At 40.0% G+C, this 144,179-nt stretch overlaps 2 protein-coding genes across 6 annotated transcripts; both read right to left on the reverse strand.

Annotated features, from left to right (window-relative positions):
- Window positions 1–1,366: 1,366 nt before the first annotated feature.
- Window positions 1,367–80,613, reverse strand: slc6a9 (solute carrier family 6 member 9). Of its 5 annotated transcripts, XM_044219423.1 has the most exons (15): window positions 80,459–80,584; window positions 73,606–73,678; window positions 68,445–68,723; window positions 23,442–23,598; window positions 20,693–20,824; window positions 19,782–20,058; window positions 17,004–17,136; window positions 16,716–16,850; window positions 16,531–16,634; window positions 12,594–12,831; window positions 11,601–11,735; window positions 11,402–11,501; window positions 9,456–9,556; window positions 8,192–8,362; window positions 1,367–7,048 (listed from the first exon to the last, which is right to left on the reverse strand). In XM_044219423.1, the coding sequence occupies exons 3-15, from the start codon at window positions 68,472–68,474 to the stop codon at window positions 6,806–6,808; spliced, it is 1,956 nt and encodes a 651-aa protein (XP_044075358.1). In that variant the 5' UTR covers window positions 68,475–68,723; window positions 73,606–73,678; window positions 80,459–80,584; the 3' UTR covers window positions 1,367–6,805. The 5 variants fall into 5 exon arrangements, with proteins under 5 accessions (XP_044075358.1, XP_044075355.1, XP_044075356.1 ...); XM_044219420.1 differs by lacking the exon at window positions 73,606–73,678 and having other exon boundaries at window positions 80,459–80,613; XM_044219421.1 differs by lacking the exons at window positions 73,606–73,678; window positions 80,459–80,584 and adding an exon at window positions 71,241–71,372.
- Window positions 80,614–90,274: 9,661 nt separating this feature from the next.
- Window positions 90,275–93,408, reverse strand: klf17 (Kruppel-like factor 17). Its single transcript, XM_044219496.1, has 3 exons — window positions 92,797–93,408; window positions 91,551–92,667; window positions 90,275–91,423 (listed from the first exon to the last, which is right to left on the reverse strand). Exons 1-3 carry the CDS (start codon window positions 92,869–92,871, stop codon window positions 91,248–91,250), a joined length of 1,368 nt encoding a protein of 455 aa, XP_044075431.1. The 5' UTR covers window positions 92,872–93,408; the 3' UTR covers window positions 90,275–91,247.
- Between the last annotated feature and the right edge of the window lie 50,771 nt (window positions 93,409–144,179).

The following is a 144,179-nucleotide window of genomic DNA, read 5'->3' on the forward strand; positions in this document are numbered from 1 at the left end:
TAATCTTGAATTTGAATTTGTTGTATTGTCTTTTTGAGCAGTTATGATTTGATTTATATGCTCTGTATTGTGAACACATGTAGGCAGTCTAAATTGGGTGCCTTCTCATCAGCCCCCGGTGTGATGTCTGTAGCCCTACCTTCCTCTTGGCTTCCATCTATACCCTGTAACTCCTTTGCGTCATGTCTTGCGCCATTTAAGTGACTGTGTCTGTATTTAACTTCAACCTTTAGCTGAAATGTGTGGGTGTCAGCCATGTAATATTAAAGGCTTTTGATTATACTGCTCCATTTTGAAGCAAGACCATGCAGCTGCTGCTGGACAGGGGACGCTGAGTGGAAATTACTGGTTAATGCCACAATTTCCCAAGATTCTCTTAAGTCAGTTGCTTGATAGACAACATTAGACGACCTGACTGAGAGCGGGTTAAGCAGGAAACAACAACTATGTCTCCCGGTGAAGTGCGCCGTGTTTACTTCCTGTTTTACTTTTGTGATAAAACCAAATTCTCTTACATGCTAAAACGTGGTGTAACAACAGCATATGCAGAGAAGAGTTATATAGTCCGTAAACTAACATAATTACATTGCAATATTTTTGATCTAAAGTTTGCTAACTTTAGCTAACATTAGCCACCATAAGCGACTGGTCATACCAGACCAAGTAAGGCAGTAGCACCAAGACCCCTGAGTGTATCGAACTGAGAAAGGGTGTGTTTTACTGGTTATGAATTCAACTTTTAATTTGTAGGAAGAAAATGGTGTTATTCTTCTTTCAAATGTTAAGTAGTCTCACTTTTATGGGGCACACACCCAAAAGGTCTGGAATCACTGGTAAATAATTATGAATTATGGGCCAATTTTGGTCATGTAGATTCCATACTTGGCCGCACAGGAAGAGCCAGTAGCGGCCAAGTTGGAGCCACAGGACTCGCTCCCCCTCCCTCCCTCTCCTGTGTTTAGAGCACACATTACTTGAATTCACTTTACCTTGGCACTTTTTCTTTAGTTTTTTGCATTTGTCCGTGTTGTATGAGCTATTTATTCTTTTCATATAGTCTTATTCCATTTTAACATTCATATACAAACACCAACATTTCCATAATATTGGTATGTAGTATGAATAATTCAAACACAGCTTTAGTGCTCATTTTGTAACATACTGAATGTCTTTTTACGTGACAACACCCAACACATGAAGGAAAACTGAACCAGAAAAGAAAGCAGTCATTTGAGGTAAATGTAAAATACCCAATATTCATCAAATTCATAATATCAAATGTTCATAATTCTGCATTTTGACAGGTATGAAGGGATACGACTATTTAAAAAACATCATGAAACAACACAAGAACACTGCAGCGCACTGATCTTTAAAATAGATTTTATTTACCATTTTGTAATTCAACAGTTTACGATATACAGCTGACAGGACTAAGACATTTCAATGGATTTTGGCCCTAAAGGTTGAAGAACAAGAAGAACAGACATGGTTAGCTAGATAGACAGATAGATATGATAGAGAATACCAGAAGACCTGTGTTCTCGTTTCTCACTTGTGCTTTGCCTCTCCACTCCTCCCATGACAACAATTTACATTGGCGTAGCAACAACACAGCATTTGTCCGCCCACACTTGGGCAGTTTCTTTCAGCCAGACGACTGAAAACACATTATTTACTGTACTTGTTTTCTCTTTTTTTTTCTTCGAAATGGAAGCGTGAATTATTGTTCTAATTATATAGTTTTGCCTGTTGCTTATAAAAAAAAAAACAAATGATTTATTTAAAGTGCTGAAACATGAGATTATGCTTATATGAGCAGTAGTAAGAAATTCAAGAGGTAATGTTCTGCAATTTACAGAGAACCACAGAAACAAGGTAAAATCACAGTTTTGTTTTTTAGTACAGTTGTGCTGCGAATTTGTGTATAAAAATGGTCCGAGCCTTCACGTAATTCACTTTCTTCCACATCAGTGACTTTCTACACAGCCACCTCAGTGTAAGATGATAGTGGGCAATTGTGTATTAGTATTTGAAGACATGGGTTAAATATTAACTATTCTAAATTGTGTGGCTTTTTTTTTCGCTTTCCTGGAGGACCAAATGGGTCTTACTCTTTTAGTAGCCAGATAATTGAAGGTTTACTTACAACATAAAACAGTATTAAGATCCAATATTATGCATCAGAGCTGCACAAGAATGAAAATGTGCGTTAATGGGTCCTGATGCTAATTCTATGTTGGTTGCAGAGTAATTTTGGTGTTTTGATTTTGCTCATTTTTTAAAACATTTTGTAACAACTAGACAGAAAAAGCCAAACTGTTTGGATTAAGGGCCACAGAATATTAAAGGTAAACAGCGATTTACGACCGTTGGCACTGCACTGTGTAAAATCTAGCTTTAAGTTTGTGTAATACTGTTTTTCAAAAAGCATCATCATGTCGCTGCAGCCGCCATCTACACCAGAGCTCACCGTAAAAGCGAACCATTCTTTTGTAGTTCAAGTTTCGACCCAAAGCTATTTTGTTTGGAAATGCTTTTAATATTAGCTGGCTTTATCTTAATGTTTCTATGAATACAACTTCAAAAACAACAACAAAAAAGTAGTGTCAAACAATGATTAAAATCTGAAGATAAAATGTGTAATTTTCTTTCTCTTCATTTAGTAAAAAAAGTATTTTTTTTTCTTAAAAGATAGACTGTATATTATTAGCAGAATAGGACTTGGCTAGTTCTGATAGATTAGAGGTACACTGACATCAATACTGACACTACGCCTGCTCTACATGCAGGCTCAGCAGTTAATGAGCTAATCCACTACACACAGAGTACACAATACACTTGACATCGTCTACATTACACTACAAGTAAAATGACAAATCAAAAACAAAATGAAACATACCCGCCCTCCCTCGACCCGCAAAAACACACTTACCCACCCCCAAAATAAAAGCAAAGATAAACACACACATAAACACAGTCTGATTATATATTTTTTACATTACTGTACAAAGGGAGGAAGAGTTGTAGGGCCAGCAGAGATGGTGAGGGTTGGGATATATAGAGAGATAGCATGGTAACATGGTGGCTAAGCTTCACTTACGACAGCATGAACGCACGAGACAGGCAATCACAAACAGGAAACGGTCTGAGCTACAAGCTGTCCCAATATACACTCAGTATAATAAGTTCATATTCACCTTTTTTCAGCAACTAAAACCTCATTTAGACACTGTAACATTCCTCAGATTGGAATTTCTACTCAAAGGAAGCAACGCAATATATTTAGATTAGTAGATGGTGATAATGTATTGTTTCATAGAGCACCTGGTTTTGCAGTGATTTAATTAAAAATAAACGCTAATACAAAATACGTCATGTGTGGTGTGAATAGTTTAGGAATAAACCAAAACCAGAAGGTCAAAACAGACCACTAACTTAAGCTACAGTTCTCCACCTATGTGAATAGCCGGTATACGTTTCTATATAATGTTTCTATATATCTGAGAACCTCACTGTAAAAAACCTGGGTAGAAATGTGTGCTTGTTTCAGAATGCTCACTGTGCTTATCGTGATTATTTTCACTATATTTGAGCTTCTGTGCTTAACATTGACCTCTCTCATTGTTCCTGTCTTGACAGTGAACATTTTTAGCGAGAAGACGTCTTGTGTCTGTTGGGATTTTTGTATTTCGATTACAGTTACACCTCTGTTGTGCCTTTACTACCCTGAGTGTCAGCATCGCCCCATCTTGTGGATTAATGGAGCAACTGCACTATCCTCCGTTAAAGACATGCTTGTGGGGAATAGTGGTGAAAGAAAAGAAAGAATGTGCAGATTTAGTCTGAAGTTGTGCTTCAATATCTCTGAAAATTGTTGAAAAGCCTGATAAGCATGGATACATTCTTAAAAGAATCGTTTGCCATTTTGGGAACTATGCTTATTTGCTTTATTGCTGAGAGTTAGATGAGAAGACTGATACCACTCTCATGTCTGTACGCTAAAAATGAAGCTGGAGCCAGCAGCTGGTTAGCTTAGCTTAGCACAAAGACTAGAAACAGGGGGAAACAGCTAGCCTGTCTCTGTCCAAAGGTAAAGAAATCCACCTACCAGCACCTCTAAAGTTCAGTAATTAACACATCATAACTCGTTTGTTTAATCCATACAAAAATCCAAGTGTCAAAATGACAATTTGCCGATTTACAGGAGGTTATGGGCCGGACCATCTCTTGGCCAGGACCAGCTGTCAGGCAACCAGCAGGTGTTTGCGCATATAAAACAAACGAGATACACCATGTTAATTAGGGAGTTTTAGAGGTGCTGGTAGGCAGATTTTGTAACCATTGGAGAGAGTCAGGCTAGCTGTTTACCCTCATCTCCAGTCTTTATGCTAAGCTACGCTAACCAGGTACTGTCTGTTTCTATACAGACATGAGAGTGGTATCAAACTTCTCAGTTAAGTCTCAGCAAGAAAGTGAATAAGAGTATGTCCCATAATTGTAAACTATTCCTTGAAGTATATATACAATATATGGTATACAATATACAGTTTTGTATATTATGTGAATATGTTCCATGCTAATACTGGTTTCATAGCCCTCCTGTTCTCCAAAAGTCTTTGATTTTATTAATGATTTGACAGCTCACAAACAAAGAAAAAGTGAAACTACAATGTGAAGAAACATTACAGCCAGACCTGATGCAATCCCAAAACTCCTCCCTGCCTGTGAAGCTAAAAGCATCTCACTACCACCTGAGCAGGCGTCCAACAAAGCATCTTGAAAAGACAAAGGAACATGTGATCTTCACAGATCTGTCTAGATGACAAAAAACATAACTCTTTTCATATATTTGTTCTGTATTTAGACCGCCACCACGCCACTACAAAGTTGTCCTTGATGCTTTCCAATCAGACACTTTTTTGAAACCCAACCCAGCATGCTAAAAAGACCCCTCTCTGTCCTAGCACACCCTCCAACAAAACAACAACAAATCAAGTCACAGATGAGGAATGGTAAACATGGTTAATTATGATTCTGTAGTTTTTTTATTTTTTTGTACAAAATAAACATATGCTGTCTTTATAATTATTTACTAAGTTACTTTACAATAATGAGAGGTAAAAAGGAGAATTCTACTGAGAGAACAATACTATACAGCTACATTAAAAACTACATAATTCATTTAAGTTGGTTTTTATTCTGTATTCTTCTGGAAACAAGCTGCATCTCTCTGCTTTCTGTCTCACCATCAGTCACAGCACAGCTTGGCTCAGAGCTTTAAAATAAATGCCTGTAAATACATTAAAGGTTCCACTGACTGTAAGAGACTGACACCATACCAGTCTCTCTGAGATATACAATATATATGTTACCAAAAACATGTGCACGACTCAGGTAACTCAGGTAATGTTTTTGGTAACATGCCTTAATGGGGCAGATTGCTACGACCCACAGGAGACACCGAGTACAACACACCTATGATCCTTTCACTAGCTACCTCCTCTAGCCCGGATCCTCATTCATAGACCACATCCCATGATGCATTTCACTCAAAAAGAATGCCTGGAAGACTTAAGAAGAGATGGTACTTCTATATACAGAGTTGCATCCACCTGTTTTGTGTGTATGTGTAGGTGTTTTCCGACAGCGGTGAACGTTAGGTGGTCTCCATCCCCATAATCTTAACAGGCCACCTTAGTCAAGATAAGGTGTCCACAGACAAGGAACAACAATAAACTAAAAAGTTTAACTTCGCTTGGACCCTGAGAAATGGGCACTGGGATCTCTTCTGTCAAAAAATTGGAAACAAACGCTTTGTGTGTGTGTGTGTGTGTGTGTCAGTGTGAATGCGGAGGCAGAGAGTACAGTACAGTTAAAATTCAGTGATATTTCTCTGCTGAGTTTAAGCAGCTTTAGTGGAACAAGTTACAAATGGAGGAAATTTCCACAGAAGATCAGCCCTAAGTGTCAGTCGCCATCTTGGGTGTTTGTTAAATATTTGTGCTCTGTAGAACTTTTTTAAAGAAAAAGCAGCATAAAAAACAACAGGCTTAGTCTTAAGCTGAGATCAACTATGGTTGAGGTCACTGTGTGCTGTAAAATGTACAATAGTGTGAGTGTATGAGTGTGAATGAGTCTCTTTTTCTGGTCATAGAATTGAGCCTATTTCCATCTTTCAGCATCATTAAACTGTAAATGGCCAGTACAGGCCCAGTTCACCCTGCTCCTATTTGTTACAGCACCACTGTGTATCATATCACAACAAGTCTCCAGCTGTCAAATCACTGCTTCTAGAAAGTCACCAATCCCAAACAGACTCAGCTAACAGAATAAAGGAGAACAGTGTGTGTCTCTATGTTGCTGCATGCACAAAACAAACACATGCAGCTTCACAATCTACTGTACCTCTAACTGCATATGAAGATGGCATATACAAGTTTTACAAAAAAGGAAAGGATAAACAAACTGCATTATTAAATTATGTGTAACAAATTAACAACCCACCCACACACACTAACATACGCACAAATCTTTTGGATGATGACCCAATTTTGTCTTCCTTTCGTTTTTTTTCCCCTTCGTTTATCTAGAGACAACACACAGACAGATAGAAGAAGTTAGGATAGATATAATAAGCCCTTACAATATGTAAAGGTCTCCAGTGAATGGGATCTCCCCCACAGAGGACTGTGAGAAAGTGGGGTGAGGATGGAGGAAAAGGGAGTAGAAGGGAGGAAGAGAAGGAGGAGATGGTCGGGCACGGGGGGCCGTGCCAGGTAGCACTGATAGAGCAGGATGCTGTCTATGCGCTGGGATTGGGGTTGTTGTGTGTGTTGGTGGAGCCGTTGCTTCCCTGGACGGTGAGGCTGATCTCATCCTTCCTCTCCTTCTCCTCCTCCTTCAGCTCCTCCTTCAGCTCCTCCTTCTCTTTGAGGGGACGAGCCTCCACAGTGTCTTCGGAGGCCATGGGGGCGTAGCGGCCTGTCCGGTGCTCCTTCAGGGCAGGGCCCCACTTTGGATGTGATCGGCAAGCGTTCTTCAACCGCTAACATAGAAAAAGAAAGAGGTACACATCATTCAGAGTAGCCTCAATATGAAGGGAAACTTGAGGGCAAAAGAGTCCAAAGAGATGTACTGTATGAGGGGGTCAAAATTAATCCAACTAAACTAAACTAATCAAATCAACTCAGGACTAAGCTGGAAGTCCAACATTAAATATACCAGTTTACTCATTCATGATGTAAATGTGACTACAAATGGAGCTCCAAAAACACTTAAATGGCAATGGTTAAAGCTGCATTCATTGTTTGACATTTCAATTGCTTTCAGCCTCTAAACATCAACTGACACAACTAAATCTTATTCCTCTTTTACTCTTCAACTGACCAACTGACACTTGAAATATTTACAGAGCACACACTTTTACTTCAACTTAAATTTAAATTGCTTTCATTGTTTTTCAGTTGAACTAATATTTCTACTGCTTTCATTGCTTATTCTTTAAATGACAGTTCAACTGCTTTCATCTCTTACTCTTCAACTAACAGTTCAAATACCAGTGACCTCTGGCACTTCGATTTCACCTGCCAGTTCAAACGCTTTCATCTCTTACACTTCAGCTGCCTTCAGTGCTTACTCATCAACTGACAGTTCATCTGCTTTCAGTGTTTACATACAAATTGACAATTCAACTGTCTACAGGTCTGAAAAGAAGACTTTTTGACTTGAAATACATTTTTCAAATTGCACTATAATGATTTCAGTTGCTTTCGACTCTTACACTTCCAACCTTTTTAGTATGCACACAAGTCAACGTAAAGGAGTACGCTATAACATTGGGATGGGATGCATTCTATTCATGTGTGTTCCCTACTTTGAGAGCAAATAATTGGGGGACGTTCTCTTTATGTGTGCGATAAAACTTGATTTCAAAGTTGGTCAGGAATATGAACTCCTGTTTTCTAGCCAAGCTCAGACAAACATTTGAAATCCTATCAGCTGATCGGTGTTTAGCGAGACTACATGAATGACTGATGTTATGATTACATATGACAGTTTGTTGACAAGTAACCATGGTGTAAGCAGGATAATAGGTTTACGTCCTACAATGTACATTTCATGTATTTCAAAGCGGTAATGCTATGGAGGCTCATTCTATTAGGAGAAACAGCTGTAGAGGATGATGTACCTCTCTGAAGGTGGCGCCTGGGGACCTTGAGATCTTGTAGAGGGCATAGATAGGTATGCAGACCACTGAGGACAGCGCCATGGAGAAGCCAATAGCCAGAGACCAGCCTGGATACACGTAGTCATTGTAGGTGATGGGCTTATACTGGATCACTGTGAAGATCAGGATGAACTACATGGACAGAAGAGAGACAGCAAATGAGTAAGGCCTTTTAGAGTAGGGGTTTGAAAATGTGTCCTCAGGAATGAAACGAACGAAAGCTAACGGGATCGAAACATTATTTAAAAATACAGAGACGTAGGAGAAAATAGCTAAACCCAAAAGTTTAAAACAAAAAACTAAAAATGTATGTTGAAACATTTTTCTTCAATAGACGTAACTCATATCCAATATACTAAAGAAAGAGGGTCATGAAAACAAAAAAAAACGATAAGTTACAGTCTATTTTACCTATCAATTTCACAATAATAGGTAAAACACACAATGATATACCAAGATAATTAGTGTAAAATCAATAAATGTTCCCCATCCTGCTTACAATTAGTCCAAACAACTGTTGCTACGGTCAAAGTAAAAAACACTACTTCCTGTTACAACAGATAAGCTTTTCCCAAGCAACCTGCATTAACTCTGTACAGGTGAAATCACTGCAGACAGCCGCACAACAGACATTTGGTTTTTTTTAAAGGTTGCAGATAATTATTATTATAAATCATGACTGTTCCCAACAGCAGTGAGTTTAGTCACAGTTCCAGCAGAGGCACTGGAGACCAGGGCATTAATCTGTGTAGTGAAATGAAAGAGAGAACAAAAGTGCCTGAAATCTGACCAGTAATCCACAACAATGAATTTCTTGGTTGGCCCAGCAGCTTAGTGGACTAATTCGCTTGCTTGGGAAATACCATTGATAGCAGCTGCATGTGTCCATTTCCCACTCAGAAAGATTTTCTTTTAGAGGTTTATATTGGAAACAAAGCCAACAGTAGCCAGATTAGTGTTGACGGCAGCTCAAATGTAGGTCAGGTCCCTAACAATGTGTCAGCAACACAGGGGAAGTTTAGAACCGTACACTCAATGTCCTTCAGATCGATACGTCAGCGTGTGGTTTGTTTCCTGCAACAATCAAATCTTCAAACAATGTTAATGTTTCAGGAGACAGGAAGATTTATGTGACCGCAACAATGTTACACTTTGATTACAGCTTCAGTCACTATGACTGTGGTCCCAGATCAGCAGGTGTGTTTGTATGCGTGTGTTCACTTACAGAGATAATGAGAGGGGAGATGAATCTCCAGCAGACTTTGAAGAAGAGAGGAGGAGGGAAGCCCAGCATCATCTCAACATCTTTAAAGTAGTTCCTGTGACCTGCGATAAAAACAAAACATTAAAGTCTGATTGCTCATTTGACATTTTAATAATGACATACAATGTATATCATGAAAGTAGATGATGTAAGAAGAGTCAGCATGTGGTATACATCATCTTTTTTTTTTTGTATTTGATGGATGATTTGTCAAAAACTAAGTGTTCCGTATCCAGTGATGCTATGGCGGTACCATGACACAAATCCATTTTTAATTTAGAGCAGTAATAATGTGTCCGCTCCATCAAACATCTTCTCAATCAACAGCAGCGCTCAGAGGGAGCAGGCTAGACTATGATTTGGTCTCTGAAAATGAATATAGAATATTATAGAAGTATAGAATACCTGCCGCTTTCATACCACTGCAATATACAGTAAATCAAAGCGATTTCACAGTTACTGTTTCTAATGCATAGTTAAATAAAATTGGTTGCACAGACATGTGGAAACTGTGTTATTTTCAAGGTAATATCAGCCCACTTATCTCCACTGCCTTTTTATTTTCCACCATAGGTTAGTGTGACTTTATCTGACTGAAGGCTTCTGGTTCACCAGGCTGACAAACTGAAAACTTCACCAATGTAAAATTACTCTGTGTTCAGTTTCTGTCAGTAGATCAGCCTTCAGTCTGTAGCGTCCTGCTGCTTCACATGTTAATCTTGCACAAAGTGTATCCTGAAGTGCTGATCCTGAGACTCGCAGGGATGTGGGAGACGTCTGGCTTTATGGTCATCAGGAAACATTAGTGTTATTTTAGGAAGTCTCACAATAAATTCCACTGTGCCGTTTTTGGGCAACACGTTTTGGGGCATTATTTTTTTTATCTTGGTCATCTCTGTGCTGATATCAGACTGTGGGTGTGGCACCAACTTGTGCTGATTTGAATTTGCTCCTGACTGGACTAAGAGAAACTGATGCATAGCTTGTGCTATAACAAAGGTAAAAAAATGCCCGTTATTCACATGAATATTGCCTTTTAATATATACTCAGTAACAGCACTCTTACAGCACAACAGCACAACTTAATTTGAATATGAATCCTGTGTCTGTGCCAGTATATAAAGGCATTCCTGTGTTATCTCAGGCTATAGTTAGATATGTACTACTACTACGGTATATATATATATATATATATATATATATATATATATATATATATATATATGTGTGTTTATGTAATTGTGTTTTTGTCTGTGCTCCCTGCACACATGCTTAGGGGCCCGTAACTATCTGAATCCACCACTGTAGGTGTATTGATGTGCAGCGCGAGCAAAAAGGAAAGGAAAAGTAAGAGAAGAAAAGGTTTTTCTATTCTCGCAACACATACTGAAAACATGTCATGAGGCAGCATTGTGTGGTGGCCTGTTCAGTGCTGCCATTGGTTGCTGCCTGTACTTGTTTAATTTGGGTGTATAATGAAAAGAAGTTCTTTTGATTCAAAGAAGCTACAGAATAATAATTGTAAAAAAGATTTGTAAAATTCAAGTACCGACAAGGTGCGAAGAGTTTTGTCCTCTTTGAATGAACTTTCCTTTCCTATGCACCTGTCGCAGAAACACTGACATTTACCGTTGATGTTCTGGTGACAGAAAATGTTTCCACTTTCAGACTCTATTAAAGCTGTGCTGAAACACTCTCTATGGAATCATTATGTCTAGGTATGGCCAAACATCTACAGATATAAGAAAACCCAAAATTGCAAACCACATAGTCAATATGTTTTTGAATAATGTTAATGTCTCTCAGCATATGTTTTTTTCTTTTAAAAATGTGAGGTTCACACGAGAGCAGTATACAGTTTACAAACACTCCACACACCAGCATATTCACTCTATTTCCTTCCTTACCATAAACATACATGACGCAGATGCACATGATGCAGGAGATGATGACCAAAGAGAAACTAGCAGCATAGTTGTCCATCAGTAGCAACCAATAGATTCCTGCCTGCACACAGAAAACAGAGAATCAAGAGTGAAAACTGCATCTGCATGAGAGAAAACAAGTTTCGTTCCAAGACTTGATCTGCATGTGTTTAGGACTTACCTGTGTCGTTAGTGGCACTCCCAGTAAGAATCCAACTACAGCCACTGACAGTGTGACTACGGTTTTGTTCCTCATGATCCAGTCTGTACCGATCTCATCGACAATGGCTGTCACCAGGGTCTCCAGCAGACAGAACTACAAGAGCAGGGACGAAGGGTTCACGGATCAAATTAAATGAGAGATGTTTCATGTTAACAGTTTACACACCCATTGCTGAGTGATGATGAGCTGAGGCTAATAACATCATTCAAAGCAGAGTGTCTGAAATTTTAGGAGGAAACAGTTAACAGTTCCTGTTAAATGTCCAGTTTATTTGTTTTATATATATTGTATTTCCTGTAAGCAGTTACATATTTATCCACTATAGAGCGAGTTTCATCTGTACACATTCACTGCGTGAAATGGAAACAAAAACTATTTTTGTAGAACAATGCGTATGCATTCCCCCAAATATTTTAAAGATGAATAAAATGCATTGTAACATGTCACATGCAAGATATGCAAAAATCGGTAGGGTGTGGCATAAAAATTCCAATTCCAAGCAATATTTATGGGCTAATACATTATAACAAGAGTCTACAGCCATGCTAGCAGCCCTGTGAGGCTGTACTTAGTCACAGTGGTGATTTCAGCTAAATGCTAACATGCATAACAATGAAAACATGTTGATGTTTAGAAGGGATTATATGTTCACCATCTTATTTGAGCGTGTTAACATGCTAACATTTGCTAATAAGCACTAAACAAAGTACAGCTGAGGCTGAAGGGAGAGCCGTTAGTTTTGTAGGTATCTGGTCTTAAACCAAAGTAATGGACAAATTGTAATTTTGACCTGATGATGGCAAATTGATTACAGGATGCCCCGATAGCTCACTTTGTAGAGCGCGTACCATTAAGGCTGAGTCCTTACCGCAGCGGTCCAATTCCAACCCGGTGCCCTTAGATTTGGTTGTAAGCACAGCCTATGTGTAGTGTACAGTTTTCCAGCCTCACCTGAGTCCCCAGTCCCAGAAGGATGAGCATGAAGAAGAAGAGCAATGACCAGAGTGGTGAGATGGGGAGCAGAGTGAGGGCTTCCGGGTAGGCCACAAAGGCCAGGCCCGGGCCGTGGTCAGCCACCTCCGACACGGGGACGTTAAGGTTGTGTGCCATGAAGCCCAGGATGGAGAAAATGACAAAGCCTGCATACACGCTGGTCGCACAGTTGGTTATACTGATGATGATGCTGTCTCTGTGTGTAGAAAGGAGACATTAATTAAACTGCTGGAAAACAAAATGGGATAAATTTGCAATTTGAAACCAGTGTATGCAACATTGTTGTCAATTATACTGTCCCTGTGCTCAGAAGGAATAAGATTAGAGAAAACTTTAAGCTATAATCATATAAGTAAAAGGATGTGATTAAGGGTCTGTGCTCTTCAGAGTGTTGGATCTCTGACTTTTAGTTTAATTTTAAGCTGTTCATGCTCCTTAAGTCATTAATTCTTCACCGATTTTACAAAAAGCTAATAAAAATAAACCATTCCTCTCCCGTCTCCCCAGTGGTGACCACTCCCTCCACCCCCTCTTCCATATCATCCAACAAGTAGTGGGTGGGCGATACCACAAAATTTGGTTCTGATCCAGGCCAGAATCACTGATATTAATGCCAATACTGATACTTTATTAAAAAAGTCCTATCATGTAGGGGGGAGCCCTTTGTTCTGATTTACTATGAGGTGAATGCATCATTCAAAGGCTACTTCTGAGTATATTTTCATTATCAGCAAATGATTTACCAAACATTAAGAAAGTTTTTTACGTGATCACTAATGATGTCGATACTTTAGGTATTAGTTATCTATCCGCCCACACCTACAAACGAGATGTCTTGAAAACTAAATTAATTTTCCATTTATTCATTTGGCAGATGTTTTTTTCCAAAGTGAAGTACAAATGAGGTACAATCCAAGCCACAGTCAATCAAGGAGAAGCCTTCGAGAATAAGTGCCGCAGCACTCAGTCCCATGTTCCACCTGACACATCAGCCACAAGGTTGCAGGTGCATGAAGTAAGACATAAGTGCATAGCAAATTACATTTTTTTGTGGGGGGTATTTTATTTGTGTAATGTCTCAAGGTAAATGATGACCAAACTTGACTAGATCACAGCACCTTGTAAATCCGTGACATTTTCCTTTAAATGGTGACAAAACTATCCGAGGTCAGTAAAGTGAACAAGAATTGCTGTGATTTTTGTCTCATGGACCTGGAAATTGGCACAAAAACCTTATATTTTCCTATTTTCAGTAATGATATGGTATTTCTCTACATAAACCACTATTTCTCGGTACAGGTTTGGAAATATAAATATAGCAGCGGTTTGTTTGTGCTCTCAGAAAGTGCACAGCCTATGCTAATTGCTAATATTTCATATTAGAGAAACAGAAATTTACAAAACGGGTTTGTTAGTCCAGGACTACTGTTGATGATTTCATTAATATTTAAATTTAATTAATATAAGAGAAAACTGATTTTGACTCAGTTCAAGACACAGTGGTCGGAAGACTGTGTGCTCTGGTCCCTTTCTTCCCTTGAAGTTTGCTGTCCTTGTTCTGAGAAGCACCTGTTTCAGCTGCATACCGGATGGTGCGTCGGCCATGAAGATCGATACGCTCAGATTTGTGCGGTAAATATGTAGCTGGAGCCAGGAGACGGTTAGCTTAGCTTAGCATAAAGACAGCGTGGGGCGGCTGTGTTGACGGTTCGATCCCCACCTCCTCCTGTCCACATGTCGAAGTGTCTTTGGGCAAGACACTGAACCCCGGGTTGCTCCCCAGCCACTGAGAGTGCACAAGCCAGTGCATTACTAATTGCCGGTCCCAAGCCCGGATAAATGGGGAGGGTTGCATCAGGAAGGGCATCCAGCGTAAAAAAGCCTATGCCAAATCAAATATGCGGATCATCAGATCTCACCTTCAGAACATCCTTTACTCTCCCTGACTCATTTAGACGTGGACTTCAGATTCAACAAGGGAATTATGTGATTGCACAGTGCTTTGTTTGCTCACATTTCCTGCTAGAGTTATCACAGATGACTTTGATGCCTGTCCCTTTCTCGGCTCCTCACAAACCACCAATCAAGCCCCTGCTCAGCCCTACACTCTCTGCACTTCTGCATGTGCACCAATTGGTGGTGTTACAGGAGTGCAGAGAGTGACTCCACACGGACGGAGCTGCAGAACACAAGCTGATTAGGCCGCCATGCAGCTGTGTGCGCAGATAGCACGACCTCAAGCTCCTGGCAGAGTAACAAATTATATCTTCAGCCTTTCTCCCCACCCTCTCCACCCCCGACGCCCTCACTCCGTCAGCATGTGTGGACACGACATCTTTTCCTCTCCTTATCTCCTTCTCTGTCCCCTTTCCTCCATCTTAACCTTTTCCTCGGCTTCTCGCTCGCTCCCCTGGCATTCAAGCTGAGTGCAACCAGCCTCTTAACACAAGTCCAGAAAAACATTATCTCTGTCCCTCCTCCTGTCCTACCTTATCTTACCTTCTCCCACTTCTCTTTTTAGACCTGTAACCTTGAAGTTGGCTTCTAACTTTTTTACCCTCCTCCTCTCAGTTTCTCCATCACTCTCTAGCCCTGACTCATGCCATACAGCCTGCACAACCTGAAACAACTTCTCCTCTCTCCCTCTCACTGGCTGTCTCTTTCCTCTGTACCGAAGCCTCTAGTAGCATGTGGTTTATTCTCTACATTTTGTCATCTACTTCATCCGTCCTCTTCTCCTACGCCTCCTCATCTTCTCACTCCCTCTGCCTAGCTTCTCTGATTAGTGCAAATAATAAGATGCTGGTCAATGTTGCTGAAACATTGCAGCAGCATAGCCTGATGCAAAATGAGCATGGTCATATTCACACAGGCAGAGGCAGGCAGGCACTCACACTGTAACTGCTGCAGCACAGCATTGCTTTTGGGTAAAATTCAACCACCTCGTCATTTTAATGCTGTAACTTCAGTTTAAGGATTAAAGTGTAACTGTAGAAGCCTTTCATTCATCAATGCTTTGCTAAATCCAACTGTATAAATTCAAACATGCATGGTCATCAAGCTGTCTTTGTTTCTGTGAAGTATACATTTTTGCTTGACAATAGCATTAGTGTTCACACAATTTGAAGGACTTTTACCACATTAGCCACAATTTGGAAAACTGTACCTGCATTTTTTCATTAGTTTTTCCCTAAGTGGGAGAGTTTCAGTTGATCTCTTAAAGGAATAGTTTCACATTTTCGGAAGCTACAGCCAGCAGCTCATTAGCTTAACTTAGCACAGATACTAAGCGTGGGGGAGTTTCTGCCCAAAGGTAAAAATGTTTGCCTACCGGCAGCTCTAAAGCTCACCAGTGAACACGTTACTTTTTATTTGTTTAATCCGTACAAAAATGTGTAAAAGTGTAAAAATAACATGCTGTGGTTTTTATGGGGGGTTATAAGCTGGACAATTTCTCGGTTGGGAGCAGTAACTTCCTGAAGTCTCCTCTGGTTGCCTGGCAAACTCACAGTGACAACAAGAGTCCAGGAAGTCACTGCCCCCGGGCAAGAAATAGTCCAGAATATAACCCTCCTCAAAACCACAACTTGTTGCTCTCACACTTCTGTGATTGTAGGAGTTAAACAAACAAATATACAATTTTAATTAGTAAGCTTTAGAGGTGCTGGTAGGCAGATTTTGTCACCTTAGGACAGGGCCAGGCTAGCTGTCTTTATGTTAAGCTAAGCTAACTGTTTCCTGGTTCAGCTACATATTTACCACAAAGATAAACGAGTGTTATCGATCTTCTCATCTAACTCTCAGTAAGAAAGCAAATAAGCGAATTTCCCAAAATGTTGAACTATTCCTTTAAAGCGTAGTTTGTTTTTGTTTATCCATAGCCTGGAGTACCAACCTGAAACAGTTGTTGTGGAACTTGTTATAGGAAGCCATGGTAATGAGACCCCCCCAGGCACAGCCCAGGGAGTAGAAGATCTGTGATGCTGCATCTCCCCACACCTACAAAAACAAACCCACATGCAGTCAGAAGTAGTAAAAAGAAGGGGGGAAATTAATCTGCCTGTTTATGTGAGTGAATACCTTTGCATCAAGGACCTTCTGCCACTGTGGAGTCAGGTAGTACTTGATCCCGTTGATGGCTCCGTCCAGAGTGATGCCACGAACGAACAGGATGGTCAAAACGACATAAGGGAATGTGGCTGTGAAGTACACCACCTGGACACACACACACACACACAGAGATAATCAGACCATGTAGTGAAATCAGTTATAACTAGTAGTTTTTCATAACAAAACCTACCAAACTGACAAGAGAGTTTGTGTGTGTGTGTGTGTGTGTGTGTGTGTGAGAGAGAGCGTGAGGCTGACCTTTCCAGAGGATTTAACTCCCCTGATGAGACAGAGGAAGACGACAACCCAGGACACAGCCAGGCAGCCCAGGATAGGGAGACGGACCTCTCCAAAGTTCCCAATATCATCAGAGATGTTCAACACATAGTGTCTGAGAAAGAAAGAGAGACTGAATTTAGGACTGGTGGCTTTAGTTGTTGTCTTTCTTTTTCAGGAGAAAGAAATTAAATTTTCAAAGCATTGAGCAACATTGAAAAATCAACGTCAGTCTAGCTTTACACTTTTACAACTCAACTAAGTAAACAATGCTACTTTATGTTGGGCCTCTAAATCATGAATGTGTCAATACTGGAAAAGCATCTGACTTGTAACCGATATTTGTCTTTGCTCAAGGCAATGCAAGTGTTACTTACAGGCGTGACCAAAGACACCCACAGGGCAGTGTTCTTCTTTGTAGTATTATTACTTTGTAGTATTGTTGCTGGCTTTTTGGTGGCCTGTATTGCTCCATTACTAACTAGGAATCAAAGGTAGAAGCAATTAGGGTTGGGCGATATGACGGTATATACCATGCAACGGTCGAAATGTGTCCACTGGTAGAGATTTGGCAATACCGTAAGGGAGTTATCCCTAGCAGTGTCTCTGATATATATTCGGGGCAGGCTATGTAGCAAATTAGGTCTGGATTCTAGCGTGATCTCGCAAATCCAGCTGTGTCGCAAGCTACAAACCACACATTTGAAGACAGTGAGGTGAAGATTCTAAGTAGAGAGAAGAGTTGGTTTGAAAGAGGAGTCAAAAAAGCCATTTTTGTGAAAAAAGAAAACCCCTCTTTGAACAGAAATGGTGGTCGGAGATTCAATCTGCCCAAAGTTTACCACAGTGTATTAGCACATTGGTCACGCCAATCATATGCTAATCAGGTACTTAACAGTGATGAGGGAGGTGCAGCCAGAAAACAATAGGCCTGATTACTTATTACTGGGCCATCTTGGAAACAATTAGGTCAGTTTCAGGTGAAACTAGGCAGAGTAATCAGCAGATACTCAGGAAGACTCCTTCCTGAGGGCAGGGCTTAAGTAACACAGAGTAGCTTAAATTTCTGAGTTCCCGGTCCATTAATTGAGAATGATGGGATGGGAGCTGAAACGTCTTGTTTCTGAAAACAGTGTCCAGATGACTACGACTGAAACCTTTTCTACGATAGAACTCTCCTGGACGAATGAGGGACTACACCGTCTTATATTCTCCAAACATTATTTGCTCTGAAATCCCATTTAAAGGTGTTATTTAATATGGAAATTATACTTAATGACAGTATGTATATGCATGTAACTATAATTATCAATATCTTCATGTAGATGATAAAAATATACGTTTCTTGACATGTGCATTGTTGTGTGTCCCTTAGTCAAAATATGATATATATCTATTTGCTTGTGCTTGATAGTAAAGTGATAAAGCAACAGCTCACATTATTCTCACATTCTGCATATCTGTGATGTAGCATCAACATAAATGGCCTTAATAAGAGCAGTGCCATGACATCGATTATGTCCTGACCTTGAAATGTACTTCGCCGTTGGTGTTTTCATGCTCAGTGCATCACACAAGGCACAAAGGTGGAAGGACAGGTGAAATAAGATATGACAGCAGGAAGCAAAGTCATGGTATTTTAGTGAAGACTGGCTCTTTGACATTGAGAATAGACATCCATTGCGCAGGACTGTTTTCAGCATGCCATTGTTTGTTGCGTTGAAAGTTTGGTGATTCTACCCGTTAGCAAACCAAATATTCAACGGAAATGTGTAGCAACTAAGAAATAATACTGAGTAAAACACTTTCAATTAAACAGTCTCCAACCAGTATACACATTTAGATAGAAAATACAAATTACACCGATTACACATCATTACACATGATGATCCACTGTGGGGAAGTCATGTGCGACCAACACCAGGCTGCTGTAAAAAGACCACAGAAACTTCTGTGCTTTTGACACATTAAATTGGTTGGTTAAACAGCAGCTCTGTATTCTCCTGGTTTAGGTGTGACAACTGATACAGTTCACAATGAACAATCTTGAGACAATTACAGTTGTCTCCTTCCTATCCTCTCTCTCTCTCGTCTCTCCCCTCATCCAGCTGATCGTTCATCTCATCCAGATGTGTAATGTAACTGAGAGGATAATTGATCACCACATCCCATTGATTTATATTTCACTTCACCAAACACTTTTTTTTTTAAATGCACGTACTGCGTATGAACATGAATTGCAGATGCACTCGGATACACCCTCACGCACATGACCTAGCACTTAACGCTGATTTGTTAAGTGCTTTGTGGTTGCACCATTAAAATAGAGCCCTTAGAGTTGTGCCAAAGACTGAACAATATAGGAAAGAGTCCTGCATGTCACTGCTGATGATCCTGTCCCACACTGCTCAGAAGCTGCCGCACTTTCAGTCAAATCTAGTCCAAATATTTGAATGCTTTCCGCAAACACGAGGCATGTTTGACGCAAGCTTATCTTACAGCTGCAAGTCAATTTTGACCTCTGTGTCAAGTACGATAGGCCTACATAGCGGAGTCAAAGTCAGGTTACTTGCATAACTTATAAAACAAAGTGTACTATCAACTATGATGAGGATACTCTTTTGACCATTTTCCTGCATCTTGGGTTTGGTGATCAATACTGCAAAAAATTGGAATGCTCATACAATCCCGCACAATAGCGATCACTTGTACTCACTTTATTAATTAACTAAATCTGCTTGATGTACTTCAGAGACTTACTTCCAGTACTCCTCACTGGGGCTGGTCCTCTTGGTGCGGTTGACTACCTCGGACACCCCTGCTACCAGGCTTGTGGTAGCATTAGCCAGGCTGGCGTTGAGCTGGTGGCTGCTGCCCAGCACGCCGCTGCAGTCCGGTGTGTTCCAGGGGTTGTTGCAGTAGGTCCAGGGCAGCAAGTTTGTCATGGACATGAAAAAGTAGTAGAAGGCAATGCAAATGACAACGTTGTAATAGATCCCAATGTAGGTGGACACCACCATCATGCCATAGCCCACACCTGAAGGGAGAAAAAGACAGGATGGAGAAAAAAAAAGAGAAGAACATTAGAACTTGAACGTGAAGCAAATGGCAGGATTATACATGGTGGGTCACCATCATGCTAGAGGCTGCAGCCTTACGATAGAAGTACTAACTTTCTGTTTTGTCTGACAATAAACTGTAAGTTTGTCAACACACAAGCATTATGTAGTTGGGTAGATCCTCACTGCCCTGTTGCTAACACCTCCAATTTGGTCATAGCTGCATGTAGTCAGAAGCGGCAAGTTTTCATTTTCAATAAAAATAATAAATATTATATCAAATCCACCAAAGGTAATCTAACATGACAACAAGCTGCTGAGTATGGGTCTTTTATACCTCACACTCATGCGCTGAATCCTTAGATAACAACAGCTCTATGGCTCTTCTTCTGAGTCCTTACCATAAGTTACCTCTTAAAGCTGGATGACGGCAAAGATTGTAATCTTTCTGTATTGAGCTACTTCTGTGTTTGTTTGTTCACAAACACATATACACTAACCCTGACCTAACCCTTACCAAAAACCTAAAATAAGAAAAAAATAATAATTTTGTCCCCAAAAATGTATGTTTGTATGTGATTTATAAAAACACGCGAACACATTGACACTAACCTTTGAACATAGGGCTGATCTTCCACACTCCCAGACACCCCTGGCTGGCGAACTGACCGAAGGACAACTCGAGGAAGAAGAGGGGAATGCCGCAGAACACCAGCATTATGAAGTATGGTAACATGAAGGCACCTGGAGGGGAGAGACAATAGGACAGTCACTGCCTTGGTCTGTGTTCTAGGAAGACTCGAAGTTGCATATGAACAGTGTGAAGACATACAGTGGGACACAAAAAAGCATCTGAAAGTGAGAAAATAATATTATGAGATGTCCAATTTGTGTAACTTTCGTGCTTTTGTTACTGCTGATGTGAGGAAACTTTTGTGTTTGTCCAGACAAAAACATAGAAGCAGGGATGTGCAATGTCAGTTACATCCTATACTGTTGTCTGACAAAGATAATAAATACTGTACAGCTAGATGAGCATGATGAAGTTGGGGAAAGTGGAGGCACCCTCTGTAGGGCGCTACCAGACAAAGGAAATCAGACATTTTATCTAAACAATGTTAAGTATTTAAGGTGTGTTGGCTGATGTAACTGGCTGGGAAATAATAAAGTAAAATAATGTAAAGATATGATCTCTACCTACAAGATACATGAGTAAAATCCCATGTAAACAAGACAAATACACCACATGTTATCATTAAAAACATTGGTGCAATTAGAAACATGAAAATATATATACATATAGTAATGAGGTATAATACAGAACTAAAGAAAATGCCACAATATACTGTATATCGTACATACATTTCTGTGAGTTACATATTTACATGACAGTAATGTCAGTTGCTACACAAATGAGACGTGTCATGTGATGGGAAGAAATATAAAAAAAAATCTTAAAGGACATTGCAATCCGCAAAAAGAAATGAAAAAAATAAATAAAAATAAACCTCATCTGTCATAGTAACCTCCCCTGAGTGAGCAGAGAGGTCACTGCATGTGCAGCTGAGTCTGTTCAGTGGTGCGGCAATTCTCGGGTGGTTAAGACTGGACCAGAAACCAGACAGTCATCTATAAGCAACGTCTGTGTGTGTGTGTGTGTGTGTGTGTGTGTGTGTGTGTGTGTGTGTGAATGTGTGTGTGTGTCCGTATGAGTGTCCATATGCGAACTAGGTCAGTGCAACCAGCTGATATTGTACAATACGAAAACCTTATCGTTCAGTGTGCGATGCTGGTAAAGCCCAGCTCTCCTGTCTGCTCTGCACTGTTTGCAGCTGTGTCTGAGGCATGACATGTATGGCTTGCATATACTGAGTCCTTGTATGGGAATGTAGGTCTTCTACATGCATAACACTAATCCAGATATTTGCAGCGTAAACATATGAAGTGAAGTGGGCTAGAATCCAAAACAAACTGACAGAGTGTAGTTTGTTCTCATCATGTTCTTATGCCTTGAAAACAGTGGCTGCACAGCGAAAGCAGCACATCAGCGGAAGCAGCAAGCAGCAGCTGGATGCATTCTACGCACTCACACACATTTTGACAGCATTCACAGCCCAACAAACAATAATGTAGTTTTTATTGCTTAAAAAGGTGCTTTGGATTGGAAGTTATGCGATATAAAGTGTGAGCCGTAACGCGGCTGGTGAAGACAGCTGCACTGATTAAAATCGAAGGTTCAATCAAACAGACGTGAGACTATTAACTGTGAACACCTCAAATAGCAAATTATTATGCCAATAACATTAGACTAAATGACCCAATAAAGTCAGTTAGGTTGCATAATCAGATTTCCCTCTCATTCTAAACTGCATGAATACAACTAACACGTTTTTTTTGTTGCATGTATGAAAAAAGCAAAGGATTGACAGTCGAGTTTGAATTTATTGTTTCCCTCCTTAAACTGTTACATTTTGAAGTCACGCTAAAGTTGCTATTGCTACGTGACTTCTAGTTTACATAGTAGTTGATTGCTTTAGACAGCGAAAAAGATGTTTCCAAGCAACCATTTTACACATTACTAAAGTCTTCACTAACTGAGACTTTCCTTATGTTTCAATGCAGCAACCCGATGTAGTAAGTCAGTAGTTTGAAATCAGCTAGTAGAACCTCGGATATTACATACAAACTTAGTAAGGATTTACAAATAGCTGGTGCACATTTCCTATATATTCTACCCATGCACTCTTTGGGCTTGTTTTTACGTACTAGGTTTTGTGAGAGCTGTTGGGAGTCAATCATATACAGTGAACCAAAACATTACACTTGCTACAGTGGTTATGTCAAAAATATTGTTTAATGGAGCTTAAAATTCCAGACAGCTAGCTTCTGTTTGAAATGCGTAACTACAGTGTGTGTTGTGCTCTGAGTGCTGCCAAAACGCAGCCCGTGCAGACACGGTGTAATTCTTTCAGGATTCAACTTAATCATCCCCCTCCGAGAACTTCTTGTTCAAGGCAAGTGTGTATATAAAAATCCCAAAACAATAAAGCAACAAAACAAAATCTCAACGACAGGATGAAAACTTGGATCCTAAAGGTCCAATGGATGAATTAACCTCTCGATCTTTTGTATTACCTACACGCATTTCCCTGGTTACCAGCTAATCAGTTGGTTTGTTCTGTACAGTGTTTAGAATCATTCTCCAATTCAGTTCATCTTCCTTTCATGTTTTTATTAATGTACTTAAAGTACATAAACTGTACTCTACTCAATTTATGGGGTGTGCTATTGGCCAGCACTAACAAAGTCAACCACCAATAAATCAATAGAAATGAGCTAGGCTCTGCATTGAAATGCATACCTCCTCCATTTCTGTAGCAGAGGTAGGGAAACCTCCAGACATTGCCCAGGCCCACAGCATAGCCCACGCTGGTGAGGACAAACTCAATCTGGTTGCCCCAGTTCCCTCTCCGGGAGTTTTCATCCTTCGTCACTGGCTCGCCTGGAACAGCTCCGTTCTACAACAAAGACAGGGAGACAGACAGAGGTGGCTTCAGGTGACAGGAAAGCGAATGTGTTTCTGAGATAGCGCCGCTGCAGCAGGTTTAACAACTGCACTGGGAACGTTAAAACACACCTATTAGAAGAGCTTCCAGAAATACCTTATTTGCCCAAATGGGTGCATTTAAAGTATTATTTTCATCAGTATCCTGCAATGATGGTAAATAATAAACATCTTTGGGATGCATCTGGAGGTGAATTATTCATGCGCCACGCTCACACTTACAGTTTCCGCAAAATACTATCTCCTCTACCTCAAAGTCTAGCATAAGGTGGGCGCGCTGGAGCAGACAGTATGTAAAGTGAAATCAGCGCCTTAAGAACAGCCGATAAGCATTTGGTCTTGTCGTCCTGATTTCTGGCGTCTCCTCTCCTCTCCTCCCTCCCTCCATCACTCCATCTGCTGGCATCAGATGGTCCCTCTCTCCTGACCTCCTCCCTAACCTCAGCTGCGTATGTCTGTCTGTCTGTGTTTTTGTGGCCGCACGTGAAGACACTCGTGCTGTTGCAGAAAAATAAATACTGATCATTTTGATCATTTGTACACTCTTTTCGTAAAAGGTACTTGTAGAGAACTGTAAAGATAGATGACTTGACTTGCTGCAAACTGAAATTATGTAATGATCTTAGTTATTTTACGTAGATTTGATTTGCCATTCTGGCAATCCACAGTGACATGGGCAGGGTACCAGGGTCAGTACAGTGGAAATGTGATCATCACCTATTAAAATGGCAGAGGATAGAACAAATAAGATGGTATTTATGTGGAGTAAATCACACAGTTCTCCATGGGCATTTTTGAGGAGGTGGTTATGCTGCATAACTACAGGAATCATTGTTGTTATAATGTTAGCTGTTTAAAAATATGGTTTAAAAATAAGTTCAATTAAGGACATATGTGCATGTTAAAATCATATGTTACATCTTGATTAGCTAGAAGCCAGAGATTTAGCTGCACAGTTGAGAGCTGGTATTCTTCCTCAAACTATTGAAGTTGGCAGATTAAACTCGAATTACCACCAGTCAGGTTGCATATTACATCTGTGTCTGTCCAGACTCATATAATATATGGAGTGAATACTTGGAAGGAATTGAATAAAAGGTATAAAGTGCATTTTTTGGCTCTACATTGTTGAACTGATTAATGAAGGATTATCAAAGATGTATTGTCTAAACACGTACAGTACATGTCCAAGTACACATGTACTTGATTACTGTGTAAAGACGGATTCTTTTGGAGTACAGCTGCACAAAATGTGGTGCTTTTGTTTTCTCCTGGCATTTTTAGATGCGAAGCCTCTCTATGAGCTGTAGGTGAACCTCACTCATCAGCTAGGCGCGCTCCAATACGTTGTTTGTTTGCAGTCACGTGAGTCCGATGAAGCTCAAAATTCAGAATGAGGCAGGAAGTGAAAGGCAGAGTGGACGAGATGGAGGAAAGCCCGCACTGTGCTAGTTATTGTATACTCATTGTGTCGTCCCATCAGCGTGTGTGTGTGTGTGTGTGAAATCTGAAATCACCCAATTCATTCTTGAGTTATGGCCAAAAACATGTTTTAAGAGGTCACAGTGACCTTAACCTTTGACCACCAAATTCTTATCAGTCCATCCTTGTGTCCAAGTGGACATTTGTGCAAAACCTAATGCCTCCGACCACACAAAGTTTGTGTGAGCTGTGTGCTTTGGGTGAAGTGGAAAGGAAGCCCCATTTTCTTTTGTACTGTACAAACCCTGATGATTTAAGAGTTAATTTATTCATGAAATATTCTGGTGAATTGGAATTGTTGTTTAATTTTGACGTGTTTCAGTTTGCTGACTTTGCCTCAAAAGCCTGAAAAAAGAAGGCAAGATGGACTATTTAACTAGTATTTACTTTAGATTTTGATGAATTTTGTTTCAGTAAATAAAGATCAGATTGTGAAAGCTGGTTTTCTATTTTACTTACTCTATTTACTTTTTCATGTTTGAAAATGTAGATGCAGCACTCAGGCTCTGGCTTGTATGAATTTATGGTGTATTGTAAACCTATGCGGGCTAGGCACAATAATAAAAACTTCATTCATTCATGCTGCCTATGTTATCTGTGTATAGCAGAACCTGATTTTCAGAGGCTCAATGAATGAATAGCCTCACATTTTCAATAAGAAATGCTTCCAATCTGACAAAAATGTGAATACTGGTCATAGAAACACTCTTCTTCTTTGCAGCAAACTGTTAATTTTGCTTAAACGCTCAATTATTTCAAATCACTGTCCTGGGGATAGCATGTTGCTCAGACACAAAACAACACACACAAAAACACACACTAAGAACCACCCCTCCCAGATGAAGCCACTGCTTCGGACAGAGTGAGACATCTTGTTCATCAGCAAAAAAAAAAAAAAAAAAAGAAAAAAAGTCAACAGAAACAACCACGCAGCTAAAAACAACCTCCACATTTTGCTCCCATGGTGCTTTAGCTCAACTTTGAGGCAGCGCCACGCATGACTAATGAGAGAGAGAAACAAATATTAATGAGAGCGAGACAGAGAGAAAAATATCGGACAGCAAAACAGCAACAACCACATAAAACAAACAGCTGCCATGTTTTCCCCAAAGCTCCGTAGTCTGTCTTTGAGTCTGGCTGTGCTTGCATGTCAGGAGGGCAAAACACAGAGCATTTCTCCAGCATCCTTGACCTTTCTTTGTGCAGGAGTGGAGGCTGCAGGTGGGACGGACAGGAAGATCAGCAAACACGTGTTGTTGGTGAGGAGATGCTCAGAGTGAAACCACGGTCACAGCAGTGCGTGAGTAGAAACCCCCAGTAGTGAGCCCGTCATCGCAGCGGGTCGCGCATTACGGCGTCTCCGTCTGGAGTTGACTTTGGAAGGAAAAGGAGCGTCAGAGACACAGAGCTTGTGTGCAGCTGTGTGTGTTCCTGTTGCACCCGCCACTCGGCTGTACATCTCGTACATCTGACTTCCCTATCAGCAACCAGGTGTGTGCCATTTGAAGATAAACACACATGCATAAACACACAGGTTGACAGCTAGGCTCATGTCTACAACCTAACAGACAGAAAGGAGAGAAAACAGTGGGAATAACAATGACCCCTGAAACTTTGGTGTACGCGCTCTAAAACTGCACCTGGCATATTCTAGACAGGCACACAGTGTCGACTATATGGAGTTTAAATCCAGTGGCAAAGTGAGAATAATGAAATAATGAAAATAATCGTTAGTTGCAGCCCTAAATGTCATTATAAAATGATACAACATTAATTCAGTCACTGCAGGCAGCTGACTGATTTTTTTGGTAGAACAGTTACATTGTATTGCCTTATTATCCGCCAGGCGTAAGTGTTTGGTCGTGTGTGTGTGTGTGTGCATCTGTCCGCAGCTAATCTCGCATACTACTGGACCCATCAGCCTAATATTTTTTGTGCACATTTATGACTGTATGCTCAAGGACTTCTCGTGGTTGCAGTCATTCACAATTTTTGAAAAAACAATTTTATTGACTGCTCTGTTTTATATCGGCGTTGACTGCTGAGTCCTCACTCCTCCTAACGGTAAGTACGTTAGTTATAACAGTTAAGTTACGTTACGTACGTGACGTAAGTTAAATACGTTACCTAAGTTAACTAATATATATACGTAGATTAAAATAAGTCATCGTTGACTTTTGGTTTTACACACGAACAGTGATTTCCTGGGTGAAAGTCCTGTGTTTGTTTGACCCGTCAATCCACTGCGACCTCGTCCCTATGTGGACTTTGTTGCTCTTTATGTCAGCTGACATTTTTTCTTTATGACATTTGCGCATAAAATGACATGCAGACAACCTTTTATTTTACTGCATACTAAGTGCCAAATCTAAAAATCCACCCTAAAACAGAAACACCCTAAAAACACAACGATTTCTCCACCAACAACAGTCTCAATGGAATAGAAAGCAGCGCAGCTATCATGCTTCACATCTCTTATAACTTGAAAAGCTCTTGTTGTGTCATTACTGTTGATCCATCCAGCTACAGGTAGAGTATAAGCCACACATTCTCTGTAGGTTATAGAGCTGTTGTTTATGGGAAACTAGGTAAAGTAGAAGTGGACAAACAGACTGAGAAAACGTTTACAGTGCTTCAACTAAAAATAAATTGTAGTAAAACTGAACATCACAGACTGAAGATATTTAAAAGGTGTATGAGGGTTTGGGTTTAGAGCTTGAATCCACTAAAGATCCAGTAGAAATCAGAGCGGTATCAAACACCATATACTGGCTGAGCCCTCTAGGCAAACGTTGAACTTTGTGTTTTTCCTGACATCCCTCTCTCCCTTGACTGACCCCGATGTCTGCCTCTCTCTGCCCAGGTGTTGTAGCCTGTGGTGTTGGCTCCCGGGAGCCCCCTGGTCAGTTAGTCAGACAGACAGACAGACAGACACTCCTCTCTCCATATTTCTCCATCCCTCAATTTCTCTGTCATGTGCTTCTCTGGGACCATCTGGGCTTTATATAAGACCACACATGCTCCCCCCCATCTCTCCTTCTATTTAGTTTGCGACTTTGCTCTCTTTCCAAGGTCTCTTTCGAATCACAGAGTTGACTTATTATAGTCCTGTTGCTGCTTCAGGACTATAATAAAATTAAGAAAAGAAGCAGCCTGTTACACAGATTTAGCGCAAGACATGTTGATTTTGGTGACAGATTTGTGAGTTGAGGACTTAGTAATCTGGGACAACATTTCACAATGATTTACGAGTACTGCTTACAAGCAGATCTTAAATGGTGCCACGTCACGTTTCACAGATAAATGTTGCTCTCAACTTGCAGATAAATAAAAGTCTGACAGGGCTCTCGCATGTTTGTGCATGGGTTGCAAGTATGCTGTTTGTTTTCATTAGCAAAGCATGTCAAGGTGAGCGCGAGGAAATGACCTAATGTTGCAAATTGCTGCTTCACTGCTTGGAAAAAGCAAGAACAATGGTGACAGAAAAATTGCCATATAATTTGAAGCAGTTAAGTTGCTGTAAGTTGACAGAAACAGCAACTCCTATAACCAAAATAAATAAATGTGATTTGCTCCTTACAACTACTACTGCATCCCTGTCGACTGAAAATGATAACTATGGGACTGATATGTTAGTCACTGCTGATTCTATATGAAAATAGCTAACGTTTTGAAAAGTGATTTAAAAGATGTCATTGATTCAGCAAACCACACATCCTCGGGCAGGTAGTTCCAGAGCCGAGGGGCCTTGACTGCAAAAGCATTATCAATATCAGCAATATCACACCCAGGTTTCTGGCTGCAAGTTTGACATTTGAAGACATGGATTCAAGATGTTTCTGTACAATCATGATGGACTTTGGGGGACCGAAGAGAATTATTTCAGATTTACTTTCATTTAGCTGGAGAATGTTTTGGGACATCCAGCACTTAATTTCTGACAGACAGGATTGAAGATGATTAAAACTGCCTTCATCACTGGTTTTTAATGGGACATAAATGTGTGTGTCATCTGCATAACAATGGTACTGGATTTTGTGTTTAGTTATGATCTGTCCCAGTGGCAGCATGTATATACTGAACAACAAGGGGCCAAGGATGGACCTTGGGGAACACCACAGGTCAGAGGGGCCACAGAAGAGGAAGCATTACCCATGACCACTGAGAAAGTCCTGTTTGATAAATAGGATTTAAACAATTTTAGAGCAGTGTCCCCGATGCCAACCCACTTTTCAAGGTGGTCCAGTAGGATGGAGTGATCCATAGTATCAAATTGCAGAGCTCAAATCCAGAAGAATTAAAATCGAACAATCACCAGTATCAGCTGTAAGTAAAAGGCCGTTTGTCACTTTGATAAGAGCAGATTTGGTGCTATAATGTGCACGGAAATCTGATTGAAATTTGTCAAAGATGCCATAAGTATTCATAAAAGTCAAGTCTAAGTAAACAGTCTTCTCTTTTGATAAAAATGGCAATTTAGAAATGGGTCTAAACTATTTTAAATCTGCAGGGTCAAGGATCGGTTTCTTAAGAAGTGGCTGCACTACGGCATGCTTAAGGCAGTAGTGCCAGTTTGCCAGTGGAAAGCTTTTAATGTAAAGCAGCAACAGCGGGAAAGGTTTGGTTTGCACTAGTAGTAAATCAACACAGCTGTGATATGGCTGAAAGCGATCACTAAACAGTAAAATAAGGCAGATATCTGAAAGTACAAACAGGAACACTAAACTCCAAACCATTAAGATTCAGGTAGAAGCTACAAAAGTACTGAGAGCTAATCACATACAGACTTTTAAAAACATTTTATGTCATCATGGTTTGGCATGGCACAGCTAAAGAAGACGGCCATGGAAAAACCCTATTAGATACAGAATACTTATCTGATGCTGTCATTCAATGTCAAATAACACAATTTAAGAGGAACATTGGTATTCAAATGGGTAATTTGTGTCTGCACAATTTGACAGGTTGCATCGTTCAACATTTTGCTATTTGACAGCTCAGAAATGACAGTGTGACAGGAACTGTGATTAGCTGACTGCTCTGCTCCATCACCAAATAACTAAAAATATGGTAGATAGGTAGGGTTATGTTCATTTGGGCACACCTTTTCTTGTACTAAAATATTGTATTGGTTCAACTTTGTCTCCTTATAATAATAAGCAAGCTGCTACTGTACATTTAGCACAAACAGTACATCCTTGCTGGCAGCAGTATGGTGATTCACTATTCTGTAATCATAGTCTCACAGGTTGGAGACCAATAGCCTGTCAAACAGTCGTTGACAAAATCCCTAACTCTTCTCTCTGCTAAGCTGAGTTTGAAAAGGCTGCCAGCTCAGTGCCTAAAATGTGAATGCAAAGAGAAACGCTGATCTGTGTTGTGCAGGCTCAGACTGGAAGTGACATTAGGTGGGATCAGTGCGATTTACCCAAAAATGTGTCACTCTACAAAGGCCCGCAGGTGTAATGTGAAGGGAATAAATACTCAACCGTTCGTAGGTGGTGAGGTTGAATGCATAACCCTTCAAAAACTACTGTTGAGTTTCCCTTAAGCTATGCTCACAAATTCTAACTGCTCTGATGGAGCTGCTCACTGACAACAAGCAGACTGTAGTTGTCCCTGCCGTAACTGTGTGAAAATGTATGAATGTGCAACAGAGCATTGCTGAAAGAAGAAGCAAGAAAAGCTTACTAGTACTCAACAGACAGTAACATACAGAAGTGTAATGCATTCACTTGAGAGAAAAAATCCTGCTGTTTTTCTGAATTAACTAGATACCTCAAAATCCTGCAGAAGCTGTCATTTAGCTCGATTTCATGGAAGCAAATGTCCCACCTGTTTAGTTTAATCCAGTTTTATTTTAGTTTGGGTTTGAGACATTGGGAGATAGGCTACACCTGTCTTTAAGTAATCCAGTATTTTTAGCCCGATTGTCTCTTAAGTCACCACATAGCCTGAATGCACTTCAGATGCATCATCTTATATCCATGAAGCATGCCATATCGGTTCAACTGATCCTGGGTCCTGAGGTGCAAAGTCGACAAACAATAACAATACCATCTATATTACTCAGGTGCGTAGGTTTGAGCTAAACTGTAGTAGGGACACAACAATGTGATTTCTGTAAGCCCCACAACGAAGCAAGTGGCATTTGTCCTCTGAAATGAGTAAATTAGGGTTTGTGTGTGTAGGTGCGGCGCTGTCCATAGTACTGAAACAGAGCGAGGAGATTGACACAGACAGACAGACAGACAGACAGAACACGTCACTTAGTTTGGTTTCTTAGCCTGCTTACTTTTCATAGTTGTAAATAGAACTTCTGGCCCTAATTCCATTTTCCCCCATTGTAGCAGCGATCCACAGACAGAAGGGAAACGACAGGGAAATGAAGGGACAGTCAATGGGAGAGAGAGAGAGAGAAACTGCTGTTTCTACAAGCCTCCCCCTGCTGATTCTGAGTGATTATTGTGAATGCTCTGATTAATAAATGTAAATAAAAAATGCTTTGTTTGTGACAGTTTAGTTTTAACAGCTAGCACCTAGGCGTTGTCCAATGGGCTCCATTGTGCCCATTGGACAACGCCTAGGTGTGGATTTTTCATGACTTTTTCTCTCCCCCTGACCCGCCGGAACAGCACCCTCTCTGTGTTCCGGGCCCTCCTGATTTACAAATCAAGCACTGGATTTAACCATGTAATAGCCTCAGAAAGGCTAAATAACAACAACATAAGGGTGTGTGTCCTTATAGGCCTAGCGTTTTTCAGAAAAGAGCTGGCAGGGCGCTGGGGAGCGCTCGGATGAGGCGCTTGTGCAGTGCTCTCTATCTCTTTCTCTAATTTGACAAAGCCTCTGGGAGGGCACAGCAGAATTATCTAATATGACTTCACTCCAAACATAATGTGAACGAGTTTGCTCAAATATTGGTTGGGACAATTCTGTCCTCCCAAAAGGACATGTCCCTACCGTCCATATGCAACCTATCAAGACGAGCATCTGTGTCAAGTATCACAACCTAATTCTTTTGTAAAATTGCCATAAATGTAGTATTAGATGAATAAAATATGTATTGGTTTTGCTCTCACAGAAACAGTAATTCAGTTTTATCCCAGATGCACTTTTCCCCTAGACGCTGCTGCCTCTCATCCTCCCACCTCTCAGTCCAAAGAGAGCCCTTTAGCTTCGCAGACAGACTGCATAAAGTTTGCACTCACACACACACACACCAATGGAGGACGTACATATAATTTCACACATGCGTTCACACACACACACACACACACACACACATACAGGACCAATTTGACAGACAGCAGCACAAACCTTTCAAACCGAAGTCTCCTGACAGCTGCAGCCAGTCTGTAAGAGACACTGTCTGCTGGAGTGTAGCAGGCATTACAAATTTCCTTTCAGCGTTTGGCAACACACACACTTGAGGTTACTTTCCCTTCCTTTCCTCTCCTTTGATGATCTTTCAACTTTTGTTAAAAAATACAAATGCAGATTGCACAGTATAAAAAAGGGGAGCAGACTTTTGAAGACTGAATGTACGTCATATTTGCGCTATTTTGAAAGTTCCCTGTACAATTTGCATCTCTCTCACTCTTCATTAGGTCATCTTCTGAGCTTTTAAAAAGGTGCATCACAACTCTTCATACAATTGCAACAAGAAGGCACACAGTGGAGTGCAGAGCTCTGCAAAGGCCTGATAATCTCGCCTACAAAATGTGATTTGTTAATATCATGCAACTGCTGACTGTGCGTGTCATTTCCTGTCTGAAAGAATTTTATTTAGCGACTACAGAGCGATGGCATTTTACTGACAGCTCACCACTCTCTCCCCCTCTCAGGGGATGTCTCTCTGAATACATATGTAAGTCTACCTGTGTAACTTTGAGTTGCTTTTTTAAGCAAAAAAAAAAAAAGAAAAGAAAAAAATCATTACACATGCATTTGTGAGTAGATGCCCAATTGTCAGGTGAAATGTGTCTAAAAGAGTCAGAAATAAAAGTTATGAGAATAGAAAAGTGATTGCTTAGGTTTAGCAAGAAAAACAATGTAATAAATATGGATTTTCTACTGAGGTATGAGTGAGATATCTATATACCTTAGGCATTTCCACATATGTACCCCCACACAGTTAATTACCCTGTTATCATTTAACACGTCTATGACGTCTCACAGTTGCTCTCTGGGAATACTACTGAACGCACAACACACACACAAAAGTGTCTACACCTGCAAATATAGATTTATGCACAAACACACACACACACACAAAAGCTTTACTGTGATTTCTAGCAATGATATCAGTGTTTGAGCAAGGATTGTCTGGGAGGGGGTCAAAAAGGTTCAATAGTACTTTTCTATGGGGTCACTACTCTATCCATAAACAATACTACTGTATTTCACATTTAGTGATAACTACAATACTGTGATAGTAAATTACTTTTTCACTATTCTAATCATTACATTCAAAAGTGGAATTATATTTAGTGTTGACTTAGTGTAGTTTTCCATTTATGGAAATGATGACAACCTGCAGGCAGCTAACACTATGGTTTAACGACCGACAGACTCATCACTCTGTTAACTTTGCTAACTTTTTAAACATCGAAACAGTACAGAGTGGCATTTCAGTCCCTAGTAAAAATCTTGAGCTTGTAGGAACATTTTATGATTTAAAGGGGTCCTTGTTGCAATGGCATGCTCTGGCTCAAACCCTGGATCATCAGATCAGTAACAGTAACAGCCACCAATATAAACAGAGGGTAGCTACAGTATGTTTTAAGACAAGAACATATGTCTTACGGTTAACCAATACCCAATATTACTATCATATATTTCTTGATGTCTTTGATACCTCTACGTTCTGCAATCACAGTCCTGTAGATGAGTCCTACAATAGCTCTAGCAGAAACTGAAAAAAAAAACAAAAAAAAACAACCACAACTGCCATGTGTTGCTGGGAGTTTTATCTTTATATCTTTACAAATAAGTAAAAAGATAAGTACCAGATAATGTGTAGTTCTGTTTTGTTTCATGTTCTTGCTCACACATTCTCCCTTTCTTTGTTCAACTTAAATCTCGTGCCTATTTCCACCCAGGTAGCTGCTTTTTTGTGTGGGGGCGGTGGGATAAGCGAGAGCGTGAGAGAAAGATCACACCTGATCCAAACCTGCATAAGTTTTTGAAAACGCACGGGTACCCTCAAACAAACTGTGTTATGTAATGTGCTACCCTGTGAATTGTGAATTTATTATGTTTAAACAGGCATTAATGAGCTGTGGTCACATGGCAGAACATGAGAATCCTGGGTCAATACCGTGTAAAATATCCCCGCTTTTGGCATTATGAACTGGCCAACTGATGTGAGCTGTGGAACTGGGATGGAGCTGGATAGCGTGGGAAGGAGAAAGGGATGAAAAAAGGTGATGCAGGAAGCAGATGCAGGAAATGTCTTGTCAGAGCAGACTGGAGACATCTGTCCAAACACTGAAATGAGAAGGGTCCAATCATTCTGTGTATATAAGGGTCTATGGCCTTGTTCAAACTGTATATCCAGATTGTGTTTAGCTCCAGTTGAGATTGATTGCAGTTCACACCTGGCATAATTGATCCTATTTTTAAGAACCTGCATCTTCTGTTTAAATACACATTTGTTGATGGCGATACGAACTGGAGATGAGAGATGTGGTGACAGTATCAGGTACCTCGGCTCAAATATAGACATTTATTTGTTATACTACCTGCACACTACAAAGTTGACCTTTAATGCAGTCAGGCACTCATTTCGTTCACACGAGCAGCTCCAAATGCAGCTCCAGCAATCTGATCTGATTGCACTCCTACTGCATTTTAGATTCTATGTAGGGCTCTGCCAAATGTAAAAAAAGGACCACACTTTGACGTATGCACTTCTCTTGCATCAGACAAAGTCATGAGAGCCTCTTGACAATAAACAACAAAGTGTGTGCAGAGGAAGTACTTTCTCAAACATGTCAGAATCAGGTGGTTGTCAGTGCGCCGAGGAAAACAAAAACAAAAAAAAGTGGTGGAAAATAACCCTTGACTACAAGACATAATGGAAGGGTTTAAAAACAGATTCTGTGTCTCTCAGAGACAGGAGCTCTCTTTAATACCAGACTTGAAAATAACAACTTTATCCAACAGTGTAAATCGGGCTGGACACACGTGTTATTCAACTGTTGCCTTCACATAAATACTTCAATGCCCATTTAGCATCTCGTCAAAGCGTAAGCAGCCAGTGATTCGTGTAGTGCCATGCCTTCCATTCACTTTCGCTCAATCTTCTTTTATGTTCAAAACACAATCATGTAAATATATGCAATCAGAAAGTGAAACTCTTTAAAACACTCTTTTACATTCCACTTCTGATAACGTTACGTCCAATACTCCAATTCACTTAAAATACCACCAAGTCCAAAGTGATCCTTTCCTGCGAGACAAGCAAAAAAAAAAAAAAAACATGTTGTCATTTTGCAGACTTTCCCCAGCCAATAATCAGGCCTCAGTTATTTAAAGTGGCACACGTAATCTCCGTCATTCCACCTACGCAGAGTTTAGTAAACATGTCTGTCTGCAGTGACTGAATCCACTCAGCTATTATGGGACAAAAAGCCCACCGGATCCCCCCAAAAACAGGCTGCTCAAAGCTCTCTTTATGAGTGGGCTGTGAGGTGCGAGTAATAGGCCTAAAGACAGTGTAGACCGTGGCTTCTCAACCTGCTACCATTGGGGCCACATACCAAAGGATCCCATTGGGCAGGGACTGAATAAATCTCTCTCCACGGCTGATTAATTGAAACCAATGGATGGGGTGTCAGGAGGAGGAGAGTAAGTCGAGCCCTGTCAGATGAAGGTTGGGATAAATGGCTGCCCAGAAGCTAGGGGTCACTTACAGGTTACATCACTGCATACATTAAGAAAGTCGCTCAGCAAGTCAGGCATCTCCAGTTCACACAGTGATGATATACAAGCTTTTAACTATGCACTTCTGTGTGTGCGTAAAGATTACCCCGTGTTCCACTGGAGTGTTGGTTGTGTGCGTCCTTTGAAATCACGCAACCACAAGGTGCAGTTAAGCACATGAACGGTGCGGAATGTAAATTAAGGTCAGCAGCAGACTCTGAAGAAAAGACAAGAACGGCGGAATGTTTTGAGGAGAAACTAATAAAGCTTTATATGATGTCTCTATGCCACTCCACGGTGTCAAATAAAGTAACCTCATGCAGTGTCTCTACATTTAGATATGTTTACACTGTGCAAAATCAGAAGTTTTAGATATTCTAGTATGGTCCAGGGATGATTCGGCCCTGATCTGTTCCCTAGTGGATGTACTCCAGGTATACAGTATATAAAGTACACAGGCTAGTATGTGAACAACGCTGCTAACGTTGCTGCTTTAAATGCACCCCAAGTTGCACTGAAAACATACTGAGATTTAATTACCCAAGCAACGTTTTGGAGATCAGAGAGGCATCCAAACCTCCCAAATGCAGTCCATATTCAAAGCAACTTAGAATCTCCTCTGTCTCTGTCGCTCTGCATAATCATGTTTGCCAACTCTGTTTCCAACATATTGGTCTTATGTTGACTTTTACTTGGTTGTTCTATCCAGTATGCAAATAACCACCACAATTCTCTTGTCTAGCTGCCTGGCTGAGGTCCCATTGTATTTCTTTCTGTTTGGCAGCATTTCTTCTCTTGGGGAAGTGAAATCTGATCACATATAGTCACTCAAGCGGCATTTGAGATCAATTCTGACACCAGATCTGAACTGCAATCCATTTCTACTGGATCTATGCAGTTCAGACATTAAAACAACAGGTCAGTCTGTCTGCATGTCAGTAAGCTAAACAGGTAACAAACTAGTTACCGGTAATTGGTAAAACAGTTCAGTGAAATCAGAAGAACCAGACCTGCCATTCAGTCATTTAGGTGGACAGTTGGGAGGCCAGTTTGTAATTCAGAAGCACAAGTGCAAAACAAGAATTAGCTGGTCAAAATGAAATCCTAAGGGAACATATATAGTTTTGCAAATAACTTCTATATTATCTTTGTAATATTTTACCTACAGCTTTTACAATAAAAAAAATTAAACACTTACAAGAGCTTATAAGGATTAAAGGTCTATCTCCATTCTCTATAAATAGGAATTGATTGGTGACAGGTTTTAAGGAAGCATTTTCGCACGCTACCAGTGGTCCATAGTTGCATTAAGCAGCTGGTATGTATAGATCACCACATTATGTCCACCTTTAAAAACCTCAACTGTGTCATCCAGCTCCTTACCTTGACATACTTCTCCATGGTAAGGTACTTGTTGCAAGAGCAGCATCAGCCACTCAAATAGTCCCAATAGCCTGATGACTGACCAACTTCTCTAACTCCGTGATACTAATAGCACAACACTTACCAGGCCGGAATCCTGAAATAGGAGAAGAAGGAGGCGGTGGGCTAGTTGCGTGGACGTATTTGTAAGAAAGAAGGGGGGGATTAAGAAGGGCCAAGAAGGGTCAGGAAGACCCTTTCCTGCATTGATGGGTGTTGGTGTGGGGTAGGTGTGTGAATGTGTGAGATTCTACTTATGCATATGGGTGTGTCTATGTGTTAATTTATGTGTGATAGATTAATACTACTTATGTGTGTACGTATGTGTGTGCAGATGCTATGATCACGATCAATCATCTGGTCGCTCTGATTACTCTACCAGCTCTGCAGCTCCAAAACACATTTGGGAGCCCTCGGGTTTTAGGCTATTTTAATTGACTTTAGCCGGATTCTAAACTCAACTCTGTACAAGAAGACACAACGTCTTCGCTGTAACGTTACAAAAATGGGCACTTTTTATTTATTTTCTGTGGCAGCAAACACAACACACAGCCGCCCATTAACCATTATACTGCAACTTGAGCTCATCTACACACTTTAACTGCTGTAGATGTTTGAGCTAATTTGAACAACTTTATATACTGTTGGGTAGTTTAATCTACAGCATCATATTCTACAAGATCATCATATGTTTGCACAATTTGAGAACCTACGGTATGTTATTTTAGAAAAAAATGTGTATATCGAGATATATATCGTGTATCGCGACATAGCCTAAAAATATCGAGATATCAGCCATATCGCCGAGCCCTAATTTGAGTGTTTTATTTTGGGAATTATAATCACAGATTCCACAATTGTCACTGGATTTTCAGTCCTGTCTGTGTATGTAAGCTACATGCAAGATGTAAATACCATGAATCTTATTTTTATATTTTTGGTAACCAATTCTACACAGAGGACCAATCTGTTTTGACAGTCTCTTTCACTGTCCATTTTCTGTGAGCACAGGATGACAGCCCCCTGTCAAAGCATTGTGAAGATAATCTGTTCTCTAATAAAACAATGGGATTACGTGAGTGTGAGCGAACGAGAGAGAGAGAGGAAGAGACAGACTGAAATAGAGACGGATACCGAGAGCTCTTTGAGAGAAAGACAGAGTGACAGACAGGGGGAAAAGAAAAGAGTTAGAGACAGGGACGAGGGGCAGGGATGGCTGATGTATGCAGACAGGCAGGCAGGTCTAACTGGAGACGCAGCCGCGTGCCCCACCCCTCCGCCCTCCCTCGCTTGTTCACTCATTTGCTTAACAAGTTCATTTGTGCGCAGGCCTTCATCGGGTATGGTTGTCAAGTGATGCGCGAAACTGGCCTGCGGAACTGCTGGCCCTCGCAAGCTGTTCACCTGCATCCCTCTCACCCCCACGCACCCTCCCACTCACCCACACACAAACATGTCGACACACACACACAAGCGCACACATCTTTCAGCATTCACAAGAGCATACACATAGCACTGGCATCCAATAAGGCCAACAGTGTGAGCAAATGGTGTGTGAATACTGGGTTCAAGCTGCAACATTTCCATGATATCAGCTGTGGAGCTGAAACTGACCTTGTTTTATGGATTGTTTCGTTGATTGTGGAGCTGAAATGATTGGTCGATTAATGGGTTGGTTTATAAACAAAATGTGAGGATTTTCTTCATTTATCTGACTTAGGTGAGAGTAAACGGAATATATTTGGGTTTTGGACTGTTTGTCGGACAAAACGAGCAATATGACGTAACACTGGCAACATTTTGGAATTTGTGATGGGTATTTTTCTGCATTTTTGTATGCAGAGGAGAGGTGTCAAAAAAAAAGAAAAAGAAAAAAATTTGTGTTCTCGATGCAAAATCATGTTATATATTTGCTTCCTTCCCTCCTTGTAGAGGGCAGCAAAAGCATTTGGCGGAGCACATTCAGGAAGTCAGAAGAAGATGACAAAGAAGACATTTATGTAGCGCTCCAGAACCCTGAAGCTGAGTTTTCATGAACTGGATGACATCCGCAGTTTTTACCACAAAGCAGTCCGTTATGCGTTACCTCAAAGATAAGACAATGTTGCGGTTAACAGCCAAAACCCCAAGTATTTCCACATCTCGTATTAAATCCAAGCAATCCATAGTGCGAGCGTGAAGGGTACACGCAAGACAAGACTAACAGCATGAAGGTGAAAAATTACGCTAAATTTGAGAGCACGAATTATTAAATCTTGTGCACACATTTTTTTCCCATGACACCTCCCGAGCTCCGTATTCCTGACATATTATAGACCAAACAATTATTCGATTAGACCGGAAAATCACAGGCAGATTGATATCGATAATGAAAATAATAGTTGATTTTTGAGTTTTATTGTGGGAACATTGCTCTCTCTGGGACGAGCATGAGTTATTTCATGAATGCAATGCAATACAGGAATGACTCAAACTATTTTCTACCAGTGTTCCTCTTATCTTGGCCAATTCATTTATAGCATGTAAATTGTGACTGCCGCTGTGATGGATGAGTTATTGACATTTACTGTATCTGCTTTACAATTTTTTCTTTCTCTCTCTCTCACTCCCAAATACATACACACATCAGACTCCATCATCCATCTTTCTCCATCTCTCTTGTTTGTCCCTGTTTTTCCTCATTGTTTTAGCCCTCTTCACTTGAGGCAGCATTAGCAAGCATCATCTCTGTGGAGTTGCCCTCAATCCTTGCACTGCATGTGTGCTGCTTCAACAAGAGTGTGCAAACACACACACACACACACACACACACACACACACACACATGCAACCTCGACAAGCATTATCAGCCCCCCCCCTTGGTTTTTCCCTGCTAACACAGTGAGCATGCTGCCTCATCATCAGCTCTTTTCTCCCCTAGCTTTTGCTTCCTACAAATCCATGACAAAGCTGATGAATAAGCCTCATCAGCCTTTTCTCCTCACCTCATTTCAGAGTTTTGCTTAAACTTCCCCTTCTTTCGAAAAATCACACTACTGCACTGCAAATGTGTCCAGGTTAGAGCAGTACATCACATTTAACTACTGAAGAATGTGGACTGTTGTAATGATGCTGTCATTTAAAAACGATTTAGGTTCCGCTCTGTACATCACACATGGTACGTTTACTGTTCATTTTCAGACTAACACTAACTTTAAAGATGTGAATGTATTCTTTTTTTAATCAACCCTAGCTGCATAATGCGAAATTACAACTATATCTTGGAATGTTTGAAATGCAAATACTGATTTCAGGTAACTTATTGCTAATTATTTCCAAGTACAGTAACATAACCTCAAAGCTTGCATGTATACATTTAAAATGGACATTATGAGATGTTAAAATCAGTGAGGTATGATGTCATTATTTTTTTCCCCATTAATTATCAAGCAAATTTGAAGCAAACTTCTGAAATGACATAATAAAGAAAAAAAGAAAAGAAAATGCAAATTAGGCATTTTTCCATCAACTGGTTTGGAGCAAATAAACTAATCTGCAAGAGTAGTTTAGTCATCCTGCATAAGTTGGCGGTATAGGCTACGTTACGCAGGGCTGTAACAAACAGAGTAGAAGCAGTTAAGGTCGCGAACACGAAACAAAACCAGTCGTTCGTCAACCACTAATAAACCTCACAGAACAAGAAGAAACAAAACCAGTCACCTTGGCCATCTACGAGGGAAAAATGGAGAGAGGTCTTCACGAATTTCTAATTATTCTAAGATGTCGACAGCGGAAACAGCTTCTTCTTCTTCTTCTTCTTCTCCTCTCGGAGCGGAAACAGCTGATCAGTCATGTGAGTTTGCTGCGTCTGAACTTATTCGGCAAAAGTGTTTCCATCTCCCATTATGCGCATTAACTCTTTTTTTAAACTTTTTTGAAAAATGCTCAAGCGAGCGTATAAACTTTGATGCGAATTTGAGTTTTTTCGAATTTCGCGATTTCCATTAACATATTCGAATACGATACTTCAACATGCGCATTAAAATACGTTATGGAAACACAGCTACTGAAAAGGAAATTACAGTTGTAACAATATGCAGCTTGACCTCTTTTTTTCTCTCGTTTTTTCTATGTTTTGCAGCCAGGGACCCAGCAACAAATGAAGTCTCATCAAAGAAACTAGTCCATGAACACAGCACAGTCCCTCCAGAAAATAGCCTACAGTACCTTTGTCTATAGTATAAGAAAAGCTGCCACATTTGAAAGACAGCTGACAGCTCTCCCAGGACAGGAAACATTTAAAGTAAGTATGCTTGCATGCACACTGCATTGGTTTCATATCCTGGTTTCAGAAACCTGACGAAACAGGGATACTGTGGCATATAAACACCTCATCCAAGTTTCTGATCACTGTTCTGTTCTTTGTGCACACACCTGTCTTCAAGTCAAGCCGCATGAATAAGTCATTCAATTTGGGAAGATAGATTTTATTGCTGGTCCTTCTCTTCTTCCATCAATGGCAATAAGATGGAGAAGCCAATTCCAAGTATGCAGCAGAGACCAGGCAGCCAGAAAGTGGGCTCCTCCTCAGCTACCAAGGTAACTCAGTCAGTGCACAAATGAAAAACATACCTGAACTGACGCAGACGATCAGAAATCTGGATCATGTATGCAGGGAGATGAATAACCAGGTTAAAATGCTCCATGTAAACATCATAGCCCAAATATAATCAAAGCCAGGATATGAATCATAACTAGGATACCAGTGTGCACGTAAATGTACTGATGATAAAAAATCACAATTTAACCAAATTTATATACCTCCTGTTTGGAAAGAAAAGGAAGATGAATGTTTTTTTTTTCATTTTTACAATAATTGTGAGCGATTTACATTTTAGGTTTGTATGTTTTTTTTCCCACTTGAAGTAATTGGTTTAGATAACATGACAGGAAGGGGGACTTGTTTAAAACCTGTCTGATCATTCACAGACTTGACCCATGCAGCAGAGTAGTAAAGTTGTGTCTAATGGTGTCATTGTGTCTCCAGATCAACACTGGGGGGAAAAAACCCCCACTGACATATGTTGGACTGCACATCCGATTCCATACAACCAAATAAATATTGGCAACAAATGCTGAATAAATAAAGACCTATTCAACAACTTCCAATCATGTATAGGCATCATTTCACTCATAAGCACCTGCAATGCAGGCTTTACTCAGTATGACTGTTAATCAGCTGCAGGGTAACAGCATGTACACAATATAGAGGAATGTCTTCAAAAGTTGAACAAATACTGTCTATCATCAGTAAGTCTCTACAACGTGTGCAGAGTCAGTGAATACGCCCGACTTGGAAAAGGAGCAGTCTCTCACACAATTTTAGACAAACAAATAGGCCTAACACAATGGGAATATTTAAAATCAAACAAATGAACATGTGTATTTTAACAATGAAGAGTAGGTCAGTAAGTCAGCCAGTTAGTAAAGAACATTCACTGTTACTTTCCAGCAAAAACCTATTTGCTACGGGGGATGCTTTTAAATGACTTTCCCCTTTCAAACAAAGTAGCTGTAAAGTGCACAAAATGCAACATTTATATTCATAAATATTTATAACCTTAGAAATGTATATATTATATTTTATATGCTATTTTTAAAAGGGGAGATTGCTGTTTCAGACAGGGCATTGTTTCTGTGCATCTTTGCATTTGCAGATTCAAACGTTAGGTCTGACTTTCTTCATCATTTACGGTTCTCCTCTGGGCACAGTTTTGCATGTTGTATATATAATATGTATATACAAGTGTTAATTCTTGTCTGTGAAAGATAACACTTCCTAAATTTTCCTTAAAGGATGATCTATATTAGTCAGGAAGACAGAGCAGCAGTGCAGCATTTTGTACGCCTGTGGCAAAACAAGAATAACCTGCCCAGTCAGTTCATTTCAGTTAAAAGCTTGAGTTCATATCAGTATGGTAAGTGGGGTGACAATGGCCTTTCATACACAGTGCTGGGACTGCAGTTTAGCACCTCACTAGCTTGAATTTGAAGTGGCTTACTGCCATTTCACAGAGGAAGGCAGATCTGAACCCACCACAATGGTCCAGTTACGAAGTTCGTAATGAAGAGTTCTAGGAACTTGAATAAATGGGTAACCACACCAGTGTGGTACAGTCAAGGCTCCTAAAGCAACTCAGCACTATGATTAACTTTGTTATTGTCTATTGTCTGAAGTCAGGACTATACAGGCCTGCTCATACTGGAACTCATACTGGAATATAACCTCTGTCCATGTCAATCCCAATCCCAATGGCCCAAGGCTTCTGGTTGGAAAATGCTGCCCTGAGGGCTTTGGCAGTTCACCCTTGCCATTACATCAACATTCTTCAATAGGGTGTTTTTGCCTGAGGAGGGTAACTTTAGCTGGGCTACTAACCACAGTGTAACCTACCCATATATGTATATATGCATTTTACTCACAACCTCTTATTACATGTTTCCATGTACGTACCTTTATTCCCCTCCCTCTTTCCATATGTATATATACTTACATTTTGGGTCTCCTATTTATAAAAAAAAAGATGGCCTCTTTCTAACGTGAAGCATGTAAACCCAGTGACTCTTGATAAGAATAAAGACCCTTTACCCTTTAAATAGCCTGGGAGTGATAGTAAATAAGCAGTTGGAGCTGCTTCCACTCAGTGAAATGGGGCATGGGCTTCAAGTAATGTATGACTGACCTATATTTTGTCATGTTTTATCACCGTTGTTTTGACTGTTCTATCAATCCTGACATTACCTCAAGCAAGACAGGAATGACAACAAATGATCACAAAATGGAAAAAAAATGGGGGAAAACATTGACAGTGCTCTGATAGACTGCAATAAGACATACAACAAAATGCTCAGTGTTGAACCACCTCAAAGTCTGACCCCTTTAACCTCCAGCAGTTCTCTGAAACCCTGTCATTTTTAGCGCCCCCATGTTGAGAAGCACATTCCGAGGGAAAGGCCCCCACAGTTTCTTTTTTTCAGTTGAGTCATTTAGCTTCTTTTTACATCGATATCATCAAAATACATTTCACAATTTTCCAACACTATACATTTTCAGACAATCTACAGTAAGTGAGAAGGGGATTTGCCATTCAAAAATAACTATAATTTGAGTTATAATTCAAAAATTACTTCTCCTGAACTTCACCTGAGCTCAGATTTAAGCCTCTGGATAGCTTCCTCTCCATAGCAACTGCGGTTGATGGTTCATGGGTATCGTAGTATTTAGAGACTTCTGCCATACCATTACTTATATTATTACATTGTATTATACCGTACATACTTAAACTTATTTTAGCTTTTATTCTTATATCCACTTTGTACTTAATTTATCTTAACTGTATTATAGTGCATTATATTTTGATTTGCTTAGTACTTCTATTCCTTCTATTCTCAAGTCTGCATTGATGTGATAGTGAGCAGCTGTAACGAAAGAGTTTCCCCTCGGGGGATCAATACAGTATTTCTGATTCTGATAAACATATAGCATCATTAAATTATCCACAAGGCTGATGTGTTTCTATGTTGAGGAGCATCAAGGATATAACTATGAGAAAACTTTCCTAACCCTAATGTCGTTTATCTTTACAAATGCTACAAATAGCTCCTTCAGTTTTTCGCCCATCAAACATTTTGACTTGCATATCCACGTCCATTTACGCACACAGGAGGTCAGTAGCATTTCAGTCCTCCCAACAGCTACCCAGCTCTCCGCTCAGCCAGCCAGTCAGCTGGTCAGCTATTCGTCCACCTCTCCAGCCAGCCATTATCCCTCATGAATTCTTCTAACTTATCAGTCAAGCTTGCAACTATCCGTCCACCCAACCGTGCATGTGTAGTCAGTTTGCTGTGTGTTGTGTGTGCTTCTGCAAAGCAGCTGTGAGCCCGGAAGCTTAACTTAGTGAAGTCAAAGGGAGACCGAAGGTTGGAGCCACCACAGGGAGATGGACAAGGGGCGCACATACGCAAACACACATATACTCTCTATATCTATTTCTGTCTCTCTTTTCCACATGTGTCTGTTCCCTTACTTGCTAAGCCTTGGTGCAGTGAGTAAACACAGCTACTTTGCACTTTCGCTCCATAAACTGCAACACCTGCCCCCAGATGGGCAGAGTTTGTGTGTGAGTGTGTGTGGGCCCCTGCTGGCTTCCTACGCTAGATGTAATGTACTGAACTGTATATTAGCAGCTACCATAACATTATATATGACATCCATGGATGTTTCACAGTCAATTCCATTCCAATTCATTTTATAACACTTTCCTGATAACGTATATTTTTATATTCCTGCCAAAAACCCCAGCACATGCTCTGTTCCTTATGTTTAAACTAACAGGGGTTATTTTTGGAGAACTTAGCATCACCCTGCTAAACTGATACTGGAACCATGACAGCCTGCAGGGCAGACACGCTAAATATGTCTATATACATTCTTATAGGAGACATAAACAGAAAAGGTAGGTGTTGGAGTGCAACAGCGTTCTGGATGAATGCCTCTACTGCAGAAGAATTTGTACTTTTCTATGTTATGGCTATTTCAGACTTGTAGTGTTTCAGATTCAAAAATATGAAAAAAAGTAGCTTACTATCCAGCCTGATGGTCTCATAGTGTATGGAAAGTGCATGCAAATGTGCAGTTACCATGAATACAACTTCCAATACTCAAATATGTGAACAATAAAATAATGAAATACTGAATAATTTCCTGAAACCACATGAAGTCAAAGCGATGACTGTTGCTGTTGTCTGGTGGAAATTGTATCCGATCTGATCCTTTCTTTCTGTAAAAGGATGTCAAAGCCAATCACCAGCACTCACTTAGCAATTACCAGATCCATCTGAACTCCTTATTACTGCAATTATTAGTCAAGCATGCCTTGAAATCACACATGACCTCGGACTATTGTCCCAACACCGTGAGGTCAGTCTACCGCTGAGAGGAAAGATGTGACCCATGTAATGACAGAGGAAATGAAGGAACAGGGCTTTATTCGGAGCTGGGCTTTTTTTTTCTTTTTTTTATTTTGCAGACAGAAAAGCTACTTTTGAGACAGGATATTGGGTGATTTTATAAATGGGAGAAGTACTTGTGGATAGTGACAGAGATCAGGGAAATGCTTGGGTGGAGTGGGAGGTGGGGTGCTAATGGCAGCCAGAGTCTAATTTATTACAATTACAGTGAGTGATATAAGTGTATTATCATTATTAGTGGGGCTTTCAGTGACCAATTAAAAATCAACTAAAAAAACACTCTTGTTCCTGAAAAAATAACTAGACTTGCAACTTGTAACTAGACTCTGAAGTCAAACTAACTTAACCTCAAAGCGATCTTGAAAAACAGAAATTCTGCTTGTTTATCATTCTGTCACTTTCAAGTATGTCTAGAATGCCCCCTCAAAATAAAACATTTTGAATATGAAGTTTAAGAACATAAGTTTGATAATTAACATTTTGGCAGCACTTTTCCTTCAGTTTATTTCGCTCCATCAACAAGGTATGTGGAATACTGCCGAACTTAGGTAGGGATGTACCATTTTGGGAGGGGCCGCTCATTTACTCCCCTACTGTGGACTTGGTTTGACTGAGACACGGAGTGCGCGTGTGTTTGTATGAGTAGATAGAGCTCGCGAGACAGTTTTTTGTTAAATAATCAAGGCACAGTGCAGCCGCGATTCATTCGGGTGGATTAAAGACAATATGTTGAAAATACAGTTGGCAAAACATGATGAATTTACTTAATTTTAAGGTGTTCTAACTAGCTTTTAAGACTGTTTCAGTTATGGTATCTTTTCAGCTCTGTGACAAAAACTGTTGTTTTTTTCAAACTGTGATTGAGCTCATAAAACTTTTTTTCACTTTACAGCAACAAAATGTTTACTGTATCACATAGGTTTACAAATCCTGCTGAGATGCCTCCATCCGACAAATTTAACCAAAGTAGAAAAGTGCCTTGCCCACACAACTGATTTGTCAAAGCAATTTGTGTTTCGGCGGAAAAGAGGTCCTCCTGCTAGGCAAACAGAACATTCCAGTAATACAACCTCGGGTGACAATGAAGACATTACATCTGTTTGTGGCAGAAATCTGACCGGTGGACACCAAGTGCTTCATTTACGGAAGACTGTTGTCAAAGAACAGACTGCTTGAAAACTCAAAGCAAAAATCAATGTTTTTGTGATTTGTTGTTTGGGGTATGACATAAACAGTGTGTTCTTGTCTGAATAAAATAAAAAAAATGTCTCTGTTTTAAAATAATCTCTAAGTTTTAAAATAATATAAGATATAATTATTCATACACTTTCCACTGATATTGGGATCTGTATCAACTAATTTGTGCGGTGTTGAATGTATACATTTTTTTTTTCAAATGGCACGGCTTACATAATGTATTTCTAACCAAAGAAAGCTATTCAACTAATTATTTAACAATGGTCTGTTTTTTTTTTCTTGAAAAAGACTTACATTAACATGACCGTGGACACACCTGCGCCACTGGTGCTGAAGGCAAGATTTCATTTGAATTTTACGGGAGATTTCTTTGATCATTGCACCCATATGCACGTGCAACCACTGCTTGGAATTATGTAGTGTCCCGTAGAAGTCCTGTCAGTCAAAGCTGCGTTAACAAATTGAAACGGTCCAGAAACAGCGGATTAGCATGTGGACTGTTGTAGAGTTGTCTGTTGTGAATGCTACTTTGGGGAATTATTCTCACTCCACACACACACACACCACACCTGTGTATGTGGTGCTGCCACATGCACACACACACACACACGCACACGCACTATGCAGCTCTAAATATCTTCAACCTTCCACCCACGATCCATCCCCGAATTTTGTGTGTGAGCAATTTGAGCAGCTGTTGTGTTGGTGTGTGTGCGTTATGTGTGTATACCTAAAACGTCTGTGCCGATGCTTTTATGTGTGTGTGTGTGCGCGTGTGTGTGTTTTTGCCTACAGAATTATAGCAAGCTGACTCAGCCTTGACAGTAGCAATCGGAAACAGGAGACAAGGACTTGGCTAACAACATAAGCCGACAGCAAGGTCGGATGCACACACAAACACACACACACACACACACAGACAAAGACACACGCACACACACTTTTTATATATCTTATCTTAAAGAGATCAGAGGATTTAATTGTTTCAAAGTGTTTCAAAGTCAGTCGACAGTTAAAAAAAAAGAAAGCCGAGCGAAGGATGTGTGTGCCAAAAAGTGCGATTAAAGCGGCTTGTGGGGAGGAGGGCCGGAGGAGGGGTGGGGGGGCATAAATATCGGCCTTTTCTGGACACTTCTGCTTTTCTACTCTGTCACTCTCTTTCACACACACGGCGGACCAGCCCACTTCCTTACCAACCCCATCTCTCACAGTGCTGCCCGGACTTCCCACTGCAATTACTTATAAAAACTTTTCAGGGCCGCCACACGTGGTCTGGTTTTTAAAGAGCTGCATCCCCCTCCTCACGTGGTGCGGGGGGTATTGAGTCGTCACAGACCCCCTGAATGATCACTGAAAAATAAGGCGGCGTAGACAATAGCTCGTCTTGATGAATTCAATTCTTTCAGGACCCTGTACCGTTGTCCAGGCAGCTCCGGGCAAAACAATCGTTGCTTTGATAGTCCAAGAAACACACACTCCCTCAGTTGCTATTAGAAACTTCCTCTAACTACTTCCGAATGAGGATCTAAAGATAATATACATCTGACCGGAACTTGGGATACGTTCAGTTCTCTTATTCCTAGAAGTCTTGTTTCTAAGTCTTCTAACAAGATGTTTCCGGCTGCTTAAGCAAGTGTGAGGAGCAACTAATAAAGAAGAAACATCAGCACGCTCGCTTTTGATGCAAGTAAAAAAAAAAAACAGAAAAACAACACGACAGCTTGAACTGACCTGGTCTGCGGTGGAAGCGGCAATGGTGTTCGAATCGGACATGATTTGACGCTGTGACCCAGTGGTGCTTCTCTGCTGGCCACTGTAGGCTCCTTCATTCACACCTTGCCTTTCAGTTCCGCAGCGAAAGAGGGGGGAGAAAACACAGTATACCCTCCCTTTTGCCCTGGCTTGATTAATGCCTGAATTACTTTCACCTCATTTCATCTGATGGAGCTCTGCTTCCTCTCCGCCTCTCTTGCTCATTCGGCATGGTAGCCCCCCCCGCTTCTGTGATTCCAGCTCTGCCTCCCCTCCATCCATCCCTCCCTCCTTTGCGCTCTTACTTTTTACTCTCCCCTCCCTCTCTTTCTCCTCTCACTCTTTTACTTTCTCTTTCTGCCCCTTTTTCTGTCGTACTTCACCATTTCAGGAATATGTGCCCTCCCTCCTTCGCCTCCACTGTCCACCCCCCACCCCCCCACCCCCTTTCCCAACTCCCACCACCTCCCAAAAAAAGACACAGGAGAGATCCACAGTCTTTTCCCTCTACCTCCACAATGAATGGCTCGTTGTCACTCCAGCACCTAGGCTGAATACAGAGCAAGTAAGCGGGAGAGAGGAGGACCGATGGTGGTGGTGGTGGTGGTGGAGGGGACGGGGGGGTGCTGAACTTCTAGTTAAGCTAGCCGGAGTAAAGTGGGGGGAGATCTGGAGCACCCATGGGCTACGGCCAAGCTCTCTCTCTCTCCCTCACTCTTTCTCCGAACAGATTAAAGCAAGGAGACCAAAAAAAAAGTGAGAAGCCCACAACTGAGGAGCCCGCATGCCTTCCACCGGACCCCCCACACACACACACACACACACACACACCACCCCCACCCCATTTCTTCCGTTTGTTTTCAGAGGCAGCTGCTGCAACTCTGCAGACCACCAACAACTTCCCTTTCAGCAGCACTTGACTCTTCCAAATCCTCGTCCGTCTCTACACCCTGACATTGCCAATGCACCCCCCCCCCCCCCCCCCCAACGTCACACAGAGTCCGGCCGAGCCAAAGCCATCCTCCTTCGCCTCGTCTGCGACATTTTCACAGAGTTACACCCTTTCAAATTCAAGCGCCTCTGTTTTGTTGCACACATTGTTGTGCCTGTTTGCCACCATATGGCTAATGGCTACCCGCAACAAAAAGAGCGAGGAGAAAGCAAGGAAGTGAGGGTATGAGAGAAAATAGGTAAAAGTGCATCCACAATAGGGGGGCGATTGAGATTGAGATCAACAAAAACATCCCTCATGCAGCAGAACGAGACGAGCCGTCTTTCAACGTGTCACTCAGTGTCGATTCTCTGATTGGATGTGGTGCGAGTAATGTCAAAAGTTGACTAGCAACTGGCGCCCGGCCTAATGGGTGTTTGATAGCCATGGACAATGGCCGCTGCCGCTTGAGTGGAGGCCCTCCAGTTATGTTTAACACAAGACGAGCAACGCAGACAGAATGCTATTCATTTGTCTATCAATTCAGAGGATTAGAATCTCACAGGAGATCCAATGAAGGAATCATTACCATATACCCGCCCTATTCAGTGTGCTGAGAGGAAGTACTGAAGGCAATGAAAACAAGTGCTCCCAACAAATAGTCGAACATGTTGACACATTTAGTGCGGACAAATTATTGTTTAAGAAGTACTATTGCACTTTCTCTATTAGCTTTTTTTTTTTCCTTCTTTGCAGCAATTGATAACTCTTAGAATATTCAACAAGAGCATTTTTTTACATTGTTATTTGGGTTTGTTTACTCACTTAGTTTAGGAATTTAGATAGTTTGATCACAGTGCTTCTGCTAAGTAATGCTTTTACTTGTGCACTGAAACCAGGTCAATATAGCGGCTGATATTTGCTTATTGCAGATATATCGGTGTCTGTGCATATGTTGTCTGATAAGTAACAAGACATTTCAGTACAGAAATGTCAAACTAGGTTTGAGGTCATTTAGAAACAGTGTAACCTTTACATAGTTTGTCCACCAGAGAGCACTGACAAGTGTATTTTTCAACTGTAAAATGTCCTGCTCAGTATGTAGCTTGATCACAATCCTTTAAAAAAACATATTAAAATTGTTTACGTCAGGTTAAAAAAAAATCTACTATCGGCAGATGTATCGTTATCAAATTTTTTAAACTCCCAAATATGAATATCAGTATTAGCCTCAAAAAATGCAGTATCAGTCGGGCTATAGTTATGGCATAGCAATGGAGCATACACATGTAACCTCAGTAGCTATGTTGTGGGCTTCGCCATAGCTAATGTGCACCTCCTCAAAAATTGAACTACACATCAGGGCTACGGCGGCTACAGAGATACCACATGGCTAGTCAAGGAGGAGTTTGTCATATTATTGGGACTGATTGCTGCACCTATGTTCCAGACATCACAGACAATATGACTCATGTTGTTTCCCACCTGAACGACCTACTGCATGAGGAGAAAAGCCTAGACTCCCAGAGTGTGGGAGGATGGGATATGTGGTCATGGCTGACTATGGGAGGATGGAAAAATGGGTTGATGGAAATGTTGGCACCCGTGCTCCTAGTTATTGTGCTCTTCCTCCTTTTGACCTGCTGTGTAATTCCCTGCTTCAGATCAATGATTGCTACAGCAATTAAATCATCTATGGGTCAGTATATGAATATGCTAATAGAAACATCCAGCTCTGTTGAATGGATTCCACCGTCTGTAAATGAGATGATCTGAGGAGAATAAAATTGCATGTAACCACACTGGATTTTGAAGTATGATGCAAATTTAGAATAAAATGCTCATGCATGCTCATATATTACTGCTAGAGCTATTTACCTAATGGTTACAGTTATAATAATAATAATAGTTCTGTTGTTCTGTTGATTCCCGCCTGCTTATTGGTTATAACTTAGTTCTTTGGTTTAGTCTCTCATAAAATGTTTTTGTTCATTTCTATTTGCGTCCATTTATAATGATAATGACTGCTAATGACAGGCTACTGAATTGAAGGTTGCTTGATAAGCTAATGATAAGTATATGAGGGGTTTTTCTTCCTCTGACACTTGAGGTTTTCCCCACTTGTCTGGTTATTTGATTTTTCCTTTCCTACTTAACATTTGTTCTTAATTATTTTGATTAGCATTGATTTTAAGATGATTTTATGCTAAAAAGGGAGGAATTGTAATGGCAAGAACAAACGGACTCTCTGATATAATAACATACAGATGCTATTATAATTGTTTGGCGTCAATACTTCATCTGTGTATGATTGTTTGGACTGCGAGATGAGAACAGTACACTGATAATGATGACATATCAAATATCAAATTATCAAATTATCCTATTGACTGTTATGCCCAGACTTCAGGGACACTCTTCTCCCCGGGCTGAGGAGCCTGACCCTGAAGACTGGATAAATAACTGATGCTCTTTTCCCTCTGTACTCATTCAGAGCAGATTATACTGATGTTTTGCTGCTGTGAGTGCGTCTGCAGACGCTTGAAGTAAACCTACAGAAAGACAAGTGATTTCCTTGAGTGTTTCTTTATTCCGAAGAAATTGCCACTACAAGGCCTCAGGAACTGTGATTGGTCAGTTTGGGCTGGTCATGTCTCCTACAAATTTCTGATGCTGGTTGAGACAAGACATCAAGCAAGCTGAGAAAAGGCTCGGCAGCCTTCTTCTTTACAGCAGACATATTTTTTGATCTAGCAAATTAATTTCCTTTCTCGGGCAATAACTTAATTTTCAGTAGTTATAAAGAAAAGGTAAACCTTCCCATTGTTGTTGTATGTCACAAAGTGAATGAAATAATGTAAATACAGTCAGTGTGGTGTTTATCATTCAAGCACGATACAGTCTGATAATGTACAACATACTATCTATCTAGTGTTCTGGGAGTGCTATAAAGGTGAAATCCAATGCAGAATTATAAATCTATTAATGTGCACCATAACTTAATATAACACAAGGCATGTAGGGCACACTGCTAGTTGGCTCCCTAGTTGTGAGAATCATCATATTTTGTTGGCATGTTGTTGGAAAGTGCCTTATTATGCTTTTGCAAGGAGCTTTTCACAGCAGACTGCTGGTGTAGCAGGCCTGGCTATTTTATATTAAACAGTATCACAAAAACCAACAGAAATTTCAGAAAAAGCTTCTTTTGGTAATAAGAGCCTGGTGTACATGCGCTTGTGAGCTTGGCTGTATATGTCACTACAAGGTTACACACATGCATTTCTCAGAGCTTGCAGACGATGTGTTGATGTGCGTTCATGGACTTCAGTCTTTGTGAGACCAAATTTGTTTTAAATCTTCAGAGTGAGAACATTTTTGCGATGTGAGGTTATTGAAGCTGGTCCTCACTTCTTTAAGGAGCTATTTTCGGACTGAATTATAATAATACAGAAGTGTGTGTGCGCGCGCGTGTGTGTGTGTAAATTTGAGAACTAAACTATGGTATATCATTAGCTCCTCCACAGGGATCCAGCCACTTCTTACTAGCTCTGCCTCAGGAGGGTCTGTTGGCCTTAGATTAGGTCAAATCTAATAAAAGGCTTAACAAGTGCACCCACCCACACACACATACACACACTTAGCTACACTTTAATTATGCAGGCATTTAGTGTGGGGGCTATCAGTGAAAACTCAGTATGAATTTTGGCGGGGACAAACAGATCCTAAAATAAATGCTTGTTGTGGCTGCAGCTGGCTGTTTTTTTTTTTTTGGGGGGCTTGTTTCGTTAGCTAATTGCCCTATTATGTTAGGTCATTTAACTCTAATTAGAGAAGCACAGATGCTATTGCTGATAATAACACCAACTTGTTAAAATTCTCACTTGTTTCTTTATATTCGTGCTTGCTACAATAGCAAACTGGCACGTAAGAGAATAACAACGTGCACCCCGAGGATTTTCACTGCATTGTCAAAGGTACTGAAGCCTGTTGATGTTACTGACACAAAGAGCCTGAACTGTTCTCACACCTCAGTTATCTACTAAGTGCACCTCCACGTCCGCCCACTGCATACGAGCATGTTCTTTATTGTATGCATGGGGTGCTTATAAAGTGCTGGGATGCTAAAATTAATCATATATTTATGTCTGAAGGACCTCTTCCTAACATGACTTTGGTGCTGGGTTTGTTCAGTTTGGGTCTGCAGCACTAGAACAACTGATTATGGATTAATAAAGACCAAACCTATTTTGTCACAGCTGTTTTGGCTTCCCTTCACACTAAGCCAATGTTGATTATGACAAAATAGCATGCTTTTAAAATAATAGATTTTATTATATATATTTAGTTATTGTTATTGTAGAAGACTATGAAAACAAGCAAACAGTCACATTTTGAACAAAACTAAAACCAAAGTCATTTTTCTACTTAAAAATATTCTGTTGATTGTCCACCCCAATTACACTTCAAAAAGGTGTGACCAGAAAGAGCTAGTGCGGGTGCTAGTAACTTTCATGTGTAAAAAAGGATAAGACAACATCAACGGACAAGAGCAGAAAGACAAACAATCAGAAGGGCATGGAGCAGAACACTGATAAGGTCAGAATGAATCTCCTCTTTCCTTAAGGCTTTCCTGTCAACGTCCAAGCACATCACATCAACATCTATTACAGGTAAACCTAAGGCCAAACACAGACATTGATCCTAAACTCCATCACTAAACATACAACACAAACAACAGATGATGACTATTAAAAACGTTCAAAGGGAGAGTGAGAAATAAAAGAGACTTCCTTTTCCACTTTCCTTTTAAGCTCCAGCTCTGACAAACCAATATCCTCACTGATGACCGTAACAAATGTGCAGTAATTTGAAGATTAATGTAGCCTGGGTCTTACATTTCCTTACTAAACTTTTTAACTAGACTTTTAAATCAAACAGGTAATAAAATGTGCTTGCAGTATGATTTCATGCACATCGTGCTGTAATTAGGAGGCAGGTTGGACTTTTAGCCATACAAACGGCTGTATGATGATGGAGACAGATGAGGTGGCAATACAAGTTCAGCAAATATAACTTTGACTGAACACAAATGCATGCATCCTGGCCTGTTAGTTTAAAAACACTCAGGGTTGTAACTGCTTTCACGTCCTCATGTCCTTTACTTTATTTTTGCACTGTTCACACATTATTTGAATTGTTATAGGTTGGCATAAGTACAACCTTTGGCTTCAACAGGATATCAGTGTGTAACTGTATTGTCATTGTTGGGACTCCACAGATGAGTTCATTCATTTATGTGATTTTTAACTGAACGTTATTCAGAGACTTCATTTTCTTTTGTCCCACAGTCCTGAAAGCTATTGAACACAGCATCCCAGGCACTAGTGGCCAGTCTGACCTGTGACCCATGATGTCACCAGGTCAATAAAAGGGGTCAGCGGTCATTTGTTCTGTCTCTTTCCTCCTGGCTTCACCTCCAGCACGCAGCAGACAGCTGTCTGCTACCAATGCCATGTAATCTGCTCGGAGCTGAAACACGCAGCAAAACCTAACTCTTTGATTGTACAGCAGCAACACGAGGGCCTGCTCTGCAACAAAGTTTAGCGCCAATGGCTATTACACAAATCCTGCCAGCTAAACTTTAAAAGCAACTATGGAAGTTAGTGCCAAGCTAACTGTAAGGAGGACAACAGACAACGGACCGGATTCCACCCATCTGCATAAACGGACACTGCACCGGACTGCAATTCTTCCCCGCCTGACCCGAACACAACAGACGGACCGCTGGCTAAAGGAGCAGCACGTCCAAAGTAACCTCTTTTTCCCTCCCACGGACAGGTAACGTAACAACTGGGCATAGCATAGAGTAACAGTGTATATAGCTAAGCAGAGTACTGTTTAACTTTTGTACATGTGACGTTACTGATGTGTTTACATTGAGGTTTTATTGTTGTGATCTTCTCCTGATCTTGCTAGCCAATTTTAATTGATTGCACCTACACAGTTTGGTCCCCCTTTAACCATTGTGAATCCCAACATCATCACAGACAGCCACATGGCAACTGAGCCTTGCTGCCAGAGGTTGTTTTTATATGACTCTTGTTAGAGCATAGAAAGGTAAATGCATTACAATCTGATAACAATGTAGGGGTTTACTACAGGAACAAACCATGCTTAGACTGGAAGATTGAAGATTGGTTGAAAATAATGTTTTTTTCGATAGGCCACTCAAGCCGTGCTGGCATGGCCCATTTGGTGCGATTGCTGCAAATGGTTTTGCCTTGCCCTGTATGTCAAGTCCACAGCTGTCCACAGCTATCCACCGGACAGTATGGTAAGGAAAAAGGTGTTGTTTACCTTGATGACATGTTGGAGATCTGCTGGTTTGCACAAACCACAGTAAGAAATTTTCAACTCCTCATCTAACCGCTTACTGTGATTGTCTCTGCTTGTACTATTCCCCCCTGCGGTATTTAAAACCGACCCACTGTTTAAATAGTATATAAATAGTATATATATGTACATATCTTGTTGTGTACAACAAACAACTGAACAGTAGCACTGCATAACATACGTTCGGCTAACTCAATGACAAACACGTTGCATTTCCAGCTGATTTGCAAGCTGCAATGTTTTAATGTGAAGCAGCAGGAAATGTTCAGTTTGCACTAGCAGTGACTTGACACAGCTCTGTTACAGCTGTAGGAAAGTGATCAGTAAAAAGTCATCTCAATTGGAATAGGAACAAATGAAGGAAAAACAAAGAATTTACGGCCTCTAGAAAGTCCAGTTTCAAATACCACAGTGTGTTTATGGTGAAGCTATGTGAGTCTGAATAAAAAAACACTGACACCACTGACAGATGACATAAGTCTGAAGAAGAAAATAATCTCCTTTCCTTTGAATTCTTTTCATTTCATCTCCTCTCTCATATTTTTCTCTGCTTTTTCAAAGCACTCTTATCTGTGTTGACAAATAAATTCAAATATCACTGCATACTCATGAAAGATATATCTGCCCCATGCCTTTCTTTTATGGTTTCACAAAGTTTTGTGATCCAAAAGGCCAATGAAACACAATTAATATTCACTAAAGAGTTACAAAACTGTATAACTGTACACAATGTTGTTTCAACTGGAGCATTACTGACGTTCTGTTGCTCTGTGCGTGTTTCGTCCCACAGTCCGAAGTTGATGCCTATAGGTATGAGTAGGATTGTGGGTCCACCTGTGTTAGGCCTGTAAGGACTGGTTATTCCTTGTATTCCAACTGGAAAAGGCTCCATCTGACTTATCAAAATTCATTTTTGCTGTTTGAAAAAATCTGAAGAGGGCTTTTAGAATACATTTTGCCTGAGGAAAAAATTAAACGCATCAACGTCTAGCAAATATTAACAACTTCCAAGACAGGTTTTTGTTGATATTTGTCCAAACCAGTTCAGACTACATTACAATAGTCAAACAAACAAGTAGCTTATGCAACAGTCCTCTTTGAAGTGAACACACACACACACACACCCACACACATACACAAGAAAAGATAGGCACAAGACAAAAAGAGCAAACTCCAAATCCGAGGTCAAGCAAACACAAATTTCACCCCAAAACATCCGCGTTGATGGTCATCGACCGAACTGAAAGAATGGAAAATGGCGCCAAAGCTGACATTAATGCTAGAGTAGTCAAATCTGAAGGGACAATGGCCCTTTCTGCTGTACTTAGTCTTTTTGAAGAAAATAAGACAACTGTAAAGCTTACTAATCTGTATTGTTACTGTTTATAAATTAATTGACTTTCTACCTTTGAGGATACGCACACAGCGAGGTGCAGACCAGCGCCTTCACCCTGATTAAGGGAAGCTAGACAGAAACATTTGGGAAATACAGCATGGTATATTGGAGAGGAGTTGTGCAACATGTTTAATTTGGATGGACTTATTTACTTTACTTTTAATTTAAAAAATGTAGCCTTCAAATATTTGTTGTCTTAAACGTTTACTTACAAAAAAGAAGCTTCAGTGGATAATAATACAGTCTTATGCAGGCCTACAGGATGTGATCCACTGATTTGTCATTTTCACTCAGGCAATCCATATGACAAATACAAACACAAACAATTAAGATACTATAAGGAGCTTTATTGTATTGTGTGCTCTTGGTGATAACTAAGTAAATAAAAATGTCTATATAAAGCCGCCTGTCACACAGCTTGACTTCTTGTCCTTTAATATCCATGGATCAACCTGCTTTTATACTGAAAGGAGGGAGCCAACGGTCATGTCTGGGCTTATTACATCCTCCTCGATCTATATATCTGTCCCTTACAGCAATTAGGTTAATATCTCTTCACCTCTCGTTAGCTCAGCATGCCTGTGATGGGACGTCTGACTGTGAAAAGGGCCTTAAACTAAGGGAAGCATTGATAGGCCTTACTCTCTCTTCCCTCCTGAGCGGTTCACGTGAGGAAAAGCGGTGGAGGGCAGAACAGTCGAGAGAAGATATGATAAGAGAAGAGAAGTGAAGACAGGATGAAATAAGTGAAGGGAAGACCAGTGGGGAGAAAACTTCACAGGGTTGAGGTTCACAATATAAGACAAGCACCACAGGAGCCATAGAGCAGAAGAAAAGGGAAGGAACACAAAAAGCTCAGTTTTGCAACAGCAGGTCGGCTTTGTCCCGTGCAACAAAAGAACAAAATGTGTTGAGGCGCAGTTGGAGGGAAAATCAATTTTTTTTGTTCAGTCCAAAACAGCCAGCTCTTTAATTGGAAGCGGAGAAAGAAAGTGTGTTTCAGAGAGGAGAAATGGGGGAAAAAAACCTCAGTTGGGAATAAAAAATAGAAAAGAACAGAGATAAATCAGAGATTGCAAACGGGATGACGAAGGAGATCCAAATAAGTGAGTGGTGTTTATCCAGCGGCCCAGCTGACCTGAGCTGAATACGACCCGACCTGGCCGCTCTGGACACCCAAGGGAGGAAGACAAATGACGGAGAAGAAGACAGAGAGAGTAAAAAAGAGGGAACAGACAGACATTTCCAACGCTTGGTTTATCCTGAAGTTTCCATGATAATTTCTCTACCCATCCCTCACTGCTTTGGCTGGGAGGGCCCCAGCTGTTCGGTCTGTATAAATAGCGTGAGGCTTCGGCTCGGACCCCCGGGGAGAGCGGGGCTCATTGGAGAGAAAGCATGGGAACAAATCAGGCCGGAAAAAGCACACAACATACACATTTTGACAAACATATGGGACCATTGCTGGGGATGAAAGTGAGGAACATGTGACTGAAGTTGGCCTCACGTGGCAGAAGTCACTGTCGCGCTTGGAATGTGACAAGAGAGGAAGAGTGAAAAGCAGGGACAGAAAGAGATACGAAATATGTCTTCTTCATTCACTAAAGCAATAAAATACCGCCCAAGATGTCAATAAGTAAAGATCCTCTTCAAGTTGTATGCAAAGATAGCAACATCAAAAGCCTAAAAAAAAGAAATTCTGTCTATCTATGTACCTACATGCAGCAAGTATGTGACATGTGTAAACATGCCACATACCTGTCTCTGAGTCTGTCAGTTTGACTGAGATTGAAAATGAAAAAAATAAAATTAGTTTTTGTATGCACTCAGAAATTGTAACATATCTCCATAAAACTATGGGAGATATTTATTTATGGGAGAACTGTCAAGCCAACATGGGCGAGAAGTCCTTGTGCTCAGTGATCAGAGAAAATGGAATTTTGAGGCAAACTCCATCTGCTGATCATGTGATATAATCCAGAGCAGCAGCAACTAAATGGACCTTGAGGTGTGATTTTTTTTGTCGACTTCTTTATTAAAGTTATTATCAAGTCAGACACCAGAGGCTGATGGGTGACTTTCTCCTCTCTAGTTAGAGTGGGAGCGAGATGTTGACAAGCAAAAGCCCCTTTCAGACACGCATTCTTCGATGTCAGCGTCGTGTGTGAAAGGACCCAGGGTCGTTCTTTTGTTAAAGCCACACTGGCAATGTGAATACTTAGACTCAGCAACATTTTTGGAACTCTTCCTCAAGTCTGAATACAATGCAGTCACATTACTGACCAGCATCAATTTAAAAAATTTAAATTCATTTCTAAACTTCACAGATTCCAGCTTCTCAAATGTGTGTTTGCAGCTTTTCTTAGTCCATGATAGTAAACTGTATATCTTTGAGTTTTGGCCTGTTGGTCAAACTAAACAAGCCATTTAAAGAGTGCGGGACTCTTACATATGAATGAACTACATTACATTCCAGCCCTTACCAAACGAGTTCACACAATGCTGATTAACCCTATCACCGCCAGGTAAATCTCTCTGTATTTCGCAGTATACAGAGTTTTAAATCTGGTGTCTGTGGCGACATTCCCACGCTGGCGCACTGGTAATAATGCAGCAATGATTGGTTTGGTTTTGATTTTATTTTGTTTGCCAGAGAGGAAGCAGGGAGTAACCCAGAGCCATCTAGAGAGCTCAGCGATCCGCCATTATCGTAAAAAAAAAAAAGGAAATATCTCTGATTTTTAGTAACTATTTCTGAAGCCTGGGGCGAGCTCACTGTAGGCATACATCATAAGCGCGTGTCGACAGTGTTTGTGTAATTACTCTCACTGCCAGAAGGGGGAGACAAAAGTTCCGTACTGCAGCTTTAAATAGGTAAAGTTGGCCTTTGGAAAATTGTGATGCACATTTTTCACCATTTTCTGCCAAAATAAATAATGTGAATAAAAATTTCACATTGATAAACACTTAAGAAAAAAGACATATGAATGTGAATGAGCCCCTTTAAGGTGAAAAAAGAGTTAATCTCACACCTTGTCTTCACGATATTTCTAGATTAACAATGGATCAAATGACTGTGTAATGTGAAAGGGATCATCATACTTCAACGTTTTCGTGACTAGCTGGTGAACATTGTGGCGCATTTAGCAGCTAATAGGCCAGATAAGAGTGAATATTAGACTTGTGTTAGGTGGACAGAAATACGACTTCAAATGAATGTTAATGTGTTGCTCTGTGTCAATGTTGTGCTTACAGTTAGTTACACTGCCCCCATGTGGCATGGATGTCATATCTAGTAAATGAGAAAATGTATCTGGGACGTTACTGAAAACTACCGGTGGGGTTACTGTAGTGAGGAGGAGCTTCCACTCAGCGCTGTGGATGGTCTGCAATCAAGCTGTGAGGATAAGCAGTCAACATCAAAAAGGTTTATATTTCATCACTGAGGCAGCCTGTGTGATTGCTCTGCTTCCTTGATGACATTATTTTCCAAATAACAGCTGGTCTCCAGCAGCGCTGCACCTGGATCTGTTACTGCCCCGTCATGTTTGACCACAGTCGACATGGAGCTTTTCCATAATGTTTTGAAAGCCAAAAAGCCATTATTTTATCAGCCAGATGAACCCAGCGATGTTGCTGAAAGAGACAGACAGACAGACAGAAGAAACAGAAAGAGGAGGAAAAGTGCTAAATAATAAATTAATAATAATAAATTTAACTCCTCCCTCTAAGTGTAGTTTGTATGACCTTAAGCCATTAAACTGGACATTGATCATTACATCTCTGCAATACTTGACATAATTGTGCAGTATTCTGTGTAATACTCCTGTGCAATATTTTAGTTTAAAATTCCCTATTTATTGATATTGATATTACTCATACTTCTATTACTGCTGTGCAATATCATCCGTCTCATTATAACCTTAATAAGTCACACTTAACTTTACAGTTCATGCACTATTACCTTATACCGTATTATTATCATCAACCGGTAAACCCACTTGGTACTTCACACTTACTTTACTTTATTTTATACTTATACCCACTTGGTACTTAATTTATTTTCTGACCTGTATTTTAGTGTATTATATTTTTTGCTTAGTACTTCTATTCCTGTGTGTGCTGACGTAAGGCGAGCTGCTGTAACAAAAGAGTTTCCCCTCGGGGATCAATAAAGTATTTCTGATTCTGATTCTGAATACAGGGGAGGTGTGTAACCAGGCAGGAGAGAGCTGTCCGGCCCTGAGAAAAGCAGACCCCCCGTCCCAGGCTTATAGCTGCCATTCAGTAATCACATACACACAGAGCCAGGGAGCAGGTTGGGTTCAAGCGCAACAAATGACCTAAATATGGTTCTGAAAAGGCCTTTGAAAATAGTTCACTTGGAAGCCGTTGAAAATGATAATAATACGAAAAGAAACTGGGAGCGATTTAAGAGCCCCGTTGTGTGGACAGAGCCCTGTCCATAATTTCACTGCCTTCAGAGGACGAGACAGGAAGAGTGTGAAGTCCCCTTTTTCTAACTTGCTTGTATTTTTTGTGAGTCGGAGGGAGGGGGACCCATTAAACCCGAAGAAGAATGGGAGAGGAAGAAAATCAGAAAAACGAAATTTTCAGCCTGAGTGGTTTTTCCAAATGAAATCTAAAGATCCGAAACACAATGGAGCCCTTTTTTTCCCCCCTCTTTGCTGTGTGTGTGTGACCGTGCGCGGGGGGTGGGGGGTGGTGGTTGGTGGTGGGTTACCTTTTAAAGAGTGCCCAGCAGTGGACGTGTTTGGCATTTGTGGCCCTTGTCCCTCAATTGTACGTTCGCCACAGTGGCTGCCGTTAAGCTGACGTTGGGCGCTGCCTGTGTTGTCCCGTACGGCCGCTTGTATTTTGCTTTTTCTTCTCATTCAGGCGGTCAGTTGGGGGGTGAAATCAGAAACAGAAATCATGTCTGACTCAACCCCCCCCCCCACACACACACACACCGCCGCCGCCCTCACGGCTCTCTCTCTTTCTCTCTCTCTCGGTTCACATCTGTTTGTTGGCCCCTTGCCCCAGAGGCAGTCAACACGGTTGCTGAGCACTGCTGTTAACTAAACTGGCTGACTGGCAGCTCAATATGTTGCTTACATAATGGCCGAGAGAGAGGGAGAGAAACGGTCCCGTTTCACCTGTAATAAATGTACTACTGGTTATGTGGAGCACGTGGTTAACACTTTACTGACAACACACAGCTCCAGAGGGCATAAGCAATACAAATTATTTGGCAACGTTCACAGACCTGCACATGGACCACGACTACAAACAAACCAAGAAAGCAGAATAAACCAACTTTTTAAAAAAGGGCTCCACACATCACTGATGAGTCCAGAATTGGCCCCTGGGCCACAGTTTGGGCTGCACAGTTTTGTCACAGAACAGATTGTGTATTTATTATTTTATAATTTTAAATAAAATGAAACAAAGGTCAGTAGAATCCTCCCTTTCATCTACTTTAGTACATCAAACAGTGTTGTGGTGTGTGTGTTCAGGTTTTGTTCATAGTTTTGTCTGTGTGAGTGTGTGTGAATGTGTAATGTATGTGTTTCTGTGGGTTTACGTATCTGCGAGAAGTCTAAAATAAGTTAATGTGCTCACATTGTATTCTAATGTGTGGACCTAATGTATAAGTGTGTCGTTCATTACGTTTTTTATGTGTGTGAGAGTGTGTGTCTGTGTGTGTGTGTGTGTGTCCTGACCTCGGGGAGGTTGTGGCTATGGGTTCCACTATTTCTTTCCATTTAGTTTCCACTTCACAGCTTACAGCACACATTAGCCACACAACCCCTGGGAAATGGCGCGCGCGCGCACACAAACACACACACACACACACAAAGACTCCCCACTCAGGGGGTACACAGAACTGTGGAGTAATCACAGCCTTACAAAACCACATTCCTGTGTGTTAACAAAGTGACCGTTGCTGCATTGTTGCACCTTTCATTACACAGCTACCACATGATTTAAAATATTAAAATAATTACAATCTGCATATGAGACATATCTCCCAGTTAGTCGATAATACAAATAATCGTGCAGCCCTAATGGAAACAGAGAATACTTATATTGTCTTTATTTTACTTTTTAACCAAAAAGAATCACATCATCACCAAGACCTCGTCATTTATGACAAATGACTTCATGGTAGGGACGTCTGATCCTATGGTTCAGTATCGTGGCTGATATGGGCATATTTCAAATCGGTATCGACCAAAATAAAGCTGATCAAATGCCGATCCTTTCTTTACTGTACTCTACTGTGTGTTGTCCGCCACAGCTCGCTAGCATTGCAGCGCTGCTCTCCTTTAAGACAGCAGGCCTCTACAGTGCAGCATTTCGCTGCATATGTAGGTACGAGTGACTCTGAATTCTGATGTCCAGTTCGGCAAAATACATGGATTCGCTACGCTCGGACTCGGACAAATCTGTTATCGCTCCAATCTTTCTCATTAGCAAAGAGCAGTGTACAAAACATGACCGTCAATTTTACCGGTTAAAATGACAAACGTCGCTGGCGGCAGATCCGCTGGCGCTATTTCATGTTAATTCCGTGAGTAACTTGATGACAGGCCAAAATTAAACTTGTCTGTTGTCGGGTTTGTGTGTTCTCTACAAGCCGGTGTCTGTACTTGGCCACAGGTCCTTTGTGAGGGAAGCCATCCAACAGAGTGACACCGCGTCACCGTCATCTCAGGAGTCGCATTCTCCCACTTAAAATCTCATTTATATCACATCGATAATTCAAGATGATCAATTTAATAGAAGTAAATATAAGTATCGGATCGGACTCGTTAAACATTAAAATACTCGGATTGGAAAAAACTTGATCGGGACATCCCTAGTTTACGGCCCAAATCTGGTGAAAATTAAGGTGCTTTTTGTTTTTCTACTCAAAAGACTGACAAGAATTTTTGATAACAACCGGAACTGATAAGCAGAGGGGGAATCAAATTATGGAATTGTGAAAAATCCACTGTGACATACCGATAACCCAATAATCCACTGCAACAAACAATTCAAGTGAAAAAGTTTTAATGTTGCGGTTACTCAAGGGAATGTGTAAAAATATCAGGGATTAAGAGGTTAAAGTGTCATTAGACTGTCCAGTTAGGATTCTTATTTATCATCTCCACTCCAAACATCTTACAAATTGTGGATGAAAAGTAACAGGCTGGCATTAAACGGCTTGCCAGTCTTAGGTGACCTTTTCCTCCATTTGGCCTTCATGGTGATGGAGGGGCAATACAGCGCTCAGTAGACAAACAAGCAAAACCTCAATCCAACTCCTCCTCCTCCGCCTGCTCTCACATCCCTATACATACACCCGAAAAGCATACATTTTAAAGACGAGTAGAAAAGAAGTAACTAAGGAGTAAAAAACAAAGAGACAGCTATGCGTCCAGTAAAAGCTAGTGCCAGGGCACCATCTGCTCAGTGGAAGTGGTGGCTTCCAGGGCGGTCCAAGACAACGCAGGAAGATTGAGGAGAGGGGGCTCCCTTTGAACGCTGTGAACGAGCAGGGGAATTAAGTTTGGGCAGAAAGAGTCCGGGCAGAAGGCTACCAGCCGAGCCAAGCGGTAGCAGGAAGCGAGCGCCTTGTGTGTCACGAGATTTACAGCGACGGGTCCATCCACCAACCATCTGGGCCGGCATAAATAAATTTAACTAGACTGTAAAGAAAGGGCAGGGACTTCGAAAAAATGTCGCACTATGTTGAGAAAAATCAGGAAAGGGCAATTTCCACTCTCCAAAGAGAGGTAAAGATGAGTGGATTAAAGGTGAAATGACAGAGGGATAAAATATTTTTTTAATAAATTCATCAACTCTTGTTATGAATGTGAAAAGTGGATGAGGAGGAAGACAGAAAAGAGCTCAAGGAAAGGGAGGAACGGAACAAACATCGAAGTGACAGTTGGCGATGGGAGAGCAAGGTCTAAGATTCTATCCATAATTCTCACTCTCTCTCTCTCACACACACGCACACACACTTTCTTTCACTCTTTGTTGATGTCTCTAAGCCACGACTGACATCACTGTCTACCGCTGCTGAAAACAATGGTCCCAGCCATGAGAAGTGACCAATCACGAGAGGCGAGTTGCGTGTAAAGTGTGTGTGAGCAGTTTGTTTGCTGTCCTTGCTGGCGCTGTTGTACAATCTGTACAATCTGTGCCATGTTTATTCTCATAGGTACGACATGTATATCGGTTACACACAGGAAAAATGGGTGACTGATGAATGTTATGAAAGCAATCTAACATCAAAATCTGGGCTCAGAGAGAAAAGAGTACAGCTTAATGCCCTACTTGTTTGGGAAGTACAGTTGTGCTTGCATCTGAGTTGTATTTAAAGTTATTCATTACTAAATGTCATTTATTTTATTTTTAATTAAGTCACACGTCTTCTTCTGTGTGTCAATTTTAAATGGCTTTTTAAATTTTGTATTCCCTGCCAAGTCCAGGGAATTGACCTTAAACAACGAGTCGCTAAGTGTTGGCCAGGAAACAAAACCTTCCGATTTTGAGAGCAAACAAAGTCTTCACCTACTGCAGTGATGCACTGAGCCAAATTAAATAACCAATCATTAATATTAGTGATAAGAGGAGACTCTGGCCAGGAAAGTGATATGTGGTTACTGGCACCTCAAAGTTATAATACGGCTAAATTGTCATCATTTTTATTATTATTATTACTAACACCTTTTTTATTTCCAACATTCGAATCAGTAACATCCACTTTAAAACTGACTGGCACAGTTTGAACTTTTAACCTACGGCTTGAACCTTACCCCTAATTTGGTGATATCGAATGATAAATTGTATGCTTTGTGTTTGAGAAGGCGCTGTCAGATGCAAAACACCTCGTGAAATCACACACTAACACTCAAACACTCAAAGATTCATTTTTTTCAGTCGATGCTTTGGCTCATTGTTGGCCTATACGCCCCTAGTGGCCGTGAGGAGTCGTGGCAGTCTCTACAGATGACACATTGAACCATGATAGTTCAGCTGCCTGCTCTATACCTTCCTTAAAAACACCTTTGAGTGTGTTAGAGGCAGTAAAGAGGCACATAACTTCATGGTGACCACAGAGTACCGCAGACCACTTAGATCTAGTAAAAACAGGCACATATCCAAAACAAAACCTCTTCCATGGGGAAACATTTCAAATCCTCCTTGTGACTATCATTTAATTATATTTGAATCCCATAGATAGCCATATCTAAACTCTCCGGCAGTGCCTAACTATACAAAAGTTTGATGGCAATCTGTCACCGAGCTGAAAACACGGACAAACCCACACAAAACAAGTACTGAGAACAAGCATCAAATCTCCATCCTCCAACCACCTTCAAATGTTGCGAGCGAGCGCTAGGAGAGAGAGCAGGCGGGACTGATAACGTCCCCCTCTTAAGTACAGACAGTGCGTGTGCATTTTAATGTGGATGTGCATCTCAAAAAGGACACAGCGGAGAAAAAACACATCACCGGGGAGGAACGCGAGGCTTCAAATGAGCGAGAATGTCAGGAGAGAGTTGGAGCTCTGAGTTTGTGTTTATCGCCGTCTCAAGACGGACTGAAGAACTTGGACTGAAGGGAGAGAGAGGGAGCGAGAGAGAAGTGACCTGACTGCCAATGACGCCAAACCTCTATTTAAAGCGTCACCAGCAGCGCAGGCCCGACACTGACACATTTACCTCTTGGCCTCATCTCTTATCTGCAGACAAAGAACACTGAAAACATGTTTATTGTTTGCCGAAGTTGCAAAGATCAGATGGGGTGCTGTAAAAGCAGAGTTGAAGGATGGGAGGGAAGTTTCTAGACTTTTGGGACGGTGTTTAGTTGATGATGCGTGCTTATTATTGGCATGGTGAACAGCAGGTGATGACAGCTCTGTCTGCTGCACTCACACATCAACACAATGATCACTCAGAGGGAAACTGCAGGCTTATTAGTCAGTGCAAACGTGTGTCTCTTTGTTGTTTCAAAGATAAGAAGGTCATCTTAAAACCTAGAAAAGAAAATTGCGAGCACAACCCCATAAGGAAAACGTACGAAATAAGAAAATAACAGGGGGGAAAGGGGGAGGCAGAGAGTGACTCAACTGGTGGTCCAGCAGCTGCATCCCACCAGTGAACTCAGAGATGTGGCTGCCTCACTGTATGACATCTCTGTGCGTTTATAAACTTGTATATCTGTGTTACTGCTTTTAAAAGTGTGCGCGTGTATGTGTGTGTGTTCACTGAGCAAAAGGGAAACTTACCAGGATCCCGGCAAACTGCTTCTCTTCCATCCTTCAGGACCTTGTCGGCAAAGATCCCCTGCCTCTCTGCTGCCGTCTCTGCCTCTGCTGCCTCTCCTTCTCTCTCTCTCTCTCTCTCTCTGGGATGGGCTCGTCTGCCTCTCGCTATCAGAGTTTGAAGTTTTCTGAGGTGGCGTTCGCTCGAGTGTCCCGGTCCCCCTCGTGCCTCTTTTGCGAGTGCAGCTGGAGTGGCGTCGCTGCTTTGTGTTAATTCTGCCCTAATCCAGAAACTTTTCTATGCTGTGAAAAGAACATGTGACAGGCAGAGAGGGGTGGAGGGAGGAGAGGAGTGGGGAAGGGGGAGGCAAGGCAACACTTTTTAGTTACTTGTCCCATTGGCCACGTTCAAAACAATTCCTCGGTCTTTGTACACGACCTGCTTCGAGGTAGAAAATAAAAATACAAAATCAACTGTTTGCACTCTGAGAGTTCAATAAACTAAGAGGTGGAAATAAAACGTCTAAGGAATCTCTAAGAAAGGATGCAGAGAAAGAATTTAGAAAACATGTAGTAACAGATTTGCATTTTGTGGCAAAGCAGCTGCCATAACAAAGTACCCTTTTGTGTAAAGAGATTAACTGTTAGGGGAACGTTTAGACTGCCTACTGACTACTGCTGTATGAAAGCCAAACTGGAAAAGAATACTCAAAAACAGCCTGGATTTAGAAGAAAGTGGCTGAAAATAGTTCTGATTGAGTGAAATGTATCTGAAAAGGTTATGTTGGCAAGTTACTTCAAAAGTTCATATTTGATGAGTACTTTTTGTCCCATCCCAGTCAATATCTTGCCTGTGATAAATCTGAACGTCAATAAGTAATGTGATAATATTGTAATAATGCACACATTCTTTTTTTAAACATATTTACATTTCTGCAATGACATTTAATTAAAAATGACCAGTGGAGACTGTCATTGAATGCCTGTCACAATTTCCTGTGACATCATCACATTGCTTGTTTGGTTCAACCAATAGTCCATATTCCATTTACAGTGAACAGCACATCCTCACACTGGAATGTCAAAAATGACTTTAACGATTAATTGATTAGCAAAATAGTTGCCGATTAATTTTCTGTTGATCGCCTAAGTGATTAATCAATCAATTGTTTCAGATTTAGTAAAAACTCTTTAAATCGTTTGATTACGTAACTTCTTTGGCGCTGATTTACTGCAAAATGCCAAAAGACTGCTGATTCAGCAGTGTGCTTAACAAGAGGGGCTCAGGAGGTGAAGCAGCTTGGAAACGCAGGATTCCAGCATGTGTAATGGGTGCTGCACTTCTGAAAATTCAAAGCATTTCCCTCAATACAGAGAGAGACTGCAGATGGAACACACAACGCTGTCCTGACCCCACACCGATCAGCGAGGGGGACAAGAAGTGGGTTCAGAGTAGACTGTGCTTACAAAGCCTTCATTTTCAACAAAATTCCAATACATATGGCCAGAGTAACCAGAGTCCTGGGGTAAAAATAAGCTACTGGGCCCCTGTTGACGACCTGTTCCTCACCCTCTCTGTGCAATGTGTGCAGTTCTTCATCGCTGGCCCCAGAATTACTGTGTGGTACTTTGATTACACATATTATTGTAGTGGGAATATGCAACATAGAAACACAAAACTGAAATAATGATGCTCTTCAAACTAGATTTTTGACACAGGGCCTCAAGGTAACGCAATAAAGCAAAACACACTTTAAGATCCTTATCATGTCAGTTGATGTGGTGCTTTAGTGCTGTATATTTCCAAACACTATATCAATTAAATTAGCACAATCCAGTTAACACACAGTAAGACCGGAGCTTTCCAGGAGAGTTGGCCACTTTGCCCAATTGGTAATCCAGCCTTGGCACTACCTCATACATAGAACTCCCATTTCGTTGCACCTCCCCTTCCTCCCTTGGGCCATATGCGGTGCACAGGGTGGGAAAAAACCCCATCAAAGCATTGCAAGGTGAGGAAAGCACCAACTTCTTGTTGTACACATGTGAGTTTCTGTATGGCTATGGGCAAGAATCATGTGATATTTTTTTATCATATGTCATATGACATCTTCGCACTGCTTGTTTTGTCCAGCCAACAGTCCAAAGATATTCATTTTACAGTGATATAAAACAGAGAAAAGCAGCAAATCCTCCCATTTGAGAAGCTGGAACCAAAGACTGTTTGGTGTTTTTGCTAGAAAAAATGACTAATTAACGAATTAACTGATTAATCGTTATCAAAATAGTTGCAGATTAATTTTCTGTTGATCGACTAACTGATTAATCAATGAATTGTTTCAGATTTAGTAAAGCCTTTTTTAATCACCTGATTACACAACTTCTTTGGTGCTGATTTACTTCAGTTCTTAGCAAACTTCACAAATATATTAAGAAAGTTTCAAAAGACAGAGGTCTCCATCAGCTGAAGTATGCATCTTGCAGTAAATTCTGTAAGCTGTCATGTGGAGACTGGAGTGTGAGTCAAATACTGTAACTCTGCAGCAGTCTCCCTTCTGACTCTATCACTCACTCAATGAATAAAAACCATAGACAGTGTTCTAAAAGCATCCCAGCGAAAAGGAGAGAAAAAGTGGCCAAATATAGCTACCATTCAGTGTTACAAACATGTAAAAACACACATGCACACACTCTGCCTCTCACAAGTACAGGAGCCTACAGGGATTCAGAAATACCCCGGGACATCCATCATACACAGCACACTGCACATTGATGAAAAAATGACAAGAAACAAAACTTGGGTTAAAAACTGACCCTTACCGTCCAGGTTATGATGTCTGAAGAAAAAAGAAAAAAACGGGAAACACCAACTTCTTCATCAGAAAAGGGAACCAGCTCAGCAGTGAGAAACTAACTGGTGTGATGACTGAAGTCTATGATCAAGTCACAGTGCTCTGGCTACATCCCACTGGTTGACTCTACTAATGTATGTACACAAGAGTTGAGCCAAGCCTATTGGGCCATCCCAGGAGGAGTGGCAGTAAGAGGTTACATTAAACTCACCCTGAGACCTGACCTGTCTGTAGGCTCGGTACCTCCAATGATCTCTGCTTTTGGGGTCTCTTGTTTGCTTTAGTCTATCTGTGGCTTGCTAATCAATATTTCACCATCAATTAATTGTTTCAGTCGTTGTATCGACAGGTTTTTCTGATTCATTGTTTAATCGAGAATAAAATTGTTATTTGCAGCCCTATTTGCAACTAAATCATTAACAACCTTAGCTAATGGCAGAATGCCAAAAGAGAGTCACTGCTGATTCAGCAGTGTGCTTAACAAGAGGGGCTCAGGAGGTGAAGCAGCTTGGAAACGCAGGATTCCAGCATGTGTAATGGGTGCTGCACTTCTGAAAATTCAAAGCATTTCCCTCAATACAGAGAGAGACTGCAGATGGAACACACAACGCTGTCCTGACCCCACACCGATCAGCGACGGGGACAAGAAGTGGGTTCAGAGTAGACTGTGCTTACAAAGCCTTCATTTTCAACAAAATTCCAGCACCTTATCTTGCGCTACCTATGGCCAGAGTAACCAGAGTCCTGGGGTAAAAATAAGCTCCTGGGCCCCTGTTGACAACCTGTTTCTTCCACTCTCTCAACCGGTGAACAACCAAGTGCAATGCATGGCTTCCAGGAGAGACTGAAACGTGCGCTGTTATCCCCGTATTTAAACAATATAACACTTATGATTTCCGACGTGGTCGGACAACACGGAGTACAAACTAGTGTCTGTTCGAGCATAACCTGACCATAAATCTTGTTTCTCTAAGGCCTCTCCTTGCCTTGTCTTGTCTCCACTTTGCTTGCCATGTCTCTAAGGTTAAATGGGGTCAATAAGTGACGGATGACTTATATAGAGGTGAAGGAACTAGTGACTAATATTGTAAATTGTATATTGTAAGTGAAAAAGCCAGTAAGGTCACCCCTCAAGGTGTTTTTCACATGTTCTGCTGAAACAATGGTCCTTTCTCAAGCTTTTACATTAAAAAAAATAAGTTAACCCCAATCACAAAGACTCAGAGCAAAAAAAGCTTTAGTTTAAACATTTTAAGGTCAGCCCTCCTGACCTTGATTATGCATTTTAACTATGGAAATATTAGCCTGCTGTTGGTAAAAAAAAAAAAAAAAAAAAGGAGGATGCCACATTACACATTAACCCACCATGACTATTTCTTTGTTAGGGCCCCATTTTCTGGGGACGGGAGGACCTTTTGAGTCAAAGAACTGCAAGTCACGAGGCACAAAGCTAAAAGATAATTCGTTTAGTTATTTCTTAAATTTGCTACACTGTGAAACAAGAAATGTACTGAGGTGAAGACATACAAGAGGGACTCATTAATTACTTTCCTTTATCTAACATACAGATGTAACGCCTCCTGTATTCACACAATCATACAAGCTGTTCTCGATTTGCACTCTACAGCTACACTGCAGCAGCGTGGGCTCCCTGTCTGAGAGGGAGTACAACACAGTGGGTTCAAGACAAAATAGCATCTGTTATTGCGAGCCGTATTTACAGTGCATCACATTGTTGGGCTTGCAAAGCAGCTGTGTCTATTATCAATAATGTCAATATGCAGCGGTATGATTGGGACTCCACAAGCTCTGTTTTGTCATGATAGACAGCCTCTTGCTCATACTGTGCACACAAAGGTAAATATGACTCAGAAAATGTGACGGTTCTCAAAGCAGCACTAACTATGCTTAGGCCTTTGTTCAGCACCCAGTAAATAGAGCCAGCAAGCTATGCATCACTTTGGACTGCAGAAAAAATAAGAATTCTTACAATAAGGCAATGGCATTGGGAATGAGAAGATATGGGATTTTAATATGAAGTGTACAAATTAGGATTTTATTTTTAATACTGGCATTCAAATGATATTGACTGCTGTGGCAGACGAGTTGGAAAGGGAGGAGAATGCTGCACATAAACACATAATCTATAGCAGTAAATCTACCAGTAAAAAACAACTCTAGCAATGTGGACTCTCTCTAAACCCTCTGCCAAGACAACTGAGTTAGAATCACTGCGCTAAATAGAACAGGGAAACCCTTTTCAAAGGCATATGGTGATGATAATCAATGAATAGTCACTTTTACAACACAAACACACACAAGCAAGCACATACCTGAGCAGGGGACGAACACTCTTATCTATGTTAATGGAATGGAGACCATGGCCCGGCAACAACCCCAGAGACACTAAAAATCAAACACACAATCCCAAATACTTACTACACAACAAACACCCACCACAGTTTGACCTATTACTGTGTCTGGGATAAAACAAGAAAGATTGCTATCAGAGAACGTATTTGGGGAATAATTAGACATCACTCCAATAAGGATTATCAAAACCTCCTGAAAGGTTTATCTCGCTTAGTGACCTGTGCCTTGCCTGCCCTGAGCTGGTCAGTTTGCTTGAATGCGTACACCTGGTGCTAATAAGTTCAAAGCAGTCAGAGCTCTTACACCTGTGATCAACTGGGATAAGAAATGTCTAAATAGTACCATCAGAATAAACAGTGTGCTAGTGCATTATGGCAATGGGAAACTAAAGCATTAACAGAGATAACAACTGATGCCTCTTAGCATTTCTTTAAAGCTGCAATAACCAATATTTTTATATGAACAATGAGTCAAATGGCTACGTGTAATGTGACAGGTGTCACTTGTAGAGACGAACCCACTGATAATTATCAGCCGACTCTGCAGTTCCCCTTTCAGCTCGTGGAGCATTTAGCAGCTAAAGAGCCAGATGTTTTCCTCTGGATTTGGTGGAGACCAAATCAGAGCTGCAAGGGGAATGAATATTGGACTTACAAGCACTAGGTTGACAGAAAGACAACTCCAAATAAATGCTAACATTGTTCTGTAACTGCTCGATGTAAAAGTAGGCAATTGCTTGCTAACACGTTCACTATTACAACTCTATAAGGGGATAATATATCAATGCTGTGTTTACAGCTTGTTCTGCTTCTCCCAAGTGCTAAAACAATCAGTTTTACATATAAATACAGCAGCTCAAATACACTGCCAAGAGAAGATGATGACTCTTTTGAAGTTGAATTCACCTTTCTGGATATGTTGACGATCCTATGGTCGCCATGTTTTCTGTGCGTAACGGTGCACAATTTTATTTGTCATCACAATGATCCATACAACACAGTTAACTATCACCACAGTGCCATATATAAAATGAAATAATTTTAAGTTTAATTCAGTTAGATTTGACTGTTTTACATGCTAAAGTAATTTCTCACAATCCAGGAACCAATTTGTTGCCTCTTTAATCTTCATATTGCAACGTAAACCTGGTAATGAGCCACAAATATATTTGGATTTTTAAAATAACACCTTCTTTTTAAAATGTTATCCGAACAGTCTCTGTCGCATCGTGCTGCTAATCGCAGCCACTCATCTGCCTGTACTGTAATTGTAAATGCAGAGCTGTGGGCGACACTTTTCCGCGACAGACTTGTTAAAAAGAAGATGGTGCATGTATTGTCGCAGCGGTTACCCAGTGTTTTGGACACTGGGGGAGGACTGGCAGGAACGAACGGTGCTGATGGAGTTACTAGCAGATGGAGAAGTTTTAAGTGCTCCACAGTTTTTCGGAATAAAACTTTTATGAGTCTGTGTGATCACGTGTCAGCTGGCTGAGGATTGTAAAATGAAAGTGGAATGAATGAATAAAGGGCTTTGTGTGATTTTAGAGAGGTTTTTATGAGTGTGTTTTCACCAAATAAAGTGACCAAAATGTTATGGAACAAAAGTGCTCTGAGTTGTCTACCTGCTTGGGTAAGCGGGCAGTGGAAAGTGAGAAACGCAGCCACTCTTGGCACCAAGATTGCAGTACATCGCTGGATTGGCATCGCCACACCCTCTCCCACCCTCTGTCACAAATGCAGAGGCAGGACATAGGTAGTGTTGAGTCAGACCAGGCATCACTTCTGCTCAGGTTGTGTACAAAACCCAGCTGATGTTTCATGAGATGTTGATACTGAACTGCTGCACTCCTGAACAAATACCAATCAGCTTAGCCTAACTGTGCTATGGGGCCCCCTAGTGGTCTCAGCATATAGATTCTAGTGTCTGTCTAACCTTTTACATTGGTGGTGCTAGTGCACCCAATAATACATTTTAAGTGTTACCTTTTTTGTCAGTTCCCATACACATTGGTCATGTCTTGTAAACAGGAATAAAGGAGCAGATAAATGTTTTGTTAATGGACTTAAATATAGTAAAAGGTAGCTCTTCTTTGGCTATATTATAAGCAGTGTTAAATTATATTATCATTTCTGACTCCTCACTGCTTCAGTTTGCCACTGCCTGGCGATGAAATGCTGTGTGTGTGTGTGGGGGGGGGGGCACCCGTCACACACACGGACGTGTTTCTTTGAGACATTGTGCTTTTTTAACATTTCAATTCGGAACGTCGATGCTCCGACAACAAAAGCACTGTTCCCAGCCATGCTTTGGCTGCACTCTTTGCAATAAATGCAATGCATAATGTAGGGAAGGGTATTGTTAGCATATAATCAATACTACAACTCTTATCAATACTCCTTATCGGTTCACTTCTTTATCAATACTCTTATAGGTTCTTTTTCATTAATAATTAATTGCTTTAAAATATATATATATAATCATTTTTAAAAAATGTATTCAGAACGGGATTAGAATTGAATATTTTAAATATAACTAAATGTTGTTTCTAGAGCAACAGTGATGTTTACAACAGCAAAGTGACTATATAAACTCAATAATATCTCACTGGAAACAAATCTAAAATGTCAATAAAATAAATCATATTCCTGACATCAAAATACTGAGTGAAGACATCAAGTCAGTATCAGTCCTCCCTCCCCTGCTGCTGCTGTGATTCACTGCCTGCAGGTACAGCTGGTAGAGGGAGGAGGGGCTGCTTTGTCTCAGCCAGCAGCTCAGTTTCCAAGAATTTGCCAACTTTTAAGACATACAGACAGCTTTCGTTTGAGCTTATTTGTAACAATTCGCAATTAGCCGAGCTAGCGCACTGTGCTCGTGTGAAACACAGCAGCAGTGGATGAGAGACTGTAGACAGAGCAGAATTAAATATCGCTTTATACATGTGCACATGTTAATGCTTGTTGAAGAGGTGTATTGATAAAATCTTAGCGTAGTTGACGTCAACTCGAGTAATCTTCGAGTTCACTTCACCGGCTCCACCGCGGCCTCTGCTCTGCTCTGTTTGTTAAATTTTTTTTTATAAATTTGTTTTTTAATCAGACCTGCTAAATTTCAGGCGCACAGCTGAGACCAATGAAAATGTTTAGTCTCACCTGACAGACTTTTGGTCACACCCTGGAGCTCTGTGTCTCTTTCTCTCTTCACTTTTAACAGAGAGCTTTCATGCATAACATAATGGCTCCATCACTGTGCTAAACGTTGAAGATGTGTAATCAAAGCAACTGTCTGTTAAGTACAGAGCTCTCTGACACTACAACTGACTTGGTGGTGTTATTGTGTTGTATTACTGCAGACATGCATACTCTCATATTCTCCTCTTTTGCTCCACAGTGTTTGGACATTCCACAAGTCCAGACATGTCTGGACTAATGCTTCACAAAAATAACAATGAAATATTTCCGAGCCTACTGTGAAAACTATCTGATACAAGCCATGGGAAAAGTCCCATTATAATAAATATTGCAAATATACTGCAGTGCAGCAAATGTGACATATTCCTCATTAATTTGCCTATATTTTAACTTTCTTACATAAAATTGTGCATTTCAGCATCCATAAATAATTTTGACACCACAGGTATTTGAACCTGGCCAGACTAGATTTTTGTTCGTATTCAACGATTCTGCAACACACGAATTATGTCAAAAGCCAATGTTCCAGTTACGGAAGTAATGTGTCCTTTATGTAGTGAGGCAAAAAGTAAGGGTGTGGAGTTAGGGAAGGTGGATGGACATTGCATCCCGCCTGAGACAAACAACTAATGTTGGCCATTATTAACGTGGGTGTGTTTTTGTTAACACTTAAACCTGTATTAACTGATTTTTGAGACTTTGAGGAAGCAAAACAAGCTGTAAACACAACATTGACGCGATATCACCTTACTAAGTTCTAAGTAACAGTCACACATCCAGCGGACACAGATCAACATTTGCGTTCATTTGGAGTTGTGTTTCTGTTCAGTCCAATTTTCACTCTCCTTTTAGCTTTGTTTTGGTCTGCACCAACACTTGAAAAAAAAATACCTGGCTCTTTAGCTGCTAAATGCTCAATGTTCATCAGCTAGTTGCTAACTTGCTGATGAACTTGTCTTTCCTGCAGTTTGGTGCTGGGCAGTTAGTAGTGTACAGCTGCCTGCTGCTGCTGGAAACAAGTTTGAAGGGAGCAGTGAGAGTAAACCAAAACAATAAAGTTATGGCCATAAAACCAAAACAATGCACTGAAAAGCACTAAAACGCTCCATAAAGCTGAGGGAAACAGCAGTTTTCAGTGATAATTCTTTGTAGTTTTGTCACTATGAGCGCCATCTTTGTATAAAAATGTTGATCAGTGCAGCTTTAATCAACCAAGTTCAGTTGGCTATATTCAATTTGCCACAACCTCTATATTTCCCTAACCTTAACCAAATTTTAATAGCCTACCCTTGCAGTCCAAACAGTCCAAACATGCTTTGGCATCATGGAGGATGTATGACCCTGAAGATGCAGGATAAAGGAGACGATGATGGTGCTGAGCTTCCAACTTCTGAATCACCTGATTATATATCTCAAACCTTCACTACCTCCAATTTTAATCTGTTGACAACGGCCTGAGGTGGAAGTGAGGCACTTTACCTTGTCAACAATGTTGAAAGTTCCCTCTACACCTTCACTTCCCCTCCACTGACTCTGCAGAGGAACTTTCTATTAATCATCAAGCTGGCAGCTGATTTCCTCATTGTTGATTACTCAAATTCTGTGAGTACTAATTTCAGCCATCGTTCAAAGGTTCTAAAAAAAAAGGCATCAAAACAGACCATCACAGCCAGGGGCACTGTAGATTCTCTTCCCTCCGTTTTTGTCAGAGACCCCCACGGCTGAGTTTCTTCTATTGTCAGTAGGTGTTGTACCTCACCAGAACTCTGCCGCAGTATGTGCTTTGCTGGTGGGAAGTGCAGTGGGGAGAACTGGTTGGTGACGGATCTGATCGTCATGCGTCTGCTGCTAAACCTCACCTCAAAAACATCTGCTGTTCATCTGAGCGGCTTAAACGTAAAGTGAAGAGAAGCTCAATATTTCTAAAATGACATGGACATGATAAAAGCTGGCAATCAGTGGTGGCTTGTTTTATTCTGACTGTCATTTACAATTTGCTTAGTTAAAGCATTCAGTTCAATTGTTCATGCCTTGTCTACCCAAGAGCATAATCACACAGTGCAATCTTGGCTACATTTTGTAACACGATCATTATAAGAACATTAAACGTTATGATCTGGCAACAAATGCTTACCTCATTAATCTTTCATTTGTGATTGAGCAAACTGCGTTTGTCTAATGAAGGTAGAACCGAGAAGCTAGCATTGTAAAAGGCGACAGTCATGAACCATTAGAATTAGAGTGCTTCTAATGTGTTTCTTGCAGATTTTCAGACATACCAGAGCTTATGTTATTATTAGCATGTAATATCTTTCAAATTACACCCTTACTGTTACAGTGCTTTTGATATGTTTTTGAGACACTCATAGGAAGATTAAGCTGTTGTGATTATCCTATATAAGTCCCTGTCCTGTGCAAAACTGTGTGTTACCTACAGAGCACCGCATAAGGAAAACTCTAAGGCTGGATGAAAGAAAGGCCCTCCTGTTTGCGGATAAGGATATGGTGGGAAGGGGGTGGTGTGTGCGTGTGTTGGGGGCTGGGGTTGCTGCCATGCATGTATGCACGCCTTCTGTTGACATACCCTACTACCATTCAGTTTGGTTATGTTACAGGAATACAAGTGAAACATATAGAACTGCTATTTTCATTATCATTAATAATTATTTATTGAGGTAATCAGTTATATTTTTGACTCTTTCACTGCCCTTGTTTTTTCGGTTTCGGGCCTCCAGAAATCAATACAGTAAAGTCTAAAGATTTTAAATAGAAAAAGAGAAACAAAAACACTGGTATCAGAAACTCAGTGTGGGCCAATAATCTGAGTTTAGGTATTGGAACAGGTATCGGGAGCAAAAAAAAGTGGGATCAATTCATCTCTATTTACGTTTATGTTTATGTTAAAATATCAATATAGGCCGATGTATCCCTATCAGATTCTTTACACTTTCAAATATCGATATCGGAATGATTGTCAATAAAATGTTGTAATTTATCCTATAATAATAATATATATATAATGTCAGGTAGGCTACACTATACAGCTAGTCCCCATAACAACTACTGCATACTATAGTATGTTAGGAATACTACAGAAGAGGATTTGTGGTGAATTGTCTATTGGCAAACTATGCTACTGATATATAATATCTCACCTATGAAAGTCAACTACTCTTTATGACAGGCAGTGTTTGAAGAAGAATATTCCAACACGGAAATACCCCCCCCCCCGGAAATGCCCCCACCCCCGCCCAGCCCACTCTCTTTCCTCCTCAAGCAGAGCCACAACAAGGGGCAGGCCATAACCAGTGCCACGTGTTTCTCCCTGCTGGGATTAAATAACAGCTTTATGACATTTTGCATCACACTATGAAGTACTCTCCTGGGAACGCCTTTATTAGAATCAAGTGTCCACTTCATGGACACAGGTTGACTGTTTTCCTTTTCTTCCTAATAGCTAGATGGCCATTCTGACACACTTACAGCCTCAACATGAGGACACAGTCACATCATAGCATATGGTCTGGTGACCCCCGCTTATCATTCAATTAGAACACAGAAAATTAGTACTGAAACACAGCAAACTCTCTCTCCCTCTCATGAGAAGGCGCTGTCTTACCGTGGAGGTGAGCTCTCCTCTCTTGCCTTGAGCGTACTGTACATATATGAGGGTTTTTTTTCCGCCAATATTGGGTTATTGGAAGTTGCATCACCTTGGTCTTCCGTCCCTCTTCTTTAGTCAAAGCCGGACCAACAAACTCCTCATTAAGCCCCTCCTTTCTCAACTCCAAACTAGGCGGGGGCCAGCAACATGTGGAGGCTCACTGTGTCTGCCGACACACGCAACCTGTCAGAGGCAGTGCGCGCTGAGGGCTGCTGTGTCAATTCGTCTGTCTATGCCTGCTCCCCATTGGGTTATACACTGTGGTGTATTTGCCATTTGAGATGTGCTCAATTACTGCTAAATATATGTGTAAAAGCAAGTATCAGTCCTGAGTAATTCCACATTTTCATTTTCAAATAAAAAGCCTTAAGGTGAATAAAACCCAAACTTGAGACACAGGAATATTATGGGAGTAATTAAGCTGTAATGACATGATAGAGGTTTTTTCCGGCAGTGTGCTGCTTACAACCCGCTCATTCTCTACATAATGCAGATTAGGTATCCATGTAAAGCCACATGTGCAGTGGAGGAATGGATGCATGTGTTGCTCATTCTTTTGTTATAAAGAGCATGCCGCAACGATTCCTCACAGAGACCCTTGTGATTTTGGCTTTGTGGTGTGGTGTGTGTGTTTGCAGGCAGTTTGCAATCAGACGTGATTGCACCCGATCTGCTGCACAGTGCGCCTTGATGATAATGCGAATTCTTGTCAAAGCCCAGCCAAGGCAGAGGTAATGAGTCAATGCGATGCCCCAGACAGGTGTGGTAGCCTGGGCTACAGTATGCCGCTGGTGATAGATGGAAGCTTCGGGGCGTCCACATGAGCTAATAGAGAATGTGTGACGGATGACAGATGCAGCCGAGGAGTGGATGATGGCACTCCGGAGGTTTTAGCATGCAGATGCAGGCTTTACCTTGTCTTTGGAGCGATCAGGTTGTAGGGCTGTTGGGGGACGCGGAGGAGGAGGAGAGACGCATGCAGGAGCGTGATGGTCAGAGGCTGGGGTGAGAGGAGGGAGGTGAGGAGTTTAAACACTTGGGGTGGCGGCCAGAACAGCCCACAAAATTTGAATGGTGCCTCAAAGAAAACGCTTCACAACTATGGATGTCATGAACATTATGGTAATGATGGCGATACAAAACACTATAAAGTTACAGCACTAAGACTGGAAATAAATAGGCAATCCTGACACAAACACTGTCACTTTACACAGTTTTAACAAAAGAGACATATTTCTTCCCACAGCCACCGTCTCCTTCCAATTACTTTTTTTTTTAGATTTATATTTTACATAAAACAACATTTTATATGTCCAAAAAAACAATGTCTAGTTAGGGCCCCTTGTCACATTTCACTATGAGTTGGGGCCCACCCCCTCAACCACCTAATTGTATATCAAGTAGTTAAAACTAGCTTCACCTCAGCTACAACAGTAAAATGCTGCTTACAAGGAAAAGAGATCATATTTCTCCAATATTAGCTTCTCTGCACTGGCTCCCTGTAAAATCCAGAATAGAATTTTAAATCCTTCTCCTCACCTACAAAGCTCTTAATGGTCAGGCACCATTGTATCTTAAAGAGCTCATAATACCTTATTACCCCACTAGAACACTGCGCTTCAAGAATGAACGGTTACTTGTGGTTCCTAGAGTCTCCAAAAGTAGATTGGGAGCCAGAGCCTTCAGTTATCAAGCTCCTCTCCTGTGGAATCAGGTCCCAGTTTGGGTTTGGGAGGCAGACACCATCTCCACATTTAAGAGTAGGCTGAAGACTTTCCTCTTTGATAAAGCTTATAGTTAGGGCTGGCTTGGGTGAGCCCTGAACCATCCCTTAGTTATGCTGCTATAGGCCTAGACTGCTGGGAGACTTCCCACGATGCACCACTCTCCTTCTCTCCCTCTCCATCTGTATGCATTTTTATCCCATTACTGCATGTTACTAACTCAATATCTTCTCTCTCCCGTAGTTTTGTGCTTTCTCGTTTCTCTCCTCTCTCCTTCTGTCTCTTTCAGCAGGTATTTCTGCCTCCAGAGCTGCAGAGACTGGATCTGTGGTTGTGGGCCACCTGCTGCCGCGGTGTTCCTGCTCGACAGCCGCTACTACAGTTGTTGTTATTGGCTCTGTTACTAATACTGACATTTTTTTTCCTATAGCCGTCATTCCTATTATAATTACTTTATTAATATTAACATTACAATTACATTTCTACTATTTTAAAAATTCTATGTGGTATTTGCATTGTGCCTCCCCCTGGTTGGTCTCCACCAACTCCTCTTTAGCTGCTAAATGCTCCACTATGTTCACCAGCTAGTCGCTGACTTTGTCTGTCTGCGGGGCTGGCAGCAAACACAACTTGTTTTGGCTGAAAACAGCTGCATGCTGCTGCTGAAAACAAGGTTGACAATCTAATAACATCATAATACATCATTCGCAGGAGCCATTTTTCCATTGAACAAGTAGTTTTGATACTTTAAGTACATTTTGCTCATAGGAAGTAGGCTGTTTAGCCTTGAGCTTTATTTGTAATGGAGTATTTTCACATGTATGCTACTTTTACTTAAAGGAAAGGAATACTTCTTCCACCATCTCTGCTTAACCTCTAGCAGAAAAAAGCATAATTCAACTGATCATTAGCAGAACAACTCAAATCTTCTTTAACCAAAAAAGAATGATTGTTTAGGCATTGGTGCTAAGAACACACTGCAAGCTTTCCCAACACTTTATATTTATTTTTATTTTATTTTACCTTCATTTAACCAAATAGGTCAATTCTCATTTACAATGACGACCTGGCCAAGAGGCAGCGACAGGAGGCAAGTCGATACAAGACATTAAAACATAGATACAGCTAGTGCAAGAAAACAATATTAGACAAAACTAAAACCACGTACTTTAATCATACCTTTTATTTTTTTCAAATATGTTTTATTTAAGGGGATAATCTCAAAGTGCTGCAAGTTAAAAGCAAAAAACAAATACATAATCCAAATGTAAAAAGAGTCATTGGAAATTTAAAAACAAATGATGGAATGCAGCAAAAAGACAAGAACGTGTAGATGCAAAGGCATGGGAAATCTTAAGGTGCTCGAAACAGAAGAGAAGGCCGTTTTGCACAGCATTATACTCATTTCTTGCAACAAAATGAGGCCAAGTGCTTGAAACTTCCGTGGGTACAACTTCCTTGAAACCTTCAGGTTTTAAAAGCTGAGGGTTTTCTGTTCCATTAGTCATTATGCTGGTCCCTCACTCCTACTTTAGTTTCACTGTCATTTCATTTCATTTGTTTCATGGTTATCATCAGTATGTAGCCATACTGGAGATATTTCTATTACCCTAAGAAACATATACCAGGAAAGATAGTTGTTACATAATTGAATGTCAGAAAACAGAGCAGGTGGCATTTTCACAGATAAGAAAGATAAGAGTTTGCAAGAGCACACGGTCCATCAAAAGTTTTGTAAATCATCAAACACATCAAAAACATAGGCATGAGTTGTATTTAATCATGTTGGTCAAATGTGTCTTTATTGTATACTGTATATACCATAAAATGTACTTCAGGGGAGGAACCACAGTTGAACGCAGTGACTGGACTGAAGTGGATCATTTTGAGATATTCTAGATAACAAATATATTTCATAAATTGCACCAAAGAATAAAAGGAAAACACCCATGCTTAGAGAATTCCCTGACCAGAATCACTGACACATTGCTTCTTTTGAGAACTTTGTGGCTATTTTTGAGAACTGTAATGAATAATAATAAATACTTATGGAAATAATTTTGTTGTAGTTTAGAGTTGCATAAAATTATTATTTTTTTCACTTGGGGGCAGCATAACAAGCTGTGAACGCAACATTGACCTATTATCACCTTATAGTGAACAAGTTAGCAAACAGTTGCCTATTTACACGTTAAGCAGAAAGAAAGCGAAGGTATCATTCATCTGGAGTCCAGTCATGTGATCGGACTTTTCCACCTTTCATTGTGAAACTATCAAAGCCGTGTCATCACTGCTTTATATTTCTGCACTGAGTAATAGCAGTTGCTGCGTACTTTTTCTTATTAATACTACTTCTACTTCTGTGAAAGTCCAATATTCACTTTCTCTTTATCTCTGGTTTGGTCTCTAAAACCTCCATCCAAATTACTTTTTCGTTAAAGGTTAGGGGACCTTCGTTGTCATGGTTACAATAATTAACATGTGGTTAAGATTAGGGAATTATCTTGGTCATGCTTAAAAAAGACGGTTGGAAACGGGAAACGAGCAGGGGGCCCCCATGTTTGAGTCGGGTGTCTAGTCTTCCCCCGCAGACCCACCATAATTACTGCAGCCACTAGAGGGCTTTGTCACCTGGACGCAAACACATGTCATTTGGGGGCACTTGCTGAGACTTGTTATTTTTTGGACTAACATACTGCAACCAGTTCTCATTCCCAGGTCGTCCAATACCAACGCTTTATCACGCCCCTTGGCGTCTCATACAGACGCACAAGCTACCGTTTAGAGTGTGTATGAGACTCCAATGTTAAACCATCCGCGGCATTATTAGACGCTCAGAGCATCAGTCCCATTGGAGAGCCGGAAGTATTTTCCTCACTGTTAATCCCCATGTTAAGGTTTTCTTTCAGTGATATCCTCAACATTTCTCCAAACTAAAACACGAAAGTGTCCTTGATAATGCAACAATATGGTACAGTTACAGGTATGCAGCCCGTTCTCATTCCCAGGAACAAATACAGACGTTGGATTTGCATGCAGTTCAGTCTTGCAGACTTCAGACAATATAGTTGGAGCAATTTTAATGCGGGTAGATGTTTCGCTCTTTGGTGAAATCTGAGCTCCTCTGTAAACTTCACAATCCCCTCAGTTCTCAGTGCCAACAGGTGCCGTTCCAGCATCACAGCATCACTGACAGCGCCCAGACAACAGACAACATCTTCTGAGCTGAATCAATACAAGTTTGCTAGACTATAAGACCAGCACGTCACCTCTCTTCTCCTAATCGCCGACCATTTCATGACAAAATGACCATGTGAGTGGTGTTCCGGCTGTCCCTCACCTGCCTTGTTTATTTAGATTTCAGTTTGTGATGTCCTACTTCTGCCTGAATGCCTGTCAACAACACTACAACATGGGCAGAGAGTTGTTACATGCCACTGAGGTGTGTATTTGTAGTGTGAGAAAATGATAATATGAAGGGCAAGTTTTTCCACAAATGACAAATATAACACAAGTCCAGCATGCATTCAAGTCACGTTTGATCATTGATACCGGACTACGTGGTCATCGCCGTGCACAAAGGATCTGGTTCTTCAACTGCTACTGTGAAAAAACACAAAATTATGCGAGGTGTTATATCATTCTATAATCTATACAGGATAACTTCCATAATATTCATTTTAAATTGGATTTTCAACATGGAGGGCAGTGGGGATGCATTTTATGGGGTTACTTTTAGTTTTTGGTATTGTTAGGAAAAGCTAATGCAACTAAAATCATTTTCAGGCATTTTTTTTTTTGGTAACAAGAGGTTTTCCGTGCCCTTTCGTTGACCTAAAGGGATTAACAGTTGAGTGTTTAGGGAGCGGCTTGTCTGAGGGAAAGCCCTCTTAACATGTATGTTTCCTGCAGGGATTTGTATATGTGATCCATATGTTTGACTTTGGACTGTGTAACTGTTTTTCTTAAGTCCACTGATGTTATAATTAGAGGCATACTGTCACTTCAAGTTATGATTGATTATTGCCTCGGTTTCTGCCCAGAGTGTGGAGTTTGACTTCTGACCTTCTGACAGTTGACAAAACCCAGAATCCCTTGGGTTAGGTAAACAAGGCTACAAGGGCACACATAGCTTTGCCTCCTTGATAACACACATGCAATCACACAGAATGTTAATCTATCATTCCTATGGAAGTGAACTTGTAACAGGGTCATGTTACAAAGGGGTTCAACTGACTTTCAGTGAAACTAATCAATGAGTTAGTGAATAAAATGCTCATCGCATAGGTTTGTGTTACATTGACAGTGCAGACAACTCAGACATAAATGTTCTTCGTCTTCTTTTAATACCATGTATCGGTGTTTATCACTCAGTCCATCAGTAGGGATAGTGCATATTTTGCAATGGAAGCTTCTTCCCCCTTCCACTTTCATTGTGATCGGACTTGTGATCGGACTTTTCCACTACATTCATTTATGCACTGAGTAATAGCAGTTGCTGGTTACTTCTTCTTATTATTGCTACTTCTACTTTTTCAAACAGTCTGAAAGCTGTGAAAATCCACGTTCAGGAAGACTTTCATTGTTCCTCTATATTACCAATATTTAAACTCAAGACAGACACATAAAACTGTGTTTGCTAATTACTATTCTCTACAAGTTGCTTAGAAGATAAGTCTAATCCTTGTCTGCAGATTTGTGTACAGAATAACAAACAAGGATTGAGGGCTCCAGTTTGAAATTCAATTTGGCATTTTCCCAAAGGTTGTCAAATTTTCCAGCAGCAGATGGAGAGAGTGGATGAGAAGGTGAACGTGTGCCAGCCAGTTTTATTTTTCAAAACCAGATATCCCAATTAAAAGTATTCTGTCCACCCATCATATTTGGAAAACCCACCCACACTGTGAAAGCAATAAACAGTCACAAAATAATTAATTTGTTTTCATTTGTTTCATTGTTTGAAAAATGTATTTCAATGCCACATATTGGTGTATTATGTTACAATGATTCAGGCCCAAACTATGATAAATACAGGTTTCTGTTAACTATTTGTTAGTGTGAGAATAAAATACACCAGAGTATTTTCACATATAATTTGTGGATTTAACAATCAAATAAGGAGTGCACAGTGTCTAATGTCCTCCTGCTATGAAGTCAGTTATGATGAAAAGTGTTTTTTAATGGCGTTTTATACTTTTGGACTCAAAGGAAACCACACCTGATGCTGCTATAAGTCTATCACTGTCAATTTAATTACTGTATGTTTCAGAGTATTCCAAAAGGCAATCTTCTACTTAGTAAGATTCTGTACGTACTTTTATTTTTATCGCCTCTTTTGCAATTTCATTTCCTTTAATCTTTTACTCTCCTGCTCTACAAAACACACTTTTAGTACTGATCTCTCACTCGCCAACCCTAAATCAAACCCAGCGCTCACGAGTAGCCAGTGTGATGTTATACTGTCTCCGTGTGGCTAACAGCAGCACCTGCATTGTTGCCACACAAGCTCCTGGCATAAACTATTCCAAAGCATGTCTTTAGATACAGTAAATATACTGCACACAAAATGAAGTTTGTCTTCTTTTAGCCATGCTTCAGACAGCTCAGGATTCATCTGTGATTTAATTGGCAACAGGTAATAATGAAAGAAATTCAACATACAGAAAAGACAGTTTGTCATATTCTGTGGCTGTTTTAGGTCATAGCGACTTCTATAAGACTGAAATTGACAGTGCAGTAATCTATCAGTACACTCCTTTGATTTATCGCTTGCTATATTTGAGAAATGCTGGTTGATTTACCTATACTTCTTATTCTGATGTTTATGGATCAAACTGCAGTGACTACAGGTACAACGTCTGATAATAATGGTAAAAATCCCCATCTGTCTGTCACAAGCAGACCACATTTTATTCAAGTTTGTTGTCAGAGATTTTCTGAATCAATGTGTAACTTTGGAAGGAACGTCACATAAATGCGCTGTTCTCCTCGGTGACGTCACCCTTATAGAAACTTCCAAACACAGACTTCCAAAAGCCTTCAGTGATTTCACCTTTGGAGAAAATACCACAGCTTGGTTTTATTACAACAAGAGAGAGAACACTGAGAGACGCTGTGGCAACAAACTCAACAAAGGGACTTAAATAGCCTGAACATGTGAGACAGGCATTACAAAGTGAAACAGTTGTACATAATAAGCCTAATTAACAGCTACTGAAGACTATAAACTAAACTAATGAGGACATCTAGTGGGGAAACTAAGACATAACAAGGAAAGCGGCACATTACATCTCCAGGCAGGAAGCTCTACGGTCTCGTTTTCTTCATAGGCAGACATGATGGGACTTCATTATATAAAATATATATAAATTATATATAAAACTCAAATGTCAGCAGCATATATCACTGGATGTTTCAGCATCGAAGACATGGCAAGCGTCCAAGGTATCAGAACAATTAGAAATCTGCCCAGTATGCCTATTTTAGATAAACATTTTACTATTACTTATTATTGGATTAATTTACCTTAGAGGAATTACTGTATAGGCCTAATAACCCCACATCCGATTTAAAAAAAAATGTTTTATTGCAAGAGATAATGTAGATTCTAGCATTCTGACAATAGTTGGGTATTTCACTGTGAACAAGAAATTATCGAAAAAAGTTACCACCCGGTGTCGTGTGTTTCTGTATTTTCTAACAGTTGTAATCTGATTACTTTCTCCCTCTCGCCAGACTGGAGTGCTGGAAGTGCGTGCTGCTGCAGGATGTTACCTGATTTCTTCAAGTGATTGCAGAGGTGTGATCTAGATATGATTGGTTGTATACAGTATATGCAAGGATGCCAACTACCAACCAGCCGTCACTTTTCAACCCAGTTCCCACAGTGATTTAGTTTGTAAAGTAGTTTTTCTATGCAGTCTTGTTTGTTATGCAATTGAGCGCTTCAGGCTGTGCTTGTGTAGTTTTGGTATTAGAAAGCTTGAGGCTAAAAATTGTGTGTAAATAGTTCTAAAAAAGAAACCTAGCACATTTCCCCGTGTTGTTTTGGTTAGGGTCCCAGGTTGGAGGCCTTCGTTTTGGATTCTTTAGGGTTTTCACTGCATCTTAGTAATCTCTCGTTTCTTGTTTTGGTGCTGCTTGCTCTGAATCCTTCATAAATACCACAGCTTTGAATGACAGTTTCAATCTAAGCAGGTCATTACTGGGAGCAGAGAGAATGGGGAGTCTCTATGCTGCATGTTTGGCGAGAACATAATGCATTTTGATCATTTATAAATAAAATAACGTCCTGCTCCCTTTGGAACCTTCAGCCTATTGCTGTTCCCACTGCTGGATGTATAACATATAATGCAATGAAACACTATATACACCAGAAAAGTGCATCACTAACATGCAGCGGTCTCATCCATTTAAACTGGTAAACACACCCTATTAGATTAGGCAGATGGTATTATACGAATGAACACTAGAGGGCAGTCTTTCTTCAGCAGTAAGCCCAACGCTTGAGAGGCACCTGACCACGCATGTTGTCATAACATCACTTGTAATGATGCATATTGTCTTTATGGCATTGGATGTTGTAGATCATGTAGGCTAATGTCAGATGACCGTAGACCCTTGAATTACATCTGCAACTTGTACAGATGTTGATGTAAATGCACTAAAGCAAAGATATTCAGTTTCTCTCGTACTGTGGACTGTAGATCATTGTATCCTATAAAATGCTGAAACTGTGGGACACACAGAAGATTTGGGATTTCAATTTGGAAAGGGGACGCAAAAAACTAGTTTGATTAGATTTAGCTGGATGTATGGCCGACCACTGATGTCTAAGCAGACATTTACACTTGGGTATTAAAGTTGCACGCCTTTGTGTTCAACTATAGTGTTTTTGCTTCCTTTGGCCATGCAGCACTGAGAATGAATGAAAAAAAAAAGAAATCAAAATAATGAAATGTCATCAGTGCCAGCAGACCTGCATAAACTCAAAGCAGATCCAGAGTTGAACGAATTGTGTGAGTGAGGAAAAAGGCAATGACAGATATATTTGTAAAAGTACTTTTATTTTCTGAGCCCTTACGCACATAAAAACAATTGCATTCTCGAAAAAATTATGAGTGGCAATTCTGTTTCAAGTACAGCAGTTCAACCATTGCTTGCAGTGGGTTTCTTCATTCTTAAAAAAAACACATCTTCCATAACAAAATAATTTGTACAAGTTGTATCCCTAGAAAACACTGAGCTGTAAATAACATTTGAATTGAGTGATGTGGGGGTGGACTGACTTGATGTTTGGGATCCTGAAAATGGAGCTGAAAAGCAGTTTTAGTACCTGAATTTGTTAGCGTTGCTCAAACAAACCTTCACAGAACAAATAAAAAGTCTGAAATGTAGGCCTAACCTACAATGCTTAGCAAGTCTATAACATCTATTGAGTAGATTAACAACAACCTTGAGAAAATATAATGAAAAATTGTCAATGAAAACCCTGACCTGATTTGAGTAGTATCAAAGATATAAGATGTAAACATTACAAAAATACAATTTACATATGAACAACATTCTGGGTCCTGCCCACAGTGAGTTTTCTCCTTTGGGAAGCAAATATGCAGTCTTGTTAAGGCACTCACTAACAAACAATAACTTATTTCAAAGGCAGAGTGAGGAAATGTCTTAAATACAAACTACTATAAGTTATTCATATATCCACAGATATGTACAAAACCCACCAGCATTCATTCTCTTTTTCTGATGGAGAGGCACTTGACTTTTGAAAAACGTTTGTACAGGTACATTTGTGGTACCTCAGGGGATCGAATACCATGAAGTATGACTGAGTTGCTTTAAACTCTCTACCAAGGCACCCCACAATTACTAAGGTCCCTGCAGGAACTTTTTGTTTCATTGGTTTGGGCCCAATAGTGAGGGCCCAGCTTCTTCTGGGATGCTCCGGCCTTCTGGGATGCTGATCCCGTGATGGATCTGGATACAACAAGTGTCCATAAGTTTAATGTGGCCTACATGTGCCTCTTCATGTGGAGAGCCAGGTGATCTGAACGGGAAAACGCACGCTCACACATGTGACACTGAAAAGGTCGGTGTCCAGTGTGCTTTCTGAAGTGACGGGTCAGCTCATCTGACCTGGCGAACTTCCAGCCGCAGCCTTCCCAGTTACAGTGGTACGGCTTTTCACCTGCAGACACAAGCAAAGGACTTTGTTTAGATGACAGGCTTTATACAGCGCACGGACAACAAGAAAGTATGAAATCGAACTAATGACAGTTGAAATGGATGGATTTTGGCTTCAGAAATGTGCTCACCTGTGTGTGTTCTCATGTGGGCTTTGAGGTGGGAGCTCTTGGTATAAGTTTTCCCACAACCAGGGAACTCGCAGCTGTGCGTCGCGGCGCGTTTTCTGGCCCACGACCTGCGGCTTCGCTTCTGTTTGATGCTCCCCACCTCATCGTGCGCGTAAAGCTCCAGCAACGATGGCGACGAGGGAGGGGTGAGCATCAGCCCCTGCATAGAAGCCGGATGATGCTGCTGGTGAACGCGGACAGGCTCTCTGTGCATGCTGTACTGTCCTTGAAACTGTGACAAACTCTGGTGTGCGTACTGCTGCTGGTACGGCGCGGTCATGTACTGGTTTTGGAGCTGGTGTTGATTAGGATGATGAGAGTTCATTTGCGCCAAATGGCAGTCTGCGCGTCCCTGAGGTGCAGAGGGCTGCATGGGGTGCGCACCGAATCCTGGCAACGCACCTGGAACTGTAGCCTGGTGGTGCGTAAAAGCTGCCGGGTGCACGGAGCTCATCTGGTGTCTGTCATACATCTGTCCCATGAAGTCCCCACCACCAGCAGCCATCATACAAGACTGACCTACAGGCTCGGTTTTAATTTTGTATCCAAGCGGTGGAGGAGATGTGGCCACTTGGTGATGAGCGGGACTCGCGGAAATGGTGACGGGATTCAACGCTCGCAGTTCGGTATACTCCCGCCCGTCTCTCGCCTTGCCTGCGCTGTCCGGTGAACTCTCCCCCGGGTAGCTCATCTCTGGCGTGAGAAGCTCCGCCATGAGACTGCAGACTGGGCCCGAGCCGACGAAGCTCACGGTGCCGTGGTAGCTCTGTGCGGCCAGGTGAGGAGGAGGAGGAGGAGGAGGAGGGTGGTCGCTGCAGTCTGGCACAGAACTACCGCTGCAGCTCTGCGGTGACTCCGGAAGGGAATACGCGCACTGCTGCTGCGGGGAAATGCTCCCGTTGTCGTCGGAGCCGACGGTGTTTGACAAAATGAACTCGAGGTCCAAGAATTTCGCCAGCTCGTCGTCGTCTTTGGGAGGTAAAGCAGGAGACTGCACGATGCTGAACTCCACTTCGATGAGCGGGTTGTCTGCGCCACCTACAGCGCCTCTCCGCGCACACTCATCCATCTTGCACATCTGTACAGGAGAGCAGATGGGAACATTGAAGTTAGAAAAGAAAAAAAAACAAGCTTCTAATGTGAACCAACAATCAGAATTAAATCTACAAAAATAATACAAATTCCAAACTTAAAATCTTGTACTTACATTGTGGAACTGTTTTCCTTCCATCGCTTGGACACTTGGAAACGATGCTATGGCAGGCATCACAGCTTCAGCCATGCTGACCGGTTAGATGAAAACAAAGCAAGAATTTAAAGCTGTAAACAGAGACTTTCCTCTCTGTCCATAAAGGGCCTGTTTGGTAACGTTGACAGCTGAGGAGCGTTCCAGGATACAGAGTGAGAGTATCAACAGTGCTGACGCAGCCTCTTATAGCTTATACCGGGAGGTGTGGCTTCTACCCCCCCACCCCGCACACACACACACACACACACACACACACCCCCACGGCAGCTAGTAATGCAAACAAACATACAATTGCATTCAGGTGCGTCGGCATGCAGGTAAGCTACTGAAAGTATGACCAAAAAATATATCATCCAGAAATATCATCCATGATGTCATATGAATAAATGGTTAAATATGAAAATTACTTTGCATCCCAGAGCCGATGGAAAATAAGTACACGTTCCAAACACACACACTTACCTGAGGGTTATTTATAAAATCAAAATTTCCCCCTCTGTATTTTCGTGTGTCAATAAGTGTGTGAAGTGCAAAGGTATCAAATTCACCTCCACTGCTGCAATTCATCTTACTGCACTTGCTGCAATTCTTACTTCTCTCTCATGGGAAACCAAACATTTCCCTTGAGGCAGGTACAGGGGGCGACACTAAACCTGGCAAAAGTCACGGAGTGCAGGGAAGCCAAAAACCCAGTGCGTAAAATATCCTTCAAGTTGCCTGACCATGTTATGTATAAATATTTCTTGAAATATGATTTAAAAAAAAAAACATTTGATGCCCTGAACCCAACAAAGTGACTGGTGAGTGTCTCGTTTATTTCACAATTGAAACGTCTCCCACAGTTTCGCCCAAGCCTCTTCAAACACGCAGGCACACTCACACATCATTAATTTGTGCCGACTTGATCCCTGCATGTTTAACGCAAACACAAAAGTGTGAAGCGGTGGCTCCTCGAAACAACCTGTTAATCTGGGTGTTAACAAAGGACGACATGTTTCTTAATGATCTTCCCCCAACAGCCCTGCAGTCATGGCTATGGTAATGTACAGGTGGATGCCTGTCGGTAGTGGAGAACTGAAAGAGAACAGCCGACAGGACAAGAAGGAAGAAAACAGACTTAGAAATAAACCTTTGGTTTCAATTTGAGTCGTTTATTGGTTTAGCTTTTGTTATTTTAATAGTGTATGTAAATATCACCGTTTTAGAACAATATGATTATAACATGTCCCCAATCCTATATTTTTTAGAATCAGCCCTTCACCAATTTTATCTAAAAACCTCCAAATAAGGTGTCTATATATATTTTTTTAAATAATTTAGATTTTTCATATTTTATTCATACACTTAACTGTTAATTTATACTTTCTGTAAATTTTATTTTCCAGCATGAAGGTCTAAATAGAGTCTGACGGGAATAAATATCATGGGGAGAAGTCATTTTTATTTACTCATTTTCTGCCTTAAAAGTGGTCATATTAGAATGTATTCAATAAAAACATGCTGCAATCAGTTTTTAAAATACCTAACATGTGTAACTTTTAAACTGTAGAAACTTCCAAAACCCACCACTCCATCTAGCCATTAGAACGGACTAGAGGTTTGTATTTATAATTGCAATCAAGTGCAACAAATACTTTGTCTGTGACTACCTTTTTGGCAAACAAAAGGAATATTTATTTGTTCACAAGTAGCCTATGATATAAAACATGAACAATTTCCTTATTGGATGTAATAACATAATGCTTTATGATCATTTCTGTATTTTGTCACCTTCATCAAATGTTTAATAAAGACAGAAGGAAAGAAAAAAAGTTGGTTGGCTTAGCAATTCTTATTATTTAACAGAAAACAATGAAGAAGTAAAGCCAATGTCTGTTGGTAGTGGAGAACTGAAAGAGAACAGCTGACAGGACAAGAAGGAAAAAAATAGACTTAGAAATTAACTTAGAAACTTAGAAATAGTTTTTGTGAACAAAACACACTGGTTAAGGAAATAAAAAAATGCTTTTAAAGTGACATTTTGACACAATCTGATACATACACGTTTCTTTCTTCTTTCTTTGCTCCTACAGTTGTTGACATAAGCTTTATTATAAAAAAGTTCTGTAGTAATAATGTCACAATTTGGCAAAAGTCTTTTGTTCTACAGTATCTCAGTAGATTGGACAACTGGTTTGATTTTTAAATCATGAAAACTGCAAAAAAAGCCAAATAAACTAATACAAACATGCCTGTCTTTCCCTCTCTCTGGGCTCCTGCAGGTGTTGTGAAAGGCAGCGTCCTGCAGCTCTCTGCCTTTATACTCTGTTATTTTTAACCTGGTGGGCTTACGCAAAACAAATTCCGGTTCTGTCTATGAGCCAAGTGGAAATGGATTCAGTTTCCTGAGGAAAAACTAGACACTTGCTTCCTCTACTGTCACTCTGCAGTCACCTTTAAATGCTTAGCTGAGGATATAGGCATGGGCACATATGAAAACTATCATATTTCTGTAATATTTATTTAGGACATTTTGTGTTTGGTATACTCAGTAGTGGTTTTACCTTGAGGAATATACTTTGTCTGGTTTATAGTGAACTTATTATACTACTGAACCTTCTTGTGGAATAAATAACCTCTGTTGGGGTATCCACATATTGAAATATCAAAATAATACCCACATCAAAAATATAACCCACTGAAAAATGCTATGATCTACCCCGCAGAGAAAACTATCGTCTGTCTTGTTCCATCAAAGGCATTATCAAACCCAGGTCATGTAAAAACCAATACCCAAGAATAGAGAGACAGATACAGATAAAGAATCACCCTGGGCTCAGGTTTCTCCTTTTGTGACTCTCTTTTCTGAAAGACAGGAAGTCTTCCAGCTCAAGTGTTTTTTAAACACAATTACTTAAGATTACAGTTAAGCAGTCAGACAGAGAGAGCCAAGGCATCTCATCCTGGATACACTGAAATGTTTTCCAAGTAAAGATAAAAAGTGATTTATCTTGCTCAATTGTTTGTGTCTCTAAGTTTAAAAGTCTAGTTTCTTAGAATATTTATTTATTCACTGAAACCCAGTTCCATTATCTTGACTGGTAACTTAAACCTTTTGCAAAAATATGTTTCATTCAGTTTTCTGCTTCAAATGTTTTGTTACTTTTAATTCAAACCTTCTTTATCATTGTGGAAGGAGAGATGATTTGTATTGGCACACATATTAGATGTAGTGTTTCTGGTCTACTACCAACTCCTTCTCTCTAACTTTGTTCTACCTCTGTTCTCTGCTCCTTTTTTCTTTAAAATTAAAGTGCTTTTATGGTTGACTTACTGCAGTAATTCCCAACCAGGGGTAGCCTACTTGTAACACAAGGGGTACTTCAGCAGTTGCCAGGGGGTACATGGAAAGATTGACTATCTTAACTAATAAAAAAATAGAAATAATGGTTTGATTGGAAAAAAGATATACACATATTGAGTCAGCTGGAACACCTGAACAACTGTGTTGCTATATTGAGTACGTGAAAAATAGTTAGCAAGTAGGCAGAGGTCTAAATGCATAAATGGCTGAAATAGTTAGCTAAAAGTCATAGATGGTTGGAGTGAATGTCTAAAACTAATGGATAAATGGTGAAATAGCTGACAGTTGAAATAGCTAAAAGTAATGAATAAATTGTTATAATAGTTAGCTAATACAAATGGATAAATGGTTAAAAGATAGTTGGCTAAAAGTTATAGCTAAATGGTTAAAATAGCTAAATGAATTAGATAAATGGTTGAAATAGTTAGCTATATAAGGATAAATGGTTGAAATAAAAGTAATAGATAAATGGTTGGAGTGGGTGTCTAAAAGTAATGGCTAAATGGTGAAATAGCTAAGTGCAATAGATAAACAGTTGAAATAGTTAGCTAGAAGTAATGGCTAAATGGTTAAAACAGTGAGCTAAAAGTCATAGATAAATGGTTGGAGTGAATGTCTAAAAGTAATAGATAAATTGTTGGAGTGGGTGTCTAAAAGTAATGGCTAAATGGTGAAATAGCTAAGTGTAATAGATAAAAAGTTAAAATAGTTAGCTAGAAGTAATGGTAAATGGACTGTATTTATATTGCGCCTTTCTAGTCTTTCTGACTACTCAAAGCACTTCAGTAATGGCTAAATGGTTAAAATAGTTAGCTAAAAGTAAAGGATAAATGATGAAATAGCTAAGCTCAATAGATAGTTTAAATAGTTAGCTAATAGGCCTACTAATGATTAAATGTTTAAAAAGTTAGCTAAAAGTAATAGATAAATTGTTGGAGTAGATGGCTAAAAGTAATGGATAAATGGTTAAAATAGTAAAAAGTATTACACAGTTGAAATAATTAGCTAAACGTTGGCATAGTTAGCTAAACGTAATGGATAGATGGTTGAAATGTCCATCTTCTACCACACCAAATAGTACAAATGCAAACTTGATCAAACCAACTAACACATTAGTTCAGTTGTATAAAAGCATAATTGCTTTGCATAATTAATTGTGTTAAATAACGTTTGGTTAAAATCAGTTCAAATGAACATATTTGGAACATAATGGGTGGTGTGGATGAAGGGGTACTTGAGTTCATCTGACAGGCATGTGGGGATATGTCAGACAGACAAAAAGGTGGGGAACCACTGACTTACTGTGTCAGCTTCTCACAGGTCCCTCTTTGATATTTGCTTTGATGCTCAGAACAGATTCAGGAATTTTCACAGGAATCATACAGCAGCATTTCAGGAATGTGGAACTTGTGTAAAATAATTTTGCTTGTTTCTTCCATGCATGATGTGTATTGGCATGCTCAGGCACGTGTACTGTACAATCGCTGTCATTCTCTATAGAGACACAGATATCCATACATAAACATTGTTTCACTGTTGCTGTCCAAACAGTAGCTGTGCTCACATCAGATAGGAGCAATCTACTTAGCAGAATATGGGGACACAGAGACAAACACACACACCAACAGCAATTATCCTCCATCACCCACAAAGTGAGGGGAAACCCAGCTGTTATCTTGGATAAATACGCCGCCTTGCATGGTATGAAAAAGCAACAAAGTGATTATAAAAAAAGAAAGTAAAACTACAGCACGGAGACGGGCTAGTATACCTTCTAGAACGATATCAAAAGGAGGTGGGGAGGAGAGGAAATAAGAACAAACGCAAACCGATGAGAAGAATCATGGGAAAAAAAGAATAGCAATAACATTGGCCTGAGGCCCTTTAATCAGTAATTCTGCTCTTCCTGAGGCCAGAGTTTGACGCTTGTTGGGTCAAACAGTCTGACTGAGTCTGGCTAAATGAGAGGGTGGAAAACTCTTGATGTCTGACCAGACTGGACTGGGTTAGATGGGATGTTGATGTATGGTTGCCTGTAGGTTTTATAGGCCTTAAAGTTACAGTTTTTCAGTGGGCAAACATATCAGATATAATCAACACGCCATATTGGCATGCAAATTTTATGATATTAACTTAGTGCTGCACTTTATTTCAAGCCTTCCAGGCACACAGAACTACAATAAAATCATTTTAGAATGCTAATAATTTCTGTTGCAAATAGCAACATAAATCAAGTCACTTTGTTATATCAAACAAAAGATCACTGCCCTGCCAAAGTGTTTAGCTACCAATGGTGCTAAATGGTTTAGCCTCTTCCAGCAGGTAAAGCTCATGGTGGCTAAATGGTTTAGTAGCATTCAGCGCTAATGAAGCCATTAGCAGCTAGCTGTTAGCCTAATGAGATCAGGGTGCCAGATACTTAGCCGTCTGTTGGCTGATTTACGTATCTTGTGTGTGTGATCAGGATCAGAAGTAATTAGGAGCTGGAATGGTAATGGTGACCCATTGAGTAAAGAGAGACAAAGAGATAGATATTCATGACTGTTTGTACATTCTCAAAAGTGACTTCATCATTTTCTTTAGTAATCTTGGTATTCTTTATTCTTTTCATTAGTGCCTGGTTTGTCACTGTGATTTTTCTGCAATCATTACTATTAGTGTCTATCCATTTAAAAGCTTTTATTTTCATTGAGCACTTAAGGGACCTCCACATGCAAAATCAACTCAAATTCTGACCTGTTACAATATGTGCATTTACTGTACCTCCTGGGTAAGTTTCGGGTATTGTCCTCAGATAGTCTCAATAACAATAACCAACTCTTCAAGAGAATTGTCAGGTGCTTTTTATGCTGGCAACAGAAAGCAGCCTGGGCCGCACAGGGTCTTGGTTGACTTGCTGAATTATACAAAGCCACAAAATCAAAAACATCTTTTTAAGTAAAAATGCAAAAAAAAAAAAGAATGAACATTCAAGTACATACCAGATTCTGTGCTGCACTCCACCAGTGCCCACACATATTTAGTGAAGGGGAAATCACCAGAAAGTGTTCTAAGACTTAGATTTATGATATCTATTAATTAAATTTTATTAGCAAAAATTGATTGAAGTTGTCATTCTGAACACTCGGAATAGGGCCTCTGATTGCACTCTGACATCATTTTGTACCAGTTGTAGTTAACGTTACACAAAATAAGTTCACGAGATGTACACAAAATCCAGCTGTCATCCTTTGTAGAAATTAATATTTTCAAGAATTGTTTACGATGTATTACATGTTGATGTAATGTACAATTGCAACCTATTCAGAGAGTATCCTGCAAAATGCAGATAGAGCGAAGCAGAGATGACTTGGTATTTAATAAGAACATATAAACCTGTGGTGACAGTGCAAACAGCACTGCCTAGGACAGTTAATGAGTAATACAGTGATTGAGGATATGAGAAGAAATTACAAGGATGCAACCCTGAATTATGACCGAATAGTTTTTATCATGCGTCTCACTAAAACATACTCACCTCTTGGTTTTTGCTAACAAAAAATCTAACTTTTTTTTATAAACATCAAGCTTTTGGCACAGGACACTGTGCTTGCTGGAAAAAAAAAGTGCAACACTTCCTAGAGTGTTTGACTGAAGAGCAGAGGAGCTGAGTTTGATCAGCTAAAATACCAACTTAAAGGCCAGCAGCTGTTATTTTACCTGATCTAGCACTTTATTTAAGTGTGCTGGAAGAACCGGTCTCACTTCTTTCTGTCTCGGTTTCAGTTCTTTATTTCTCCATATTAGCCTGTAGCAAGAGCTGAGAGTCTGCCCGATCCCTGTTACCAGCCCACTCATTACCTCAAAGGCCATTTACCTGTTCCACCTGTTGGGGCTTCTTTGTGTGTGTGTGTGTGTGTGTGTGTGTGTGTGTGTTGCCAGGGCAGTGTACTCATGTGTATCACAAACCACATACCTGTATGATAACGAATGATGATGATGTAAAGAAATGTGGAATTTGCGAACCATATTGAGTAAGGCATCATGTACACTAGATTGTAGATGTTGCTTAATGGGAAACAGTTATTTATTTATTATTTCAGTTCACACACACATGTGAATACCTATAAATGCAGTGGCACAGAAGTGAAAGCACAAAATTCAACATTAACATTAACTTAAAGTTTAACATTAACTTTGTTGTCATTAACTCAGGTTAATGACAACAACTGTGCTGTATGATTGGCTGTATCGACGTTTAAAATGCGTGATTACAGAAAAAAATGACAAATGACTGAAAGTTGTCTTCTTAATTTGGCTGCCACACAGCCCCTCTGTGAGGCTACCCACACAGCCGTTTACTCTGCCGAGTTTCTGCCTGTTACACATATGCTCAGTGTCCTCCTGCTCTCTGTGGTCACCTATACTGTGTTTTACTGCAGCCGAATTTACAATATAGTTGTTCTCATTTACATATTTTTCTGTTGTCAGACAACTGAACGAGCATGAGATCCCAAGCTGCTGCGCTGCAATGTAAAAACCTTATTTCATAATTGTGACATCATCTGACAAAATAATTATAAATCCGGGTTATTGACAACAGCTCTGCTGTGTGTTTGACTATACTGACATTCAAAGTGAATGGTCACAGAGAAAGTTACAGGTGACTAAACTTCCTAACTTTACTGGCACGCAGCCTCCGACCCTCACTGGGCAGGCTTTCACCTTTTTGTTTTGGAAAAGTTCAGTTTACCCCTTACACACTGAAACACTAAGATTTGAGATTTACACACTCTGTAGGCTGTTTCGGTTTTAGGGGGAGAAAAACACAGTTTTAGTCTGGACGGAGGGCTGAAACAGAGAGAAAAAGATATGTTTACAAATTTTACTGGCTTAATGTGAATGTACTCTGAGTTGGCAGCCAGATTGATGCAGATAGCTTGTTAACAGCTAACAGTGTCAAAGACAACAAATAACATATCAGGAGGTTACAGACGGTACAAAGAAGGCTAGTGAAACCTTTCTTTTATATTCCTCTTTGAAGCAGTTGTAACCAGGTATTTCTGGAACAGCGACTTTTCACAAACTGTGAAATACTTTCCCTTTGAATCTTATATGGGTTGGTTTGCTTTGCAATGAACCATTTTCTGACCCTATGCCATGATGACATACCTTTTATTTACATAAAAAAGGTTAATATGGAGATAGATGCGCTTGTAATTCTGCTGAATTTAAAGGGTTGCTATGAACAGCTTTCATTGGAACAACTTTCTACTGAAGAAATAGTAAAATCTATAAAATCTGGTGACAGAAAGGTCTATGGATTATATCTTTTTGATTGATACCACTTTTATGTCTGTAAGATAAATATTTGGGTGAACTGCACCTTTAAAGTAAGTTGAGAGGGCTTATATGACAAAAACCATGAAACACTGTTATTCTATTCTAGTCTAGTCTATTCTATCCTGGAGCTTTTCAACTGTATCACACGATCTTGTTCAGCAGATGAAATTTCCAATTTCCATTTTTCTAAACAGGAGCAAAGGATTTATGGTCCATGCTGGCTTAAAATTTGAGATTGAAAATTCATTTTACTAATAGACTTTGTGGTGAGGTGTCAACTGTTGTTACCAAGATCAAGAATGAACTTTCAATCAGTTCTTTTCCATTCTATTCTATAAAGGTCAGGAAACACAAGAGGCCTTGTCATAAACTCTGGGACCTGACACCGCTGTTAGTCGTCCAACTTTGTGCCATAAATAGCCTGCTCATATCATTACAAGTGGGTTGCTGTTTAAAGAAAATGGCTGACAATAGGTACGTCATTAAAGAGGTAATGAGAAGAAACATTGTGTGCTAAAACAGGGAGATGGTATAGGGTTGCTTTTGCAGCATAATATCTATATGATCTGTTTAGGAGCAATTCTTGTGCTCTTGGGCAATAAGCGATAGCGCTTCATCCACCTTGGCTCTTCCACTTAGCTTTGCTTTCAGTGGCTGAGCTGTGTAACTTTTCTAACCAGCCATGATACTCTACATAGACGCATAACAAAGGGACAAAATCCCACCCATTGTTGAGCTTTTGTAAGAGGCATAAGGAAAACATATGATGGTTGACATATGTGGTTATTATTTAACACATAATGGTGTTCATTTCTGCATGTGTGTGTATCAGTTTTCATGTCTGCCTTGCTGTTGTACCATTAATGCACGAGTTTCACCCTCAGACCAAACTGTAACTTACAACTGTTACCATGGGACCTGACGTCTCACTACTTGATGTGTGGGGTCGTGATGTGCCAGAAACCAAGTCTACGAACCATTTCAACGCACGGCCCATGATTTCAATGACAGTGATCCCACCTGTCTCAACTTTAAGAAAGTCGCAACCGTAGCAATCAAGAGAAATTCAAATATCTTTGATGGATGTCAAATGACGTAGTGCTTTCTGAAATACCTCATTTCTTTGCCTTCTGTCACGGGCCATGGAGAAGCTAAGGAAAGCTGGTGCACAACGTGGGTGAATGAGAGGCCAAGGGGTGATGTATTGTGTATAACACACTGTGTATTCTGTGTCAATACGGTGTCTCATGGTAGTCTTAGGAGTTAAATTTCCAGCAGGGCCACCCATGCAGACCATAAATCTATGAGGAAAGAGTTTTGCCACTGAAATAGTGCCACCATGAGGTTGACATTTGAAGTTTGAAGTGAAGTGTCTTCACAACTACTGGATGGATTAAAAAGAACTAATGGCATTCCCATCAGCCTCTGCTGCACTTTGTGATGGGGGCAAATTAGCAAATGTTAACATGTATGCTAACATGCAAAACTAAAATGGTGAACATGGTAAATATTATACCTGATAAACATCAGCATGTTAACATTGTCATTGTGAGCATGTTGGCTTGCTGACATTAGCATTTAGCTCAAAGCACTGCTGTGCCCAAGTAAAGCCTCTGAGAGACATTAGTGTGACTGTAGCCTCTTAGGTTCGATAGAGACCAAATCAGGCGAAAATGCCATTCCTCCCATTCATTTGAGTGGAGGTAGTCGGTTTAGGCTGCGGCAGTGGGGGACGCACAAACATCGCGACCTGCAGCAGAAAAGCTGAAACAGAATCAACTTTTGGAGAAACGCAACCCGACATCACGCTGCAGTGGCCAATCCGGCGAGCAGAATCTTCAAACTGCTCCACAGTCACCCTGAAATATTACTGAACCCAGGCGCTATCCAGGCGGAGCTCATGGACCAAACTATGATGCTCTCCCAGTTGTGTCCTTGCTTGGTTTATTTTGTGTACCCAGCTTCGACATCTGTGTCTATTATGCAGTCTATGCTGAAAAATTGCGATACCAGGAAGCTTCCTTTGGTTTGTGTTTATTTCTTTGAGAGAGAGAGAGAGAGAGAGAGAGAGAGAGAGAGAGAGAGAGACAGAGACAGAGACAGAGATAGCGGTGGTTGAGCGACATACAGAGTGAATGAGGAGAGGGAGCGCCGGTAGCAAGAAAAGCTACTTTTGTTTCACGGTTATATTCTAAAGCACAAACAAACATGTCCACACCCACACACACCACTGCACAATTGCCACAACGGCTGATTTGGTCTGAATATGACCTTAGTCTTGTTTGTTTCAGTATGGTATCTTTGCATTTAGTTTCCATTAGATTATAACACTGGTAAATCACTTTTTTAATGCTGATATCCTTCCAATGTGGAACATGTATGTACAACTTATGCATATTGAAACCTAACACCATATTATCATGTACAAAATGTGTTTTTTCAGTATTAGCTGCCAGCAAGCACCATAAATGTTAAGAGACATTACCAGTGTATTTTTCATGCAACACATACTTATGTCAAACATACACGTAATGTTGTAAGAGTAGTTATGTCATACTCAATTGTCAGGAACAGATATACTATATAGTAGACATTGAGATATATTTTGAGTCTAGTTGATTCTAGTATTTGTGTTTATATGGTTAGGGTGACAAACACAGAGATTGTTTGTGAGATTCTTCAATCTACACTTAACTGGAGATGTGAGGTCAACAACTCTGTGTTGATATGCTTATATCTTTTCACATCTTTCCAGGTGTGTTTACTGGACTGTGACTGTGATTGTGATGACTCAAGTTAAATTACAGCAACCTTTTCACTAAAACCAAAGAGCCTGTACATAAATAGTCAACAAATTGACAGTTGTCAATGAGAACGACTTTTGTTGGTTGCTTCAACAGCTGATTGCCCTTGTGTTTGTATTTATGCTGAATGTGGGAGTTAGCCCACTGCTCTTAATAATGTGCACATTAGACAGTTGTATAACATTTGCATAGAACCATGTGTCACCTGCTCTTCCTTTGCATGAGCGGTAAATATAGGCTTTACGGTCAGTGCAAATTTCATAATCATTTAGATAATCCACTGCTGATAGTAAACGTCCTATCGAATTACTATTGTGTGTCAGACAAAAAAGTCAGAGGAGCACCAAAATGATTACAATTCATCCTGAAGGGAACATTAATGTGTTAATTTCATGGTAGATCATCCAATAGTTGTCGAGACATTTCACGCCAAAAAGTTCCAAAAATGTCAACCTGATGGTGGCGCTAGTGGAAAAGTCAGGGGATCACCAAAGTCATTGGGCTTCAACCTCTGGGAACCATGAATGTCTGTACACAATTTTCTTCCAGTCCATCTAGTAGATGTTGAGATATTTCACAGAATAAGTGAAAACTTCCCTGCTGGTGGCGTTACAGGAAGTCAGAGGATGGGGACAATGGGATGTTCGCCCAAGCTTTCATGCTAATCCATCCAATAGTTATTGAGGTATTTCAGTCTGGATCAAAGTGGTGGAGAGCCCTATCCATAGCTATCAATGTGAGTTGAAACTGACATGGTCATCAGTCATAAAAATCAAACATGCTAGTGGCAATCATATTTTTGTTAACTGGCAAAAGTCTCTTCTTTGTCATTCACACCAGCAGCTGGGATCAGTTTTGCCCTCTGAGCAGCTCTTCCTGCAGATCATGTTTGTACAGGCCAAACTGCACCTCGATCAGCTGGCAGTACATTTTACATCATGTTCTGTGAACAGCTTACAATGTGTTGATGGACATAGCATGTGGAGTGGTTGAAGGATGCAAAGCTGTGCAGGACATGATTTGAAGACATTAACACAGAGCTTTCATTCAAATAGAAGGTTTTCACAACCCAGGAAAAAATGGAAGCTCATCAGAAACTTTCAGAAAAGAGACAAAAATGTATCCAACATGGAACTGAGAGTGAGGTACAAACTTTTTTCTGTCTCTGTTTATTCTCAGACCTGGCAGCTGAGTGCCCTGAAAGCTAGAAGACAGACAGGAGAGCAAATAATTACCTTTCCCAGGTAGCTGCAGTGATTGTTGGGGGCTGGAGGATGAGTGAAGAGGCCTCTGTGTGTGTGCACTAAAGGCATGTCCTTTTGACCTTGCGGTGCTGCAGACACACAGAGAGGCAGTTTTGTGTCCCCAGACAAGAGGTCTGCTTTCACCTGAGCAGGCTCACCCAATTACAACCTTCAACCCCCCCCCCCAGCAGAGACACAGGGGATCAGAGCGGGATGAGTGACTGGGACTAGGTTGGCAGCCTCTTCATTAGAGGAGGGGTGAGGACTGTGTTTGGGAGTTGGGAAGAGAGAGAAATTTCTGAATTCAGGCACTGAGAGTTTGCAGAGTTCAGAAACAATAACTACTTTCCCGTATCTTTTGCTTTGTAGATTTAAGCAGAAATTTCAATCACCAATTCATTTAGCAGTTAAGGTTTTTTTGGAAGTATCGGTAATAAAATCCCAACAGCAGTGCCATATTTATGGTTCATGATGTTCTCCAGGGAGGCTGGTTTTGGCTAAATGACATTCCTCTGTGCCTTCAGGTGTGTGAACAGGTTCAGACTTGGCCACAAGCACATCTATCTATATCTGTCTATGCACAGGTTTGGTATTGCTCTAGGAGTCAGCTGGCATCAGATCATTTTATGTGATTTCATACTAAATTCTGGCAGAGAATCCTGATTCCTTCCCTATGGTGTGTGTGTGGTAATGGCAGTTAAAGCGTGTGAATATTGCGACATCTACCATCGAAACTGACATTACGTCTGTTTAATTTCATCTCACACAGGCACTGATATGACACACACACACAAGAAGAATACACATTTGAATATGGCCAATAAAACTTTCACCAGTAAATTGGTCTTTCTTAACTGAGACATGGCTGAAGACTGGCGAGATAAGTGTTTTCTATATGTACTTCAACTCCCCTAGGCTTTGAGAACCCTGGACCAAATTGCCCCCATGAAAGCTACGTCATGTCATCCCTCCAACCCAAGGCCATGGATAAATGAAAATATTAGAAAACTAAAAAGAGAATGTAGACGAGCTGAATGCCAACGGAAAAAAGTCAAAACTTGGTTTGAGTTGTCTCTCAAAAGCATAACACAAAATTTCTCTTCAGTACCATCAACAGTCTAATATACTCTGCCCCAGCTGCTGTTTGTGCCACCTCTATTGAAGTATGTGAGAAGTTTTTTAATGAAAAGATAGAAAACATCAAAGCATCAATTACTCCTGCTGTGTCACTTCTCCCTTCACCTGAGCCCTTGCCCTCCACCACGTTGTTAGATAAGTTAACCCCCATTACCCTTAGGGATTTGGTCAACATTGTGTCTAATATCAATCTCTCTACTTGTAAGTCTGACATTCTTCCTTCCAAGCTTAAAGAGGTTTTTGGAGTAATCGCCCCCTGGCTTCTTAACATTGTCAGTAAGTCTCTTAGATCTGGTGTGGTCCCAGACTATTTTAAACATACCTTTGATCTCCAAAATTGTTGAAAAGGTGGTTGCTAAGCAACTCTTAAAATAATGGAAGGAAACAATATTTTTGCCAAATTCCAATCTGGCTTTAGAAAGAACCATAGTACGGAAACAGCATTACGAAAGTAAGAAATAACACCCTGAAGAGTGTGGACTCTGGTAATCACACTATTCTCATTTTTGCTGGACTTGGGTTCAACTGTTCTTCAACTGCTTCCATGTCATGCGGGCTCCCACAGGGCTCAGTCCTTGGCCCTATTTTGTTCAGTTTATATCTGTTACCCCTTGGCCATGCTATTCGCCATTTCACCCCTTTGTCCTACCATTGTTATGCTGATGACTCCCAGTTGTATGTCTCATTTGGGAAAATTGTAACAATCTGGATTCTCTGCACTGCTGCCTTGCTTTTCTTCTCAACTCAACTGGCAGCGGCAGATGGCCGCTCCCACCCTGAGTCTGGTTCTGCTCGAGGTTTCTGCATCTTAAAAGGAAGTTTTTCATTGCCACTGTCACTTGCTCATGGTGGGATTTGTTGGGTCTCTGTAAATAATATTATAAAAACTACAGTCTAGACCTGCTATATAGGAAAAGTGCAATGAGATAACTTCTGTTATGAATTAGCGCTATATAAATAAAATTGAATTGGATTGAAAATTTTGTTGTTTTTGATCAGTACCTCAACTTCAATCAGCACATTAAGTCTAATCCTGTTACTTACAAATCAGAAATATCGCCCAACTCAAACCAATGGTCCCCAAGAACATAGTGGAACAACTTATCCACACCCTCATTTCCTCCCACCTAGACTATTGTAACTCCTTATTTACTTGCCTAAATTATACAGCAGTTGCCGTCTACAGTTGGTGCAGAATTCAGCAACAAGACTCTTCACAAACACTCGACATAGGGAACACATCACCCCAGTCCTGGCTGAATTACACTGGATCCCTATCCGTTACATAATTCAATTTAAGATTCTACTGATTACTTTTAAATCCCAACATGGTCTGGCTCTGTTTTACATTTCAGAACTTTTAAATAAACCCTTACTCGGCTCAGAGACCCCTCAGATCAGAGAATCAAATGTTGTTAAAAGTTCCACGGTCCTGGCTCAAAACCAAAGGGGATCATGCTTTTACTGTTTTAGCTCCAACACTGTGGAACAAACTCCCCCTCAACATCATATCAGCTGCCTCACTTTAAAAGGCTTAACTGTACAGACTGGCATTTGTATGATATTTTTATGCCTATTCGAATTTTTTAATTTTGCCCTTTTATATTTTGTTTTATCTGTATGGTATTGTATTTTGTGAAGCACCTTGTAACTCTGGTTTATAAAGCGATATAGAAATACAGTTTTTTATATTATTATGTATGTCTGGTTAATACAGATAAAAAATCATATAATGCAAAATCTTTGGTCTGGTATGATGATTTTGTTGATTTATTCAATTACACAGGGATTAAATTAAAATATTTCTTTGCAAATATCGTCTGTCCTTTATATGGAGCAGCAGAGGTGTAGTGGTGCGTATATGCAGGTATATGGCATATAACCACTTCTGGGCAGGTGGATTTAAAATAGCCATAGATAAGTATCACTACCATGCGGCCCATGAACTTACAATATTTCATGTAATTCATGCTTTTTGTTTTGCTGACTTTAGCCTTTAAGGCAGTGTTGGAGTCACAATTGACAGTTTAAAAAAAGGATCAAAGTCGATGCAGCAGAACGAGATATATCATCTTTTTTAATCCGTACATTCTTTTTCATATCCAAACCTGGCACCTCCATTGCCCACAATGCAACTTGAGTTATGTTGGAGATTTGGGTGTGTTATGCTAGTAGCGGCTAGTGGTGCCTCGCGCTGCTAGCCTCAAGCAGAGATGAGGAGTGAGCTACATAAGTCTGGTAAGCTCACTTCTTTCGAACTCCACAACCCTATATCTTTTTTTTAATCTTAATTTTCAAACTTGAGTCAGCCCCAACCAAGGTGACATCATTTGATTTTTTTTTTATCAGATTTTGCACAGCTCCCTATAGAGCTGCAAAGGGCTTTATACAACTTCTTTCGCATATGTAGTAGTAGCCTACTACCCACTGTGTAAACACTTTTTGATGTGTAAAATTGGTACAGTTCCCCTTTAAGAAACCTGGCTGTCATTCCATAACCTACAAGCTTCATGGAGGGGTATGAAATGGATCAATATAGTTTATAAAAAACAACAGCTAGCTACAAATATGAAGCGAACACACCAAGGCACATCATTTCGTCCAAAAAAAAAAAAAAAAAAAAACAGATTTGAAACTAAGAAGAAAACAAGCAAGCCAGTAACAAGCAAGCCAGTCCATTCTTTGTTTTGGCCTGCAAATACATCATTTGTGGAAAATAACTAACTACATACATTTACTTAGGCTTGTACAATTTTGAGGTACTTGTACTTAACTTGAGTATTTACATTTTCTGCTACTTTATAATTCTACTCCACTACAATTCAGAGGGATATTTTGTATTTTTAACTACAATACTACCACTACATTTATTCGATAGGTAGTTACTAGGTACTTTGCAGATAAAGATTTTATAGCTACACAGAACATGATGAATTGTTACAGATTAAAGTACTCAAAAATATATAAAGTTGTATAAAAAAGCTCCAGCTGGACACATACAACAATAATGTATATCCAGTATATCCATTTACCTAGACACCCCTACCACTGTGGAGCAGCATCTCATTAACATAGTACAGCTGTTAGTATAATAGTTCAACGTAGGTGATGTGATCATTTAGTGAAATCCAGACCCTGATATCTCCCTCATTCCTAAAACAATTTAATATTCATTTTCACTGGGCTGTCATATCATACTGTAAAGAAATTATTAACAAGTTTGTCCACCTTTAACTGCAGCAGTGAGCTTTTCTGTAAAGCCTGTACTTGAAAACACATTTATTTCAGTTTACAATCCTGCTTTTTTTTGCTTAGGTATGGTGTTTTATTATCTATCTTCTATTGTCTGTGTTGTGCTGTCAGTGTGAATTGTGGTGTACAGTACATTAAACCTGCCAGTCCTTTGAAATAGCTGTCGTGAAGATATGGGGCTGTTATTGAAGCCATTATGGGATTTAGTCGCTGAACAGCCGCAGGGCCTCTTTCAAAGAGAGCGAGAGCCAGTGTGAGCTTCTCATAAGCAATGATCCAGCTAGACACACGCAATCACACACACGTGCAATCTCTCTCTCTCTCTCTCTCTCTCTCTCTCACACACACACACACACACTATTGCAGTTATACACATATCATATTCCAAACCATAATAATTATCATTACTTTTTGATTAATGAGAAATGAATCATTAATCAGAAAGTAATGATAAATTAAAAAGTGTTCATCCCAAATGTGATCTGTACTGGGAAACACCTGTGGTGAATGGTGGTCACGTTTGTTTTCATAATATACTGTATGTATACTGTACTGTCTACTATATGATATAGATGGGTGACAAATGAAAGGGGAAAAAAAGTAAAATGTCTTAGGCCATCCTCCTTTGCATGGACTCCTCAACGGTATAAACTCTAGAGCAGAACACCATTCTTCCAAAATATATTCTCTCATTGATGATGGTGGTGGTGAAGAGCGCTGTTTAACACGTTGCTCCAAAATCTCCCATAGGTGTTCAGTTGGGTTGACTGTGAAGTGCGAAGCATATATAAGCACATCATTTTCATACTCATTTGGTATGTTTCTCCACTCATTTGTTCAGGTTTTCCTTTAATTAACTGTCTGTCTGTATCTATATAAACTGTATGTGATGTGCAAAAGGAGCTGGTGACCATAGGAGGACTAGCTGCTGGCTGAAGGCCTCAGTATGCTTCAAACAAACAAGTTCGTTTCATGTGTTGTCCAAAAATGTTTATAGTTGTTCAGAGTGGCCACAGTTGAAGATGGGTCGAATCTCTACTCCAAGGCATTCATGGCGTTGCCCTCGAGTATACACAGGAAAAGTGACGGAAGCAATTGTGTGGGAAAAGAACTTGAGACAGAAGTTCAAACCCTGCCTACTTTCTCAAGCTGTGAAAAGTGGACATCCCTGATATTTTGAAAAGTTACAAAAATTGTCAGACGCAGGCTCCTGAGATTTGCTGTTGGAAGGGGAGTTTCTGACTCTGTTAGACAATCCAGTATCTAACTTGATTTGAAGCATACTGATGCCTTTAAAGAGGCCATCACCACAGAACTACAGTATATACTTAATTAATGACTTGATGCAGTGTTAAACTTGGAGGCTTCAGTGTTTCCTCCAATGATGACTTTGGAGACAATACTGCTTAGTGGAATCTAAAGGGTAACAATATGATACATTTTCCCTCTAGATATGCCCTGCTCTCTCTTAAGGAAGTAGACAACTAAGACTTTTATCTGCAGTGTCATCAAGAGAAAACCACGTGGCTGCTCCACTGACAATGAAAGGGACATTTGCTTTGTGGACTCATCTTGAGGTACCTGACTTCATTTATCAGTCTGTCTGTCTTTCACATAAAAGCTAGCATTTTAGTCTTAATTTGTCATTATTTGTAGCTAATGGTGTAATTTGCCACAGAGTATAACACTGACAGGCTAATTCCTCTCTGCTGTGTAAACCTCTTCGAAAACCCAGAGGTGGTCTTTGGATGTTTTGCACAGGGCTTAGTTGGCATGCATTCATCTTTTGGCTTTTCAAATTGGTTTGACAAGTTTTCTCACCCCTAATTTGTCATCATATGTGCTCATGGACTTTGCTAAATACTCACCACGGTCTCCTGTCACGTTTAGAAGGCTAATGGGTTCCACTTCAGATAACTGTTGTTTGACCAAGTCTGTCTCCAACCTTTAATAGTCTGTTTCAACAAGCGCAGCACCAAAAACAAACTTAACCAAAGAGGTAATATGCACAGCGCTATCACATGGCTGCGCACACTCAGAAATCTGCACAGAAACAAACACACATACACACATATTTGTGTGACACATTTTCACCTCTTTCCAGCGCTACAATGGCCTGGCATTTACTGGCACATTTGAAAACACATTTGACATTTGAACGTGTCAAAACAGGAATGATTTATGTAAATGCTGATGAAGTGTTTTCAGTTTCTAGGTCATTCAATGGTGTCAGTCTGATATATTATACTTAATCGGTTCCTCTACCAATAATACATCTCGTAGTGAGCCCCAAAATATATTTTTAAAGATCATCAAGTTAATTGTGTATTGCTGTGAAATGTTAGTGACTGCAGCTCATTGCATTAACCGTATGGTTGGTGGTTTCATCCCATGGCTTGATATATTGACAATATGTATACTTTAAAATGTATTTGCTGTTGCAAATTGGTTGTATTCAAACTTCATTTCGAGGAGACAGGGTTGGCTCTCCTGCTTTGTGTGTGTGTGAGCACGTGTGTGCTGTTTCAAACCATAGTTTATGCTACGGATGGAGGTCTAAGTAAATGGAAGTATTACCGTAATTAAGTCCCACAGTAGAAATAGTTTTCCTTTACCAGTTTGGAAAGCGACAGGTGGACTGATGGCTGACATGCTTTGGCCATTAGATCCAAACATGAAAGATCTGGGCAAATGAATATAGGATATTTTTTAAAGATTTCCTTTCCTCTTCATTTTTCATTTCTTTTATTTCCTTTTCTTTTTTTGTTTTTGATGTAGTTGTAGGTTTATTCTGTGCGGCGATCACATTCCCATGCACACTTCCTGTTTTTTCTGTTTCACTGGCTACAACCCTTAACTCTGCAAAGTTGCAGATATTCCTTTCTCCTGAAGACTATATCTGTTAATATGCCTGATCAGCATAATACCACATTCAAAAGAAAAATACAGGAAATAATTATCCACTCAGTAAATGGACACAATGATTCATGCAGATCTTATTGGTGAGAAGGTTTCTGCTCATCAGCACATGATGCCCTGTCATGTTTTCTAAAAAATCCTGTGTGTTGATCTGTGTTATCGCCTCATCCATATAGTACATGCAGAGGGCTGGACGGTTCTTCACAGCTCTTATCAGACTCTGGCCTCTTGCATTTCCGTTAGAGAGTAGGCGCTATCTCACCTAGCCCTCTCCTCTGTCCGGACTGTCCACCGCAGATTAGTCAAGACGCCAAGTCAAGAGAAGTCTACTTACCACTTCTAAAAATGTTTCTCTGCATTGAATTGGCCATTTTCTTACCAAAGTTCTAGTTTCATGTATATTACCCACAGACTTTGCTTGGAGAGAGACTATCAGAATATTTAAAAGGAAAATGTGAATATTATTTCTCTCAGATGAGCAAATGTTTTCACGCACATGAACATAAAGGCCTACATGAATTTAGTTTTGCTTTCAAATGGTGAGGGTTTGCTATCTTTTTGTTTTCTCAGATATTTTTATTTTAAAAATGCTTTCAACAATGTACTTAATTATGCAATTGTGTGTCTATAGGTGGTCACATTGTTGTTTTCCGTATAACTCAAGAACAATTCATGTTTGCCAGCACAATAAGTGCTGGGGAAATACTTAAGACTTCAGATCGGTGGCTGTGATGATGAGTAACTTCATGTATTGATTAATTGTGTAATCATTTATTAGTTACTTTCTCTAATGTACATATTATTTTCATTTTTCTCCCAAAGTTAATGGATTCTTCCTTACTCTTTATTTTAACCTTCCAGTCACAAGCCCGCTTCTCTAACCTTTAGGCGACCACTGCCCCAAATTGAAATAAAGTGGAAAAAATATTCAACATGAAAAAATCTAAAAGATGCACGCATCATCCAAAGAATTGGAACGCTTTAAAGTTTGAATAAAGTTTTGACAAAGCCCCCTTGTCACACATTGGTAGTACTGTACTGTATACAGACAAATATTTGCTCTTTGTGCCAAGTTAGCTTAATAAATTCCATCATTAGTGTCACTATTTCATTTCTAACAGTGGAGAAAACTTCTGATTTTTATCCATCTTTAGATAAAGTATGTTTTTTGAAAAAGGAATTATAAGATCGGTAAGGGTATTGCATCTGAAATAGGCTGTGGACAATTTTCCATGTGATTCTCACAGTCAGGATGGAATGTGATGTGTTTTGTTTGAACAGGGCTGTTCCAAATATTTGGTGTTGCCAAGACATGAAGCTCCATTAGATGACATTTTAGGCTTGAGTTGTTTTGAATATGTACCTGCCACTGCCGCTACAGTATATGCCTCAACAAGCCTAATTGTTTTGGTTGCACAAAACTTTACCACTATTTAATCAACAGTTCAGGCATGTTTGTGGTGAAAGATTTGGCATTGCTGTGTGTTCATAGGCTTACTTGCACAGTGATGATGAAACGATGTTATGTAACCGACCTGTTCTGATGAAGGCACTAATCCTTTAATACCTCATAAGGCTTATTGTAAATGTGTATTTTGGCACTGTGGTATTCTGACTAAGTCACTTGGCTTGATGTTTAATCAACTACATGTACTGTAACAACATCCTCAATGCAATTAACATGCACCAGTAACAGCATTAAAGTAGCACTAACACAAGACAATTTCAAGACTAATTGAGTGTTGTGCATCATTTATCATTTAACAACTTAACAAAACATAAAGCTATTACCATGAAAAGGGACAGACAAGTCTTCCATCTATAATAAGCAACCTAAACTCCTAACCTTTGCCAACAGGCAAACCAAACAAGTAGTGGGAAACAAAACTGAAGTTTGGGGAAAATGTGTTACCGTCTTTGCTATTCAGTTTTGCCAATTAACTTGTGGAGTGACTAACGCCACTTCTTTGATAACTCATGAATTATTCCCAAAACTCAATAGAGTGCTCTAGAGTTGGTAGTAAACTTATATTTTGGACAACAGGGAATAATTTTGCATCACCGCTGACAGGTATAGCATAGAATTGTGTGTTTGGTTGTGTGTGCGTGTGTGTATCTGTCCACAGCCAATCTCGCACCACTACTGGACCCATCAGCCTAATATTTTTTGTGCATATTTATGACTGTATGCTCAAGGACCTCTTGTGGTTGCGGTGATTCACAAAACGCAGGTGCATTTTTTTCCCCTGACAAATGCGTGTAAAATTACATGCCGTCTCTGCACAATATAAGTCAGTAGAGACTAAATGGCGTGAAATGACGCAAAAAGAAAAAAAGACATTTTGAGAACATGCAAAATGACTTGAGACATTGGTGTGTTATTCATACGCCATTTGGTGATACCAGGCCTGGCAGAGATCTGCACTCTACTGAGTGCACTCTAGTTCAAATTTACATTATATAGTTTGTCTGTCATCTCAGAAGCAAAAATCAAGCATTGCACGTGTGGGATTTTTAAGAAAAGGTAGTGTACATACTATGAACACTGAATTTTTGTACTCCATTGTAGGAATGAGGGTTTGTTTAACAAACCATGTTCATTTTGTCATACTTCTATTAAAACGGTGCCATTCACTTTGTATCAACCAGAATCGACCAGTTAACTCACTAGTGTTTTCCTTTGAAAGATGGATTCACATAACACTGTCTGGATTCAGTCATAAAAGGATAATGCGTATCCTGTTGTCCATAAAAACATCACAATCATCAACATTGTAAATATTATCTAAGTCAGTTGTACTACTGCTAATTCAGTACATGATGTGCTTTGTAGGTTGTTTAGAAATTCTGTAAAAATGTGAAGTTTAAAAATTGGAATGATGAATCTGATCTCTTGATTATTTGTTTGGTCTATGAAATGTCAGAAAAGAATGAAAGAAATGCCCATCGCAGTTTCCCAGAGCAAACATATTCAATTAACTGTCACATAAATTACACCCAAGAAGCTAAAGAATGTTTGGAATTTTTCATGAAAAATGACTCATGGCCATGACTGTGTTAATGACATGTATTAAAATAATATATTGTTGGAACTGGAGATACTGTAAGTCCAAAGTAAGCAACATCTCACACCCACACACTAACAGCAACAACCACCAATCCTGAGTACAGTACAGTATGTCACAACTGCTTCATTAGCAGACCACACATTTTGCCAGAAAGCAGTTGTTGCTGTTGTTTTTTCTATTTGTTTTCTTTCATTCTATTAGTTGGGCCCAGAAATGGCGCCTGTGGTTTGCTGATAGCATCACTTGCTGCAACCACATGAAGAGAAAAACCAACAGTCAATTACACCATTAGTACTGATGATGGAGCACGGCAGATGACAGCGTTCACAACCACTGTGTAAACATATTATGTTAAGTCTGCAGTGCAGTTAAAACACAATGTGCTGTTCTAAATTATTGAATTATAACAGCGCAGTGCAGAATGTACAGCAGTAAAACCAAAGACACTTTGGTTCTCTGTCATTAAAAGTGAGTCACGTTGGCTACTGAGTTTGTGTTTTACAGAACAATATTTTAGATATGCCCATCCCTCCCTCCCTCATATTCATGTCATATTCACTGCTGAAATATACACCCCTTTCAAAAGAACAAAGTAAGTGCATACTTTATATACACAACAACTTAAGTTTCCGGCATATCATCTCCCCTATCTCATCACATCTATCGATGATGAATCATTCCAGGAATGGAAAATCAACAGTGGTGGTGAATATAAAAAATAAAAAACATAACTTTTCTTGCAAGATGTGGTTTGTTTCCACAGCTATTCTACTTGAACATTGGGAAACTGTACAAACCAGGCATGTCTCAAATAGCTGAAATAAATCATTGTCACACCATCTGGACTGAATCTGGTGCTGGTTGGAAGAGGAGGGCATATGTTATCATTTTGTTGTTTGAATGAATCTATCTGTGAAATCTGTCCATATGTTTTATGACTTACTGGAAAAACAGTCCACTTACCAAAATCGTGATCATTGACAAAAATGACAAAGATTTCAAGTAGAGACACAGGTGTTAGATGTAATGTAGCTAAGGTGAACAGCCTGTTGTAATGACTTTGCTTTATAGTTCGTGTAGCCTACATGATGCATTCATATTCCATTGTCTTAGACAGCATCTAATCAAGTTTTATCAAGTCGTACACATGTGAGTTCAAGCGTCTCATGTCTGGACAATATCCAGATGAGACTTAATACACTTTCAGTTACACTGCCATATACTGTATATGTGTCTTCATTAGGCGGATCACAAATCTGAAATCATCTTGGGTTTACCAGGCTACATCAGTGGTGGTAATTCACCTGAAGCTGTTTGGTAACTGCCAAAAATTCAGAAGATTAAAACAATTCTGGACTTTAGCTGTTCAATAACAACAGTAAAAGCTTAGCTAGCTAGCTAACAATTATTCATAAACACAAACTAAAGTAACACAAACTCATGGCTAATTAGCATTTATGGACTATTGGAGCCTTTTACTCCCAGTGTCAGGGGGCAGGGAGAACATCGGATAATTTAATTGTAATTTCAGTGCCAACTGCCATTGTCACTGGGGATAGACCCTTTAGAGGCTACTTCATTCCTATTATTATTAATTTATTATAATTAACACCACAATTGTCACGGGCACGCCAGCCTCCACAACCCCACAAACACAACGCACTCCCTCACCTGAATACTAATCAGAACACCTGTTACCAATCACACACCTGATCTCCATCTGCAACACTCCAGCCCCAGTACAAAAGCACACCACTCACCTCAGTCAGTGTCCGGTCTCGTTTGCAACAAGGACAATACTCTGTATTCTGCACAACAACGTCTTGGACTCCAACCTACGAAGAGTGTGTCTTCCCTTCTCCTGAGCTCCCGACTCCTGCCTTGTGTTTCTCCTGTCTCCAGTGTGTGTCTTCAACCCCAGATCTCCAACCCCACTAGCTAAAGGACAATAACGTTACTACTATTTTTAAAACTCTAGGTGGTGTTTGCATTGTGCCTCCCTCTGGTTTCGGCAACCAGGCTTCATTCGGCTCGCCTCAGCTCCACCCATGCTCCACATCTTTGCCCATTTTCAGATTAGCTGGGAGCTGGCGGAGTCGGGCAGTGCCAAGATGGCATCGGCCGGAGCCACCACATTGAGCTTCAAATTGGCTCATCCGAAACCTACGGGTGCCGTCACAGAGACCACGTCCGTATTTTATACAGCCTATGGTTTCATTACATTGAACACTCAAAATGCTATTGCTTGTGCATGAGATACAATTTGTTCCCACGTGTTGATTTATTCATGGAGACAAGTTACAATTCATTCCCACCTTTTTGAGTAAGTCAATGCTAATGCAAACCGAACATTTCCTACTGCTGAAGCTACACATTAAAAGCATTTAACTGGCAAAACATGAGTATATTTTTATCATGAAGTAGTCACAGGAAATGCCATGTGTTTGTCAGTGAGATTAGCACTGACCGCTATCGTTCAACAAAAATGCATCTACAAAAATGCGTCTAAGACAGTGGACTCAGTTTGAAATATTGCAGGGAGTAATGGAAGTGTCAGGAGCAGCCGCAGCGAGCTGTTAGATGAAGAGCTGCAGGCGACAGGCTGAACACCCAGAATTCTGTGACCTGTAGTATGAAACCACACTTGCTGTTAGTTGCTATTTTCTTGATTAGAAGCAGCTGTTTACTGAGCAAAAGCAGGTAAACCTACATCTATGGGGCTGCTTTTTTTTATATCTGCAGTCCTGGGTCTTCTGGAGTTGTTTTCTGAAGTCTGCTGGTGTGGAGAGTTATTGCGGTGTGTTCTAGTGTTACTTTTTGGCCAAGAGATAGGTGAGGCGATGCAACAGTCAGCTTTTGTTGCTGCTAGTTCTTTGACATCGGTTTGGTGTGTCAGAGCCTTAAGAAAGGGTCGGACTGCATCCCAAGCATGTAGTTTGTGGTGCACAGGCACAAGTAAAAATCAGTTCATCTAATGATAAAACATCTTATTAAAAGGAATTTAAAGATTTTTTTAAATTGTTGGGGTTGACCCCATCTGTATTTTAGTACTGTGCGTTTTAGTGATGCTAATTACGACACTTTAAAGAGAGTTGGATTTTATGGCTCCTCTTCTTTATGAAAACTGTTCATTGTTGTCTTTTTTGGCGGCAGGGGTTACTAGCTTTATCTGTGAAATAAGGACTGGGTAATCTAGGTTAAGATGTGGATCACAATTAAATTTAGACATCCCACCAATAAGACGGTGTAGTCCCTCATTCGTCCAGGAGTGTCCCACAAACATAATTTCATTTTGTATCTGTGGACTAGGTTTAGCAGCACTAAATTACTCATAATGCCAGACCTAATGTCAATGATCTGCATTGTAAACATTACACAAGGCAACACCATATCCCTTTGCTTTGTCATTGAATTTACTATTTTAAATTTAAATAAAGTTGCCTTGCCTTGAATGCAATTCATGCAACACTTTGCGTACTAAAAGACATTCTAAGGAGTCAGATGTAAATTTTTTCTGGTAAGTACATTTTGTCTTAGGCCTGTTTTTCGCTAGTTAAAATTAGCATCCCAATTAATATCATAGTTAATGATAATACGGATGCACCTTGCTAACCAAACTAGTTAGCTCCACCCTCTGGTCCAAATATAGTAACTTCTGGTTACAAAAAAAATAAAAACTTCAAAAAGGCTTCAAAACGGTAGTCCTCAAACCAATGGGTGACATCACGGTGGCTACGTCCACTTCTTTTTTCAAATAGACATTGAAAAGAATCAGATTGTCCGCGTAACATAATGTATCATCGCTAGTGCTTTTGAGTTCTTGTCCCCAGTGTTGAATGTCATTAAGTGGTTGACATTGCTGAGAGCTGCTTCCTGTCTCTTATTCCATGCTCCTTGCCACTGAAGTACATCGTCTTATGTTAACATTGAAATGACGTTTTGTGTGTAGACGTTTCATTTGTAGTACAGATTGAAGGATATGAATCTGAATGTCTAGCCAGTAGCTAGCTATCTGGATAACTGCTCCTTCCTGCCATGTAAGGCATTATGTTGAAATTTTACTGACCAATATCAGTGATAATGGCTATTGCTATATTAAATCCTAATCTCACCTAGGGCACCAAAATGGCTTGAGCCCTTCCTGCCTGGGAGCATAAAATCCTGGGAACATAGATACGCTCCCCTCGCATAATTAGGCCTGTGATTTTAAAGAATATACCGTGATGTAACCCTATAAAGCCAATTAGCTGTTAATAAGGCTCTACTATAGCAAACACATGGTGATTGATATCTTAATCTAGTAAATACCTGCTGAGCAATAGACGTCATTTCAACATCGCCTCTGTGCTATAGCTGTGGAAGAAGCAGGCGCACTGCACTTCAAGCTTCGCTGAGAAAGGCTGGTCTGTTGTGTTGGCTCTCTGTATATACACTTATCTTGTGCCCACGAATTAATCAAAACGTGGGAACAATTTGTGTTTCATGCATGCAATAGCATTTCAAGCACTCGATATTGTAAAATGTGGCCTTGATAGATAAATATTTTTTCTCTCTATGGCCATGCCGTAGATTTTGCTACGCAGGGGTGTGTGCACATTGTGTAAGACAGATGAAGTGTAAATGACAGCTCTCATGCTCTCATGTAAAGTTATTCACTGGATATTCATTTATTCACCCATTCAATTGGCATGAATGAAATTCATAATATAGAGAGGGAGTGCTGGTCTGATTATTACTGTGGTTGTAAGAGAGTTTCGTCTTCCTTCTTCTGTAAGAGAGACTTCTTCTGACCCTGTCGCACCTCAATGAGAAAAATAGTTTTTTTAGACAAATCTGATACGATAAGAACTTAAAACATGCTCTTTATGTTTCATGGTTTATTAAACTGATTTTCTTTTCTTTGTGCATAAAAGATGAAGACTGAGATGATATATTCATTACTGTGAAGGTACAAGATTCTTTCTCTCTCTCTCTCTCTTTCATTTCCTTGTGCTGCTGCTGCTAAAGTCAGAGGGGCAGCATTATGACTCATTGCTTAGTAATGAGTTAGAATGACAATCCTGCAGGTTCTACATTAGTGAGATTTCTCAGTTTCCTTCTACAGACCTGTGGGTCATGCTAAATTTAAACTCTGAAATGCCTGTAGGCGTAAATGTGAGCATGACAGTGTTTGTTGGTATGTTAGCTTGTGACTGGTGACTTGTCCAGTGTGGTTCCCTGCCTCTAACTCAGTGCATGCAGGGGTAGGCTCTATCACAAACATTCCATGTAGGTGGAGAAAATAGATATATGGGCTTTACAGTAGAGTAGTACAGTATGAGTAACTGAGATGAATGTAATATATATTGTTATAATTGTCACAATTTTTTGTTAACAAATCTCGCCACTGTTTTATGGAAGACCTTGATTGACATGGTTTTCACATGTCCAAAATAACCAAAAAAGTAGTAACCATTGCATAGTTGCCATGCACGGATATTGTAGAAAGCGAGAATTGTCACTGAACAGAAATCAGAATTTGTCCAACATAATGTTCTTGTCTGGCGATAGGGTCAATGCAGCATGTAAGTGACAGAGTCAAATGTATAAGAAAGTACTGATGTTGATGTGTATTAATGCAAATTACCTAAACATGCAAACCGATATATATACAAAGTATACTAAACTATGACATTGTATTTACAGCACAAATGCGACTGTGCTGTTCTGGTGTTTAACGGCTCATTCCAAATGGAAATTGACCACAAATGAACTTAATAACATGTTTAAGAATGCAGAACCATAATACATATACTATAGTCAATGAAATGAATGAAAGTTTAAAGCTGCACATAACAATGTTTATATATTAACATTGGATCAAATAAATGTGTAATATGAAAGGTGTCAAACTCACAGATAATAATCACCCACTACTACGGATCCCTTCAGCTCTTTGAAGCATTTTAGCGTCTTTCAGCTAATTGTTTTGGTTTTACGTCCCACAACTTGACTGTTTTGGTTCAGTCTCACTGCACTCATCAACCTTGTTTCCAGGAGCAGGCAGCTGTTTTCAGAGACAAAGTGACTAGCTGATGAACATAGTTGAGCATTTAGCAGCTAAAGAGCTGGATGTTTTCTCCTAAGGAGTTGAGGAAGAACAAACCAGAGCTAAAAGGAGAGTGAATCACAACAACATTTGTTGCGTGATCAGAAACATGACACCAACATATTCTGTGTTGCTTTAGGCACTTGTTCTCTAACATGTTCATCTTGATACAACTTTGTTCAGTGTTAAGAAGTCAGCGCTGTGTTTACAAGCTACCCCCAAGTGACCAAAAAAATCAATTAATATAGTTTTAAAGATGACAGAATTAAAGGTTCAATGCATACTTTGGACTAAGAATGAAAACCATAAGAAAATCCTCTAAAAGATCTAATGGTTTATCTATGAAGATTATAGTCTTTTTAAATTTAGTTGTTTGTCTGTTTTTTTATCAGACACCACAAACAGACAGAGAGATACAGGTAAATGTGACAACTGAAAATTACACATTAGTTACATTCAATTCAATTCAATTTATTTATATAGTGCCAATTCATAACAGAAGTTATTTCATTGCACTTTTCCTATAGAGCAGGTCTAGACCGTACTCTTTAAAAAAAAGGGGGGGGGGATGTCTTGTATCAAGATATACACAAGATATACAGGGCTATGTTGTGTTCCAGTATCACGAACCACAGAAGTTTTTCTATTTTCTCATGAATTCTGCTAATAATATTAATATCTATCACATATCACCGCATATCACATCTGTGGTAACAGATGTGATATGTGCCTCAGGCTGGAGCAATGTCACTAATTCTCCCCAGAAGGACGACAGCTAACTTGTTGCTGGAACCTTTCTCTGGTTTAACGCCTCAGGACCTCTCCAGACAGATGGGACTCATTGGATTCCTACAGGAGCTCGTCCACATTGGAAACCATACAGGCAACACACACACACACACACACACACACACACACAGTCACACAAAAACAAACTGTAACGGAAGCCTGTTACCTTTCACTGCTGTTGTTTTGTAAGTTTGTCACTGCTCGTAAAATGAGATGAGCTGGCTATTTCCAAGGGATATAGTGTTTGTGTGTGTGTGTGTGTGTGTGTGTGTGTGTGTGTGTGTGTGTGTGTGTGTGTGTGTGTGCGTGTGTGTGAGCCTGTGTGTCTATGTGTGCATGCAGGTGAGATAGAGGTACAATAACTGCAGGCCAAGTGTTAGGACTGGATAACCAGGTATGGTTGGTTTTCAGGACTGTGAGAAAAAGAGTTTTTATGTTTGTGTGTGTGTGTGTGTGTGTGTGTGTGTGTGTGTGTGTGTGTGCACATGTTTGCTGAGTGATGGGATTGTTTCCTACTATGTTTGCAGGTTGTGCATACTGATGTACACTCAGAGGATCCTATACTTGACAATATCTTGTGTCTCTCAGCTGTGCACAAGTTTCCTCATTTGTATAATTGTATACTTAGTGTCAAGCTTCAGTTTTGGAACTATTTCAAATGTCAGTTGTACATCCAATTGTCAGTTGTTCATCCAAATGTCATACCAGATCAAGAATGTCTTGCCCATAATTGTCTGGCAATTAATGAATTATCCTTTGTAATTGCTTCACAGGTGGCGCCACAGATGTACAGAAGTCATCGCCTCAAAGCTTCTGAGAAATGTCTTACTTATACTTAGTATAGTTGATCTGTGTACTTTGTTTTCAACATGTACTATATTAACAGTGTCTCCAATAAGAGGTGTATGTTGAAAGAAAAATGCAACTCCACCCCATCATAGTTCTCAGAGAGCATAAAAGGTGGTAACATGCTAACCACGGTATTCATCTGAGTCTTTGACCCAATGAGTTTCACCCAAGCCTGATAGATAGCCTTGACCTTTGCCCTCTTGACACCTTGTGTGCAGGAGAAATTAGTCAGAGGACACCTCACATAGTCCAGCTCTGTCTTTTACACTCTTCATCCCCATTCAAGGTGTTATCTATTACCTGTAGTATGATCCTTTTATCTTGGACGCTCTTAAAACTAATGTTGAAAAATGGCTAATCTCCATTCTATTACACAGACAAGCTGATGCAAATGTGTGAGGTATAAAAACTTGAACCAACAGGCCTATGGCTAATTAGATTAACCCTTTGAACACTTGGTTGTTTGATTGTAGAAAAGGTTTCAGTCGTAATGGAACACTCCTGGACGAATGAGGGACTACACCGTCTTGACTTGGTTGTTTAAATTAGTTTTATTATCCATTTATTCACAGGCATATGGCATAGTCACTACATGTCTTAGCTATAATATCATTATACTTAAGTTAAGCTTCTCAGAAATGCCATCATTTGGCATGTTTTATTTATAGTTTTCAACATTTTTTTAGGGGTTTATTGCCTCTATGTCAGACAGCTTTTTAACACACTGCAAATATCTGTACATGAATATATAGTAGAGATTGTGGGATCTTGTGGGATGATTATGATTTGAGATTTTGACGCCAGGGTTCCCATCATGCTTTGGATGACATAAATAAGGAGTGTAATGTTGCAATAGAGTCAGTCCATTAGCTGTGAGCTACACCTGAGCCTGGTTTTTGTTATGTCTTTACATTTTGGTTCATCTGCACCATGGAAAGTGACGCTGAACAAGGTGCTTGCAGTAACCATGGATGTACAGACAACAATCACCTGGATTACATTTATGAACCTTTTTCCTTAGTGCTTTCACTGGAAAAAGTAAGTTGCTATTTCTGATGCAAATTGAGTCACTTGGGGTCAAAGGGTTAATGTTATTATTGTAAATTATTGTAAGCATTGCCAAGCATAACCTTCTATGTAAACTGTAAGTTGCACCTTAGCTTACCAAAACCCCAAAATCGCCAGAAAAAAAAATGTGATGGACATGACCTTGGTGACCTTACTGGTACAGTGCTGCTGTTTTTCCTCTAGATTCACGCAAATATAACGATCACTGCTTGGAAATCAGAGTGCAAGTGGGCTCTACAGGCCTTTACTGTAGCCTGTGTAGTATAACCTGTACAGATTTTTGTCCATTTTCAAAGTAATAATCAATGTTGACAAAGTTGATTTTTCTTATCACGTCACAACTTTTATTTATATAGCGCCAATTCATAACAGAAGTTATCTCATTGCACTTTTCCTAAAGAGCTGGTCTAGACCGTACTCTATTGTTATGTCTTTCCTGAGAAATATCTTGTGGTGCACAGGAAATTATGGACTTTACATTTCTAGCAAAAGCAGAAACTATCTTCCCTTGTTTTTGCAATAATAACAACAAAAATAAAGCTAAAATGTAAGATCATTGTCCTTGTTATTGAGGAAGTGGTTCTTTGAGCAAAGGTACTGACCTTACATTGTTTTTTTAGAGTACAAACCCTCAGTGACATGTTATCCTTTATCTCTATTACACCCCTTCTTAACTCCCAGGCCCTCTCACCTGTCACCCTGTGACAGTGAAACACAGCTCTTTGGATGGAGTGACCTCTCCATTCTCTTTTTTCTTGACACTTTGTATTCTCTACCTACGTAACCAAAGCCTTCCAGAGTAACCCCTCACTTCCTTAATCTCTCCCCCCTCCCTCTCTTCTTCATTTTTCTCTTTCACCACTATGATCTGTCCTACTCTCTTTACTTCCTTTTGTTTTTCCCTCCTTTTCCTCTCATTCTCCAGCACACTGTTCTCTCTATCAGTGTCATCACTTGCTATGCTGTATTTTCAGGGGTGAGCCCCAGGATCAAAGAAAATGCTTTCAGATGTCAAATTAATCAGAAGTGGAGGAATCCTAAAGCTCTAAAGCTCTAAAGTAGTCTGGTTACTTCCTTGAAAGTCCAAGAAAGCGTACGCATTCACATGCACACACAAGCCCCTTTCATGCATGGAACTGACAGGTTCAGTTAGTGATTTTTGTTGTTTACACAAAGGACTCTTGTACAGAAAAATCCAGTAAAACGTTTTAACCCCCAGGACATGACCGTTTAAAATACAGGAGATTAAAAAAAATTTGGCCACATTAGCAGCATGGATCATGGATGGCAATGTCAGTTGGTCCACCACTTTGGTCCAGACTAAAATATCTCAACAACCATTGGATGGATTGCCATGAAATTTTGTATAAACATTCGTGGTCTTCAGAGGATGAATCATAGTGACTTTGGTAGTCCCCTGACTTTTCCTGTAGCACCACCACCAGGTTGACATTTTTGGCTTTTAGTGAAATGTCTTGAGAGCTATTGGATGGATTGTCATGAAGTTTGGTACAGACATTCATGGTGCTCAGAGGATAAATCCTAATGACTTTGATGATCCCCTGACTTTTCATCTAGTGCCACCAGCACGTCAAACTTTTCACTTATCCTGTGAAATATCTCAACATTTACTAGATGGGTTGGTGCAGTTTTGTATAGACATTCATGGTTCCCAGAAGATGAATCCTAATGACTTTGGTGATAAACTGACTTTTCCTCTAGCACCACCATGAAGTTCACGTTTATGGTTTTTGAGTGAAATGTCTATGAATGAATGAAACTATTGGATTGCCATGAAGTTTGTTTTTTCAGACATTCGATTTCCCCACAGGATGAATTGTAATAATTTTGATGATCCCCTGACATTTCATCTAGCATCTTCATCAGGTCAACATTGTTTACCCAATACTTTGGTTTATGACCGAATACCTGCAAAAATAATGACTTCAGTATAAAAAGATATACTTAAGTTATTAAAAGTCAGAAACGATAACTAAGTAGTAGCATGTTAACATGCTAAACTAAGAGCGTGTTAGCATGCTAACATGGTAAACATTAGACCTGCTCAACATCAGTATGTTAGCATTGTCATTCTGTGGGTTTAAGTAACTTAAGTAACGATACAGTAACCAGGTCACTCAGAGACACCAGGTTACGCAGGAAATTGAAGAACGCGTTTACATGCACTGTAGTAACCTGGTAGTGTACAGTAAATTTGTGTATACATGCAGCAGGTCAGTAATCAGATTTCTCGCCTACCCCTGAGTTGGACTTCGGATGGAAGTATTTTAAATACAAGGACAAATCATTATGTGGAATGGTCTCCATGCTATGATGATGATGCCATGCTACTCTTAGCCTTGTTTGCACAATAATTGGTGTCTTAAACATCAATGTAGTTTAAAGCACATTTTAATTTGAAAAGTATGCTGCCCTGGAACACCACTGAACAATGACTAACGCATCAAGTTACCTTACCTTACTAACACACCCTGTTTACTGAATAATCTGTCCAAACCACACAATCCTTTTAAAACCATTCTAAGGAACAGCATAACCTCTAACTACTGTATCCACAAATGATGATACTGTCAATCAAATAAGCTTGTGATCTGGTTCTCTCACAATGTCAACACATAAAAGTGCTGTCACTGACAAACTGATTGAATGGGCTGATAAATTAAAGCATACTTTTAAACAGACCAGTATCTGCTATATAAAACCTGATGAAAAGAATTATTTTGTAGTACCATTTTGCAAGGGACCACACAGTTGAAAACTGTAGATGAGATTCAGTATTTTGTTCATGTTGGGGACCTTGCTTGTTACAATAGACCCCACAGCAAAACATACATTAAAGGATACAAGCTATATTCTCTTAATGTAGAGCTTTTCAGATATTAAACATATCTTAATTTAAGTGGCTTTAGTAATATAAAACTATTTTAGGTCTAGGCTAACTGTGCACTGTACTCTGTATGATGTAGAAGAAAATATAAATATTGGATGGGGGCTGTGTATCAAAAAATTTGCATCAGGATGGAAAACCAGGATTGGGAGATTGCCAGTAGCAATTCTGAGTCATAAAAACTAACAATGTATTTTTTTTTTACTTGTGGGCTCAAGCCTTTAAAACAACAAAACCTTACTCAAACATTTAAGAAAAAAATACAACTGAACTGAACTGAAATGGAATTCAAATGATGGCATTTTTAAAAAAAGTCACTTTCTCAAATAGTGTCATTATCAAATTTGAGAACCAGGCCAGGCTTTTTGTTTGATTTAATAACTTGCAATTGTATTTGATAAGATTTAAGAAGTCTCCTTGTTTTCTGATCTGTTCTTCTTTTGCTGTGTTAAGTGGCTGCTGTTGCTCATTGCTTTTTATGCAGTATCAACCCTTTCTCCTTCTGTTTCACAATATAAGCCAGCCGTTTCTTTTGCATTCATCCACTTTACTGGAAGACTTTAATTGTGAAATGTCCAGAATAAAAGTTTCATTGACTGTTAAAATTGTTAAAAAGACAAGCCCAGAGCAGTATGATATGACTATGCTGTTGATGAATTAATGAATGTGTAAATGTCATTATGCTGAATATAGCATGTGAGCCTTTGCAGTAGGCCTGCAGGTGAAGTCATTTATTTATCTGCTCTTTCCCCATGACTTAGGGTTAGGGTTAGTGTCATCACTTAAACATTTTCATAAATCATGGGAATACTGTACTTTCTGTACATATTTCATATTGCATATTTCAGTGTTTCTTACTCCACAAATGGACTAATTTTCGAAATTTGCAACCTGACAAGTTGGAATCCTTCAAGGTGTAACTCGCTGATCTAGTACAACTGTCTTGTGAATGACCATGGAAGAGCAGGCTCAGCAAAAACATTTGATAACAAATCATTACTAGTACTGTTCAGTGCTTCTAGTTAAAAAAAAATCTACTGCTTGTACCTAAACAATATCCAAATGTTAAAAAATACCGTGTGAGAATAATCACAAGGATTCTCACATAAAATCTCTTGTTGTCATGAGACAGTCAGACAACTGCCATCTCTCTAATTGATCCACTTGTCCTTCACAGGACAATTTTCTAAACAAAACATATTCTTTACATTCTCATGTCCAGCTGCAGTCTGGATAAAAACAAGCCAAAATCCATTCAGGTTCCATGCTGTAATTTTCCTGAGAGTTTTGCACCCAGGTACCTCTCGTACAAGTGGTTCACTCTCCTACAAATAAAATGATGGATGGAAACACTTCATGATTAATGGGGACACTGCGCGCTAACAAAAAACATGGTGACACATATGAATAGTATCATGAGAAGGACAGAATAATACAGTCATTAAATCTCACTGATTAAAGGGGCAAATGTGAGTCTGGGTAGTCTTCGTCGTAGTCATTTGTGTTATATCTGTGTTTATAATGTTGCACATCTGAGGCTTTTTAGTGTACATGAATGCAACTGCAGTGTCTAAACAACCACACACACACACACACACACACATACACACAAAGCATGACCTCTGGGCTAGAGTAAAGGTGATTAGGCTAAATCATCACTGATTGTTCCATAATTTTACAATCACAGTGACAGCTGAAGGGTGATGTTGTTGAAATCATTATCACACCTTTTCTGATACCAGTATATTATATCACATCATGGCAAATGTGTGCAAAATCCCATTTAACATAAACAAACTGATGTTCAAAGTTACAAACTGTTATGCATTTATTTTAATTGAATCCTTTATTTGAAATAGTGAAAACCAGTTTTTCCAAGTTCTGTTTGAACATGCGATAAACATAAAGTTAAAATATCCTGTTACTTGACATTATAATTTCTGTATTTAGATGTGATCAGACAGCAGAGATATTTTTTCCAGTAGAGCTTTACAATCTAGATAAATAATATACAGTGCAACTCCCTTCTGCCACAACACACAGTGGTGAATGAGGAATTAATCATCTGTGACAAAGTGCAGTGCAGTCACTGGGCTTTACGGTGGAGGGAGATGCATGCATATATACAATGTCACAATAATCAAGCGCAGAAATAATGGTAGACTGAACAATGGTCTTTTGACAAGCAGGAAAAAAAATACAGAAATCCATTTTTAATCTTCAGTTTGCTACATAATTTGAAACCAAACACCTAATATGTGTGGAACAAAAAAAAAAAAAAACTATTACTGTTATTTTCAAGGAAGGAGAGAAAATATTTTATGTCAGTTAAAGTGCGATCCTTGTTTGAAGTTAGCAGACAGTGAGCAATTGACTTCACATGACAAAATTCACAAGTCGGATTAATGATTTTATGAAAAACCTTTTGATTCTTTTGATCTGTGGACTCTTATGGAATATACATAATTGAGTCAACACTTTTTTGAATTAGAGTTTGGTGCTCATAGTTTCCGTAAAATGAACTGAACGATTGTGAAGAATCTAACCGATCCAACGATGTGTAGCATGTCCATATTGACAAAAGTTTAAACATTTATATTTGTATGTGCGAGCTAAGCAGCTTAGAACTAGCTCAAGCAGGCGACCCGGTGGGCTTTAAGAAAAGACCCAGCGTCTAATTGAGACCTGCATTTATTTGTCCGTGTAGAAACACCCAGCCAGTAAAAGGCTTAACATTAAAGCAGCAATGAGCTAAAAAGTGCTGTACTATTTTTTAATAATGCATCATATTTTCTGAACTGATCACATGATTTGTTGTTTAATTTAAAATAGCAAAAAATTAAAATACTTGTACCTCACAATTGAACTATATTGTATTACCTGAAAACTAATCAGCTTCTTATTATGAGCAATGGGGTCCTTCATGAACACAACAACTTTCTGTAACTTTCTGCCAAAGTTACAACAGTTTTGGTTATTGCACATGAGAGATTTCTGTATTTGTTTGTTTTTTTGTCTGTGCTCTTCCCAGTTTTGAGGTGGGAAAGTTTTACAAATGTAAAACCTTCGTGGTTTAAAAATTCATAATACAAAGAGTAATTATTGACCTTGTTTGCAGTTTGAGGTGTCCTGTCAAAACGTTACAAATGTCTCTTTTCTAATGGTGTCTATGGGGAAAATGGGCCACAGCCTATTTTTTTCATTGCAGTACAGCTAGTGGCCAGTGGGACAAACTGACAGCTGTATCCAGCTCTCTTAAAACATCCGTGGGTTGTTTGCTTATGTCACAAGACCACTGTCAATCAAATCTGATCAAATCACACCCACACAGTCCTGAAGAAGCAGATTAGCTGAGTTTTCAGTGTAATACTCAAAGTAAATAATAATAAATGATAATTTTTACCCTTTTGTCATGAATATTTAATGATATAGAGAAATACTTAGGATTAAAAACCAAGTACTTCGTTACTTTTCACTGCTGACCTGAGAGTCAGTAAACAAAAAAATCTAATTACCACCTAGCCCTATTGGACAAAATAAAACAGAGCTTTACAAAAATGGTTTCTAGAGTGGATTTGAAACGCAGGCTGTGTATTTTAGTGTGGACAGGTTTAACCTTATAAGACTCCGCAGACTTACCGGGCTGCGTCTGTTTGCTTTATGTCTGTTTTGTTGTTAGCTAACTAAACTACCACAAAGATGAAGAGATTTAGCTGTTGTCCTATTGGTCAGGTTAAACTGTAGATGGAGAGCTTCATGAAAATGACCTGAAAACACTAATATGGATGCCCATTGTTTTCACAACGTGTGTAAATGGTAATAGTAAATGGACTGTACTTGTATAAAGCCTTTCTAGTCTTTTCAACTACTCAAAGTGTGTGTGTGTGTGTGTGTGTGTGTGTGTGTGTGTGTGTGTGTGTGTGTGTGTGTGTGTGTGTGTGTTGCAGCATGTACGTTCTTCCATGGAAAATCATTTTAGTTGAGTGATAAGGAGTTCCCTCCCCCGCCACTCTGGACCTGAAACTCTCACTGGAAAGAGGAAGTTGGAAGCATTTACCACAGGTCACGAAGTCACAGCACAGTGTCACCTCGCTGCTCTCTCTGATGATATAAACAACCACTCAAACGTGGCTATTACACCTGCAATGGGGTTCAAAGGTCAGTCTGCACACGCTCAGTGAAGCCCAGAATAGATGAAACAATAGGTAGCTGATATACACAGACATTTCCATTGGTCCCTATTCACTCTGCAGGGTCGAGAGGTGTATGAAATACATGACGCATATGTAACAATAACACATGGTAAAATTGTAGTGTTCTGTTTGATGCTGAGCGTTAGTGGACGTCAATGTTGATTTGTTAATCACACTGTTTTTTCTGAGTGTTACCTTAAACCGCTGGATTATCATCTCCAGTAACACGAATTAATTCTAAGGAGACTCATTTGCATATAACCAGTCGTGCGTGTGTGTCATCACAGTGTCAGTTGTGTCTCCCTTCATGATAGCGCAAACACATCATATATTTAAATCGGAATCTCTCCCTGTTAACAGGCTTAGGACTGATCATTGATTCTTTTGAAATTTTGACACATTTGAGAATTTGTATGTAGGACATGAGTTGTTTAGTTATTACTTATGGAGATTTCTACTGCAAAAGCATGCATATAATGGCCAAAATAGCCATTTTTAATGGTCCACTCAAAATCTTGGGAGATATGGAAGGCAGGTACTATAAGTTCTCATTTATTTACACAACTGCAGAGAGGACCGGGCCTTTATTTGAAACAGGATATATATATATAAGAGACATGTCTTGATTCCTAATTTCCCTGTTTTATAAATACATCTTACAGGGGTGTGTATCTCTCCCTCTCAGACAAATCAATACGTATCTAGATTCACACTCCATGATCCTATATACGACACACTGTGATTCAAGCTAATACAATTACATTCAGCTCTGATTAGGGTAATATATGTTTACTCTTTATTAATATAAGTGTGACTAATCAGTATTTCCTCACTTTTGAGTGGGAAATGTGACTCCAGAAAATGATGTCTGCTGTATCAACAATAGTAAACACGGGCAGAGATAGATTGGATAATGTTTAGGCTTTTCTGTAAAGAGTTTTCACTAAAATGCAGTTGGGCACCTGGGCAATGTTTACTTCACTTCCAGGATCAGTGTCATCCTTCTGAATTTGGCATTTTTAGTAATGCTGTATAGGCGCATGTCCCTGTAAATAAAACAGCATAGCTTCTGTAATAGTTTTGCCTTCAGACGGAGGGCAATGGGGACAGTTGGAAGTAGCATTAGGTGCTAACGTTATTTACCTTGTGTTGCACATGTCCATGCCCCCTTCTATTATTTCCGATTCTGCCAGTATTTGAATAACGTCTTTTATTTGAGAACTTAGTTAGTTTGCAGTTTGAGTGTGTGCCTGTGCAGAGATAACTGATCAAAGGATATATAAGTCACATCAAATGTATTCTTCAGTGTGGGATGTCTATACTTTGTGCCTCCTTTGAGGATTCCCATACATCAATGTTTGACTTGCAACAAGACAAACCACTCTTGGAACTCAAGACTGCACACTTCTCACAAATTGACAAACGGCCTGGTTACCTCTGTGTGCGCTCTCTCTTTTTCTTAGTACAGTGATAAACAACAATGAGTTACAGTAGGAGGATGAGTCAGTTTGTTAAAAGGAAAATGTTTGTGTAACTTGATTGTCATCACTTCACAAGAACATGGGCCCTCAGATCTTTTAGTTATGTTTGATAAACAGTTTTAGTTAATGAATATTTCAACTTTGCAACTGCAACATTTGATTCATACTGGGATAAATTGTGCTACTTGTTTCAAGACACTAGAAGATCAAATTCATTTGACTAAAGGAAACTAAAATTAAATAGTAGGATTGGTTGATAAACTGAATGTTACACCAGACATTGATTGTATCTCACCCTTATTCTCTTTAAGGGAGAGTTGCGTTCCCAAATCTGATACACCTGTAGAACTATGTGACACATTATTCAGGTTATTCAGTTGTGCGTCCTCAATGGGGGTTGGTTCTCTCGCTTTTATTTTAACTTAGTTCTGGGAAAGACAGCTATCATTCCAAAGCTGTTATATGATAGTGACAATGTTATGCATCCCCGCAGCAGGTTGCACAGCCTGCAGCCTCCACCTGGCGTGATTCCTCACTAATTAAGGCATCAGCTGGGTTTCCATGGTATTCTTTGAATCATTGTGAGAGCTGCGTCAGAAAGAGAGACGCAGAGGGTGGGGGTGGGGGCAATGACACACTGGTCTACGAGCTCCATAGGGGCGTTGATGCTGTCTATCCATTCTGGACACACCTGAGCTCAGTAAGGGAGCCAGCTCCCCACCTCATCTCACCTGGTAAGTAGAAGGAAGTCGACTCCACCAAAAACAGTGGGATGCTAATTCACAGCTTTACTCTTTCTATGCCTAGAGGTCCAATAGAGGTCCACGCTCATTACTACCTGTCCCTTCAATTGTTAATGTGTCCTCACATATGGTGCATAAAGTTTTTTTTCAAATACATTTTTAAATGTATTCCCAAAATATTTTTTTTTCAGCCTCTACCAAGGAAGTTCTGATTTTGGTCCTGTTTTGTTTATTTGTTTATTTGCTAGCAGGATATCTCAAAAACAGATTTCAAAGAAATATGGTGGAAAGTTATAGGACAAGTTATAGGATAGTCATTTCTAAAAAAAAACAGTCGTTTTTAAGGATTTCTTAAGTCAAAATTAAATTAAAATTCATTTTTGCTGAGTAATCAGTATATATATGATGGTTGTTTGTCTTGACATGTGTACGTGTTTGATAATAATTGTCATTACCAAAAATAAGTAATTGAAATTTAATAAATTTGTCTGCATTGACAGCACCCCCTACATTAGTGATCCCCAGGGGGGGTGAATTTCTGGTTCTGACTGACAATGTCAGCACTGGTAATTTGGTGCAATATTTGTGTTGGTGGGCACTAAAAATTGTGTGTTATATCACCTAAATTTTAATGACTGCACAGGCAGTTAACCAGCTGTGGTCGACGTTGTTCGTTGCTTAGTCCCATTTATTATTTGGGCACTCCTGCAGGTTACTGGGGTGATGTATAGAGTGCTGAGGTTACAGGACTACTCGTTTCCGTCACCACAACTGGACCCATGAAAATCAGACAGCTAAAGCTAGCTAGACCCCCTTCTTTCTATAATGTGGGATGAACACAACACTGACTGTGCAGGGGCTGCCAATGACTCAGCAGGTTTTGAAATAAAAAGAAATGAAAGTAACATCTAGTGGGGATCCGTGCTAACTTTAGCAAGCAAAGCTAACTATGATTTTCATTTTCTGAGTTGAAGCTAGTTTCCACTTACTGAACAATGGGTCCTCTCAAATGTTGAAGTGCTATACAGACTTGTTGAAAAAAAAAAAGGGGGGGGTATCACTTCAATGAAAAAACTAAAATCTGGAACATGTATCCAACTATAATTTATCACTATATGTATTTTAAAGGATTTTAAAATACAAATAGTGATAAAATAACATTCAGAAAATTATGCAGATTCAGTGGAGAAATGTGCTCTTTGAGTTGTTATTATAAAAATGAGATAATGGTGGAAAAAAAACATGACTTGTGTCTCTCTCCCTGGTAACTAGCCAGGCTAATATTTTCGCTTTAAACTACTGGTTTTGAGATATCCAGGTTTTGAGACGTGCCTTCAATGCAGGTGAATAGAGTTTTGTATGAGGTGGTCACAGTATTTATTTTTTAAAGTTCAACAGCAACGGTTGTTTCCTGAATCAATGTCTGTGTTACTAATAATAATTCACAGAAAATGCTGTAAAGATTGTTAATATGGACTAATTCTTTTGTAGAATGTATTGTAGTTCCATTGACTAACTGCAACATTTTTTGTCATTTTTCAGTGCTGAGAGCACCATAAATTACAGTAAATTCTATTCACCTACATTGTATTGGGATGGAGGCAGAAATCTCAGAGACAAATATCTCAAAACCTGGACAAATTAAACTCTTTTCATGGCTTGACACCAATAGGGGTAATGAGAAAATGCTTTATAAAAAATGTAAAAATGTAATGTAGTCTTGTGTGATATAGCCAAGGCCATCGGGTTGGATGGAAGGAGCCTGAGAAACTTTTCTAAGGAATCCCAATACAGGCCAGATTAAAGAAGGCTTGTAGAACTGTAGTTCAACTTTATAGCTTCATCCCTCCAAATGACAGGAGAATCTAAAGTTTACAACCAGGGTTGTTTCACTGTGATTGTAACATCAATGAGCACAAATGGGAAGTTTACAATGGTAATTCCATGGGGTTTATGTACCTTGATTACAAGGGTTATTCATATTTAAATGTGGTCAGCTTGCAGTAAAAACAGGATAGGTTTGGGGTGTATACTGATGCTATCAGATAAAAACCTTGTATGTCTGATATATGATAAGTGTAAAGGAATGAGAAAAACAGAATTGTGTTTAGCATTGTAGTGTTGTGCTTAATCAGCAGGGTTTCCTCAACCCATGTGGGGGGGGGGGGTAAATGTTTGATATCCATGTAGAAATATAATTAGTATGTTAAGGTCAGCATATTTTTGTCTCATGTTATGTCTCCATGTACCCTAACATATTCTGAGATAAGATTTAGTTTATACATCCCAGAATTATATCTCTTACATCAATAAACTGATGTTGTCTTAGTACATTTTGGTTTATTAGCACAATTAGCCCATAGCTTTATAAACACAGACCAGCCAGTTTCCCTTGACTGGCAGAGTAACTGTTAGTGTTTCTGCCACACCATAACATTTATAATAAGACCTCTGCTCTCTTTCAATTTCTGACTCCACACACACACACACACACACATACACTGAGAGGTTTGTGCCTCTGATAAGACATCAGAGAGAGTTTTTGTTAATTACTTCGCTGAATTCCTGGCAGAGGAAGTGCTTCCATAACTGCAGATCAGATGCCAGGGGTCAGATGGCATAAAAATAAAAAAAGGATCACAGGCTGATGATCACAGGCCAAAAACAACAGTGGCTCGGCTGCCAAAAACAACTATAAGCAGCGTTTCCCTTAGATGTCCCTTTTGTCCCTTTTGGTACTCTTTACAGGGTGAGAGTTCCATTACATTCGTCAGTGGTGAAGGAGCAAAATATTAAATGGATCAGCTGGTTTATAATGCGCTTAATGTGCAGAACATGTTGCAACATGCCAAAAAGACAAGATATAAATGTATGTATAAAAGTCTGTATGGCAAAATATATTTGATTGTTTTTTTTGCTGTGGGAACTTTTTTTTTCCTCTGTGGATGTCAACTGATTGACAGTAAATCAAAGACTGCAACATAACACCCAGAGTGAGAAAGTGATATGAAAACACTTTGTGGAAGCAGCAAAAACAACAGTCACAACTAAATCGCTGACAAATTCAAAAGAAAAAGCATTACTATGATGGATTATTTTGCTGTATGGACATAGTTACAATATAGTACAGGAGGGAATAAAGTAATTATTAAAGGGATTGTTTAACAGGTTTGTTTTCAAATATATTTTTCATTGTATTTTCATAAATATTCTGAAGCCCCCTGCGGTTTTCCATTATATTATTCATAAACCTGAAATCTGATGAATGGCCAAATTTGTCCAAATAAAAGAACTGTTAGAGCTGGTTTAAACTGGTTTGAACTGGGACATTGCCTTGTCACGCACAGTGGTACTACAAGTTTAAACTGCAGCCTACCACTCTCTTCCTCTGGGCGTGGACAGTGTCCATGAGTCAGATTCATGTTGACTCACTGTACAGGTTGACTGGTATAATGCCATTCATTTTTGCCTGGTGTATCTTCATTAAAATTGTATTTGATTTTTCTTTAATTAGTTTTATTCATCAATACTCAGAGTCCAACAGAAAGTTTCTGAATTGCTGGCCTAGATGAGGTGGGATGTCCCAACCCTTTTTTAATTGTGGTACAATGCACTAATTCTGCTCTGCTATGAAAACACTGACTGCCAAAAGCATTTTTTTTTCCAAAAGAGTATGTTGCAATCACTGGTGACTGTTGACAGGCAGACAGTCACTGGGTTGTTCTGCCACTACTGTGCCTCATAGGGCTGCCGTGAGCTTCACAGCAGGGGCTACAATACCTGTCCAGCCCCAGTCCTGGGGTCCCTCCTACCATAAAACCACAATCATTATTCATGGGAGGCAGCTCAAGTTACCATCGGGTATTTAGGACAGGAATGCCCTTTAAATATATCTAGTAAAATGTGAACAATGCGTTTAATTAAACCCACAACTGAGACATGGAGGGAGCAGGGGTGGGATGCAATTAGTTTACCCCATGGGGTTACACAGTGGGCTAGCAGCAGGGGCAACTATACCTGGCCAACACCTTTCCCTTTGGTCTGTCCCACCCATCTTCTCTCCTGTTGCATTCACATGGTTGGACGCTGTTAAGATATACAAAATCTACAATATATTTGCAGATTTAAGAATTATTTCATGGTGCCTGAGGGGGCTGTTATGTTTTATTAGGTGCACTATGCAAGATTGTTACAGAAAACAAATCCCGATTTACTAGGCAACTGTATTTTTTGTTTTAAAGATTATTTTTTCTGGCTTTTTAGAATAAGAACAGCAGGACATGCAGCAAAGGGCCCCGGGCTGGAATCGAACCCAGGCCTGCTGCGGTAAGGACTCTCTCTCACAAGAATTGTGCAGAAATAACATAACAAATAAAAAATGTAATCTGAAATATGTATATTCTATCCATTAATGAAAATGTCCCTTATCCCCCCAAAGGGATTCTTTAAATTGAGCTGATTTCATATGAAAAGGAACCACACTAAAAATCTTAATAGCTTCATAACTGGTTCATAACTGACAGTCACAGTGTCCCTGGGTTGTGCTGCCACTACTGTGCCTCATGGGGCTGCCCAGTGGGCCTCACAGCAGGGGGCTTCAATACCTGGCCAGCCCCTTTCCTGGGGTCCCTCCTACCATAAAATCACAATCATTATTTATGGATGGCCTACAGCTCAATTTACTATCTGATTTGAATATACTGTGAAATTCTCCTAGAACAATGGGAAGTAGATGACGGCATGTGATGGCGCCATTCTACCCAACCTGCCAAAGTGTGTCACACCAGATGTTATAGTACCTGACCAAACCTTCCCCCTGGGCCTTTGGTACTATACAAAGCCATCTCCATTCCTTTTGGGCTTATGAGTGCTGTGTTGAAAGATGGAGATAAAAAATAAAAATGACAGACGTCATCACGTTAACATACTGGAATCCATAATCGCAATGCATTTATTTTTTTGACTAAACTACAGGGATGACATATACATGGCCTTTATATGGTTTTCTATATATACTGTAGTGTCTATTATATTTATGATTGTTTGAATATTTGAAGAAACATGAATACATTTGTAATTCAGGTGAAGTAAAATGGCTTTTATAGTAATAAAAATAGTGACAGGCCCAAAGAGGTGTTTGTGTGTGTGCTGGTGCTAGCACAGGCATGTTTGGTGCGACTGCCTTTACGTGTGCCTGTGCGTGAACCGTCTCCGAGGCTGTACCATCCATCCTTCACCCGTCGCCCTACCTGTCTCCTGCAGTGGGAGAGGCCTCACACTGTGGAATGCCTGTCGCCATTTAAGCTCCATTACTACCTGCTGCTGCCCCATTCTCCCTGCCCTCTATTGCCTGGGGTTCATATTGGATAAGAGCCGTAAAGCCCTGCGTTTCATTGGGCTGGGCTGGGTGTAATTGGAGGGAGGCAGGCCCCTCATTCCCAGCACCGCAGGGGGCTACAATCACAGGCTTGCCCTAGCCTTTGGGCCGCCCCACCAGGAGCTAAAGAAGGTCTAAAGAGGGCACCGTGGGGGATGATATCAAACACCCCCAGAGTCCTGGGATAACAACAAATAACACTGCAGGAGAGGAAACACACACACTGGCAGAACACACTCACACACACAGTCAATCTGTCTGTCAGGACTTGTTTATTGCAGTGAATAAAGCATTGTGCTCAGTAAAGTGGCATGCAAAGGGGGGGGGCTCCCTCCTGAGAATTTCTTGCTTTTGTGAATGTTTGTTTATGCTGTTAATTTATGGCTTTGTGAAGCATAAAGAATCAAAGCAAGTAAAAAATCAGCAACATGACCGCTAACTGAAGATCCACGATGACCAGAGATTGCCGTCTCTGTCCTTACATTGATGACAGATTGATCATGAAAGCGGCCATGTTATTGAAGTAAACCTGGCAGCGAGCAGGTTCACAGAGTCAGTTAAGCTACCTCTCTTTCTGGAATGGAGAAGAGTTTCCCTCATCTCAGGGTTAACAAACTCAGAGTTCTCACTAAACCCGCTTTCTGAAATAGGGATGTTTGGATATAGAAGTTGTTTTTTATTAAGTCGGGGTTGTTGTTTGTTGGTCCACATTTGAGCCACATGATTCTGCAGGAGAAGCTGTGCAAACAGTTTTAATTTGTCATTTACCGGTCCACATGCCTACAACGTGTCTGCGACAAAGTTCCGCATGGGTTCAGTTCACGAAGCATTCCCATTACTGTCTGCCTTTTAACACAGTGGCCATGTTTCTGCTTTAAAGTCAGCCAGTTCTGTATCCAAACATCTGTCCTCACTCTGATAGCCCGATGTTAGGCTAGCCGCCCCGTCTCCTCGGTCCTAATTTTTTTCCCACTGGACATTTTAATGGCATGATATGTTAAAAGCTTATCAAGAATTAGGCTGCATATATGAGTTAATTGACCTCTGGGAGATGAAAGCCAGAAGAGGCATTCCAGGCATTAGCTCCAACACATACACACACACACACACACACACACACACACTCCCCACATCCACAACATGCACAGCCTGATGGGGCACCACACTACAACTTAAGCCCAAACTTGTCCCTCCACATTTGCCAAAAGAGGGTCTGACTTATTTACACACCCACTGATAACAAAGTTACAACTCAGGATGTGTACGCCTACTTGTCATTACCAAGAAAGTCAGCGCAAAGTCAACAGCAAACGCTGGCAGTAATCTCTCATGTTGGGATTAAGGTGTGTAAAGAAGTGCTAAAGTAACAGTGAGGTTATAGGAGAAACAATACGCAGTGTCAATATGAGAGGGCAGGGTCCTCTCTGTGTGTACTTAGCAAAGCTTATATATGTGTGAGAATGTATGTTCATGCAGGTTTGTGTGTCCATATTTATCTTAATTTTATTGGTGTGTGTTTGTGTGTTTGTGTGTGAGTGTGTGCGCGCGCGTGTGTGTGTAATAATATATAAGCACACAAGTTTGTCCATTTGTGTGTATTTGGACGTGCACATACAGTAGGTTTCTGTGTCCTGTAAGTGTATACATGTCCGTGTGTGTGAGTGTGTGTGTGTGTCTAGGTGTGGATGGATGTTAATCCTACTGGAAGCCGCAGTGTGACAGAACAAAGCTCAGCTTAGGTGTCCAACAGGTCATGTTGAGTTAGCGCTATTAGCCCAATGAAAATCACTGTCTCAGTTATATGTATTGTCACAAACATACAGTTTGGGTTGAGTGAGGGGCGCAGGTGGGACGAAACACTGATACTGTCCAATCACAAGACTCTGGATCAAACTCTCATTACAGTCAGCATCCACCCTGCTGACCTCTCCGTTAGACTAATCGGTAACAGCTCCAGGGCTACTGCTCTGGAGCTGACCCTGACCTTTGACCTCACTGTAGACAAGAAAAGAGAATTCCCCTTCAGAGTTTTTACACATGCAAGGACAGTTATTTGGAGATAATATTAGAAGGTTATGTTAACATGAGATTAGGTAAAGTATTTGAATTTCACACTTATTTCAGATCACCATCAGCCAATAAAAACTAGAAACAAAGGGCATATTTTCCAAACATGTCAATAGTTTCCAGCCATCTTCATCTAAATGCTAACATCAGCAAGCTAACATGCTCACAAAGACAATGTTTATGTTTATTATAGCATGTATCACAGGTATAATGTTTATCATGAACTTCATCTTAGTTTAGCATGTTGGCATGCTGCCTGTTTTTCTCTCCCCACCATGCATGACATTAATGCCTTCACCCTTCCTGCTTTTGGTCACTGTTACTATGAGGAATCAGTGCCACTTACTCGAGGAGAGCTGATAAAGGGCACAACACATTCATTTACACCATTAGCAAAACTTCAAAACACTTCAGAGCCGCAGAAAGGGCAACAAAGTGACCAAAGTGACTTGCATTTGTGTATGGGGAAATTAGTTAGAAATGAGTATGACTTGGAAACAGTCTATGTTAGATGCAGATATGGGAATGATATGGGAATAATGCAGATATGGGAAAAATTGCTAATCACTAAGCTACAGTTGCTAAAGCTGAAGTTTTCCCTTCTCACATGGCACTTCTGCAGTTTACACGATACAAGATTCCTAGTAATTTTTGAAACAATGGGCCCTTGATTTCAGACAGAGCAGGTGAGATAGCGGTGCACGTCAAGATGGCTAGATTTAGAGGAAACATCGGAGAGATTCAGCCATACATGTTTGAGCCTCAGTCAGACCCAGATGAGGAGTCTATTGTGCACCAAAATCGTCGACTTGCAGACGTATCAGAATGGTAAGTGTAGTTAGCATCCTTTATTTGTTTATGTTGTTTGTTAGCTTGTTAGCTTGTAACTGGCAGTGGCTGACACAGCGTTAGTGACTGTGAAACATCCAATGATATCTGCTGTTACAGTGTGTATACATTGTTATTATGTAACATTAGTAGATAGTGGAAGGAAGCTCCAGGGTCTGGTTTACATCCAAAAACTGCACACACTACCATGTTTGCTGTCAGAACTTTCACTACGTTAACTTAGTGCAAACTCTCACTCTCTGTACTGACAAGTCCGCTCTGTGCTGGAGGTTTCAGGTTTCTTGGCCGGTGGCATCGCGATTGGCTTTCGAAGTTGTGACGTCCCAAATCTAGCTTAACCGGAGTACGTTTCAATCTCAGATTTTAGGGAAGTGTACAGACAATCTCCCCCTTCAGTAAAGGAATGTGAAAACACGTTTCTAGTGACAAACTTTGCACAGATACAATTCATTAAAGACAAGGTCTAACATTTTAGGGGACTTAAACATAAGAAAAACACATTTTTGAGTAGAGGCGTACTTTAAACTCTCCTCTTTTGTTTTTCGAAGGGCTAGCCCAAACTTCCAAACTCTTTAGATGCTGTTTATCACTTTTACTACAGATACATGTACACCGTGTAACTAGTTGCTAAGCTATGCTAAGCTAAGCTATTGGACATTCCCTGTTGAGGGAGGGGTTTAGCAAATGGCCAGTTTTATCGAACTATCACGATGAAAGAATGTAAAGTTACTATATCTTAAATCTTATAATAATCAGATCTTATAATCTTGAAAAAAAATTTGCAGGGAGTGCGATTGTGTCATCTTGCTTCACTAGGCCTATTTCATTTGTACTTTCCTTCTCTTTCTCTCTTTCCCACACTGAGGCAACACTGAAACAGGAAAAGACAAAAACACTGAGAACATAAAGACATTAGGAAGGGGAAAGAGGGAGAACCCTGAGGGTATCATCCTTTGTGTGACAGCCTCATCACTGATAAGAATCAAACCAGGTCTGTCTCCTTCTTCTGCTAAATTGTACAATTAGCTTGTCACAGCCTGAGCACATTTTTATCAAACAATTATAAAATAGGTGGAATGCTTTGGTATTTACAAAGAAAGCTGTTTTGTATGTATCCAGGCTGCATTTTTCTCTGCACCCACTCACCATATTGCCACACATGATGCAACTACAACAGTGAATTTGACATCAATTTGATGAAGGTTTTTCTAAATGTCTGATGCAAGAGGTGACAGCATGCGTTGTCTGAAGCCAACTCGTTTTTCATGTTTGTAATCCTATTAAACACAGCTTTTTCTGAGAAAGTTCTTAGAAAGTCACATCCATCCATTAAAAAAAAAAACTAAAAATAAAACAACTAAAACAAGAATATATTTGAATTTTGTATAGTATGTTGCTGTATGACACAACCTTTTAATGAGATGCCAGTATAGCTTGATTTATGTCTTCATTCTTCACATCACTATGTTCCAACCTGACACCCATCTTCCTTAGATGTGATTCCTTAAATGATTTTGTGCAGTTTGCAATTCCCCATGGAGAAATTACTCAAGTTCCTTCACATCTCAATCACTCAACAGCACTATGGACACCAAAGAACAGCCTTTAAGCAGGTACCAGGTGAGTAAACACCCTTTACTCTAAGCTATAATTACTCTGCCATTTCAATTTAAATACCTGTTGCTCTCAAATGGTTCCAGGGAAATTAAAATTCCTGATCCTCCAAGCACTAATTCTCACTTGAATTTGTTGAAATAGTTTTAGTACATGAATTAATGTCAAAGCTGGTTTGAATATGGCTATTAGTTCATAATGACATCTATAAACACAGCTTGAAAAT

The sequence above is a fragment of the Siniperca chuatsi genome, linkage group LG13 (genome assembly GCF_020085105.1).
Source record: "Siniperca chuatsi isolate FFG_IHB_CAS linkage group LG13, ASM2008510v1, whole genome shotgun sequence".
In the NCBI taxonomy this organism is placed as follows: Eukaryota; Metazoa; Chordata; class Actinopteri; order Centrarchiformes; family Sinipercidae; genus Siniperca; species Siniperca chuatsi.

Coding starts and splice junctions, on each gene's coding strand:
- slc6a9 (XM_044219419.1), bottom strand. CDS start 49,457: ATGTCCGATTCGAACACCATTGCCGCTTCCACCGCAGACCAG. Junction 20,059..20,692: donor GATCAGCCCTATGTTCAAAG/GTTAGTGTCAAT, acceptor TTCTCCCTTCAG/GTGTGGGCTATGGCATGATG. Junction 9,557..11,401: donor CTGCGTCATGTATGTTTATG/GTAAGGAAGGAA, acceptor TTTTTATCGCAG/GTCACAGGAACTACTTTAAA.
- klf17 (XM_044219496.1), bottom strand. CDS start 92,871: ATGGCTGAAGCTGTGATGCCTGCCATAGCATCGTTTCCAAGTGTCCAA. Junction 92,668..92,796: donor AAGGAAAACAGTTCCACAAT/GTAAGTACAAGA, acceptor TCTCCTGTACAG/ATGTGCAAGATGGATGAGTG. Junction 91,424..91,550: donor CCACATGAGAACACACACAG/GTGAGCACATTT, acceptor TTGTGTCTGCAG/GTGAAAAGCCGTACCACTGT.